At 39.1% G+C, this 144,179-nt stretch overlaps 2 protein-coding genes across 2 annotated transcripts in view; one reads left to right on the plus strand and one right to left on the minus strand.

The window, feature by feature from the left end:
• Positions 1-34,924: 34,924 nt before the first annotated feature.
• On the minus strand, positions 34,925-79,064 carry LOC145990236 (uncharacterized). The gene is made up of 4 exons (XM_083125910.1): positions 78,770-79,064; positions 54,780-54,935; positions 39,081-39,358; positions 34,925-36,830 (listed from the first exon to the last, which is right to left on the minus strand). Exons 1-4 carry the CDS (start codon positions 78,932-78,934, stop codon positions 35,966-35,968), a joined length of 1,464 nt encoding a protein of 487 aa, XP_082982036.1. The 5' UTR covers positions 78,935-79,064; the 3' UTR covers positions 34,925-35,965.
• Positions 79,065-114,915: 35,851 nt separating this feature from the next.
• The window catches only part of fu (STKc_STK36 domain-containing protein fused), a 120,991-nt gene continuing 91,727 nt past the window's right edge, over positions 114,916-144,179 (plus strand). The window contains exons 1-2 of the mRNA XM_083126179.1: positions 114,916-115,070; positions 134,486-134,599. Of these exons, the coding sequence (XP_082982305.1) occupies positions 114,960-115,070; positions 134,486-134,599 (225 nt within the window). The 5' untranslated portion in view covers positions 114,916-114,959. The remainder of the gene's footprint in view (positions 115,071-134,485; positions 134,600-144,179) is intronic.

The raw sequence follows: 144,179 nt of genomic DNA on the forward strand, positions 1-144,179 counted from the left end.
CCCCAAACCCATAATTCCAAGCACCATGTGTTCTTCGATATTTCTTCTTATGCCATGGTTTGTGGTATTTAAATCCAACAAATTTTGTTATGACGAATTAAAGGAAACCTATTTAAAAATAATGTAGGTTATATTTAAAGATTTATAGCATACATAGCCGATTTTTAAAAAGTTCAGGACATTTAAGGATATTTAAATTATGTCTCAGTGTCTGAAATACATCTTCAAAAATGTACTATTACTACTACTTTGAGAAGCAGAATGTTCCATTATTGTGTTACCAGAATATAAGCCTAAAAGTTAAAGATGAAAAAAAGGATAGGAATAATAATTAAAATAAATAATACAGTATGCAGTGTGTTCTCAGTAGAAAAATGTGTATTATTTATACCAATTTGAATTGTGAAATGCATTTTCATGTGGTGACCCCTCAAAGGAAGTGTCTAGGGATCACTTGAAAATCTTCAATGAGATCAAGGGTCAAGTAACACCTTGTATGTTTTCCTTCTCCCCTTCCTTCAGCCAACTGTAATTTTCTCCATCGCATATTTTGACTTTTTTGTATTTAAAAAAATGAGAGCTTTGAAGGTTCAGCCCCACTAGCCTACCCCTTGCTATGGGTCTGTTTACCCTTCCACGAAGGAATCGGCATCTCTTGTGATGCAAGACTCGGAAAAACCGAGCACTGCAGGTAAAATTCAGGACAAAGTTAAAGAAACTTGTCATTAATGGAGTTTGCCTCGTCCAGATTGTGGGGAAGATGAGGTCCAAGTTTCTTTGTTAGGAACTATAATAGAAATCCTCATGGAAAATATTCCCTGCTGTGATTGAGTAATGGATCGGAGTAATGACAAATTACATTTGCACTGGACAATCAGGAGTAGTATTCAAGATTCCATTATGGACAAAACAATTCCTCCTTCTATATGTAAATTATCCTTGGTGATTGAAACATACGTATTTCTGGAAAATTGAATATAAAATTATGTCTCAAAACATAACTCGCCAGAAACACATTTCTTCTGAAAATGTTCTGTTAGTGCCTTCTACCTTTTACTTAAATTGAGCTTGAATTTGGCCTACATACTTCTATTTTACCTGATCTATTTCCACTAATATAAAACTAATTGAAATTTATTTCTATTTAAGCCACCACAGAAAATCTGTTTCACAAAAAAAAAATGGACCTATAGTGTATAGCGGCATACGTACAATTTGGTTTCCTTTAATTCCTTATTACTGCTTGTTTGTAGATATCTACAATCAACAGTTCACAGTTACCTCGCACTTGCAGGTTAGGATACTTTTGGCTAATCTTGAAGATAAAATTGATTAAAGGACAATAAGAAACAAACATGGACGTACAGGACAAAACACAATTCTGGCTGCGAGTCCAGACACCAGAACCTCGTCAGTCTGCAAAAATGTAGTGCAAGGAGTTTTAGTTTTGTTACTTAGGGTCGTTTTCTGTCCCTTTTACATAATTGTAATAATGAGGATGAGTAATATGAAGAATTTGATGAAGAGAGAGAGACTCAAAGGACACCAATGTTTAGGCTGAGATTCTAACTTGGAACCCTTGGCATCATACCGCAGTGCATACCACTCCACTGCAGAGATCGACGGAGTGTACTCCGTGGAATAGTTGTTGACATTTGTGCATTTTACGGGAAAGTTACAACAAACCTTACAACTCCCATGGAGTGTCAGCTGAATCTGTCATTTGCTGCTTGTCACTTCGGTCTATTTCTTTACTGCATTTTGACTGCCCAGAGCTCTGCATAAATGTACAAGGTGAAACATTGGAATGAGAAGTCCAAAGTAAGTCCATGACGGATAGGCTGCAAGCATTGATGAGAGGCAAATGATCAGAGAATCGTGTCTCTCTTGAACAAAGAACAAGTGCAGTTGAAAATTGATTGATCGAGTTGGTGTTGTAAGTCCATTTATGCACAGTAAGGCTAATCACGACTGGGCCTACAGTTTAAAGTGGGATCTGAACCACTATGTGCCTCCACCGGGAATCGAACCCGGGACCCCTTGATTACAATGAGACGACGCTACCACTATGCCATCGGGGAGGCCTCAGTGCAGTTGAAAGAATGCACAGAAACATTCTAATTGAATTGTGGATAAGGGAGGAGGCAGGTGAATGGAGAAGGTTACATAATTGAGAACTGTATAATTTGTATTCATGTCCAGATACGTATTATTAGAGTAATCAAGAAGACTTATATGGGCAGGTCATATGGCACGAACAGACGAGGAAAGAAGAGTTTACAGGATTATCGTTGGGAGGCCTGATAGTAAGAGACCTGTAGGACGGCCAAGATTAAGATGGATGGAAAATGTTGAGATGATCCTAAAGGAAATGGGTAGGGATGGAAAAGAGTTTATATATCTTGACAAGAGTGGGTATATCTTACCCAGGATAGGACCAGATGGAAGGCTTGTGTTGGGGCAGCCATAAACCTTCAGGTTTAGAAATTCTAGAGAGTGAGTGAGTTACTTAAGATAAGAACATTTCAGATTTCAAGATCGGATGAGTTAAGAACTTGCAACTAAAGAAACCACCTGTTGCTGACATGTTATGAACTAGATGAGTTGATAGCAATCACACTGTGCAACAGTTTGGATACCCAAACTCCAACCCATTCATGTGTTGTAATTGCACTGCTGCTTTAGTTTCTTAATGACTAAATATGTTTCAATGATGTGACATGGGTTTGACATCACTCAAAAAACTGCAAATCTGAAACCACTACAGTTCCAATTTTTACATATTGATATTGAATATACGCACATATATATTCAATTTTTTCGAACTGGTTTCAATGGTTTCCGGCTAGCTACAACTATGTGGAGATGATAAGAGAGTCATCATGTTGGGAGGTTTGACCTTGAAATGCAGTCTTAAAATGCATGGCGGTGTTCTTATTGGAGGAGCCTAGATATAAACTCTGGAGCAAAGGAAAATTCCTTCTTATTTGATACAAGGGATTCATTTAGTAAAGTTTGACCTTGGAAGAAATCAGCACGTGCTCATCAGACTACAATGTGTGTACAGGCGCAGATCCACTTCCAAACTGCCTGGTTTTTAGATATATGATATGCCTAAGATTTTTAAAGACTCAAATGTTGTGTCTTTTTTGCTTTAACTTGATTAACAAGCTTGATAATATTTTTGAAGTTTGATTTAAGTCCATTTTATGCACATGATAGTCTAATCGGACATGGAACCACAGGTTAAATTTGAGTTCGAACCACTGTGAAAGATGCATCCAAAGTGGATCGAACGTGAAAACCTCTAATAATAGGTTTTGTTCTCTTTGTTTATTTACTTTATATCTGATTGTTTAGCTTACCGTAGCAGAGGGATTAAAACGACATGCAATAATAACCATCCATTCCAGCCCTGAACTATTAATGCAAAACAATAACTACTCTTATTTCCAGTTTATGTTAATCGGCTTGGTTTCTGTTCACAATCATATATTGTTTACGTAAAACAGTGCACGTGTAGGTTACAATTGGTGAGGTGAGGTACTTGACTGAAATTCGCCCCTCCCAAATGTAACTTCTGGATCCGCCACTGCGTGTGTAGTCTACAAACTGCATAAGGATGTATATTTTGTCAATTGTAACACAAAACTTGACTCAAGATATCTCAATTTGGAAGACTAGTGGAAGCAAGGAACTAAAGAAGCCCAAACCTCTCAGTGTACCTACTTAAATTGAGACAGAATTTCATATTGTTCACCTGGGAAAGAGTCTTCATGTGATAAACTTCTTTTTAAACATCTAAACTCTATGCAATCTGCAGCTTAAAACCATTACAACCAAGCACAGGGTACTATACTCTGTCCTGGGAATCTATGGAGCAACCAAACGAAAGTAATTCTCTGTCCAAGAGGGGCTCGAACAATAAAGTTTTGCGGGGAAACGGCATTGTGTGGACGGGCAAAAGGGATAGCAAATTTTTTGCAGTTACCAGCTGTTTGCATCTGTGTGTACTGCTTTGCTTGCATTATTCACATAAAGTATTATAGTGAGTTTTTCTACAAAACCTCTATTTTTATTTTTATTTATCAAAAATAGTTTGTTTTTTTATATACTAGCTGATTGCCCGGGAAAAAATTTATACCAAATTTCTATTAGACAGGAAAATAATGAATTCTAACTAGTGTAAAATGAACTTGGAGTTGAACGGCATTGGGAGTGACACTATTCATCTTAGCGACCCCGTAAACTATAGATTCCACACTAACATCGGTCGTTTTCAATTATTTTTACATGTCACTCCCTTTCTACCCTCAACCCTAGGGGTGCCAGAGGTGTATTGGAGTTGAGCATTGGGAGTGTCACTATTCATCTTACTGACACCAAAAACTATGGATTCCACACGAATATCTATCGTTTTCGATTATTTTACATGTTACCCCCTCCCCCCTAGGAGCGCTAGGGGTGTCTTACCTGCACAGTATTTCTTTTTAAGATTGTAAGTCATATGTGTACCAAGTTCAGTCATCGTGAATGTCACCAATTAGCTTAGAGACTCCGAAAACTATGGATTCGACACTAATCTAGGTCATGTGACATTTTATTTTTCACCCCCTCTCACTCTCCATCCCGATAGGTGATGAACTTGGAATTGAACAGCATTGGGAGTGTCACTATTCATCTCAGCGACCCCGGAAACTATGGATTCCACACTAATATTGGTGGTTTTATATTATTTCTGTCACCCCCTTCCCACCCCAACCCCTAGGGGTGCCAGGGATGTGTTACCCCCACAGTATTTCTTTCGAGATTGCAAGTGATACGTGTACAAAGTTTGGTTGAAATCGCTCCAGGCATTCTAGAGCTATGCCAGAGCAAACACACACACACATATCCATTTTTATATATGGAAGATAGATTATGAAATTTACACTATTTGGAGCATTTCTGAAAAATCCTGAAGTTAACAGGTTCCACCATTCCAGAGATATATCAAATCAAAAATATCCAATATGACGGCCATCAGCACACAGGTTGCGATTGGCTACTCTACTGAACATGTCTTAAGTGGTATAACAATTAATTCTACCAAGTCTTGCTTTTATCGAATAGTCAATGTTCCTGATGAAATCCCTTCTACTTTCCTAAAAAAGCTGCTTCCTCTCTCGCTATTCCCTTCTCTATTTTATTAAACAGATGCTTCAATGAGGGTACATTTCCAGATTCATGGAAAAATGATAACGTGGTACCATTATATAAATCTGGAGACAAGTGTGCTGTTTCTTCTTATAGGCCTATTTACCTTCTTTCACCACTTTCTATCGTCTGTGAAAACATAATAAAGGACCGACTCTACACATTTACCTCTCCATATATAAATACAGCACAGCACGGCTTTTTACCAGGCAGCTCCTGCTTAACCAACTTAAGCATTTTTATTATCTGACGCTATCAACTCTATATCTGAAAACTCTCAACTGGATGTTATATATCTGGATTTTTCGAAAGCTTTTGACTCTATAAACCACAATTTCCTGCTTCATAAATTATCCCACCGTTTCAATATTCATGGAAACTTTCTCTCTCTGCTCAAGCACTACCTCCAAAACAGACAACAAAAAGTTGTTCTTTCCGGAATGTCTTCTTCTTATCAAGCTGTATCTTCTGGTGTACCTCAAGGCAGTGTTCTTGGACCTCTTCTCTTCATCCTGTACCTTGATGATCTTCCAGAATATCTTTCCGAGTCATGCAAGAACCTTCTCTTGTTCGCTGACGATTGCAAAATATATAGTAAAATCTCCAATTTCAGTGACATGACACTTCTGCAAAAGAATTTAGATTCTCTAATAAAGTGGTGTGAATTATGGAACTTAAAACTCAACCCTCAAAAATGTACCATGATGACCTTCTCCTTAAAGAAAAACACATTTAATACTAAATATTTCATAAGAAATAATTGTGTTCAAAGAGTTGCCGCACAAAAGGACCTGGGCGTCATATTTGACGAGAAACTTTCCTTTTCTGAGCACATCTCTACAGTCACAACGGGTTCAATGCGTATGCTGGGTCTTCTTTATCGTTTCACGGAAATAAACAACTTGACTGCCCTCGGCACCTTTTACAAATCTTTTGTGTCACCTAAAATTGAATACTGTTCTCCGATCTGGTCTATGGCATGCCCCTCAAATTCAGATAGACTTAATTCCGTCCTAAATTTCTTCCTGGCCATTGTTCGACACCGAATTCCGTCCACAAAACACTTGCAAAAGTCCATCCTCCTGCAAATGTTAAATATCCAAACTCCACAAGAGAGACATAGACAGGCTGACCATATATTTCTACATAAAATAGTGAATGGCAACATCAGAAGTGACCGCCTTCTTCAGGAAATTCATTTTTGTGTGCCTGCCCACTCAACAAGATGCACTCAACTTTTTGCCTCTCAGAAGCCGAGATTGTGTCTCATCCAGCGCTCTCTGTTCCATAGACTGCCCAGTGAATATAATAATCTAGGAAGCCAAATATACATTTTTGAAAATCTGGACAGTTTTAGAAAAAAGTTAGCAAAAAATATGTAAGTCTATTAACCACATGTAATTTTTTATGTTATTATTTTTGATGTATTATGTTATTATTTTTTTTGTCCTTATGTTCTATAAAAACATTCCAATGTAAAATGGCTAACGCTGTATTTGGAATCTTCTATTAAATAAATAAATAAAAATGTCGGACTGTGATAAAGGCACACGTTTTTGGTGCTGTCCTCCATTTCGACACACATTTTATGGTGCATATTTCATTAAAATATATTAAAACTTATATCGTTTTAAGATTATAAATTAGGCTACAACTTTTATTCGCAACAATTTCTTGTCATTTAATTTCTTCAAATGTTACAAGGCAAAAACGTTAGAAAGTATGAGGTGTATGTAAAAAAAAAAGAGTCGATATTTTTTAAAAAACACGAAAATGATAGGAGAAGAAATTTATTGTGATTGATAAACAAGTACATACCTTGGCTATTTTTCGTCACCATTAACCTCCAGACATTTCTGATAGCGTGGGACAAGCTTCCGTATACCCTCTGCGTAAAAATCTGCCGCCTGAGAGTGCAGCCAGTCCAGAACTGATGTCTTGAGCACGTCACTGACGTTGAAATGCTTCGATGCAAGAAAAAGAAAGAAATCGCTGGGTGCAAGGTCAGGGCTGTAAGGGGGATGATTGAATACTTTCCACTGAAATCTTTGAATTGTCTCAACAGTACGAGCAGCTGTGTGTGGACGGTCGTTGTCATGGATCAGAAAAATTCCAGAGTGTAGCATTCATCTCCGCCAATTTTGGATAGCAATTCGCAGATTATTCATTGTTTCGCAATACAACTCTGCTGTAATTGATCGTCCTGGTTCCAAGAATTCCACAAAAATCACACCCTTTTAGTCCCAAAACATGGTTGCCATGATTTTGTGAACTGATGGTGTTTGTTTGAATATCTTCACTTTAGGAGAACCAGAGTGCTGCCATTGCATTTGCTGCTGATTCGACTACTTAGTGGCGTACGATATCAACGTTTCATCCCCCGTCACTATGTGCGAAAAGAGGTTATCCCACATCCTCACCCCAGCGGGCCAAAAAATCACGTGCAGCAATCCTTCTTTGCTCTTTGTAAACGCCTGTCAGCATTTTGTGATACCACATTGTTGTCAGTCACAATTCGATGCACTGTTTTCACAGACACTTCTGGAAACTCTTTGGCGAGTTCTGATATTGTGAACCGGCGATTTGAACGCACTTTCTCGTTAACGCATTCCACCAGATCGTCTGTCTGAATCTGCACACTAGGCCTTCCGCTACGCTCATCGTCATGGACATTTGAACGCCCTTCCCAAAACTCTCTGCGCCATTTGCGCCATTGCCTGACGTTCCCTTCACTCATCACTGTCGGTCCATAAATGGCACACAATTCCCGATTGATATCAGCTGCATTCTGTCCTTTGGCATTCAGAAATCGTATGACAGATATCTCTTCACATTTGGCGAGATTTTGTATTACGGCAGCCATTTCAACTTACTGCTACTCGCACGCACTCAACCCCACTCCGACGATTCTATCTCTGTTGCAAGCACAGAATACTAGGGCAAGTTCCTGTGCGTGCTCAACTTCATCAGTGTTGCCAACCCCATGTAAAAAATTATCGGCCCTTTTTTTATGAGCCTCGTACTAGAAAAAGTTCACTTTTTAAAGATTCTTTTTTAAATTACGACAAAACCACCAACATTATCAAAAAATTAACCATAATCTTTCTTGTAGCCCCTCTAATGGGGATTAAGACAAAGAAAAGATTACCTCTCTACGACCATTGGTTACGGAGATATGGGTCAATAACTGAGTCTGCGAAATTGATGTTAGGGGGGGTGCTGGGGGAAGCACCGCAAGAACGGGTGGGGACTTTTGGGATTTTGCACTACTACAGAGGTTGTTCGCTTTATATCCGACCATTGTCGATTCGGTGCTGCCACCTGGCGTATCATGCTGGAACTATAAGTCTGTGGTTGGGCTTTATATCTCACGCTCTTTTTCCTTCATTTTCTTCCTTCTCCTCTAATCTTTCTCTCTTGTCCTTTCCACTCTTTCTAACACCTTCTTCCATTCTTTGTTTAACTTCAGTCCCCCATTCCAGTTCATTGTGTCTTCTACACCTTTCTTCTCTATTTCCTTGGCTTCCTTCCATTTTCTCACTAGCATTCTCAATGAAGGAAAAAGAGCGTGAGATATAAAGCCCAACCACATTCTATATGGAAGTAAATATCTTAAATCGTCTACTTTACCATATTGATAGAGCACTTATTTCGGGAGAAATGTGATAAGGTCAGATGATGTTTTACCGTTTACTGAGCTAACCAAATGAGAGTAGGAGGAGAAGGGTAGGCGGCTGAGGGATGCGCCAGCACTTACCTCTGCTTCCTGGCGGCGGCAATGGCTGCTACTATCAATGATCCACCAACTGATTACAACTGAAATAAGGCCTGGTGACAGGGCACCATTCGCTTAAATAGTAGCCAGTTCCGCTGTACTTTGCAACCTCCGTTTCCTGTGGAATTCTCCTCTGCAAGTCGGAGCATTCCAGGAGACGGAGGAAACCGGACGAGAAATACATTAGGAAGCAAACGTTTTGCACCCGCATCCTTATCCATCTACACTCCCCCGCCCTGAGGAACCTTGATATGGGGGGAAACCATAGCAAGGTTCATTTGCATATACAGAGTAGTAAATGAAAAAAAATAATAATAAATGGGTACCTACACCCATACATAACGAATAACAGAACATAAAACTTTGATAAATGAGAAGCAGTCTTTTTTTTTTTTTTATCATTATAGTATAGAATACCTTCAAATTTTGTATTCTCCGTTGAAATTGTCCTTTGGAGTAATACCCATAGATAAATTGAACACAACATTAGGTTACTGTAACATAGAGGAACCACTAAGAGGTTTTCTTTGTTTTGTTTTGAAATTACCACGGTGCGACGGAGGTTGTCCGGTTGAAAACAGAAGCAGAGCCAAATGAAGAGAAGTTATGTCATTGTGTGGAGACTGCTTTGTCAGCAGGTCTCCGAACTCAGACGCACAACCTTGTGACGTCATAAACACACTTGTAGATAGATCATCTTCGTTTGTCACGTTCAAAGCTCGCAACACTGTTAACTGGCACCGAAGAATGCCACACTACGTGACCGGTTGTTGGTTCGGAAAAGCTCCCTCTGTATACTTCCGGTGGAGCGAAAGTCTATCCGAAGATGGTCCGGTCGAGTGGGTCTGCTGATCACGATCGAGGATCCCTTGCCGAGTCCTGTCTCTGGGTAAAGGATGGCTGACCATTCGATGTGGGGCACTGATATGATTGACACTGGGGGAAGGGGGTCAATGGTTCAAGCCCAAGGTGCGTGGGCTTGTCACTGCTGAACATCTTCTGTCCAAGGTGAAATAAGTCTTTCCACAGCACACTGCTGATAATATGGCATCTTCTGCTGCAGAACCGAGAGTTCAGGTCTGACTGGTAATCAGAGGATTCAGGTTTCGGTTCCTGGCGGGCATACGTAGCACCATAATTTGGAATACACTTTGAAGGTCTGATCCTGGGGGATAATTGGCCACTGGGTCTCCAGAAAACTGCACTGGAGCGTGGGTAGATTGTCCAGACATGGATGCGTGACTCTCGGGAACTCGTGTCACGGACGATGACTGCACTGGCGGCAAGCTGCTGTTGCTTGTCCGGTTGGGCTCGTGCTGGCGTAAACAAAGGCAATTAGGGTAAGGAAAAGGTATTATTTATTGGGTGTCGAACATGACTGAAGCTATGTCGGCGTATGCAGAATATCTGACCTGGTCGGGGGAAGGGGGAGGTTGCGAGGAACTTGATATGAAGAAGCATCGTTGCAAATAGGGGGCTGAGGTGCTGGGTTCGAAGGAACGGCGGTGGACACAGTAGGTACTGGGGGCAGTGGTTGAAATGCTCTGGGTCTAGAAATATGAGTCCAGCGGGTACGTCGCTTAGTGGGTGGCCTATTTTTAGAGCAATGACACCAAAGTAAATTACATGGGCATTTCAGGACGGTGTACAATAGAAAAATGACACATAAGATAAGAATAAGAAGAACCAACGCGGAAGCAGAAACAAGATGTGTTGGAGATTCCAAATCAAAGGCATGAGCTCGCTGTATGAAGCACAAAGCGAGTAGTTTCTTGTGCAAACCTGTTATAAATAATAATTCAAATGTGAGAGCCAGGTTCCAAATATTCTGTTAGGTGACTGTAATGCACAGATTGGCAAAGAAGAGACATTTAAATCCACGATTGGTAAAGAAAGTCTTCATGAATTAAGTAATGATAATGGTATAAAATTGATTACTTTTGCAACCTCAAAGAATTTAATTGTGAAAAGTACCACTTTTAAACATAAAGATATCCATAAATATACCTGGTCTTCTCCAGATGGTAAAACTCATAATCAGACTCTCAGTGGTAAATCATAAGCAACAAAATCTAATAGTTATAAAATTTGATACCGGAAAGTTTACTGATGAAAGAATTAAGAAAGATTACCAAATTAAACTGTCAAATAGATTTGATGTTTTGCAGGAGTTAAATGATGATGAAAATATAAATGAAACAGACGTAAATAAGAATTGGGAGCACATACGTAATGCAATAGAATCAGCAGCTAAAGAAAGTTTAGGATACCATAAACCAAGAAAAAGTAAGCCATGGTTTGATAATGAATGTCATAATCTAATAGAAATAAGAAATCAGGCTAGACTTAGGTGGTTAAATATCTCTGGTGATACAAATCTAAACAATTATAATAGAATAAAGCGAGAAGTTAACCGCACGATTAGAAGTAAAAAAAAAAGAGATTACTTGAAAAGCAAAATTAACGAAATTGAAACAAACAGCAAAAATAAAAATATCAGAGATTTATATAAAGGTGTAAATGAGTTTAGAAAGGGGTGGCAACCTAAAGTAAACTTGATAAAAGATAAAGACGGTGATTTTCTAGCTGACCCAAGCGATATTCTAAATAGGTGGAAGAACTACTTTAATGACCTTTTAAATGTCCATGTAGGAGATAAATCAGAAGTAAATTAAGTACTCACAGCAGAACCTTTAGTTCCAGAACCTAACTTGACTGAAGTTAAAGATGCTATTACTATTAAAAGGCTAAAGAATAACAAAGCACCTGGCATTGATTTAATACCAGCTGAGTTAATTAAATATGGTGGAAATTCATTAATATGTCAAATTCATAAATTAATTTGTTTAATATGGAATAAAGAAGAAATCCCTCAACAGTGGAAAGAATCCATAATTCTTCCTGTGTTTAAAACAGGTGATAAAATGAACTGCAATAATTACCGTGGAATTTCTCTACTCTCAACAACATATAAAATATTATCTAACATTATTTTAACAAGACTAACCCCATATGCTAATGAAATTATAGGTGATTATCAATGTGGATTTAAACGTAACAGATCAACTAGAGATCAAATTTTTCACATCAGACAGACACTTGAATAAAAGTGGGAATATAATCAAAATGTCCATCAGCTATTCATTGATTTCAAAAAAGCATATGATTCGGTCAAAAGAGATAAATTATATAATATATTAGTAGAGTTTGGAATACCTAAGAAGCTTGTTAGTATGATAAAAATATGCACCAGTGAAACAGAAAGTAAAATTCGTGTGGGTATTAATATGTCTGACAAATTTACAATTCATGATGGGTTAAAACAAGGAGATGCATTATCTCCATTGCTCTTTAATTTTGCCTTAGAATATGCTGTTAGGAAGGTAAAAGAAACTAAAGGAGGACTAAAATTAAATGGTGTGACTCAGTTGTTAGCATATGCAGATGATGTAGACTTACTGGGGGATGATGTGAATACAATTAAGAATAATGCTAAAATATTTTTCAAAACTGCTAAAGAGATAGGTTTGGAAGTTAACAAAGAGAAAATTAAATATATGCTTACAGGCCGAAACTAAGTGTTAGGTAATAATCAAAATCTAATTATTGATAACAACTCGTTTGAACCAGTTTCCAAATTCAAATACTTAGGAGTAATATTAACAAGTGAAAATTATATTAAAGAGGAAATAAAAAGTAGGCTTAATTCAGGAAATGCATGTTACTTCTCTCTTCATAAACTTTTGTCTTCTCGTTTAATATCTAAGAAACTAAAAGTTAAAATATACAAAACAGTAATTTTGCCTGTAGTATTATATGGATGTGAAACTTGGTTACTTACATTGAAAGAGGAACATAAATTGAGAGTATTTGAAAATAAGATCCTTAGGAAAATCTTTGGACCTAAAAGGGATGAGGAGACAGGTGAGTGGAGAAGGTTACATAATTTAGAACTACATAATTTGTATTCATGTCCAGATATTATTAGAATAATTAACCCTCCATGTGTGATAGAAAATTTATACTTTTCACATTTTTGGGATGTAATTGATATCTCTCAATGAATTTATTTCTCACTTTATTAACTTTTACAACACTACATACATTTACAGGGGCGTACCCTGTAGGGGACACTGGGAAGTAGATGAACATTAATGAAAAAAAGTGTTTCCATTTGAACACTTATGTATTATACAACATATACTGATACAAGAATACAAATCATTGATAAACCTTTTATACACTTTGAAACATAGTTAAATAATTGTAGTTCTGAATTAGCTTTCCACTTTTACTATCACTTTTTTGTATGGAACTCATACCAACATTGAAGTTGAAGGCCAACTTTACACTTCGTACACATGACTCTCGTGTGTTTGTGACACTTGGCACATCTCTTTTGTGAACACTCCTGTGGATAACACACTGATATCTCCGTCGTCTCGTACTTCATCAGGCACTCTACTGTCGGCTGGGGAAGCACATGCATAATGTCTCTGACGGCATGTGCCATGGACTTCGCAATGAACATGCACAGTGTTTCTGCAAAAATCGCAGTATGTGTAACTCTTGTCTTTACATTTTCCGAACAAATACCAAGCATTTTGGCATGCGGCATCAAGGCCAAATGCAAATAGGGAATACCACCTCTTTTTACCTCTAAGGCCATCACGAAGTGAATCTATATTTTTGTCGAACCTATCAGCTCTACCCATGTATCTGTTATACATTTGAACGACAGACGGACAGTCAACTTGTATCTTCTTCCTCCTTCCGCCAACAACTCCAACTCGGTCAACCTTAGAAATTGGATGAGCAGAATGATAATTTGAAGCAGGTGTTACGATACTATTGTCATGCCACTTCACTACCATCAAATTTTCAGTCGTCTTGAAGGACATTGTACCCCGTGGCTGCTTTCTCAGATCAGATGAATTATCAAGTGGACATTTCTCAAGTCTGTTTTCTCTAATAGTGCCAGTTCCTCCACTTCCATGTTCACTGAGTGTTGAAAGCAGTCTGAAACTAGTAAAAAGATTATCAAAATAGAAGTTGTAGGGTCCAAATTCCATGGGCATACGTGTCTCCATTTCAAGTATCACTGCTGCTCTGAAACCAAATTCATCTTGGTATGGGACTTTTGAAGCTGCAGCACCTTGGTAAGGTTCGAATGAAATGAGATATCCTAGATTAGTGGCTGCAGACCACATTTTATATCCAAATTTGAAAGGTTTCCCATGAATATGCTGCTTTGAAGAGTGATGGCCATAGTATGGTACCATAGTCTCATCTATTGACACATGACTGGTGGCGACTTTACTAAATTGTTCAATGAAATTCTTATTTAGCAGGGTGAAATATTGGCGAACGTTTGCAAATTTATCATTGGGAGGTAAATTGAGATTATCACATAAATGCAAATTCTGCTGAATTTCAAAAAATCTGTTTCTACGCATACTGACAGATACCAGTTTGTTGTGAGTGTCATCTTTTGTTTCCCAAAACATTCTCATGTATTTTGGTCGGATATATCCAGTAAGGAACAAAATAGCTAAAAATACTTTCATAGCACTAATTGTTACATTCAAAACAAAATATTGATTACTCATTTCAACCATAAGAATTATAATTTCATCACTGAACGTAAGTTCAAAGCACTGAACTGGTTGTTTCGTCTCGATTACCCCTGCCACAAGAAGGTGAAAAACGTTCAATTTTATCTGTCCATACTTTCACAGGAGTTGGTAAAAGCTTTCTCTTCTTTATTTTTGATGTCACCTTGTTATCACCTTTCGCTATTTCTGAAGCTTCAGAAATATTTTGAGAAGTTAATTTTACCTCCACTCTTGATCTCAGCACACGACCTGGAAGGTGATTGATGTCTACTTCCGATTCATCTCCACTCTCCTCATCTGTAATACTTCCATCATCTGGAGGAAAAAGGACAACTTCCTCCATGTCATTGTCGTTCTGCATTAGAAGCTCAGCAATCTCGTGTAGTTGTAGACTGAAAAGACAAAGAAACTTGTTAGAGCGTTACGGTTTCTTACAAATATTCTACACAATAATTATTATAAGAGAATTTTTTTCTTATAAAAAATCAAACATTGGATGAGTGAGATGTGATTCGCATCATGTAATGCCCAGTGTCCCCTCCAGGGGACACCCATTATTTCTCAATAAATAACTCGTATTTATATTTAGTGTTTGATCTTTCTTTTTATTTATTATTTAACGTTAGCCTATTACCTATATTATAAATTAACAAACATACACAGATCTTACCTTTTGTCTGTTGCACGTGTTTTTGAAGAGGAAGACATGGCGATACAGTCCATCAACTCCTCGGCCATTTTGAATTACTAGTTCCTGGAAGCGCCACCAGGTGAGTCAACAGTTATATCTGTATTGGCTACCTTCAGAAATATACTAAAATTAGAAAGAATCCTAAAAAATAATTAAAAATTAAGTTGAAAATGAAATATTACGTCCCTGTAGGGGACACTGGGAATTCAAGGGTTAAATCAAGAAGACTTAGGTGGGCAGGCCATGTGGCACGAATGGAAGAGGAAAGAGGAGTTCACAGGATTCATGTTGGGAAACCTGATGGTAAGAGACCTGTAGGAAGGCCAAGACGAAGATGGAGGGACAACTTTGAGATGGACCTAAGGGAAATCGGTAGGGATGGAAAAGAGTATATAGATCTTGCTCAAGATAGGAAAAGATGGAAGGCCTGTGTTGCTGCAGCCATGAACCTTCAGGTTTAAGAAGGCTAGAGAGTTAGTTAGTTAGTTAGGTTCCAAATATGGAGCGTGTAAATAGGTACATCGCTGTGTTTATAAAATGGCTTATACTCTGGGATGGAAGTGACCTGAAAGGTCGGGATATCCAACAAGGGAATTTCCATTTGCCAATCTTGTTGCAGGATGTGTGAAATGTTGAAGTCGTTGTTAAGTTTATACAAGGTGCCTAATGACATTTCGTGAATCTTCGTCCAAGCCGAAGGAACGAGATGGACAGTTTTAAATTTAGGGTGTTGCCGTGCAACGCAGGGACCTACTGGGTGAATGGAAATTAATTCGGTGACGCTTACTTTAGAATTACATGGGAGTGACATTTTGACCGCTTTGTCCTGTTCGTGAGTGGCCATGGAGTATTCTAGAGCCGAATCGTTTGGAAGATGGACGGTCACTACCAGAGGTGGGAATGTTATTATAAATTCTGTTCTGTCCACTTGCAGAATTTCCGTAAGGGTGGAATTTTTGCAAGTGTAAGCGCACTCATGTAAAGAGTCTCGAACGGTAGTTGCGTTAATCACTTGCCGGACACAAGCAGCAAAACCGTAATGCGATGAAACAAAGGTAGGCAATTTGCAGAGTCTCTCCCAATGAATTTGGCACTTATCCAATTGAGTGTCTTGAATGACAATGATCGAATTTTCATCATTTATAGCCACGAATGAAGGAACAGAATTTATAATACAGGTTTGATTTTGATTTTTGAACGATACTGGAACCACTTCATATAGTTTGTAAGTGGATCCTTTTCTTTTGATTGGAACGTTTACTGTTACAAATATGTGGTCATTTGTTATTTGACAAGTTGCCAAGGGCGTGCCGTAATAAATTTTGATCAGTTCTAATGGAATGGCTAATTCGTATCCATCGTGAAGAATATTTGCTTCTATGTTACGAAGATCATGGAGGAGCGTCTTCAGAGGAATGCTTTCGCTATCCAAATATCCCATGCGGCACGATTTCGAAGTACTTTGAAAACGTTGGATTTGAAGGATTTGAGAAATTTGCATTAATGTTGTGGTTTCCTCTAAAAGTAAACCCTGAAATTGTAGGTTATCCTGTTCTTCAAGGAGTTTAAAATTTGCCATGAATTTTGATTGTTGATCATCCAAAGCCAAAACAAACTCGTTAAAGCGAGTTACAATTTTGCTGACTTTTGTGTCGTATTCCTTTATTTCATTGGAGACCGTCTGAATAAAAACGTGATTATTCGTAAGTTGTTGTCTTACTGCCAAAATGTTTTGCTCTACATTTTGAAGGGAGGTGCGAATATTATCTAATTGAGATTTTGTGGCGAAATCGCAACAGAAGCTTGCGAAGGAGGAAACAAAACTAAAAATGGTACGTTTAGTACATACGTGTGAAGTAGAAGAGTTGGTTGTTAAGTGTTCTGTATCTTTATAGTACGTGAGCATTAAGTTTGTCTGATTAAATAAATGAGTTCGCACATCGTGCAGGCGGTGAGCCCATACACAGTGAGGGTGAGTGCTGTATGCTGGATTTGTCCCCGTGTCAATTTCATGCTCGTAATCTTCAAAATCTCCACTATCTTTGGAATCCCAAGCAAATGTATCGCTGTATTCCTGTATTAAACTCAAGATTTTTTCTTTTTCCTCAACTGTCAAATCTTTGTTTATGTTAAGACGAGAAGGATCGAACTTTTGTTGTGTAATTTTATTTTCTCTGTTAACTGATCTTCTGTCATTTTTAGACAGGTGTCAGTGGGGGGGATTTGCAATATTGTCACTTGATATCTGCTAATTCTGTATATCCTTCCTTGTTGGGGGGGAAGGGCATTATAATATTCCCTGTAGATAGGTTACCTAACACTGTGTTATTTGTGATTTTTATCTTATGAGTTGTAGGGTTAATTATGTGAATTACAGGATTTTCTGTATTTAATAAAGCTCTAGGAACCAGCAGGATCCTTTTCAAGAGAGAGGGTTCTGGCTCCAAAATGTCAGTCTTTGTCTGAAGTGTTAATAATGTTTAGAGGAACAAACATTTTAGAACGGGATGGGATTTGAACTTTCTTTACTAATAAAACTTGGGGGATATTATCAGCAGCGATTTTCTGAATAACGTGTTCGGGTAGCGTATTCACCTCAATTTTGTCTTTGGGAATTTGGAACTTAGGTGGTTTCCCAAACCGAGTGAGTTGCATGGTGTTGTTACAGGAATTTATGCTTACATCATGTGTCATCCAGAAATCGTTGCCTAACAATGGCAGCATGGATGGCATGTGGACGACTCTAAATGGATGAAGAAACCATTTATTTCCTAGACGAAATCTAATAATTGCGATTTCCTTTATCGCTATTTGATTTCCTGTGACACCCCGGATAACACAATTTATTTGCAATTTTTTAGTATTTTCAGGTACTAGGTGATCTGGGAAAATTGATGTCATGGCACCTAGGTCGACGCAACAGTTGGTAGTTTTCCCCTTACAGTTACCAAGTGTAGCGTGGACCAGGTATAAATTATTTTGCTTAATTAGTGGGACATTAATTCGTACCCCTCTTTCCATACGTGGTGTCCCTCTACGTATGGAAGTTAACCGTTTAAAGAATCACTTTGGACAGCTTGTTCAGAAAGTTGATTGACGTGACCACAGCTAGTGCATTTATTATGGGACTGGTGTGTTTGGGACGTCTGCGTGTTTCTTCTATTCCATCGCTGGTAATTATGCCGTCGAAAGTTACGTCCTCCCCTGCCTCTAAAGCCTCTACCTGCACCCCTGTTACCTCTAGTGAAATAGTGATTTTGCCTGTAAAAGTTCTGGCGTGGAACTTGGTTAGAGAAGTTACCATTATTACTAGACACGTACGTTCTATTCTTGCCACCTCTAGATGGCCAATAGTTGTTTCTGGGATGTTGATTTTGCATTTGTTTTATGAGCTTGTTGCTATTTGTCACAGAATTGATAAATTCTTGGTGTGAAATTTGCATATCATGAAGTTTGTTTGCAAGAAGGCTAACGTCTTGATTATCCTGAGCGGTGCTATTTGGAACGGCCATGCGTGGAAAAGAAGCACCCTGAACGGTCGTTGGTCTTGCTGACTCGACTGGATGGGCAGCTGTTTCCACCGTGGGAGCTGCTGCCCTCGCATGTTCGTGCTTGTGAACGTGTTTCCTTCCTGTCGGCTTCGCAAGGATTTTCTCCTCGTCAGACGAGAATGAATCGGAAGACAACGTGTTGGAATCAGAACCAAAGATTGTATTAAATTTTTCTTGCCGATTGCATTCTTTAGCGATGACTCGACACTTCTCCACGCGTCTGAGCCAGCTAATAAGGCCTTCCAAATTTGTGAATTCCTTTTCGGCGGCTTCCAGGTATTTATCCTGGAGGCCACTTATGATGGAATACATGAGCTTATCCTCTCGAATGCCAGGAACAAGTTTCCTGACCAGAGCGGATTTACTCGTTACGTAATTCATCACAATTTCATCCTTCCTTTGGATCCTAGCACGGATCCTGTCCTCGGCTAAGCTGAGGTCACCTTTCTCCGGGAACGTGTCTTTTAATTTGTCCTCGAGATCGTTGTAGGACAACGTAGCAAAGTTTGGGGAAAGCTTTATGCCAGAAAACCATTCCAGGGCGATTCCCTGCAACGCTAATGCCAGAGCCGATTTCTTTCGCTCTTCGTTCCACCCGTTAAATTCCGCCAGGTTGTCGAACTTCAACAGGAACTGATGAACACTGTCTCGTTTTCCTCCCGAAAATGCGGGCGTTTTAAAGGATGCGGTATTCGAACATGTTTACCTCAAGGTCGCACGAATTTACTTGATGCCCTAAGGACTCTTCGGGGTGGTTTGGACAGTGCGGATCAGCTAATGCATCGATTCGAGTGGCCTGTATTTGCCTACTTAAAGATCTGGTAATGACTCGGCGATTGGTGTGGGGGAGTGGGGTAGACGAATGAGCTAATGAATGAAGTTCATCGAGGGTGCGATCAAGTTCATCTTCGAGTTAATTGAGCCTATCCATTGAACACTCATTGCTTGGCAAATGGAAATAGACATGCCAATTGGGGGGGGGGGGGGGGTTGATGCCAAAGGAGATAAAAAGAAAGGTTTCAAAACCAAGAAACCAAGCCTCCACCGCTTAAGTCGTCTACTTTACCATATTGATAAGAGCACTTATTTCGGGAGAAATGAGATAAGGTCAGATGATGTTTTACCGTTTACTGAGCTAACCAAATGAGAGTAGGAGGAGAAGGGTAGGTGGCTGAGGGATGTGCCAACACTTACTTCTGCTTCCTGGCGGCGGCACTGGCTGCTACTATCAATGATCCACCAACTGATTACAACTGAAATAAGGCCTGGTGACAGGGCACCCTTCGCTTAAATAGTAGCCAGTTCCGCTGTACTTTGTAACCTCCGTTTCCTGTGGAATTCTCCTCTGCAAGTCGGAGCATTCCAGGAGACGGAGGAAACTGGACGAGAAGTACACTAGGAAGCAAACGTTCTGCACCCGCATCCCTAGCCATCTACAATATGTTTAGCCTTTTAGGTGAAAGTATAGTTGACAAGTGAAAGCCACCTGCTAGAAAGTTCCAGAACAACTTTCTAATAGTCTGCAGGGAGTAATGTTTTGTGTATATATAATGCCCTGTTTTTGTATCTTGTTACTTTTATACTTGATACAGAGTCTGCAGAAGACCTTGCTACAAGGTTGAAACGTTTATGTTTTTAGATAGGGTTAGTTGTTAAGTGATATTCTTGTTAAACACACTTAGTTGTGATAAACATGTCACATACTGAGTGACATGTTTATGTCTATCATCTAACATATTATTTAAGGTACTAACCCAAAGTAGCCCTAGTTGTCCCCATAGCGTTACAGTATAGAATCACAAGAAGCTACTCTCATTAACAACGTTTAATATAAAATTATAATATATTTACCATCGTTTTAACACTTTCCACACAAGCCTGAAAGTACCAATTTTTATGTGTGTTGTTATTTAACAAACCTTTCTGAAATCTACAACACAACTTCTTTCCACAGACATATACTTTGCTACATTTTAAATAATTTTTCTCACATTTATGAATGTTTTTCTGTAACAATTTTTGAAATAAAAAAATGGAACATTGTAATAAAAGTACTGAAAATATACTTTTAATGCATAATATAGAATTAGTTAATTAAAAATAACTAAAATACTTCTTCTTGGGATTAAAATCCTCACTAAATGTGAAATCCGAAGCAGCACCCACATAAAAAATGTCCAAAATGGGCTTAGAAATTATTCAGTGTTATGCTGAAGAGTATAAAGAAAAGCCCAACATAATTTCATATGAGTACAAGTAAAATTCAACAATGAAGAAACTGTGCCATCTAGCAGTTGGAATTTGAAAGAGGAGGTTAAAACACATGTGCACATGAGGTGCGATATACAGCCCATTATAGTGAACGATGGACTATGCTAATCACTCGTTTAGAAAGGGTTAGGATGCAGCACTAGAATTTCGACTTTACTGTCATATAGCATTTCCTGCCAGCTAAGTTTAAGAAAACTTCTCAGTGGTGTTATTTCTTTTACGAGGGCTACTATTTATATTTTGAGCCTTGGCAACACTGATTGAAGTTAGGTGCGATTTGACGTTTGCACAGAATCGTCTGGCATTATTGACCATAACGTACTTCAAATGTTTTGTCAATAGCTTCATTTGTGTTGTTTATGTTGCCTTGGAGATTGCGCGACAACAATAAAATGGAATTAACTCGTGAACATTTTCGTGCGATGTTTTTTTTTACGATTTTCGACGTGGATTATCAAGACAAGAGTGCATCGATCAACTTACTTCCACATTTTGCGATGAAGCCCCATCCTTTGCCACTGTGAAACGCTGGTATAACGAATTTAATCGTGGCCGCCATTCGCTCACCGACGAGATTCGCGAAGGTCGTCCAAAATCAGTTGTTGTTCAAGAAAACATTGATGCTGTGCAAAACCTAATACTGCAAGATCGTCATGTAACATACTGTGAGATTGAGGCAACCATAGGCATTAGTTCCACCAGCATATATAAAATATTACATGATCATTTAGCTGTGAGAAAGGTATGTTCTCGTTGGATCCCACACAACTTGACAAAAACTCAAAAAGACGCTTGCGTCAATTGGTGCTAACAAATGCTCAATAAATACAATCGTGGTGCTTCAAAAGACGTATATAAGATTGTAACAGGTGACGAATCATGGATATATGCATGGGTTTTGATGGGTCATCTGCCGTACAGTCCTGATTTGGCACCCAATGACTTCTTCTTGTTCCCAAATGTCAAGAATAAATTGTGTGGACAATGATTTTCGTCAGCGGAAGACGCCGTTGATGCGTTCAAAAACCATATTATGGAGGTGTCTCAAGAAGATTGGAAAAACTGCTTTGACAAATGGTTCGAACGAATGCAAAAGTGTATTGACCATAAAGGAGAATACTTCGAAAAACAATAAAGCAGATTTCAATGCCAAATTCCTGTTTTTTCATTGTTAGGCTCAAAATATAAATAGTGACCCTCATAGCAAAACAAAGTAATATAATGTTTTTACACATGATTACCATTAAAGGCCAAGATATTGTGAGTACAGATTATATCTGAGAATATATGTTTAGTAACAATTTTTAGAATTCTATGCCACAGTGAGTAAGCACAGAGTAGCCTTGAAAATGAACACAGTATCGACTTTAAAGAACAACCAAAACAAAATTGTTCATAAACAGAAAAAATGTATAAATCATTGCTTGAAGCAAAGCTCAAGAAACATTCTTGACATAAAAAATATTAGGTTTTCATTTAATCATGCACTTTTACATCTGTAAAAATATATTTATTGTCTCTGTATTTTAATATGGTATTCACCGCTGAGGATAATAAATGTCTTATAAATCTTAATTCTGAATGTGAATGGCCTTTCCCCCAACCACTGCCGACTATTAAAAATAGTGTAATATCACAGATACTTAAAAGCTAAAGTTAAATATTCTTTAAAAAAAACTCATTGACTGATTGATTGATTTGGTGTTTTAACTCCACTTTGTGCACAGTAAGGCTAATCAAACTAGACCTACAGTTTAAAGTGGGATCCGAAACACTATGTTCCTCCACCGGGTATCAAACACAGAACCCCTTGTTTACAAGGTGACGACAATAGCACTGCGCCATCGGGGAGGCCCTCAAAAAAACTCATGTTCAAAATGTTTTTTGCAATGTACACAATTCCATATCAATTATTATCATTTTTTTATATTGCCTCATTGTTTACTCATTCCCTCAATCATAAATTTCATTCCATTATGACATTACCATACCCATGTATGTAAACTATACAAAAATAATAAAAACGTTATGATGATTCTAATTTTTATGACAAGGAAGTGGATACAATATAACACACATCAAAAATTCCAAAACATGGACAAGAAAGAGACCCCTACTGATATCTCTTTTTTTAATTCAAACATCATGGTACAATGACATAGCCCAGGTCTTAAACTCAGGATACACCATGTTTACAGAGGTTGTTCACTTTATATCTAACGATTGTCGATTCGGTGCTGCCACCTGGCATATCATGCTGGAACTATAAGTCTGCTGGCAGGAGCAGTGTTGTGTCTGACCTTGTAGGTGCGTGAGTGTTGGTAGTGAATGTTATCAAATGGCGCCGAAAATCAATTGGTATTGGGAGGGTTACGTAATGGCCCTTTTCCATGCTACGTTTTCATACGTACGCATTGTGAAACAGTGTCAGGAGAATGGGTTAACTACTGCGAAAGCTATTGTGGCCCGTTACACACAACAGGCTCTCCTTGCGAAACATTCACCCATGAAAACCACCAGGAGAAGGGCTGCAAGCAAAGTGTCACCCGTAGTGCTAAGGGGGATCCGTCGATTGGTGTGCCAAGAAAATCCCCCGACTCAACGTGATATGGCCCACAGATTAAACCTCGCACCGTCAACTGTGAACAAAACAATTCGAAAGCCTCAGATTGAAGTGTGTGCGGAAGGCCCGTGTACACCACCTTCTACTGTGTAACATTGCCAAACGTAAGACGAACTGCAGGAAACTGTATGAAAAGTACCTGGCGGGTTCCAAATGGAAGAAAGTTGTCACTATGGATGAATCATATGTCCATCTCACTGCTGGTGGTCACATTCAGGCGATCACATACCGTGACATTGACGGAAGGGGCGCAGCAACTTTGTTCGTCAGTGCAGGGAAAGTTTCACTCGTGGCTACGTGGTTGTGACGGGATTCGGATATGAGGGTAAGTTGATGATACGCAAGGTGGGCAAAAATGTGAAGGTGAATGCCAGATACTTCCAAGACTCCATTCTGACACTTATCTATTGGAGAGACATCCCACAATTGTATGGAATGGATGTGAACCAGATGATGGACAAGGCTTTGAGTCATATTGCCAGAACATCACTACGTTTTTACCAGGAAATGACAGAGGAATTAGGAATTCATGCCATTTCGTTTGAAGACATTCCTGTGAAAAGCCCAGATGCCAGTCCAATGGATTTTTGCGCATTTGGACTGTTGAAACGACGTCTTCAACATTGCCACCTGCGCACCCTGGATGGAGGAGTGGGACAGAATTCCCATGCCTGTCCTGCGCCGGAGCTTACTGCAATAGAAACTGCGATGCCGGGCGATAGTCCACAATGCTGGGGGTCCAATAGAACATGATCGGTGGTGGCGGCACGGTATCTCTTAAGGTGAGTACCCGTCAAAAATGGTCGGATATAAAGCGAACAACCTTCTGTATATACGTACAATATACAAAGATATATTTGATTTGTTAAATAATAGAAGTCAAAAATATTCTATATGCATAAAATTTATTTCACACATCATACACAAAGGTGTATATGGAAAATCTGGACATAAAATTTGTACTCGCTTCACACAAAATTAATAATACTAAGTTGAGCAGAACAATCTGTTTACACTAATCTTGGATTTAGAAGCATCCATGTTATCAAACAACCTAATACTAACATAAAACTTTACACTTCACAGGAAAATTAACTCAACTTCAACAACTAGTATAATATTGACAGAGGATTTTATGTGCATTGTAGAAGAACATCTACTATATATATATATATATATATATACAGTCTGTAATAAAATAACTGCACCACTGCTAAAAATGAGGGGAATATTGAAATATGTTTAAATTGCCATTGTAATAATGTGCAAAACAATGGCAAATTGCACCTTGGATTGTTCCTGGATTCTTTTTTGTTATTTTGCACTGCTATCTTTCAGTTCACTCTCTGCCAACAGGTGTCTCTGATGTCTGTGTGCAAATGGCTGCCGCCTGTTCCTGACGTGCAGCCATGTTTACTAGTGGAAATCATGTGAATAGTGGGTGGAAAATCTGTGTAATGGATTTCACTCTGTAGTGTTATAATGGATTTCACTCTATCTCTAGATTACTAAAGTGTGTCTGAGAGGTAGTCTGGATTATTCTCAATTACTAAAGTGCAGTAACTGTGACCATTGTACAGGCATGGGGAAAACCCTAAGTGACACAACATGCAAACAAGGCAAGATTATGGCCCTGAAATCAGCTGCTTTTTCATATATAGACATATAAAACAAGGCCCAGGATTAATCTAAAGTAAAATATGAGCGGTATAATTGTCTACATATCACCTAAAACACAGTTTGCGTTTCATTGTGTTAAGTGGTGCAGTTATTTTGTTACAGACTGTGTGTGTGTGTGTATATATATATACACACACATACATACAACACACACACACACAGTTTTTTTTTCATTTCAGTATTGTGCCAGAATGCAGCCCATGCTACTCCTTCCTGCAATTCCTGAAGCACCTGCATTTTTCCACACTTGTTGGCTGATGTCTTACCAAACTGAAGGCTGTGATATAAATTATTCTTTTGAGATTTACAAGTAGAATAGAATAAAAAGAAATGTGCTGAAATGTCATGATTTTTCATATACCATAGGGATCAGGGGAGGTAGAAAATTGGAAAAATCACATCTGATTCTACATTCTGCCAATAAAAAAAGTATCTTTAAAACAATAAGACACTTATTACATTAGTTCAACCACGTGGCAGCTTCCAAAACAGTCTGTGTGAAAACAAAGTGGCATTTCAGTGCAGAACGTTACTTGAGGAGCAGCACAATGGGTGAAAGGGACCCCACAAGAAAGAATGCTCAGGGAAGTCTTCAACCCTTGGTTCTAGAAACAGAGTAGTGGTGGGCTCTAGTGTGCCTATGCGATGATTAATTTCATTTTGCTTTGGCATCGGGTCCAATTCACCTTTTGAGGGTTATGTGCCAGTGTCAAAAAGTGTGGGTCCTTACCTTTCAATTAATACATTTCAACTTATTTTCTGAATTTACATCAATAGCACCAACATATTTTGTATTACTTTGTTTGGAAGAGACAGATAAATTCTGATTAAATTCCCTCCTACACATATATTTTAAACTAACATGAGACATATTTGTACACTAAAATGTTTGCAAATGTATAAATTATAAAACTTTCCACATCAAAGATGCAGGGTTTTAATACTGACCACAATTCATGACTACATATTTTTAAATTATGTGCTGTAACAAAATATTTCAAATCTAAAATGGTTCTTCATATTACATTAATGTGATAAAAAAATGTAAAATTTGAATCTGTTGGTTATTATTATTGTTATTTTTATAATTATTGTCATACTATGAGGTTACTAACATTTTGCAAATTACAACTAGGTCAGGTACGGAAAGACAATATTTTAGAGAACATTAATTTAAGGAAACAAAGGAACAAACTGTTTGAAAAAAAAAACTATATTAAAGCAGACATTGGCAACTAACCTTATTTGTGAGAGAACACTTTATTTTCACATGGGGAGCTAATGCAACATTGTGAAGGGGTGGAAAGGAGAGGAGTATGTGAGGCAAGAGGCCTTGAGGTTTAATGGGGGTGTAGGTAGGGAGTTCACTGGTCTCCACAAGTGCACGTGTTGTCCAAGCTTGTATGAAAGCTTGCAGGAAAAGTTGCACACAATTATATTTTGACTGAGTATGGGAAGACAGTGCTGGGAATAGCATGGTCAATCTTTCATTTCAAATCACAGAGCTCGTTTACAAAAACATTCACATGGGAACATTGAAATATTTTTAGAATAAATCAGAGTACAATGCAAGAAGGTTGCCAAAGAAGAAATTCACAAATCTGGCCTTTCACAACATGCCATTGCCTCCACCATTATACAGGATAATTATTAATGAATGAAATAACCTTGCAACTATTTATGACAAAGGAACGTGTTAGGCATCGATGGATGGGAAAATTCTGAAACTTTACATATGTGTACTTCATGCTCACATGCCTTCTTGTACTTGGTAATTAGTGCTATTTGCAATTGTTACAAGATGGCAAATAACCAAAGAGAAAGCATCTGCCACGTTGGGAGATAGCAAAGAAAATTCTGTCACAACATTTCAATGGCATTTCAGCACACTTTTTGGTAAAAAAAAAAATCTGCAATGTTGGAAGAAACTCTACCATTGGTACCACAAGTTCGAAGAGTTCTGTGTGTAAAAAGAAGAGCACAGAATGGGCAATCACATGAGAATGTCAATAAATTCAAAGAAGCCTTCAAATGAAGCCTGCATTTTTTTTCTGTGGGACTTGTGAAGGATGCTGTTTATGTGCCATCTCTACCTGATTTACAATAACGTATTGCTACAGCCACAGATGTGAATTTGCTGGCCTATGTGTGGTAAATACTTGACTATCTCCTGTCATGTGACATGTGGTTCCACACTGAATGTTTGAGAGTATGATATACTTAAACCCTGAGGATTTTCCTATCCATTGATGCCTAACACATTATTAGATAATAAATAATATCCTTACAATAAACACAAAGTTGTTTCATTCATTTACTTCACCAAGCAGATTCCCGCATCATACACTTTAACATATCATCGTCAAAGAAATGCAATGAGTACGTTATTCCTTCGATAAAGTATCAGTTAGAGGGAATGCCAACTAGAAAGATGGTTAGGGGAAAGGTTATGGCAAAGCATGCTGATATCCAATGAATAATGGTGAAGCACTGTTGTCTACTCTTCACTTCTGTTTACTCCAAGGAAGTGGGTGAGAAGAAGAAAAACACCATAGTTATTGTGTCAGTTTGCCATTTCTATTGTGACTACAGCCTGGCAGGTTGGACTTGCCCAGAGAAATGCATGTAATGTAGCAGATGACAGAATTCAGCACTTCCCACAGTGTTCTGTTTGGCAACACTGCATTATTCTCCAATTGCATGACAGAATGCTCATCACCTTCCTAGTTGGCATTCCATACAAGCACAAATAGGAAAATATCTCATATTAAAGTTATGCATAGGTTCTGACGTAAGCATGTTTACAATAGTAATATGCTGCACCTAGTTATGCTACATATACATAGTAACTTGCATTAAGTCATTAAACTTTCAAGAGTTGTTTGAAAATTGTATGGCCTGTTTACAAATGACAATTAAAGCTTCTAAACAACCATATGTAGTAAGAACACAGGTAAAATTCTTGTTTATCTTACGACTCCTTCTTGTACTGTACATCATTGAAATGTCTCAGAAAGTTTTTTTTTTGTTTTTTTTTTAAGTAAAATGATCATTGTGAAGGTCACTATATTTTCGAAGTGTGACATTAGGATGTTTTTTCTATACTTGGCAATAAAAAAGACATATCATATAACGACAAATATGAGGAAGGGAAAATTGGATGTTTTCACCATTGTTTACCTACATCTGAAGGTGCAGATAGAGGCCACAAAGATTTAAAGATTACCAGTGTTATGGTGGGCTTTTCTAATTCCCTTTGCATTTACATTACACGCACACCCACACAGGATAATCCATCCCAAGTGCTTCCCACAACTTATAATGCATTGTAAATGTTTCCACAACCTTGTACCTGTGTCTAAAGGTGAAGCCTACAACCACAAAGATTCCAAGATTTACAGTGCTCTGGTGAGTGTTCCCCGTTTGATGCACATCTTTTTTATACTTGCCTTTCTAGCCCTTTCCTTCACCACATATACCGTATATTTCTGAATCGATGAGGTTTTTTGCTGCAATTTCGTGCCCAGAAGTATGGGGTCGTCTTGCTTTCGTGGCACATGATTTGGATCTTTTATTTTCTTTACTGAACAGAACCATGATCTTCCATTAAGTGACACTGCAGATTCTGCGGACCATTGCAGTGAGGAGGACTAAGTGATATCTGTATCAGATTTTATTTTTTGTGTACAGGTACTTTTATTGTCTCCTTCAGTTACTTGTAATAAGGTAACCATTTGTAAGTTTTGAAAATAGTTTTTCTGTAATCCCTTGAAAAATGGGGGGTCATCTTGGATTCGGAGTCATCTTGCATTCAGAAATATATGTATCCACAAATAAGGAAGAATATTTTGATCTCCATTTCAAGTATTCTTCTCTTGTACTGTTGAGGATAAACGCCCAAAGATTCTCATTCAATAGACTTGGCCATTCAAGCGCATTCCAAAATTCTTAGCAAATATCATGATTGTCTATTATTTTTAGCTGTCATGTGATGGTGATATGCCAATTCTGTTAATCACCTGTACATAAAGGTAAAAGCACACACATTCACCTACATCTTGCACAAAACTCAACGGGAGTCATAATTATATTACAGGAAAGATTTTTCAATCTTGCTTCACAATAATAATTATTTCTAGAGCATGCCATAGAGGTTTCAAACAACTTTTGTGTCTTAATTTCTGAGAAGTGATGAGGACCAGATTTACAAAACCTTCTGCATCAATTTCAGCAGTGACAAGTGTAAAACAAAATATTTAAATTATATAATGCACAATGAAAAACTACTTTACAATTTAACTAATGTTTTATCATCATGTAAAGGTAAAGGATAAGGTTCAATTTTAACTTTCTAACTGTCCTGCACAATGAGGCCATAGTGTATTGTGTACAGCTACAAAGTATCCAAAAATGAGCAAAATCTAAGGGAGATTTCACACTAAAGTGCCAAGCAACGGGCACGGCACATGCTGCTTGAGGATTTCACCAACTGAACTCTGGCTTGTGCAGCCTGTCATACTGCTACAATGTGACAAGGGTCACATGTCACTTGTTGCATCGGTGTGAATTCGCCCTGAGATATGTATACAACTTCCCAATAGGAGTTACTGGATGTCTTGTTATTTTGGTTACCATCTCAGCTGCATACAATTATCAGCTGTCATTATAGCACATATATAAAAAACAACAGTCGAAACATGTGTATAGTGCAAAAATTTATGATGATTTGATTGTTATTTAGTGTCATTTTTCTGCACTTTTCGCTAATCGCAATGATTATGATGAGTAATGATATGATGAAATTGATGAAGGGACACTCACGAAGAACCCCTGGCATTGTAACACACTGTGCTAACCACTCTGTCACAGAAGTTAGCTGTGAACACTTATTATGGTAATTGGTGTTGTGGAAACCACGTTTTGCTAAATAATACATGATTATTTCAGTCTGCACAAGTGTCTGACAGAAAAATAAAAAATTGCATGATTTGATGCCTGGTTATTTGCTTTTAGCCCAGTCAATATGGGGTTGCGAGTTGAAATAATTTATTGTAGAGATATGGAGATTATTAAACCGAGAAAACCTCGTCATGATAATATTTACGCTTGCTTATCTCCTGGAATTGTCCGACCAGCGGGCGATCCCAAGAATGCGCTAACTTTGTAACTTCCGTGAAACATTGACTGAAAGGCAAACGCGTGGATCTAAACAAGATCTAGCATGTTCGAAAGGTTTAACAACCTTTCGAAGCCTAAGATTATAAAAGGGAGCTCACTCTCCGAGCTCGCTCTCATTTGACTCTCATTTGGATTACTTGTATCATCGAACTCTCATTAGTCTCTGATTACACTTTACTCTACAACACATTACAACTACTGAACTACGACGACGGAACACGGAGTTACGGCTGCCTAGCATGCAGTGAGTCGCGCGGGATCGCTCGGTTTGGTGAGCCAAGAGTCGCAGGATAGAACCTTGGCATCAGTCACAATTCGGTCTGCAAGAAGCATCTGGACAAGAACATCACTCACCTACCAGGTATGAACAAGCGTGAATAACCTTTAACTCAACTTTCCATATCTCTTCCCTCTTAATCGGAGCAGGTTCAGCTAACAGATACAATTAAGCTCTACCTAAAATGTATTATTGAAACATCCCTGTGACCTCAGATCCCAGGTAAGATGGGATTACAACATTATGAAAAGCAATTTTTTTCAGGGTTTGCTCTTTGTTACTTCCCAAATGAAATCCCAAAAGTCACCTAAAATCCCATGTGTGCATCACCTCCAAAATGGTGGACAAAGATGGCGACCGGGCTCGCAACACATGTTGTCCTTTTTTCTTTAATAACTTTCAATAATTTCAAGCTAAGTCATTCCTGTTTTCACTATTATACACAAGAAATGATGGAGAATCAGATTATGTATTAAAATATCCAGAAAATATGTATTTAACAATACTAACAACAAAAATGTTACTTTATTATTTCCATACAATTTCATTTCTCCACCTTTAAATATAAATATCTATAAAATTGAGAGAATAATGAAAAATATTTGAAATGGAATCCGTAGAGATTTCATCTGACTGCAAAACGATGCTCTTGAAAATAAAATTTAGCTTATGATAAAGCACCATACATGCATACTACATAAAAGTAACTTAATGCTATTCATACTGAAATATTAAAACTTATATGTAATAATATTGAGAATGATCCAACTTCATCTTTCCTTTGTTACAAAAAAGCTTCATCATCTTCAGAATCATCATTAACTGGCATTTTGGAACAATAATTTCCTTGACATCAGTAACAAAATTTCGAACACACCAGTCCGACCTTTCTGCATTCACATCTATCATCACAGCCTTTCTGTGCTGTGATTTTTCAGTGGCACGATATCAGGTTGAGCAGGTTGTCAGGAACAGCTGGTAAGTTTATTGTAACTGGAAACAATTTACCTTCTCTTGATGCCACCCCCATTCTGTTAGTTCCAAATTATTTCCTAACCATTGATGTACTTGAAGATAAACACGGAGACTGTGTTGGGAAGCAGCTGCACTTGTTGGAGGTAACATTGCTAAATTGAATGATGAAGATAGTTTCCTAGACACTGTTTTGTTATACACATTATATCTGAGTTCATCTAAACAAACATTGTTCTTTCCTCCATATAACTTCACAATAAATCTTTCTCCTACTTTAATTGATGTTTGAGGATCTAGATCAGAGTTGTTGAACACTAACTACTTTAGAGAGTTCTGGGTCTTTCTGAAGAATCTTTAATGCAGTCTGCTTTCCTTTGTTGAATAAAGCAGATGTCGTGTCACATCCTGTGACGGCATGGAAGAACAGAAAACTGTCTTTAAGTGACTCTAGGCTTCTCTAAATATTCCAAATGTGGAAGCATTTGCCTTTAATTTTGTTTGTTTGTGGCCTCATAAAATAAATACATTGTAGTGTTTGGATGTCCACGAGCAATTAAAATCGACAGCAAGTCAGAGTCACTTCCTACAACAGCAACAGAAATATTTTTGTCACCAATACTAATCGTAGTGGCAGCAATCAGAGCATCTGCATCTCCTTCAGGTTGATACACTGTGATACTCACAGAGTGAAAGTGAATCTTAAGCATGTCAATCAAGCGAGACTTATTTTCGGAGTTACATAAAAAGTGTGCTTGATCAGTTGTTACCTTCATATTTTCCTCGAATGGAATCATAGCAGACATCTTTGACATTGTTCTCCTCTGCCGTTCAGCATCTTTGGTATTATTGCCTGTTGCATACCCATCAAAAACTACTTCTTCACAGGGTGAAAAAATATTCTGTGCATATGTAACGTATTTTTTACAAATTTCCGCGTATGTGTCAACATCAGACTAAATGACAGTGTGAAGTAGGAAGCCACCATCTACAATATAAGTTAATTCTGATGGTGGTTGTACACAGGGTTCGATAGCCTGTACAATATCCATAAGTACAGATTTTCTGGTTTTTCTCATTGAAATGTCATCAAATAAAGATGGAGGGTAAGGTGCTAGTTCATATTTAAAATATTCCGGCAGTTCTTGATGTGATTGCAGCACAGCAGCAATCCGACTGAATAGCTGAACTGGGTTGATGCTAATAGCTTCATTCCGAATGTTAATTGTATTGTGTGTTGCAGATATTAGCAAGACTTTCTTTTCTCCTCAAAACTATACTTCCAAATGTTTTACCTGTGATTTGAGACAATGATTTTGAACCAATCTCTTCCGCCTATCACAATTCACTTTGACGCCAGCTACTAACCCAGTTGCAATATTGATGAGGTGCTCTTTTTGGTTGGTCTGTTTAAAGGGGTTGTGAAGTCTGATCCAATCAGAAAACTTTCTGATGTCTTTATCATCTCTACCTTGGCAGGAAGGTCTAAGTTCTGCATGCTGTTCCGATGATGACAACCGTTTTCCACAGAAGTTTTCTAAGGCTTCACTCACCTCCATGGTTATAGGAAATGACAAAACCCAGCGAGCCAATGTGGAATCCGTAATACCTCGGCCATGTCTCAAGCCTCATCAAACTTTGCTCAATTACCATATCTGCTGTAGTTCCACTCCAAAAACAGTCTTTAAGTCGAACAGTAAAATATCTGTAGTGAAAAAGTTTCCCAAGTTCTTCTGGTTTCATTTTATTTTCCAATTACTCCATCTGTTGCAGATAAAATTGTACAGATTTCACATAGTTCAGATGTCCAGCTGCGTGAAAGTATGGATGCATGCACTTAAGAGTATAAACGTAAAGGTACCAGTCTCCAGTACGCTCTACTCAAATATAAAGCATTATCAGTCTTACTTGTTCTAGGTACTGCAGCCACAATTTTGCTGTTTGGCCTTTATCCTTAATTTATGCCTTTATCTCGGCTATATCTGCTATTAGATTTTTCATGTCTGGATGATCCTTGAGGTCATTTAAAGTCTTAATGCCTGATATCAAATCTTCAAAACTAGAACGTATTCTACTTTCCTTATTCTCACCACCTAAATTACAATACTTTCTCCATAGCTGCTGGTAGACTGGTATGTACGTCAAAAAATGTGCTCTCAGTACTCTTGCGTATGCAGTTCCATTTAACATGTGAACAACAGTATTTTGCGCATACAACAAAGCCCAAAGTTCTTCAAGGCCACTACCTGACATAATGTGTCCAATGGTACCTAAATAACATTAATAGGTGAAATCCTTCAAGTTTGACTACTACTTTAGCTAATTAACTGTCTGGGTCAGCTGATGCAACAATTCCTACAGCCTTCCAATAAAGAGGCTGGTCAAAGGTTACAATACAGGAACACTGTCCCATTTTCTTACTTTCTTCGCAAGCAAAGAGAAGTATATCGTACTGAGGTTTGATGCTTCCACATGCTTCTATTTTTAGACACACCTTTCGACAGAGTTAAGCGGGTTATCTTGCAGTAGTATGAATGATGTGAATGTTATGATACCAACAAACTAAGCCTACCAAGCAATATTATTGGAGAGAATCGTCTTTAACAACTTCCTCCTACGTGATAGAAAAAGAAAATGAGTGTGCCTCTTAAAAAGTGCAATATGCTTAGCTGGGTCAACAACAAACAGCTTCACTCGTGATTCGTTAAATAGTCCCTTATCCGTTTATCATAAGTTAAATTTTATTTTCAAGAGCATTGTTTTGCAGTCAGATAAAATCTCTAGGGATTCCATTTCGAATATTTTTCATTCTCTCAATTTTATAGATATTTATATTTAAAGGTGGAGAAATAAAATTGTATGGAAATAATAAAGTAACATTTTTGTTGTTAGTATCGTTAAATACGTATTTTCCATATATTTTAATACATAATCTGATTTTCCAACATTTCAAGTGTAAAATAGTGAAAACAGGAATGACTTAGCTTTAAATTATCGAAAGTTATTAAAGAAAAAAGGACAACATATGTTGCGAGCCCGGCCGCTATCTTTGTCCGTCATTTTGGAGGTGACGCGCACTTGGGATTTTAGGGGACTTTTGGGATTTCATTTGGGAAGTAACAAAGAGCAAACCCTGAAAAAATTAGCTTTTTATAAATTATTTCAGCTCGACACCATTTTCGGTCCTTCATTTACTGGGCTATTGGGACAATGTGAAAGTTAAGGTGAATGTCAATAATAAGCTCAAAGAAGACATCTGAATGGACATTGTTGAGATTGTGCCACAATTATGTGAAAATGCAATCAGACAGATCTAGAGGACCATTTGCTCAATATTGTCTTCCCATGTGTACATGCTGTGTGTTAAAATAAAGACATTCACAGTTTTCTTACTGTAAGTGCATTTCTTATCCCCAAAATATCTGGTAACTCCAACTGGAAAAACCTGCACTTTGCAAAATAAAAATTTTGGTATCCAGTAAGAAATATAAAAAAAGGAGTACTTATGTCTGGTTCTTGTTCTAAAATTTTGACAATTAGCCCCGTTTCCATGACCATCTTCTGTAGTTTAAAACACATTAGATTTAATTTATTTAACGTCACGTTCCTCTACCTTTGGCTAATCGCAATAATGGAGATGAATGGTGACAAATAGTGTAAAACATTAGACTCAACAGTGCATGAAACATATGAGATAAGGAAAAATACTTAATAGGAAGGTTGGGAATTGGCTTGACACTGGAAAAACCTGAATTTTGCAAAATAAAAAGTTTGATATCCAGTAAGAAATATAAAAAAAGGACTACTTATGTCTGGTTCTTGTTCTAAAATTTTGACAATTAGCCCCGTTTCCATGACCATCCTCTGTAGTTTAAAACACATTAGATTTAATTTATTTAACGTCACATTCCTCTACTTTTGGCTAATCGCAATAATGGAGATGAATGGTGACAAATAGTGTAAAACATTAGACTCAACAAGTGCATAAAACATATGGGATAAGGATAATACTTAATAGGAAGGTTGGGAATTGGCTAGACACTGGAAAAATCTTTCTACAGATAAGTGTGTAATGAGGTTTCACTGAATTCTCATTTTATAATAAACAGTCACACCATTTTCTTGCAACTTCGAGATTAGCTTGGAGGCTGACTTCCTTGCTGATTATTATCAGCAAACCTATGGCTAATCATATGGTGCGTGATCAAGCTGCTTTTTTGCTTAAACCTCTTCCCACACTTTTCGCAAGTGAATGGTTTCCCTGATACATGTGAACGTTTATGCACATTAAGATTACCCAGTTGCGAAAATGTTTTTCCGCACACTTCACATTTAAAAGGTTTTTCGCCAGTGTGCGAACGTTCATGCGTGACCAAGAGAGAGCGTTGCGAAAAGAATTTGTGACACATTCCACATTGATAAACTTTCTCACCCGTGTGCAAACGTCTGTGTGTCGATAACGTGTGCTTGTAAAGGAATTTCTCCCCGCAAAGGTCACACTCAAATTCTTTTCTACTGGTGCACACCACACCCGATGCATTTCCTTGATTCTGAGACAGTTGAAAGGACAAATGGCTGTCGGAACTCGACTGGTCGAGAAAAGAACCATGTGGAGATTGCAAGTTGAAATCCATCTGTTTTCGGTCATGTGAAGAACTTGAACCGGAATCACACAATAAATCTTCCATGTGCATTTCGGAAGTGTACGATTTCGGGGCCACATGCTCTCTCCTGCAAACAACAACATGCTCCTTATAGTCATGCTCTTTAGTGAAGGCACCCTGACAGTTATCACACTTGAACAGAGCAATTCCATGGCCTTCCTCTGCTCTGTCATCCACTGTTGACAATGTTGCACCATCACTGTTATTCCTACTAATACTGATGTTACAGCTACGGAATTTTTGTACAGTAATATCTGAAGGAAGTTTCTGTATTCTAATATCTGGAGGTAAGGAAGTTTTATCAGGTAGCACTGCACTGTGGGATGGTTGCTGAAGACTGAAAGAAAAATTGTATGACATATTTATAGTTAAAGTGAAGTCCTTCACAAAATTTGGAATTATTACTATTAAAAAGAATACTCTCCCTAGCACCTACTTACAAGGGACCTATTTGACTTTGAGGTCGCAATCACCCAATGTTAACAGTGTTCGAAGCACCAAACGAGCTGTACTGAGCATGGGCGATATTGGCTGCTGGCAACAGGGAGTGCAACGAGAGGTATTTGAATGTGATCTGGACATGCAGCTATGAGACATAGTCAAATGGTAAAGTTGAAGGAATAGCAGTACTAAACAAAGCAAACATTGCATTATGCATACAACAACAGTTGGGACACAAACAATTTCTGACAGTGAGAAGGAAGGCAGGTGACATAACCTCTTATAGGTCTCTTGCTAGCATTCTCGCAAGATAAGTCAGTGAAATGTGCAGTATCATATACTCTTGATTGTGATCACAAATTACAAGGGGAGTGCAGCAACGACAACGAAGTTTGTGTTCCAACTCCCAAGGAGTTTGCCTTTGATCTTCCTGGAGCAAACTGTTGTGATCACTGTGGGGCGTCACTTTTCATTTGTTGCTCATGGTGTAACTTGAAGGTGTATTTTAAACATTTTGTGAACATCGTGAAGCATACCACACACAGTCCGTAGAAGGTTGCCCTCTGCACCTCCAGTATGTTCAATTCCCATCGTTCTCCTGGCACATGGTGGGTCATTAGCAGCTACGATTTTGCTGTCACCATATTATGTGCTGACACTTTTGAATGGTCCTACTTAGACAATGCACTTGCGACCTTGTAGTGAAATAGGTCCCTTGTTGGTGTCACTTATCTGACACTTTGCGGCTAATCACAATGATGATGATGACGTGACTAGATAAAATTGATGAAAGGACACTCACAAAGAAACACCCATGCTAGGACTCCAACCTCGGACTGTCAGTGCGAGATTTGGCTATCAAAGCAAGAGTGCATATGGGGAATGTGGATACTTATCTCAGACATAACAAAGATAATGTGCACCATGCTCTGGCCAGTTTTAACTCTTATGAGGGCCTTCAGGTGAGCCCCATAGTTGCTTATGCAGGAACATTAAAAAAAGCCCAGAGATTACAAACCGAGTTCATTGCATGGCAGTGAGAATCCCCAGTGACAGGATGATCGGTGTTATTACTATTACATATTAACTGTGCACAGCTGTGCTAATCTACACATATTAAATTTTTATCCACAGTTTTGAAATGCACATTTCAAATCGTTGCCACAATTCACTAAACAAAGATAATATTATGTGTTTGAAGAGTAACAGAAACTAAATTTTCTTGCTCAAACATATGATGAATTAAATAATTGTGTGGCAACGCTAAAATTATGAAAGTTTTGGCTCATCTGTCTAGAGTTTTCAAACTACATGTTATATGAGAAGGAAGACTATTTATAGTATGGAGCATTGTTTTCTTATTTCAAAACTGACAGCTGAAACCAAAACCAGTTGAAACCTGCATTTTATTTATTGAGTTGCAGCAGTTTCTTAGATTTCTCAAGGTAGTGGTGAACTGATATCTAACGCCCGCTTCAGACGAAAGCATTTTCCTTGGCATTTTTCTTAACATTTCTGCTATGATCAAACTACTACGTAAAGTAAAGAAATCTTATAGAATTTTGATGCCATGGCATTTTTCATGGATAGGATTGATCCTAATTTCCTTACCATTTCGAGTAACATAACCAATCAAAAGTGAGCTCTAGGTCACAAGTGCAGATGTAATGGCAGCTGAATGAGATATAAACAATGTATCACTTCACATATTTAAAAGCCGATAACTATTCAACTGAGAGGAATAATGTTTCATGTGAAAAGGTGTTAAGTATAAATCAGTAGTGCTGATTAAATACATACCTTAGAGCTCATATAGTGCACACATGGAATAATATTGTAGTTGTTTCAATTGTAAACACCAGACACGATCCATAAATGGCGTAACTCTGTATGCCTTTTGTGCTGTATATATTATCTAACGTTCTCTGCATGCTTCACATCGCAAATGCTAACAGGAATGTTACGTGAAATTCTTTCATGTAAAGTGTTGTCTGCTATAAAAAATGCCTAAGATTTTTGGAAGCATTTATGCTAGCAAAAGTGGTAAAGGAAATGCTTCCGTTTAAAGCAGGCCTAACTCCCACATTTTTGTCCAAAAAAAATAATCGTCATGATCCAGAATGAACATAAAGTAACAAAGACTTACCTATGAGTAGCGTCCTTTTTGGAATCACTAACTGCAACTACTTCTATGCCCTTCTTATTTTCACATAAAGAAAGTAAATACTTCATAGGGTCAACCCTTTCTTCCTCCTCTTTATGAACTTCTGCAGACTTCTCTAGCTTGGAGATTGTCACATCAATTCCCTTTCTATCTTGTAATACTGTGCTATTACCTTCATTCGAATAAATGTCCTCATCAAAATTCTGCTGATCATCTTCAGTGTCTGATTCAATGTCTATAACTTCTTGTTTCACTGAACTCTGAAATAAATAATAGCTTTAAAATACATGTATTACTTGAATATTAATTCTGCACTTGTAAGTTGCATTACCTCTGGTGTAAATTAACAACAGTAAAAACTCAGTTAATTGGGAAGTTAGTTTCGTTCTGTTAAGAGCGTATTAATATGTATGAAGCTAAATAATGACTTTTCCTATGGAAGAAACTGTGTTCCTGAAAACAAAGTACATTGACCCAACACTAGACGCTAGTAAATAATAAGGGAAGATTGCTATGATGGGCTGAGTTAATTGATGCTAATCCTGTACACCCCCCCCCCCAAAAAAAAAGAGTCACATATCCAGTGCTACCGAGCGAGATCAGGGTGGCATCATTTGTTCAGTAGCTGCTGATACAACATTTTCATAAATCTGTGTGCCAGAGTTGTACAGACGGAATCAAATGAAATGTTCTTCCCTTTTCCTACCAACTCAGAAGCGAGTTGGAAACTCTTCATTACTCCTGTATAGATAAGAATGTGGGGGAGGGCAGTAGCAGACAAGGCCAGCACGCAAACTTGTTTCCAGCAAGCTTTCTGTTGGAGTCTTGGCAGTTTGTGGAAGGATTTTGTGTTCCTAGCCAACCCCCCCCCCCCAGCCTCTCTCTCTCTTTGGATTGAGAAACAGGGTGCGACGATTATGCGATGAAATACGGTAATATATAACGATGAAGCTTTATTTGAAGATGATAATAATAATAATATCCCGTGGTGCAACAGTCCGTGAGGTCCAGGTCCTACCTACCGACTGCCGGCCTCACTTCCACCTGCCGAGGTGGGAATTATGGGGTGACGTGTGGTCAGCAAGACAAGTCTTCAGTCGTTGTAGGTTTCCATGACCGCGTCACGCTACTCATTTGTAGCTCCCCAATTTCCTCACGACGGTGGATGGCCACCGGTCCCATACACAAGACCAGGTGTCCCAGGTTTTAATTCCCGGCCTGGGCATGGATGTTTCTGAGTGTCCATTCATCAATTTCATTATATCATCACTCTTCCCCATCTTCGCAAATTACCCAAAAGTGGCACAAAAAGCGAAGTGAAATAAAAGCAAATCAATCAATCAATTGTTAGGGCAGAACCATATATCACACAATACAGGTAAAATTGTTGTTGGTTGACGTAAATTTTTAATATGCCTAAACTCTTAAAATACTCTAATATCAGGTTTTCTGTTGCAATTATTATTTCAATTTTGAGGGCCTTCATGACCGAGTGCATTGCATACTGCTCTATGAAACCGGAAACCCTATGTTCTATTCATTGATTGATTTCCTTTATTTTAATTCTCTTCTGGTGCCACTTTTGGTTAAACGCGACGATGAGGATGGTCGATGAAATGATGAAATTAATGAAGCGACACTCGCAACGAACACAATGACAAGGCCGGTCATTAAGCAAGCTGTGCTAACCACTCTACCACGGAGGCCGGAATCCTTTTTAATGTATAGGAAAAATCGTTCTTTGACATGGAACTAAGAACAGTTAATATGCGTCACCTCGGAGTTATTATATTTTAAATTTCGAACAATCAATTGAGATTTATTCCTAACCATTCTTTTGCCTACATCAAAACTTCCACACAATAAGATCAATTACACTAAGGACAACAGCGTTAGAGTCTATGCAAACGATGATGACGGAAAAAAATTCACGTGATTATAGTGGGGTGTAAGGGGTGTTTCTTCCACGTAGTGCACCCAATAGTCAACCTCACTTCCACGTAGTACACCCTGGACTGCGGACTAACGAGGCTCTGGCGACTGGCCCAATAGCCAGTATAATTTTGTTTGTGTTGTCCTGTGCTTTGTCCTTACTTGTGCTGAGTGCTCCTTTACAGCCTCAGCTTTAAACGAAAGTCAGAAGATTTTAATATTTTATGATTTTAGTTATGCAACGTTAGAGCTGTTATGTGTAACGATAAGGGGCTGGACCCCGTATAATGTGACGGGTGCAAAATAGCCTTGGTGCTTACGCACCCAAAATTTGAAATTCAAATCAAATCAGACATGATTATAGTGATGCATTACATCAGTGAAACATTAATTTTCGGTCATGATGGTGATAAATTGAAAAACGCAGGGACACAATGACCGATTTATTTATTTATTTTATTTCGCTTTTCTTCCACTTTTGGGTAATGAAAGATGTGTTAAGATGAAAGTTGTGAAAGGACAACTACAAACGTAGATGGAAAGGACACAGTCTAAACCCCCACAGACCATTATGCTGACCTTATATCTAGACGCCAGATCCTCGTTAGTGTGCAAAATGCACTCCATGGTCACAATGACGTAAGCATTCGTAAAATTGATTTGTATATTTTGTTTTTATTATTATTATTATTATTATTAATTTCGAAAAACGCAAGCCAAACTATTGGTCATTGTGTGATATGCTCATTACTTCTCAGGAACACTCGCAGCCTTCAGCCAGTTTTATCCTTAAACAAAATTAGGATGTTAACAGACACTTCCAAGACAATATCCAAAGAATACTGTCACATACGCGAAATGTAAAACATTTTTATTTTCTCGTTTCTACTACATCCCTGGGGAGTAAAAACGGCTGGAGCGTGATGCTGATCATTGACCTCCAAAATGGCCGAACTCGAGAATTTGCGGCGCCGTACTGACACATCCCCTAAATGTGCCTTCATGGCACGGTTCTATACGGACGAGGAACTTTACCTTACCTTTACTACTACTACTAACTACTCATGCCATGAATTTTTGTATTTTTGATCCTTCAGTATGTCTCCATTGCTAACCTGGTTAATACCCAGTCACAACAGCGATTAGTCAATGCAATAAAATACGTCAAACTTTAATGAAACAGGTGTCGGCGCGCCCACACACACACGCATACACACACAAACACAAGGAGAAAGAGAGACAGAGAGAGAGGGGCGGGGGAATAGGAACACAAAATCCTTCCACAAACTGCCAAGACTCCAACAGAAAGCTTGCTGGAAACAAGTTTGCGTGCTGGCCTTGTCTGCTATTGCCCTCCCCCACTTTCTTATCTATACAGGAGCAATGAAGAGTTTCCAACTCGCTTCTGAGTTGGTAGGAAAAGGGAAGTACATTTCATTTGATCCCGTCTGTACTTGTAGTGAGGAGACATAATGGCAATTTCTTTTTTAGTTGCCCTTGGGTGATGCTACATATACCAGGTGTTCAAAAATTAATGGTCGATTTTGTAAGACTATATTTTCACCAATAATAACAGAAATACATCAGAGCATCATTTAAAAGAGAACTATTTTAAAGTTTCACACAGACCTTAAATGCATCTATCAACGTATGCCTCCCATGTCGTTTCATCACTAAAAATGATCCATTCCGTCAAACCATCATCCATTTCAATCATGGCCAAAAAGTTCTCATAAAACTTCAACCAGTTGGATGGATCATCAGGCTGGAGTCTTTGTAGCAGTTGTAATTTGTGTGGGTACAACTGCAATCGTTTACATAGATTGTCAACACTGTGGATGTCAGTATCTGCACTTCTGGACTGGTTCTCCACAGAGATTTCCTAGGGTTCTGAACAATATTTTCATGCATTCTGCCAACCACTTCTTTGGTAACACTGTCTCCCTCACGACCTTTTCCTTGATGACAGAAGCATCCTCTGTTACAAAACTGTTCATACCACCTTCATATTGATGACACGGGAGGACCATGTCATCTAAATTACCATCTGAACTCTTTTTGAACCGCCACAGCACAGTTAATTTGTGCATATCCCAAGACACACAAACTACGTTCCGTTGGTAAGGCAGCCATTTTCTCTGACACTGATGTACACTTTTCCCTACTAGATGGCAGTATAGTACATTCACATAGTGTAATCGGCAGGAATTTCACAATCCTTGAGACATTTCCAACTCGGATTATGATGTCAAAATCAGCCAATAATTTATGAATATGATGTATATATCTATGCTTGAAAAGATCGATAGATTGAATTGCTTTATTTTACTTCACATCTCTGCTACTTTTGGCTAATCGCGAAGATGAGGATAAGTATTGATATGACGTGCTTGAAAAGAATTTACTGCATCATGCCCTTTATAACCTGGAAATAGTGTGTGTGTGTGCTAGTTAGAAATTTGTACTACCAAAGAAGCAAAAAGTGCACTACTTCAAGCGTGAATAAAAGGCCAAAATGTGGTTATCATTGATGCCAAAGTTATTAACGTCACGTTTTCTCTAAGCATTTAAGTATTCTGTTTAATATTTTAAGTATTTAGAGTAATTTCTGGTGATTCATTTGGAAATTTACAAACAATATTATTATCACTGGTAATTAAGGGTAAAAGTGGATTAACCTTTTGCATCCTCAGCGTCTCGATCGAGATCCTCTAGCATGCTCGTAGTTTTTAAGTTATAATGTCGATCTTGGGCTGTTCATGCTCATAAAGAAAACCCAAGCTGAACACGATTCCGATGACCTCCATCAGTTGCGGCCTTCCACTCCATTCTCTCACATACGCTGAGAATTCTTCAGCTTGGGTTTTCTATACGAGCATGAATAGCCCAAGATCGCACAGTACTGATGTCTACACATTCATCCCCATAAAATGCCTTTAGTCTCAGATGAATGTCAATTTGTATCACATTTTCTGTGGTTAGAAACTCGATAACTGCACGCTAATTCAGGCACTTCACCAACATTGCTTGGTTACATGCTGCCATTTTCCTCGCACTAGTTCAGCATCCCCTGGTGATAGAAGTTTGAAACCTTCAATGGAGAATGGGAAAGTTTTATAAGTGCAATTTATGGTTGCTCAAAATTCAAAATGCGTTTACAAGGTAAAAAAAGAAAAGAAAAACCTAGGAAGCTTTACTTTTCAGCATGCCCTCGTATATATAGTTTATTGTAGATCCATTTCAGGATTGTAATGTTGTTCATTGACATTCCAAATTATTGTTTGCAAAATTTTAACACAAAATATTAATAAGAAATTAAATTAGAGATACCATATTTAATGCAAAATATTGAATTTTTCACGAGTTTTGTATCTCTTAAACCAATTGAATCTCAAACTCAAAATTTTTACTGAAGTTACTTGTCATGGAGTACTGTATTGTGTACAAATTTCAGATTTTTAAACAAATGCCCACCAGAGATATTTAACCCTGAACTTGGATTTTTTTTAACAAAAAGTACATGTTTATGATCCTGTAGAAAAAAAAGGATTAAAGTCTAAAGCTTCAAATAATTTTGGCATACACTATTGGTACACAGTGTCAAACAAACTGCCTTCCCCCTAAAAAAAAGGGTCCAAAAATGTCATTTAAAGCGATTAAAATACATAATTTTGACCTTAAAATTTATTATGAAGAAATAATATATATAAAATTACACAGAAATATAATTGTAGCCTATAATTTACTTAACATCACAGATTTTGTCTCATTGTCGTAGGACTTACCAGAGCTGAGATAAAAAAGTTGCCGCTGATGCTTACGAATGGAGAAAATGATGCGTGCCATGATAAAAATATGCCCACCATCTTCAAATCGGTGATAGTAAAAATAAAATAACAGTGGTTCTGAACTGTCAACATATGAGGCTCACACCACACAAAAAATTAACTTTTTTAAAAATGGTCAAGCAACCATGTTGTATGACTTCATATGGATTGACCCTTCCAACGTTTGACATAAATTGCTCTCATCATCAGGGAATTGAAGACCAATGTAAGATTAAATATATGACTATGGTGGGGGGTGGAGCTTGGACACTGTCGTCTTATTGGTTCGCTCTGGATTTTGGTGTATAATTGGCAGATGTCATGCTTTTACGGAGATGTGAGTTCCAGGCGTGACTGAGCTAGAGTCCCACATCCCTGTTGAGATTTGTGCTTTTCCCAGGAAATGACTGGAGCTTTCTTTACTTGTCGGTCCCAGCATCTGGCACATTTAGGTATGATTTTGGTAACAGCAAATAAAATCCTATGGCATATAATTTCAAATTTTGAGGCCTCTGTGTTGAGGTTAATACAGAGTGTCTATAAAATTGCTTAACATTTCAATGATCTAATAACAAATATTTTATTTTTCCAGGTGATCTGATAAAATATACTCTATAGAAGAGAGAATAGCCATTGTATGTGGACGGTTGAGTGGATATTTTTTGTGTGGGGCTTCATTAAGTCTTGCGTGTATCAGATCAAAATGACCAGTGTGGAATAGTTAAAACAATGCATCTACGCAGCTGCATCCGAGATAATGCCAGCTATGCTTGAAAGAATGTTCTGAGCTACACAACAGCACTGGGACACATATGTAGAATTACAAGGCCATCATGTTGAAATTTACTGATTTTGTTTCAGTTTGAGTTTTTCTGTAGTTGTTAGTGTTAGTTTTACAAGGCTACTATGTTCAAATGTACTGATTCATGTTTCCACCAAATGTACAATTCACTATGCTTCACCTTATAGAAACAGTTTGTGTAAATGGTAAATGTTAAGTGACTTTATAGACACCCTGTAAAATGGAAAACAGACGTGTAAGGGTTAAGCAGCAGTACTGGTAGTTTACTTTGTGATAGATAAAGAATATCTACACAGTGGGTGTGTCTACACAATACACTGCATGATGCAGCCAAGAGGAATTGCATGTACGAGGGGCATACTGAAAGAAATGAGCAACAATTTTTGAAAAATCAGAATCCATCAACACGCGTAAACAAAGAAAATCATGGAAAAATATAGACTTTACTGAACCCAATGTGACCTCATTAGCTTAGATTGATTAAGCGTAGGCAGTTGTTTCAAAATGGCTGACAGTGATGTTTCGTTTTGACAACATGCTGTGATTAAATTCCTTCTTAAAGAGGAAATTCCTGCTGCTGAAATTCACAATAGACTCAAGCGTGTGTATGGAGATATGTGCATAGGTGCTAGCAGTGTCAGTGTTAAAAGATGGGTGAAACATATTATGGTTGGAAACATGAGTATCAAAGATCAGCCTTGGAGCAGTCGCCCATGAACTGCTGGTAAAGTTATGGGCACCATCTTCTGGGATGTACAGGGGTGAATTCTGGTTGAATTTCTTGAACCTGAGTAAACCATAAAGGGTCATTCCATACCAAACCATCCAATGGTGGTTGAATGACCATTTTAGAAAAATTTCATTTTTAGTACATACGTTTGTGCATGTTTCTAGATATCAAAACCAAAAGTTCAAAAAAATATATTGTCTTTAGTTCTCCTGGGGCAGCCATTTTTCCAACATGGCACATGGCTTGCTTTGCTCATGTAACAATTTACAGAAACCTTAATATCTAAAAAGTCATTAGAGCTAGAGACTTGAAACAAAATTCATTTTGTAGCTAATGAAGTATACTTTCTATGAAATTCAAGTATGTTTTGCTTAAAACTGCATCCTAAGTATGAAAAGTATGGTGGAAATTTGGATAAAAATAGTTTTAAAAAATGGATTTTTAAGCCCAATTTTTTTAATGAAGGGGTTTTGTCTAAAGCTTGAATTTTTTTATGTGTAGACCTGTCTGCAGGGTGTCTGTAAATAACATATCAGTCCTTAGAAATGCAACCCTTTTTTATTTTTACAGCATGTGCTCAAAAATGGTGGTTCATTGAATTTTGACAGTTTTCGGGATTAAATATCTCAGATGGGTCCTCTTGAAAAATTCTGAAATTTGGCACAAAGGAAGCCCTGCATGAACCTAACTCAGTAAAAATCTCAACTTTTAGATTCAACTTATTTTGGTCAATATGAGGTAACATATGTGACTTAATTTCTGACATTGCAAAGTAAAGTTAAACTACATCCCATACTTAGAAGTCTTTTCTTTTTCTTTTTTAAATTTGGGTTAAAGAAGCCTCAGAGAATATAGTAACATAAGGTTTTAATACTTGACTTACCAGAAATTGAAATTACAAGGTATGACAATTGAAAATCTGCAAAATCTCATTGCAAAAGGTTTGATTTATTTGGTATCCACGTCCAGTTGGTATTGTCAACTCCAAAACTGAGCTTCCCCAATTTTTTTTAAGTATAGCAGTGCGTGCAGCTTAAGATAGGCAGTGGCATGCCCAGGAATTTCGAAAGGGGGGGAGGGGGGTTATGTATACTTTTTTAGTATACAGCCCTGTTCTTGCCACATTATCCTGCCTTTGAAGTAATTGTTTATGGAATACTGGGCCAAAGGTATTGGGTTATGTCCCCCACCAACCCCTCCTTGGGCACTCCACTGAAAGTAGGCTATTTATTTTGGAGGGTCAAAGCTGGTAGAAGATATTATATTTTGTTTCCTTTATTTTCCACATATTTCTTTTGAAGAAAAGACATTCATTGAAGTAGATGAGTCATGCACAGCAGAAGATTCAGAGACATGCTTTGATAGGATGGAATTGATCTGTGCATAGACAATCTCTGCTGTCATTCTTCCTTTGCCTAATGTGCCGAGAGTAGTGACTTGTGAACGTTTGTTATCTGTGACTGGAAATGGAGTTTCTGTAGGATTTTTAACTGGAGAGGACTGTCATAAATACACTTTTGGTACGGTTACCAAAGACTTAAATAATCTCAACGAACTCAGTGAAAATGATAAAACACTTCCTAGGTCAAGACTAAAGGTGGATGGTATTGAATGATGAATCCAGTCCGGTAGGACCAATTATGTATGACTGTGGATCCTGGTCGGCAGGATCTAAATGTAAGCAAAATTGTAGGTTACTACTTAAACCTCTCTGGAATGGATTGTGTCAATTATAGGGCTAAGTTCACCGCAATCTTCTTGGGAGTTGTAAAGAAAAATACAGGTACACACTGATAACCATAACTATGTATTATAATTTAGACACAAAACATGAAATCAAACTCCCTGCACTCCTGTCTATGGGAAACTGTTTACACAAAGTTTGCAGTTGGTGTCACGATAACATGCCACTAAATAAAACTTAGACATGTTAAGCTTACGGTATCCGAAACTGTCCGTGACGGTATCCGAAACTGTTCGCGACGGTATCCAAAACTGTCTGCGACAGTTTCCAGTTGTTGCCCGAGTGGCTTCTCCGTGCACACTGAAACGTCAGAGTGCAAAGATATGGCGGTAACAAGACACCGTGCTCAGAATGAATTAGCCAATGAGAGTGCAGGTTCCTTATGGCATTTGATATACACAAATAAAAAATTGAAGCTATATGCAAATATAAAAATAGACATAAAGAAAGAATAAACGTGGTTAGTTTTATAGATAAATGGCTTTAGAGACAATATACAAATACCATTGAAAAAGTTTTTTATATGGTAAAGTATGTTGTGATCTTCAGAAGTACACTTAAAGAAAAGTTAAACAAGGGAATTTTTAAAATCAATTTACATCATATGGTAAGGAAAAAAAGTGTCCCTTATAACAGTTAGATCAATATGCCTGACATGTTGGAGTAAAATTTTCGTATGTGGAGAAAGTGGCTCACTTAAATGCCAGAATGGAAATGATGTCTTTGTGCCAACCCAAGAAAAACTAAAGGAAATGCATGAAGTCTGCTCTGTTTTCGATGTATCTCCTGTTTCAAAACTGAGGAGGCTGATATGTAGAAAAACAATAAAGTGCTCTTGCTCTAAAAACTATTCACATCATGCAAGGAGTACAAAGAAAACTGGAAAGTTGCTTTTCACAAAGTATTAGAACTGAAGAAAAGGAAGGCACGTGTGACAATCCTTTGTGTGGCCAGTACAATCATATAATTGAAATTATCAGAAGAAAAATGTAAATTAGCGAAAACTAATGTTAAAAAGGTCAGAATCATCAGTTTCATTGCTACCACTTGGTCAAGAAAAAATATATGTAATGAACTGAAGGTTTCTGATAATTTACTTAGGAACTTTGTGAAAGAACAAAGAGTTCTGCTTGATTTGACAAAGAGAACGAATAGGAAACTGGAGATGACAATACCAACTGAACATGGATAATAAATAAATCAAACCTTTTGCAATGAGATTTCGCAGATTTTCAATTGTCATACCTTGTAATTTCAATTTCTAGTAAGTCAAGTATTAAAACTTCATGTTACTATATTTTCTGAGGCTTTCTTAACCCAAATTTAAAAAGAAAAAGAAAAGATTTCTTTATTCTAAGTATGGAATGTAGCCTAACCTTACTTTCAGGCCTGTAGCTAGAGGGAGGCAGGGGGACAACTGTCCCCCCTGTGAAAATATAGAACACGATCTTATCCGGAATTCTCACTATTCTTATATTTTATATTGCTCTAGCAACACAACAAAGACACTTATTGATTTGGGGATTTATTAAGGAAGGTGTGTTAGATTCCGTACTGTCATACCAGAATTGGGAAAAAATTTCACACATATAATTTCATTTTAGTCAAAATAATATGTGTTAATTATTGCATTAACACCATAAATTTAAATTTAAACAATGTTTTCTTAGGGAAATAGACTCTTTTGCGGGAAAATGTGACTTGTTTACCCCCGCTGGAAAAAAAATACCTTCCTTGCCCCTCCCTGGAAAAAATCCTGCAGACGTCCATGAAATTCGCACAATATTTTGCAAAATGGTTAATGTAACCAGTAAGCCAACATTGTCTGTAGTGATGTAAGAGAGTCCCTATTGAAACAAATAGGATCCGTGGTACGCAGAGAGGCCCACATTTTAATGTACAAAAAAGGTGGTATTACACATTTTTACAGTATTCATCAAAGTGTAGAAAATATGTGATCATTATTATTTAATTAAATCGATTTTTCTTGCATAACACAACACATTGGTGTTATTGAATTCTCATTAGATTCCTTTGGGCATAAATATATTGCATACTGTAAACTGGAGGGAAACAACATGAAGCACGATTTATAAGGGACTCCCTTAAACAGTTCTGCAGGGAGGCTCAAAACTGTTGGTACGAATTAGGCTCAAAACTGTTGGTACGAATTAATCATCTATTAACATTATCAACCTGCAATGTAGATGCCTCGTGTTCGATTTTCAGTAGCGGCACATTTCAAGTAGATACAATCCCAATTAGCCTATTTATGTTAAATTTTATTGTTATTTGTTGTTACTCGATTTTTTGTCGTTCGTTGGAGTTTCTCTATATCATTCCTTTTCGGTTACTTGTTCCTTTGTATATGGGGAAAGGGGGGGGGGGGTAACTCGTGCTTCTGTGTACTCGCTATATCTGCCCATGCAACACAATATATTAAAAATTTGCTCCCTCAAGGATTGACTTTGCCCCCCTACCAAGAATTCCTGGCTACGGGCCTGCTTATTTTGCAATGTCAGAAATTAGGTCACATACGTTACCTCATATTGACCAAACCGAGTTCAATCTAAAAGTTGAGATTTTTACTGTGAGCTAGGTTCATGCAGGGCTTCCTTCATGCAAAATTTCAGAATTTTTCAAGAGGACCCATCTGAGATACTTAACCCCGAAAACTGTCAAAATTCAATAAACGGCCATGTTTGAGCACATGCTGTAAAAAAGGGTTGCATTTCTAAGCACTGATATTTTATTTACAGACACCCTGAAGGCAGGTCTACACATTAAAACAAAATCAAGCCTTAAACTCGGGCTTAAAAATAAATTTTTTTAAACTATTTTTACCCAAATTTCCACCATAATTTTCGTACTTAGGATGCAGTTTTAAGCAAAACATGCATGAACATCATAGAAAGTATACTTCATTAACTACAAAATGAATTTTGTTTCAGGTCTCTAGCTCTAATGGTTTTTTAGATATTAAGGTTTCTGTAAGGTGCTACATGAGCAAAAAAAGCCATGTGCCATGTTGCAAAAATTGCTGCCCCAAAAGAACTAAAGACAATATTTTATTTTTTTAACATTGGTTTCGAATTAACTCTGATACACTTACTATTCACTTTTCTGCGAAAGATTTTTTCAGCTCACCCAAGCATCCACTTCATACCAGAGGAAGAAAAAGACAGCACACTAAACTACCTAGATCTCTCCATAGGCAAGAAAAATGGCAAATTCAAGACCGATATATACAGAAAACCCAACTCCGGAACGCAATGCATCCACAAACTTTCAGGTCACTCTGCACGGAAAAAAACAACATCTGGATCAACTTCTTTCAAAGGGCCATCAACCTCACCTCAGAACCCGAAGACTTGCAAACTGAATTTGAGCATATCATCTCCCTTGGCATCAGCAATGGGTACAGCCAACAGGAACTGCTCCAACTCCTGGACACTACCAAAGCAAGAAAAATGAACCATCCACACTCCCAGCAAGAAAAGATGGAAGGAAAATGGACCGGCCTCCCCCGATATCCTGACCTAACCAAAAAATTCCAAAAAGTTCTTTCCAAACACAGTTTCAAGATAGCAGACCAGCCCCCTCCTTCCATAGCCTCCCACCTAACCCATTTCAAGTTATTACACCGACCCCAATGCAAGAAGTGGCGTCTACATGGTCACCTGCGCATGTGGAGGCAAATATGTAGGGATGACAAAGCACCAGCTTGATGAAAGGAGAATGATGCTGACCACAGGCTTGGGAGGAGAAGAACAGGCCTTTCTTGCCACCTCATAGACAAAAACCATAGCATAGGCTCTTCTAAAATAATCATGCAAGCAAAATCCACACTAGAAAGGTGTTCAAAAGAAACCTACGCAATAGTGACCATGCTCACCAACCTCAACACCAAAACCAGGGCCCTCAAACACCGAAACCGAGGCCCTCAATAAAACCTGGCTTCCCACCATAAGGAGTATGCACACCCACCCAACCAACTCTTCTCCAACAACAAACTCCCACCCAACCTGCTCCCTCCCCCGACCCTGCCACAAGAAACAAAAAAAAAAACTGCAAGCGTTTGCAAAAAAGTCTGCCTGCGCACGCGAGCAAACACTGCCCCGCGAAAGCAGACGACAAGATCTGGAACCACCTTGTGCAGCACCAAAACCCCGAGGTGCGGCAACAGAAGGAAGCTCTACACCCGCACAAGAACGACAAAAAGTGAAAGTGCTGCATTAACTAGCACGCCACAAGCACAAGCGGAAGAAGAAGGAACCACTCCGACCGCAGCAAGACAGTTCACGCCTGACAGTCACCAGATGAGTTGCAAAATCGATTGCTGAAAAAAACTTTTGTGGAAAAGTGAATAGTAAGTGTATCAGAGTTAATTGCCTATCTCTGCGTAACCGCCAAACTGATATCTTTAGATTGGTTTTGATATCTAGAAACATGTACAAACGTATGTACTAAAAATGAAAATTTTCTAAAATGATCATGCAACCAACTGTTTTAAAATTGGTTGATTTGACATGGAATGACCCTAAATGCTCGCTGTCATATCCTGCATTGCAGGAAAGAAAATCATCCTTCAACACGATAATGCACACCCGCCCTATGCTCAGTTTACCAGGGAGGAAATTGGGGGAAGTGGGGTGTTAACTTCTGCCTCACTGTCCCTACAGTCCCGACATTGCACCCTCCGACTATCATCTGTTCGGTTTCATAAAGAAACAGTTATAAACCAACGCTACCAGACGATCGAGGGGACAGAAAGCAGTGTGTCAGTGTCTGCAAGCAGCTGGAATGGAGTTCCACCATAAAGGTATTTTCAAGCTTCCAGAAAGGTGGGGAAAATGCATGCAAAGAAATGGAGACTTTGTTGAAAAGTAAAGAAAAGTCTGTACATTATGATGTAGCATGATTTTCTTTAATAAAACCAAAACTTGGTTCATGAATAATTGTTGCTTATTACTTTCAGTATGACCCTCGTACAAACAATGACCATTTGAATGATATGTATTTGGGCATGTGGACATTTCAATAGATTCAGATATCAATATCATCATTTATTATGGTAAAAAAAATAATGACAATAACCCTTTTGGTTTTCTTTCTATGCTACTCTTTCTCCCTCTCTGTTTTCTTCTTATGCATTAATAAAAAATAACTACACAAACTTTCAAGCACAACCATGGGTTTTTCATCACACACATCTAATATGGTACAGCAACAGTTGCAGAATTTCAAGACAAATTGTAATTGGTGGGACCTAGAACCATTCTGAATACACAATAACAATTGGATTTGTCTTATTTTATATTGCTTTTCTACCATTTTGGCTAATCACAACAATGATGATCAAATGGTAATTACACAAAATTGGTTACAAGACACTCACAAAGAAACATCCATACCCAGACAAGACTTGAACCTGGAACCCTCAGTATTACATAGTGAGTTGACTGTTCAAAGCACTTGGCCACTGTGAGATGGCTGTGAAATAATAATAATAAACTGTGATGATTCATTCTAGTCATGACAATAAAATCTAATAATAAGCAAGAACAGTTCAAACATAATTACGGGGTTTCATTCGCACCTGTAATGAAGCGGAAAAGAATTACTTACACACTTCTTAAGTCATTAATTGCCCAAAACTAGCTATACAATAATTCGCTAAAATAACAAATGATACAACAAAAAATATGATATATGGTGGCCGCGGTGGCTCAGTCGGTAACGCGTCTGACTACCATGCTCAAGGTCCCGGGTTCGATCCCCGGCCGGTTCAAATCCGGGAACTTTTCTAACGGTGGAAGCGGCCCCGGCGCCTACCCAGCGTCGAATAACATGGGTACCTGGGGGAAACCCTGGGGGGTAAAGGCGGTCAGGGGCGTGATGCTGATCACATCACCCCCACTCACGACCGGATCAAGAAAGTGTGGGGCGTTACCCCCACACCCCCTATACGCCTTCATGGCGTGGTGCTATGCACAGGGGAACACTTTACCTTTTTTTTTTTTTTTACCTTTTTTTTACAACAAAAAATATGAATATGATACTGTTTGTAGAATCAAAGCATTAGTTAAACAGATAGTACAATAAGATGCAAAAGTATTACCAAGCAAATTGTAGATGCACTTTGTTTACTCAAATAAGAGTTTAAAACAGTGACACAAAATGCCAAACTAGCTGCCGACTGTTGTGTATTCAAACACACACAAATTTCACTCAAGGTGTTGAGTTGATTTTAAAACATATGCACCACATAATCTAACATTATTTATTTAACATTAAATTGCTACCAAATATTTTACAACGGACTCCACATATAAAAGACAAAACCCAATCTGTTAGTGTAAAAACATTTCAGTTTCCAAAAGTCTTATGGACAGTTCATTACACTCTTTGAACAATCACAGCATCACACACAACACCAACAGCCCTGTACCAGCATACTTCCAAATATATTCCTTGAAAACGAGTTAAGATGCAAGACAAAAACTAATAAAAATAAACTTGGACAGTTTGCCATGCAATACTTGTGCATCCCACTGTACATTTTCATTTAGCAACATATTACACTTTGCAACAAAGCCAGTTCAACCATAAACCACACGACACTACATGTTTAGCTTCAACCTACCTGTACTTTACTCAGCTCTGAGTTTTGTAAGAAAGACAGGTAACTTTTAAGTCTCTCATTTGACTTGAAGCAGTTTTCACGGAACTCCTGGAACATTTCCAGCTTGTGAAGACACCGATGACACACAAGTTTTGGCAGGCGATCATTTTCTGAGATCTGAAACAAATACCACACAATTTAAATACTCTCAATTTCCACATTTCCAATCATAAAGCACATTTATGGTCCACATGCGAAGCTTCGGTGGTCAAGTCGGCAAGGGATTTGACTGCCATGCAGGACACCCAGGTTCAATTCCTGGAGTGGGTGATCTAAGGTTGGAATTATTTCTGGCCTTGTCTTTAAATGAAGCAGCTCTGAGGCTCACCCAGTCTCAAATAAATATGTACCTGGGGAGTAAAAGCACCGCTAAAAATGGACAAGATCAAGCCCTACCCCCACATTCCCTATATATCATTGTTTCTCAACCTACGGTGCGCAACCCACTGCAGGGTCCCGAGGGGGCATTTGGTGTGTCGCGAAGTTTGGCTCAAAAATTTATTTACTGTCTTTAAAACCTATGACATGCACCTACACTGGTCCTCTAGGTCCTGTGAATGGTCACAGCTAGGTTACCCAAATCAGGCTTCTCAGGCAGGCTAATAGGGTAAGCAGATGACCCAGCCCTGAATGGCCACTGGTGCCCGATTTATACCTTTCCTTTAGTTAGAAATGAAAGTTTATGGAATTTTCTTCCAATAAAGTTTGATTTATTACCATTTATGCACAATTACAATAAAACTTATCCACTGGCAATCCTGACAGATTCATATCTACGTGCAAATCTGTAACGGGCAACCCTTCCAAGATTATTCACGGTTTGATGGTATTGTAAGAACTCAGAGCGTAGTAGAATGTTTATGATAAACTAGCCTAAGCTGGAGCTCAACATGGGGCACGGGTAGTTCTCCCTATGAGGTTGGCCTGTGATCACAGGGTAAGAAAGCTGAAATATACAGAAATCTGGTCCCCTTTTATACCAAATTGTTGTTTACAAAATACTAAGGAAACTTTGTCGATATTTACACATATCCATGGATCTACAAAATTACATCAAGCAATTTAGGCTATTACAATATTTACATAAAATTATTAAAGTTGTAAATTACATAATTTCTTAAAATATGTTTCCAACGCCGAAAAAGATAACATAATAATTAATTTTGTTATCTTAAAAAACTGCAGATTAATTCAAGAATGTTGAATTTTGTGCAAGGCACAGATAATGTATTCATATCTAGAACACACAGCTTTATAAATGGAAGCACAACCAGATTCGACTGGGGCAACACACCAATTACATTTAAATAACTAACATATATTGTCTTAACAAATTAAATTCAACGTATGTAGTCTAAACTCTACATAATAAATTTATCTTATTCATGCACCATCATTGCTTTTCTACCGGCATTTCTCTGATGTTTCACTCAATGGAATCGGGTGTCTGTCGTTTTCATTACGGTTGAAGCAATTAGTTCTTAATTATCTGTGTGTCCCATGTGTGTCGACTTAAGGTGTTGCTTGATATTTCCAACTGCCTGTGTGTGTGGTTGCCAAGAGGCGTTAACTGTCATCATTTCATATTGCTATCAAGACAGCTTCGGGACTTCCCTGATCGTGCAGTGGTAGCATCGTCACCTTTTAATCAAGGAGTCCTGGGTTCGATACCCGGTGGAGGGACTTAGTGGTTCGGATCCCACTTTAAACTGTAGGTCCAATCCTCGTAACCCATTAATGCCCAAATTATTTTTTTCTTTAATTTTTACTATTTTATTGTTTTATTCACTTCAAAAACACTTACAGAAACATATTACAATGAATAAATATAAGTAGGGTTATAAGTTATAAGTAGGGGACGGATTTTTGCATGTTTTTTTCCTTAAGGAAAATTCATATGCTCTCAACGGATTTATCCATTTGATGTGGATTACTCTGGCGAAGTTTTATAGTGTATATAAATGCATATTTGGGACGTTAGTGCATATTTTAGCTTAATGTGCATATAATCTGCATATATTGGGAGTAATTTTCATGTAATTGTTAGTTTCATGTTTGCCTGCTTCATTTTCCCTGTCAGTATTTAAAAATAGCCTACTTCATCTGATCATGGGCACTAGTTGGGTCAAGAAACTCATCTCATACCATTGCAGGTGGTCTGGTTGCAAAGAAAGAGAACCAACGACCTTTCAGAGATGCGAGTCACATTTTCAAATTCCAGCGACAACACTGGGGTCGCGTTATTTGAGGATTATCTGTTAATGTGACATTTTGATAAATCTGTGAGTGTGTCTGTGTGCACTTCAGAAGTGACAATAAATGCCGAACGAGAGAAGAAGTAACAGCTCTAAACATGTACAGTGCGCTCGAACAAAAACACATTCCCCTTGAAACCCCTATCTAAAACAATGTTAAAAATGACTACTTAATTCGAATTTTGAAGGTTAAATTTGGATAATTCGAAATCAGGTTTCCAATAATTTAACATAAATAACAAAATTCTTCAAGTGAAAACTGGATTTGTCAGTACTTCTGGTAGTGATTTTTATGTTTCATATGAAATACAGCATGTGTGTTGTTAATTTAACTGCAATTAGCTTATGTTACATTTTACTTAGTTAATACAGCGTAGTGTAGTGTAATGTAGTGTAGTGTAGTGTAGTGTACTGTTCCTGGATGGATAAAACATAGCAGTTGTAAGGTAAGGTGTACTGTTTGCGTATTATTGCAGTTTTATGTATAATACAGTGTATTATTTCATTGGTGTTTTATTTTTTATTATTATATTCTGGTTAATTCGATTTTTTTCGTAGCCCCTTGGAGTTCGAATTAAAAAGAGTCCACTGTATTACATTTCAGGCATTTAGAGTAGTTTTTGGCAGCTTAAATGGAAAATTGCTGAAATGCAAATTTACCATGCTCAAACAGAGCTTTCGTATTTGGCAACAGAAAATATTTGTTGCTTGCGCAGGTCTGGACACTGTGATTTTTATAGTTATGTTAATTTTTTCGGACAACTGCTGCTGAATAAGAAGATGGTGGAAACTAAGGGAGTGATGGTCAGATGATGATGTAGATATGCATTATGAGCGCATTCTATTCTTAAATTAGACATAATAAAAATACAATAACTTTTTGCGATTATTTATGTCTGTCGATGGATGGGTGCTAAACATTCAAACAACATACTGGTTCAGATTAAACATGATTTGTTGGGTGATTTTCTCCACGAAAGTAGTAGTGATTTGAAGTGCTAATTTTACTATTACAGTAATTGGAAGGAGAAAGATGACAGTCCTATAGAAACTGAGATAGCGTCCGTGGTATTTGTGTACTTATTGATATATCTAATGCCTTTTTTATGAGCGTATAGTATAGTCCCTGGTTATGATAAGGAAAATGGTCACAATTATATCTCGTATATAACCTGCAACACAATTTATGTTTTAAAAAATTATGATTATATTATTCTTTGGTCTATCGTTGTGCATTATTTTCCATTAAATCTCACTCGACAAATAGAGTATGTTCGACTCCCATGTTACGGTAGGTGCAAACCACGGTTTCATAGTGTACATGGTTTGCTGCACGAGTTCAATACATGCCTATAATACATTTATCTCTGTGCAAATTCCATCGCCACCAGAACCGCACGTTAAATGTAGCAATCCAGCATTGCTTCATTTGAATTGACGGTTAAGATGATGGATTCACATTCGGAGTGTTGAATCACGGCATTAGGCCATCCAGACCATTGTTGTATGTCTGTAGTTGTGCAATTTATGATTGTGTTAATTTGAATAAAAATGCAGTTAATCTGAAACTTAAATGAAGTATTAAAAATATGGTAAAATTTCGTTGATAGTTTTGACCAGACAAAGATTTGATTTTTTTTCTTTCTTTTTCATTCAATATCCTTTCGACATTGTTCAAAAGAAAATAGTACCAGGAGAAGTTGAGATAGCTGAATTGGAGAAGCAGTTAGCAATAGCTTACAGAAACCTAGGTTTGCAGTTCCCGAGATGAGCGATTTCGGTGTTGCAGGGGGAACCTGTCCAGGATTTGCCTGGGTATTCAACAACTGAAATGTATTTATTTATTTGAAAATTCTGAATACAGAAAAATCCATTTTACATCAGGATATCAACACAAGCCATGAAACTAACAATACTGTCCAGTGGTATCTTATGAAATGAAAAGAACATTTTCAAAATGCAAAGACTTATTTTCTGACAATCGCAATAGCCTGCTACCTTAAAACATTGATAAATAACGTCTAGTACAAAGGCTGTCGCAGAGAAGGTGAAACTAATTCCTGTATAGGAAAACAGCGACCTCCATTGGCTAACAAATGTACTACGGTGAAAATTTGGTTCATTAGCTGCCGATGAGACCAAAATGAGCGCAATAGCTCAAAAAGTCATGACTGCGTAGCAGTTAAAAGACAAGCATGTACATGGACCTCTCCAAGAATCATTAGAATGAAACAAAAAAAAATTACAAACCACAAAATTTTTATTCAGAATCAGCCATATCGAGTAGACGTACATTGTTTTCAAAATAGGCACCACTGACAGCTAAGCAAGCGTCGATACGCTCCTGCCACTTTTTGAATTCGTCATCAGGTAGCGAACTGAAGAAAACTTGCGCTGCGGTGATCACTTCTTTGTTCGTCATGAAATGACGACCACGTAAAGCGGCCTTTAAAAGTGGAAGTAGCGTAAGTCACAGGGTGCAAGGTCCAGGCTGTATGCTGGATGCAGGAAAATTTCTATTTTTCTCCTCTTTTTCTTTAATTGCTGCAACAGTATTCACTAGCATCTCGTTAATCACGGACGGTCTTTGTCCAGGATGCAGAAGCAAAGTGCCTGATTCACGCCCATTTTCGAACAACTTGTGCCATCGGTACACTGTGGCTCTACTCAGTCTGTCTTCATCGTCATATGCCTGTTGAAACATTGCATATGTTTCCGCAGCACTTTTCCCTAAACACCAACAAATTTTTATGGCATGTCGCTGTTCATCTTGAATACTCATCGCGAAAAGCAATGTTATACACAAAAACCTGGAGAGGTAAACGAAACACGTTCCACGTAAATCAACACAGCTGCTCACTAACGTGGTTTCGCAACATGTGACAACTTGCTACGGAAACAGAGTGAGTCATCCTACATGACGCAACTAGTGCCGAAACCATAGGCAGTGTTGCCAAGCCAGGAAAAAATCTGTCTCACCTTCTCTGCGACAGCCTTTGTATATTGAAATCCTAATTTAAAAGAATAAGATATTGATTAATGCAACAAAAAGAGCATAGTATTTCCAACAAGATACGTATATTATTATAATTGCAATTTTTAGAGCAAGCCTCCAGACAAAGGAATGCATGTAATATAATCATTTTGTTACATGAAACTAAAAACATTTGTAAATTAGTATTTTTTTGGTGATACTAAATAGCATAATTTATCACACTTTCATTTCTAAAATTGCGTTCAGTGATTTACTGATACATTTACTTCCCATGTAAAGCGTACAGAACCTTAAAATGGATTGTTTTGAAAATTTTTAGTGCATATTTTGGCATTTTTAGTGCATATAAATCCGCCCTCTAGTTATAAGTAAATAATTATTTTAATTGGACTTTGCAAAAACAGTGCAGTGTTTACATAAATTCTGTTTCACATCTTTAACGTATTATCTTCCTTCTCCTCAGACTTTTAGTATATTTTGAAGGGTACTACGGTACAAAACACTTGATGCACAGAGTAATATTGCACTTCTTACAATATGTACATGGTTTGGCATTACAACCCTGCTTCGCACATGTTGTTTGCTTGCTGCGATGAGCGATTAAATGTTGCATTCCGTCTAGCCTTATGTCTGGAATCACAGCACGTACGGTGGATGAAGTTAAAGGACGTCCAGGTTGTGCTCTTGAGGAATATCCTAACTTTAGGTAAGGTACCGTTACAGCTCGTCTGAATTCCAAAAGGTCCATATATTCTCTTCCATAAACTGTCTTATATAAAATCCAGGCATTGACTAAAGCCATATTAAGCAGTTGAGTAAACAGACACCAGTACCATTTTTTTTCCTTTTATACTTATTGTGTACTTTCCCACCAGCCAATCATGATGATCTACTCCACCCATGTGTACACGTTGTATGATTTCAGAACCATCGGTTGTGTTATACCGACTTTCTGTCTCGTGGCTCTGTTCCCCCTTGAAGCAGCACTAACAGGTTCAATTGTGTCACAGTTGGTGGCTATGGTCACACATTTGTTGTCGTTCCATTGCACAAATAAAATTTCACCACACGTATCGAATCAGTAGTCGTAAGTCCCTCTTGTGTCTTTAGAGAGTTCTTTACTGGGTGTTAGAGGACAGTCACCACATCTATTATCCCTAACTGTTCCTGTTGCTCGGTACCCTAGATTTCTCAGATGCAGAAGTAAATCAATGCTTGTAAAGAAGTTGTCAAAATAAATAATGTGGCTGTCTGCAGATGAGACACAATCCAGCATTTGTAAAACCACTCTTGACCCAATGGCAATGTCATCTCTTCCAGTATTTGTCACTTCCTTACCATAGTAGATATTAAAATTGGAACAATAACCACTTGTTCCACAGAGAGCCCAAAATTTGTACCCGAACCATATTGGCTTTCCCCTAATAAAATGTTTCAGTCTGTTACGACCAAAGTACTTTACAATCATCTCGTCTATAGACAAACATTCTTCAAACACACCATATTGCTGAAATACAGAATTCATCATATTAATCAATGGTCACACTTTGAATCCTGGGTCACTTTTGTTTGCTTCAGGCAGGAAAGTGTTTCTTGACATAGCCTCTTTCACGTCAACACCTAAATCTTCTTCCTCTGACGAGTAAAATCGTTCTGACGGAATCTCGTGATATCCTGCAAATAACAATATGCCAATGAACACTCTCACATCATTAGTACTCAATTGAACATTTTGCAACTTTACTGCGATGCTGCATATCTTACTGTTTCCTCCATTTGCTTTTGAAAGAGTTCATTTGGTGTCAATGGCAAAACACGGTTTCTCATTTTCTGTGTAGATATGTTTACTTCATTACAACCAGGTGCCAGCTTTGTGTAACTTGTATGCATTTTCCTTCAGCTACTGCTTTCTTCACAAAGTTTCCTGTTCTTAGATTTACCCTGGGCTGGCTTATTGCAACTCGACGTAGCAACAGCCGAAGATTTGAGTTTCTTTTTCATTCTGCGATGTTGATTGTGAATTTCCTGCGACATTACTAATCTCATCTGCATATTCATCCCTCAAAGTCAATCACACATATTGAATTTCTAATAATCCTGGAACATCATTTACTTCAACTTTAGTGAAGCATTCATCTGGGCCTTCTTCCTCATCAGTCAAACTGTCTACATCAGGTGGACACAAAACTACATCAATATTATCACAATATTCATCACAAACAGTTTTTTGAAACCTGGATCCTCTAATATATCTGCTATTTCCTCGAGAGTTAGAGCATGAACCTTCTTGCACATGTTGGCACAATAGGACTTCACAAGGAAACAAAACTAAAGTATTGGCAACAGTATTTTACACAAAGTCATTGTAATTTCCACTTCAATTCTTTATGACAATTGAAGTAGTGTCTTTGTAGTGCCGCAAAACAATACAAAGACAGAAAAGAACGATAACAATGGAAGTAAACAAATCATGCTACGCGAGGATGGAAGGAATTTTTTTGGTGTATTTTTATACCCTTTTTACCCAGCATCCTCATTTGAGGATACTTATTTTTAACATCATATAGAAATATTTTGCACCGTTTAGAAAACGTAGTTAAGCCAAATTTTGGGCTACTCTCTGTTAAATCCGTTTGTTTTTTAATTAACAGGATTTACATGACAAGAGTAAAGAAATATTATGTAATAGGTTGCAAATTGATGGGTTGTCACATTCTGTTTAATGTTTTATAAAATATAATAATATTTCGAAACCAAGGAAAAATAAATATGTACATTATACTGAGAGTGCAATTTACATTAAAGGGTAGTAATTTATGGAAAAATTGGATAGAAACTCGTCAAAAAATTTTTGACGTAAGTGTCCTCATATGAGGATGGTGGGCGTTAAAGGGTTAAAACACCAACTCAATCAATCAAGACAGCTTCGAATATAAAGCTAACCACCTATGAACAAATGCATTGCAGCAGTTTCCATATTTACTTTTGTATAATGAAGTATGTGTAATTTGCTTAAGGAAGAGTAAAAGAGGGTACTTTAAAATACTCGATATTAGAAAAACAAGATTATAAACTGGATGTGCACCCATGCAAGTAATTCTGCCGGCATTCATGTTCATGGGTCCCATCAAGTATAATATCCTTTAAAATGGGTCCTGGACTGAAAATGGTTGAGAACCACTGCTATATATGCCTCATGGCTTGGTGCAAAGTTCATGGGGAACTTTACATTCTTTTTACACAGGATTGCACATTTATATCATACAGGATGGTCAAATTTATTGTCTTCCAAGGACCTTAGTGAAGCACAGCAAGCATTCCATTCACACAGGAGCTAATATTACTGGAAATAGACAGTATTTAATGATTCTTAAAGAGAGACATGTTGGACACATATTGGGTCTCAAAAAATTAATCATGGAATTTAATACACTTGTAACTCACAGCCATTTGAACAACTTTTAGGGTCAGGTAATACTGTTTGTGTAGCCACAGTAGCCCAGTATCTGACTGTCACATGGGAGATCCACGTTCAATTCCCAGTATGGGTGATTTCAGGAGGGAATTTGTGCAGCAATGTCCCTTCATGGGGTGGCTCTGGGGTTTACCAGTCTCCAGCGTGATGGCGGAGATCTTGCAATTTTTCTTCAGTATGATGATCCTCCAATCCTGAGTCCACACATTCTTAGGGCCATGCTGTTGGCCTTTTGCAAATGTAAATGAATGACTGTTAGCAAATATGTACATAGAAGTAAATAGAATGGACACATCATTCTTCAGAAAGCACACAGTGAGCAATCGCTATGTCTCTAAAGTATGCGTTAACAATCATAAATAGAAATTGAACAATGTAAAAAATGTGTCCACCATTATTATTTCGGAATGAATGAATCGTAACTTGGGGCCACTCTGTTTATAACCATGTGCAATAATGCATGAATGACATCTGTTTATGAAAGGAAGGATGTTGGGCCCAAGTTCTGCTTGATTAATTCCGAATCAATCATGGTATACAAGTATATTTTACATGTTGGATTTCTTTTTACACCTATTAACATAGTGATTACTTTCTGTGGGTTGTCTGGAGAACGATTTTTTACCTTCCATATGCTTGTATCTTGATTGCTAGCAACCATTTGTTTACCACTCAATTGGATATAGCCCAGTGGTGTATCCTGAGCTAAAGATTTGGGCTATCTCACCATACTGTAATGTTTGAATAGAAAAGAAAGTGACAAATGTCTGGAGAGACATGTCTTGTTCATGTTTTAGAATTAAAAATTGAAGTTGAAAATAGGAATCAGAAAATAATAATAACAACAACAATAATATTTCTGTTGACCCATGTTCATAAAGATGAAAATGTCAATAAAATGAAAGAACAAAATATATGTTTGATGGAATTATACGACGTACGCTTTTAGAAGGAACATGAGTTCAGCCAATACGCTGCCAGCGCTCTTGTCAAACCAACTGCTAGCGGAAGGGGAATACAGAGAATTTGTTGTGTCCAATATTCAACTTTTTATATATAATGCATGCACGTGATACTTGAGTACAATGAAATATATAGTGAAGAATTCTACACAGGATTATATCATATCACTGCAGCATATACGAGGGTCACTATTTATATTTTGAGCCTAACAATGAAAAAAACAGGAATTTGGCATTGAAAAGTGCTTTATTGTTTTTCGAAGTATTCTCCTTTATGGTCAATACACTTTTGCATTCGTTCGAACCATTTGTCAAAGCAGTTTTTCCAATCTTCTAGAGACACCTCCATAATATGGTTTTAGAACGCATCAACGGCATCATCCGCCGACGAAAATCGTTGTCCACGCAATTTATTCTTGACATTCGGGAACAAGAAGAAATCATTGGGTGCCAAATCAGGACTGTCCGGCAGATGACCCATCAATTCGATTTTTTGACTATTCATAAAGTCGGTTGTTAGACGAGATGTGTGACAGCTGGCATTGTCTTGATGAAGAATGATCCGACGGCGTTTGTTTGTTTTCCGTATTTGACCGAAGACCTCTGGCAAACAAATTGTTGTGTACCATTCAGAGTTGACCGTTCTATGTTCCTCTAAAGGCACAGTTGCCACATGACCAGTTTTCCGGACCATTTGTTTCGATGTGCTTCGAGCGCGAACAACTTTTGTTGGATTGGGTTCATCTTGAAACACCCATACAGTCGACTGCTGTTTACGTTCCGGCTCATATACATATATCCATGATTCGTCACCTGTTACAATCTTATATACATCTTTTGAAGCACCACGATTGTATTTATTGAGCATTTGTTTGCACCAATTGACACGAGTGTCTTTTTGAGTTTTTGTCAAATTGTGTGGGATCCAACGAGAACATACAAGGTGTACAACTTTGCTTCCGCCGTTTTTCCCCAAAAATATGACGCTGGAATGTAAAACATTGCTTACCCAGGCATTATTCAAAGTATTGTCCATCGCTGGCCACTACTTTCTCCCATCTTTCGGGCAGCGTACGAATGCCGCGTCTAAAAAATTGTTCATCTTTGGAGGCGATCCACGAATCGATCCACTTTTTGACTTCTTCATAAGATCGGAAGTGTTGGTCAGCCAGTTCATGAGCCATTGATCTAAACAGGTGATAATCAGAGGGAGCGATGTCTGGAGAATAAGGCAGGTGGTGTAGGACGTCCCATCTTAATGTTTCCAAGTACGTTTTCACCACTTTGGCAACGTGGGGCCGTGCGTTGTCATGCTGAATCATACCCATGGCTTTCAGACGTTTTGAAATGGCTTGCTGTGTCACTCCCAATGATCGTGACAATTCTTCTTGAGTTTGACGCGAATCTTCACTCAGCAATGTCTCCAATTCTGCATCTTCGAAAACTTTCTGTCTTCCACCACTATGCCGGTCTTCGACGTTAAAGTCACCGTTCTTGAAGCGTTCAAACCACTCACGACAGGTTCTCTCACTTATAGCGTCCTCACCATATGTAGTGGAGAGCATTCGATGAGCCTCAGCCGCAGTTTTCTTCATATTGAAACAAAAAACTAGAACCTCCCGCAAATGGCGAGAATTTGGCTCGTACACTGACATTTTCAATTGCGAACAACTTCACGATGCACACACCACTCGACTAATGTTTGAATGGGGTTATCTTGACAGAGGTCCAAGCTAACTGCGTGACGTCTGTGATCTGCTTCTTTCGACCGCTACTTCCTGTTGTTGCCACCTGTCGGAAAACGGCGGAAGCAAAGTTGTACACCTTGTACCTTTCTCACAGCAAAATGATCATGTAATATTTTAAATATGCTGGTGGAACTAATGCCTATGGTTGCCTCAATCTCACAGTATGTCACATGACGATCTTGCAGTATTAGGTTTTGCACAGCATCAATGTTTTCTTGAACAACAACTGATTTTGGACGACCTTCGCGAATCTCGTCGGTGAGCGAATGGCAGCCACGATTAAATTCGTTATACCAGCGTTTCACAGTGGCAAAGGATGGGGCTTCATCGCTAAATGTGGAAGTAAGTTGATCGATGCACTCTTGTCTTGATAATCCACATCGAAAATCGTAAAAAATCACCGCACGAAAATGTTCACGAATTAATTCCATTTTATTGTTGTCGCGCAATATCCAAGGCAACATAAACAACACAAATGAAGCTATTGACAAAACATTTGAAGTACGTTATGGACAATAATGCCAGACGATTCCGTGAAAACGTCAAATTGCGCCTAACTTCAATCAGTGTTGCCAAGGCTCAAAATATAAATAGTGACCCTCGTAAGAGAAACTCGGACCTGAAAGAAGATTCAAGGTATTTATTGTAGAGGAACTGCAAGGTCATCATCATCATTGCTCGTTTCTGTTTTCTGGCATGTTTTCCAGGAGATTTGAATAGGGGATCACCGATTTCTGTGGTAGATACTTTACCCTGTTTTATATTACGCAACACAGTAAAAACAAATACACCACACACTTTAGCCGTAAGTTCTCAACTCTGAGAAAACACTGTTTCATCACACACTTTTTCCGACGCCAATTCATTGAAGTAAGAATATACTTTAAAAGTAAGATTTCTGTCTTGTGAATTTAATATTTTACCCTCGGTGCCTGTACTACTGGTACTACGTTTCGAGAGCAACATTATTAATTTGATTTGATTTGTTTTACTTTGCTTTTCTGTCACTTTTGGCTAATTGCGAAGATGGGAATGAGTGATGATATAATGAAATTGATGAATGGACATTCATAAACATCCATGTCCAGGCCGGGATTCGAACCCGGGACCCCTCGCGTCGTATCGCTATATGCTAACTACTGCACCATAGGAGCCGGCGCGACATTATTTAATAACACTCACGGAACACAAACTATTGCACAACTATCGAACATAATGGCTGTATTACACAGCGTGCTACAATGCCAGGGTTTTCGGGTTCGAATCCCTGCCCAGATATAGGTGTTTGTAAGTTTCCCTTCATCAATTTCATCAAATCACCACCCATCCTCATCTTCACGATTAGCCAAAAGTGGCAGAAAAGCGAAGTAAAATAAATCGAATCAATCAATCAATAAGGGCTGTATTGAATACTCTCACAACTGTTCTTTGTGGCGTACAGGTATAATTATCTTACACCGCCCTTGTTATGAAAACGCTGAACTCAAACTGACTTAACTGACTCGCAATGTTTGTGAACTCCCACAACAATGAAGGGTTATTGTGTATATTCAGCCGAATTTGACACCCATAGCTTTACCAAGACACAACTCAGCGGGGTCAACACGGTAGCAACTAAAAAAAAAAGAGACTGAACACGGATGGAAAATGAAAGGGTCATTGTGTGTGTGTGTGTTGTTCCCGTGTTTCTTCGAGAAGCGATAACTCCGGCTGTAGGCGACGGAAATTCATGGTACTTGGACGGTCATGTTCAAAATGTCGTCTCCCATCTTATGATTAACCTTAAAGTGGTGAGTTTTATGCAAACTTCTTGCACGCAAGAAAAAATACAGAACACGGCGTTTAACTTGTGCGCCGTAGTCTCCTAACTGTACAACGTTGCACTCCTGCCACTGGCTGGTCGCCAAGGACACGCTCTCAGTAGCTCCGCCCGATATCGCTTCTAAAAACGTGCATCGTATAGTAAATAAGTAGACAATATGAACAATCATTCTCTTATTGATGAGCACATTTTCAAATTTGTTTTACTTCTGCATTCTTCTGGGCATTGCAGATAGCCTAGTTAACCTAGAATATACACTCCTGATTTGGACTGCTGCTGCCATCTACTTCACGTGCTTGTGGTGTGAAGAGGTATTATGCCACAGGAAGTTCAGATTTAGAATTCTTAGCAAAGATTAATAAAACATCTTTTTTTAATAATAATAATAATAATAATAATAAGGGCTCTTGCATAATTACCGGTATATTCCCATTTTGATTAAAAAATTTCAGAATTCACCCAGCATCATGAGGACAATTGGGGAGCTACATGAAAAGAAGAAGTACAAAGCTCCGGTCACGAAAGTCAGAAAACTGCAGCAATGGGATTTGTTGCGCTGACCACATGTCACCCAATGGAGCAGCAACTTTGGCAGGCCCTGGCCCTTTGAGGGCTGTTGCATAATGGAGTTTAGTAGTTTTAGTCTTTAGCATAATAATAACATGCATAATAATAACATCCCTAAATGGTTCCAACATCTGATCATGTAGTATCTCGTCTGAAGCATGATACCTTCTTCAAGCCTCACATGAAGAAGACCATGCTGTAAAGTGCAGATGCTCAGGTACAAGCTACTTTTCAATTCATATTTCTCCAGCAAATAATGCTTAATGAAGCTTTTACCTGTCCTACGGAACTCTACAAAAAGTGGTTCTACTCCATCTGGATTATTTTTAATTGCATTAAGGTTGAAATGTTTCTGAATGCATATAATTTGCATATTTCACCAAGAAAAATTATTAGCATCTGTAGCCTGTATGCTTCACAAACAAATGAAGTCAAGTCGTGCTACAGTTTTAAATCGTCACACACAAAACACATTTTCGTTAATAATTTTCATGCATTTCTGCTATGTTATTACAATCAAGTTTTTTAAATTTGTTAGCAGATATTAAAAATTAGCCTATTTCATAATTCGGTAACAGTTTGATATAGGCAAAACACATTTCTTCAATTTTACAGGAGAAAATACTTACGGAACTGAGTTTCTGTAGACTTTTGAAAGGTCGTGGAAGTGTTTTCTCCCCTTGTTCAATTTATTCGGCCGGTAAAACATGGGGCGATGCACAAAAGCTCTTGCCTCCATTACCTTCGACTAAGTGAACCAAATGTTCCGTGCGTTCAATGACGTAACTCCCAGTCAGTGTTTCCAACGATGTCATCGTTTTCCCAGAACATGACAATTTTAACTTTGTTTGCCTAACCTAACAGAACCTAACCTAACCTTGCCGTGAATGGTTTGTGGGGCTATTTATGAATGGTTTGTGTATTTATGAATGGTTTGTGGGGCTAATCGAATGGTGTGTGGGGCTATACGTGCATGGTTTGTGGGGTTTTGGAACCTGGAAAAAAAAATACAAAATCTGTAACACGAAAGTAGGAATTTTTCGGTTAAGATGGTTTGAAACGCTGCATACCCACAGATGATAGACATTGCTAGTCAAAATTTGCCCGCCATATTGAGTGTAACGGAAGTGAAAAAGCAACGAACAATAAATACTCGTAATGTGAAAAATTACAATTATTTCAGTGAAAAAAGCAAAATCCCACCTTAAATAATGTTTAACAATGCATAATGGGTAAGTACGAATGTAAAAAATGACGAAATGGACTAGTGAAATGTGTTTTGCCTATATCAAACTGGTAATCATAATTCTATGAAATCAATTCATTTTTAATATTTTAATCAAATTGCATGTCTAGAACATTACACTTTATATGTGAAATGTCACACACGTAACACCTGCTAATTAATTTTGGTAACAGTTCCGATTGTTTTATGATTTTTTCAAATACTCCTAGCAGACAAACTAATTATCATAGAATTTTGGAAATCATTGTCACACGAAATTTGAACCTTCCTTAAAGTAATGAGTACTGTTTGAATTTGAAAGAAAGTTATTTATGTTAAAACAAAAACTTAGAAAATATCGGTAACAGTTTGTTATATCGGAGACACATTTCTTCATTTTTAAAGAAGAAACCACTTACGGAAATGAGTTTCTCCAAGCTTCCCAATGTTCGTGGAGGTATTTTCTTCATCATGGAATCTATTTGACCGGCAAATCATATATTTTTCAAGATAAATATCCCACCGATGAACACAATTGCCATGCTTCCCGTACGTGAACTGCATGCTCCGCACGTTCGATGACGTAACCCGCTGTCAGTGTTTCAAACTCCCATTTTTTTTTACTATGCTTGCCTAACCCAACCAAACCTAACCTAACCTCATGGAAATGGTTCGTGGGGCTATCCGTCAGGTAACATGCATAATGGTTCGTGGAGCTATCTGTGAATGGTTCATGGGGCTATCTGTGAATGGTTCGTGGGGCTATCCATCAGCTACCCATGCTATCTTCAGCTACCCGTGCATAATGTATAATTTCCACTGGTGACGAACATGATAGTAGGTATTTTTCGGTGAAGAAGGTTGAAAACACTGCATACCCACAACGTGAGTCAAGATGTGCCCGCCATATTGTGTGTTCCAGAAGCGAAGAAAGGAATAAAAAGAATCACTCTGTATGTGAAAAATTGTCTTTGTTTTCATGTAAAAAGCATAAAAGTCGTAGTGAGTGAGTTGTAGTGGATGGACGTGCTTGAATAGAGCTCCGCGCTTTCACCCCTCAGCTAGCCTGGCATTCTATTCTCCACCGCTGTACGTTGCCACATCTTCCGCCAGGTCAATAGCTTCACCGTGTTGATCTTCGGGGTTGTTATCATGTCCAAGCCTACACTATCAGTTGTTTCGACCAAAGTGGAAGAAATAGGCAAAACTATGGAAGCATTCCAGCAACGGCTTGATGAGTTGCTAGACAACCATGGATCGGTGCAAGAAGATGCTGACCTCCGCAAGTCACTCCTGAACCTCAGAGAGGAGTTTGTGCAATTTAAGAGATTGACGAGCGACTCCATGACAGAGCTGCGGCGCGACCTAGAGAGCATGAACAAGCAGATACGCACGAACACCATTGAAACAGATGACCTAGCGCAGTACTCTAGGAGGAACTGCATTTTGCTGCATGGGGTCCCCGAAACCACCAACGAAGACGTGGACAGCATCGTGCTCCAGACTTTACAAAATAAGCTTCAGTTGCAGCACATCAAGCTCGAGCACGTTGACCGGTGCCACAGGCTTGGCCCTCCGAAAAGATCGTCTGCGGAAGTTTTGAGATCGGGAAAACGCCCCATCATAGTGAAATTTGTAAGATACCGCTCCAGGAACGAGGTGTGGAAATCAAAGAAGATGCTAAAGAACTCCTCCCTATTAATTACAGAGTCGCTAACTCCCTACAGACAGAGGGTTTTGCGGGTGGCAAAGGATCGCGTAGGGACACGCAATGCCTGGAGCCAAGACGGGTGCATTTTCATATCTCACGGAGGTTGTCGCTACCTTATATCTTCCCCCGAGGATCTTGACGTTCTCCCTTCAGATGGGGTGCAACGCGAACTGAGTATGAAGTGTAATGAAGAGCATATGTGACTTTTGTCGTTATGATACGCTGTGTATGAATAATTGTGTGTGTGATGTGTTCAAATCATGTGTGTTTAGTGTGAGTTTTTTGTCCGGGTTCTTGTTTATGTTATCGTTTTTTAATGTGAGTGTGTGTGTGTCATTCCCTGATGCTTTCCTCCATGCTATTCTGCTTGACAGGGTAAGTAATAATTCTAAATTTAATTTTGGTATGCTAATGTTTCTTCTCCCATCTTGTTTCTGTTCGTTAAACCTCAATTCTAAAAATGGCTAATCTGGCAACAACGCATCTCGGTGACAGTGGACGAAATTCTGAAGAGGGTCGTCGCTCTGCTAATTGCCCTGGCATTCCGCCCCCCGCGGTCAGCACAGCCGAAATTCTCGGAAATGAGCTGAAGACTTGTCCGAACTTACTGTTGGTGTCACACGTTAATGCACAGAGCATCGAAGCGCACCTCGATAGCTTCAAAGCTATTTTCTCCCCCCTGAATCTCCACTGCATTCTTGTATCGGAGACATGGCTTAATCCTCTCACACCCTCCAGCATGGTCTCCTTGCGAGGCTACAACGTCTTCCGAAACGACAGGTTAGGGAAACGAGGTGGCGGGGTGATGGCACTGATAAGGGAAGATATTACTGCGGTGGTTGTGGCTAAATCTGATGGTAACTACGCACGAATGACAGAATATCTTTTCCTGGAACTTACCATCAACAAACAGAAGCTACTGCTAGCTGTTGTGTACCGTCCACCTGGAACGTGCTTTGTAAATTGTGAGGAGGAACTGGCTAAACTCATTCCCATGTACTCGCATGTATTATTACTGGGCGATCTGAACTTTCATTTAGAAACAAAAATACGTTAGAGCATTCAAATTGGTCTACTTACGCAAGTGAGTATGTATTCTTACGTAATACATACTCACTTGCGTAAGTAGACCAATTTGAATGCTCTAACGTATTTTTGTTTATAGATAGTGAGTAACACGCACGTAACCAATATGTTATTTCATTTAGAAACTGACAAACCCGAAGTAAATAAATTCCGCGCTGCTATCTCTTCTTACAATCTAAATATTTTGAAGCTCGATCCTACCTTCCACACGGCTACATCGCATTCTTGGCTAGATGTCATCTTAACAGGAGACTGCTCTCGAATCACCAAACATGGACAAACGAGCGCCTGCGGTCTCTCGTTCCACGATCTTATTTACGTTGCTTACTCGCTCAATGTTCCGAAATCCAAGCCAAACATAATTGAATACCGCGATTTAAAGAAAATTAACCCCGCTTCACTAAACAAAGATGCTACAAGAACCCCATGGAATTCAATAAACAGCTTCACTAATATTAACGATAAGCTTAACGAATTAAATAGTCTAATCTTACACCTTTTCGACAAACATGCTCCACTCAAGAAAAAACGCGTCACGCAGCCTGCTTCCCCCTGGATGACCGACAACATTCTCGCACTTATGGCGGAGCGCGATTCGGCTCACCGCAGGTTTAAATCTGACAAGCGCCTCAAATCTCCAAATACTTTAAACAGTTTTAATAACTACCGCGTGTTGAGAAATCGATGTAATCAGGCCGTGCGCAACGCAAAGAGAAGGCTTTCTTACGAATTATTAAATATGCAAGGCAACCCCCGAATGTTGTGGAATAACTTAAGAAATCTAGGGCTAGGAGAGAAACGTAACGTAGATCCTACTCGTGTTTCGTCCCTTGATGAATTAAATACACATTTCTCTCTCTCTAATTCAATGAATAACGATGCTAAAAATGTTACTATTAGAGCTATAGCAAACCACAAAACAGAAATGATAGAGTTCAATTTTAACCCAGTCTATGAGTTCCAAGTTGCAACCGCAATCAGTCGGATCAAATCTGGTTCTGAAGTAGCCGACATCCTCCCATTGCGACTAATAAAGCTGATTTTACCTCATGTATTGCCATACATCACTGACATTTTTAATCTTTCTCTGCGCTCTGGTATTTTTCCAGATAAGTGGAAAATAGCACACGTTCTTCCTCTCGCCAAGACTGACCCCGCCACTTCCATTGACAATTTCCGACCTATCAGTATTCTTCCCGCGCTATCGAAAGCATTAGAATACATTGCTCACGACCAAATCAGCCGACATACAAATGAAGTTCTGGCTCCGTTTCAGTCGGGATTTAGACCTAATCACAGCACTAGCACCTCCATGACTCACATAACCGACGACGTCAGACAAGCTATGGACTGCAGACAGGCGACAGTTTTAGTTTTATTGGACTACACAAAAGCTTTCCAGTCACTCGACCATGATATTCTCATTTCCAAGCTAAAATCATTTTTTAATTTCACCACCTCTGCAACCGAATGGGTCAAATCCTACTTAACTGGACGTAAACAAAGGGTGGTTTATGATGGCAAGTGCTCGGTGCTATCTGAGATTACTTGTGGCGTTCCGCAAGGAAGTGTACTCGGCCCTTTATTATTTTCTTTATACATTAATGACCTACCAAATATCTTGAAACAATGCCGTTATCACCTGTATGCCGATGACCTCCAGTTGTACTATTCTGCACCCCCAGTAATGTTAAACGATGGTATTTCCAAGGTTAATGAAGATATAGAGAGGATTGTTAACTGGTCGCTAGACAATGGCATGTATATTAACCCTAATAAAACACAAGCAATTTTGATTGCTTCCGATAAACTGAAACGTTACGTAGATCTTAACATTCTGCCTTCCATTCTTGTAGATTCGACTCACATTCCATTTAACCAAACTGTTCAAGATCTGGGAATTGTATTAGACGGAAATTTATCATGGTCACATCACACAAGTTCGGCGTGTAGAAAAGCTTTCGCATCTCTGTATTCTATAAGACGCATGGGCAAGTTCCTCCCCACCTCTATCAAGGCCCAACTATGTCAGTCCCTAGTTTTATGCCATTTAGATTATTGTGACGTAGCGTATTCCGGCTTAACAGGTGAGTCAGCTAGACGTCTGCAGAGTGTTCAAAATGCCTGTGTACGATACATTTTTAATTTAAAATATTGGGACCACCTATCACCTTATTTTCTCAAATTGGGGTGGCTACGTATGCAAGAAAGATGAACGCTGCACACTCTGATTTTACTTTACAAAGTTCTCAACCTTAAGTCACCTTCCTATCTCCTCTCTCGCTTCCAATTTCTTCACGAATTTCACGATCGCGACACCAGATCATGCAGCTCCTCAGTTCTCTCTATCCCCGTCCACAGATCAAACTTCTTCTCCAACTCTTTCTCCGTATCGGCTGTAAGACTATGGAATCAGCTGCCAGAAAGCACTAGAGCAGTAAGCTCCGTCGGTTCCTTTAGCAGACGTGTTCGCCACTCTCTTCAGAGTAGTCGTTAGATCTTCCCCTGTCAAGCAGACTAAAAAGCATGTGCAAGTGAACGAATTCTTAAAATACCTTGCAGTTACTTAAATACAATTTTAAATTTTGCATTCTTTCATTCCATATTTAGTTTTTTGTGTATTATATATTTTGTATTTTGTGTGTTATATTCAGGGCTTTAAGACTTGTGTGTATGAGTATAATGTGTGTGTGTGGACCTATGTGAAATGACTTAGTGTACTTTGTGTATAATATAATAATGTATAATTTTAAATGTATGGTTGAGTGGAAGAAAAGGCTTTGTACGGCCTTAACTCCGCCATTTAAAACAAGGCATTAATAAAATAAATAATGGCACCTTGAACTATGTTCCGCAATACACAATTGATAAGTACAAACCATGCAAAACACAAAATATCCGATTTAAATGTGTCTCCGATATAACGAACTGTTACCAAAATATCTTACACAAGCATGTGCGCTTTCGATGGTCAATGTACTCTCTGTTGACAAGCGACAATAAGTATCGCAGACTAGTGGGAATGAATGTTGAAGTAAATCGGAACCTTAGTAGAATGTATTTAGAAACTGTATTTTAATGCTAAGAGAACCAAACTTGACCTGCCTAACCTAACCATGAAAACAAATATTGAACAAAATCTTAAGTAATCGCTCAAACTCAGCAGTATGTGTTAACAGACGTAAATCGAAATCGAACCATGTAAAAATTGCATTTGTAACATGATGAAATCACAATAAAACAAAAGGAACTTGTGCCAAGTAATAAGCACTGTTTGGACTCGAACAAAAGTTATTTATGTTGAAAAAAACAACTTGAAAATTACCTTGTCCTTACCATGGACAAGATATTCACTGTCGACAAGCGACAGTAAATATCGTAGAAGCGTGGGAATGAATGTAGAAGTAAATCGGAACCTTAGTAGAATGCATGGTAATTATGCGATATCGCCCGAACACCTCTCACTCGTTTATTTCGTTAATTTTAACATTGATACTTACCTATTCTGCATTGCGGAAGATTCTTTAAGGTGAAGTTATGCCTTTCTCCATAAAATAGTGGCAACTTTTCATATTACAAGTCATTATTTGTCTTCCTTGTACCGATTGGGTAACAGACAATATGGCATGCACTCGTCATGGATCATCACGTGGCGTGCTTGTGTTTTGTCGATTTGGAGTGGGTATGCAGTGTTTCAACCTTCTTCACCGAAAAATACCTACTTTTGTGTTCATTACGTCATCACAAACCATTGACGGATTGCCCCAAAAAAAACATTCACGATAGCCCAAAAAATTGCCGTTGTTTACATTATGTACCTGCAGATGGCACGAGCGTCGAAAGTCACACGGTCTCACCAGTGTTTCCAAACATGCCCTTTTTTTTTTAAGAGAATTTTTTTTTTTAACTATGCTTACCTAACCTAACCTAACCGGAAATGGTTCGTGGGGCTATCTGTCAATGGTTCGTGGGGCTATCTGTCAGTGGTTCGTGGGGCTATCGTGAATGGCTTTTGGGGCTATCCGTCAATGGTTCGTGGGGCTATCGTGAATATTTTTTGGAGAGCGAATTGACAATATAGAGAAAGTCTCCAATTTTGTTAATTTTCGGTATACTAACTAATTGTGGCCTTCTAATCACGAATCTGTTGTAAAAAACTGGGGGTCACGTCTGGAAATTTGAAAAAAAAAAAAGCCGATTGAATTTTTTTTATATAGGTGTGTATGCGTAGTTTTACAAACGAAAATGTAATCTCCTATCATTGTTTCCAACCATGCCGTTGTTTTACAAGAAAATGATTTATGGGTAAATGTCTGTTATATCGGAGACACATTTCTTCATTTTTACAGAAGCAACTACTTAAGGAAATGAGTTTCTGTAGCATTTTGAAAGTTCGTGGAGGTATTTTCTCACTGTAGAATGCTGCACAAGAAATAAGCACTTTGGATATTATAAACTTGCATTTTGTGCAAAGTGACAACATTATGCCATTGTTCCCATTATGTACCTGCAGATGACGCGAGCGTGGAAAGTCACGCAGTCTCGCTAGTGTTTCCAAACGTGCCTTTTTTTTTTTACGAGATTTTTTTTTAACTATGCTTACTTAACCTAACCTTGCCGGAAATGATCCGTGGGGCTATTGTGAATGGTTTTTGGGGCTATCGTGAATGGTTTTTGGGGATATCGTGAATGGTTTTTGGGGATATCGTGAATGGTTTTTGTGGCTATCGTGAATGGTTTTTGGGGCTATCCGTCAATGGTTCGTGAAGACATAATGAACACGAAATTAGGTATTTTTTGGTTAAGAAGGTTGAAACACTGCATACCCATTCCAAATCGACAAAACACAAGCACGACGCACGATGATCCACAGCTGTGCGCACCATATTGTATGTTCCGCAACGGAAGAAGGGATCCAAAAGAACTACTCATAATGTGAAAAATCGAAGTTATTTTCGTGTAAAAAGCATAATTGCACCTTCAACTATGTTCCGCAATACACAATTGGTAAGTACGAACCATTTGAAAATTAAAATATCAGATAGAAATGTGTCTGCGATATAACAGACATTTACCGATTTATGATGTTCAATTTTAGTACGAACCCTATTTTTTCGATGAATTTAGGTGTGAAATGAGTGCTAATGGGACCTAACCTAACAGGCCTAACCTAACCTCGTGTGAATGGTTCATGAGGCTACCCGTGGATGGTTTTTGGGGCTAACGTCAATGGTTTGTGGGGCTACCCGTGGATGGTTTTTGGGGCTAACGAACAATGTTTCATCAAAATGTACAATTTCCAGACGTGACCCCCGGTTTTTTACAACAGATTCGTGATTAGGAGGCCAAAATTAGTTAGTATACCAAAAATTAACAAAATCACAGACTTTCTCTATATTGTCAATTCTTACCGCATAATGTTGTTGCTTTACCGGAAATGCAAGTTCCTTACATAAAAAGTGATTATTTCTTGTTCTGCAGCATTCTATGGTGAAGTTTTCAGTTTCCACGAAAGAAAATCCCTCGAAGAACTTCGACAATGTTACAGAAACTGATTTCAGTAAGTATTTTCCCCTGCAAATTTGAAGAAAACAGTTCAGGCGATATCGCATATTTAACGAATGCATTTAAGCACTTTATTTTAATGCTAAGGGAACCAAACCTAGCCTGCCTAACCTAACCACGAAAGCATATATTGAACAAAACGTTAAGTAATCGTTAAAACTCCGCAGTATGTGCTAACAGACGTACATCGAAATCGAACCATGTAAAAATTGCATTCGTAGCATGATGAAATCGCAATAAAACAAAAGGAACTTGAGCCCAATATGTTACTAATTGTATTATGTGCCACTATTGTACATACAATCCCTGCCACTATTGTACGTACAATCCCAAAGACTGAAATGCAGTTTGTGAAAATGTTACAAAATTCGCTTGTCAATAAGATATTATTGTGCTAACGAAAAATCACACAATGTTGTCCGGTGATTTTTCTGAAATAATTTTCTAGTCCGTGCATTGGAAGCATTCGCCCTAATGTTTTATTTCTATCATCTTGAACAACTACATGGCAAAAATGAAACTTTTCTAAACAGTACTTACTAAAAGAGGTAAGCATGAATTAATAAGTGTTGGCAATTGACGTTTTCTTCCTTCTTCATCGAATATGTTTATGATTATAATACCATCTTCCGAAGAACAGAGACGACACAAATCATTGTAAAATGTTGATGGCCTGAATCCTGCACTGTTTTGGACCTTGTCCATGTTGTTTTATAGCAGTCCTCATGAACTCTATAAGTTTTAAATTACCAAAATATCAACATTAACATGTAAATAAAGTCATACGCCCAATATCCATTTTAATTAAATCAAGCCGCCATTAATATCACGCACACTGCTGTTCTCTTGTTATTGTCAAAGCGTCTTCAAAGAGTGTCTCCAGTAACTCTCACTATTGGAGCAAAGCTAGGTAGCAGGACCGCTGGAAGAACTTGCTATGAATTGATAGGTAGCAGCTACGATCGCTTAAACAACAAGTAATTTTCAAGAATTTTCCGGCAGCAGAGGCGGAACCATAGGGAAGCAGGGAGCATTGGCCCCAATCATAAATGGAATCCAATTATAGGGGTTGCGGGGGCAAACACAAAATAAAGAACTAAGGTTAACAAAAGTTGAGAGTAGGATATTCAAGGTGGATTTATAGTGTGTCTGGAAAATTGAAAGCATCTAGGAGATTCGAACTGAATGAGGGCCGCATTTCAATGCCTCGATATAATAGAATTCTTCCAGTTTTGCCAGAGGGATTTTATTTTGTATACAAGTTGCTTCCTGATGAATGTTGAATTTTATCTGACATAGCCTACACTACCTGCCAGACTATGTGGCCAGCCGGGAAGCTGAGCATCATCTTTTTAAGGGGTATAGATAGAACCTCACAATTGTATGTGTAAGGCTAGTGGTGGCCATTGTGTTTCAAAACGGCCTGGGGGGGTGCAAGGAAAGTTTACTTTCTCTTGGTAGATAAGGCCTAGGATTACGAGGCAAAAAAATGGGGAGCAACTATTCCCTAAATCTATGCCACTGTTTAAGGCTGCCATTTTAATCAGGACGTGAAATTGGAACGTTTTTTACCACTCGACTTCCCTGTTCCCATGCATTAACATTGTGTGCCGGAACCAGAGTATGTGTGTTTGTCCATTTCTTCTCATCAGGCATCAAAACATCTATGGTGTCTTGAGTGTTTTTGCGAAGCTGTTACACATGAGTGGACAATTCACTCGACAACGCGAGATTCAAGCTGTGGGCTGCGAACTGGATGCAGACAGTTCTCGAATATTTCTCTCTGATTCGAGCCTGAACACCACTAATGTGTCTTGTCCTCCCATGTTTGCAGCTCTTATAAATGCCGAAACCCACCAAATTGTTCATATTCAGGCCTAAGCAATCGCAAGTGTTCAAAATTGTTTCACAGCTTGCCGTCTTGTCATACACGTATATCAGCACGAAACAAAGGAAGTCTTCTCGAATACAGTTGGATCGTGAAACAATTATTGCACAGTGAATACCCTTCCGTTCCCAACACATCTAATGTTTCGTCTCCCAATATGATGAAATGATTACTCATTTATTACTAGTGACGTGCCCAAGGGAGGATTGGTGGTATCATAACCCCATTTGATCCAGTATTCCTTAAAAAAGGAATGTCAAAAACAGGAAAAGATGGCAAAATGAGGACTGACTACCAAAAATACGTAGTATTCGTAACCCTTCTCCCATCCGATAATCCTGGGTACGCCACTCTTTATCTCGGATGCATTTTTTAAAATCAACTCACCAGAAGTTTTTATCATTTCGTATGTATTGAAGACATAAGTAAGATGCATTCTTCATGCAGCGTTGGATATTATCTTTTAGGGTGCTGTCGCCTGCCTTCGGACCTAACCTTAATAAAGTCCTAATTTTCCATCCTTGTGACTTTCATTATCAAGACTTAGGAAGATTTCAGACCGAAGGAACACGCGAGACATGTCGTATGAAACGAGCCAATCAACATCAACAACAACGTTTCACATCGTAGCTACACAAAAGGCCGCACAAACGAACGTTCGACTTGTGAAATCCTCAGGCGACACGGTGTGAAATCTCCCTTAGTAGTCCACTGTCATCATCACCTCGAAGCGGCAGCTCGTGTTGACTACAGAAGAAAAATGTCTCCTCAACCGGTGGAAATAACCCTCAGTTTTCTTCTATCTCCTATATTTTCTGCGCTTGTTAATTAAACCGGTAACATCTTACGATTTGACATACACAGAACATGTACTATGTATACATTTTAGCGCAAAATCAGTCGAAGTCAAGTGTGGCCCTGTGGTTCAGTTGGTTGAGCAATAGCATGGTATGCCAGAGCCCTGATTCGGGTCCTGGTAGAACCTGCAATTTCCGCTAAAATAACTACATATGCAACATCTTGCTTTCTCTTCTCGACATTCATAAAATTTTCGGATGTTCCTTGATGGTAGTTTATTATTTGTGTGAGTGTGAACCCAGTAGGCTTAAACAAAAGTTTTTTTTTTTATGCCTTGAAATTCTCGGACTGCATACATGAAATTTTGTTCGGGCACAACTAAACCATCACTCAAAACTTTGATTTTCAGTTGATCTGTGAAGCTTATTTCTTTTTAATAAAGCGCTGAAATATTCACCTTCGATCTCTTTGGCCCTTGACCTGAACTAGCACTACACTGAGGCTCCGGAACTTCCGCTGTCGTCAATGTCTTCAGCTTTGGATCCGAACTAGTAGACATTGTTACTTTACGGTATTTAGTCCTTTTCGTATTCGAGTCACTAGAACTTATAAACCAACCAATGGGCACTGACTGATTACTAATCGACTGTATGAATTGTCATACTCTGAAGTCTTATTAACCGATTTTGTTGTACAGATCAACCGGTAAATTGAAGCCGCATATTTATATCTTTATTATATTCTAGAACGTTCCGCAGATAAAACGATTCGTTAATATTGCCAGTAGTTCAACTCCTTCTCTTATTCAAGAACGTTCCCTCTCGCGCTTTCCAGAGATATAAAAATACAACAAATCGTCCTACTTGTGGCGCTACCTTTGTTGTGCAGCTTCCAAAAACGTTTGCTGCGACAACACCGAAAGCGCAAAGAAAGTTTCTGTGCAATATTATCAACAAAAGGGTTATAGAACAATCTCCGTCTTGTCTTTATACTTATGTATCTCTTTAAATTAACGTCACATTATTCAAGAAGAGAAAGACATAATTTTATGTAGTGTAAACTGAAAATTTCCTGTTTGTGTGTGTGTGGGGGGAGGGGGTCAAGCCCCCTGATCACCACCTTGGATACATGCTATTGACAATAACAAGGTTATAGAACATTCACGGTCTTGTCTTTATAATTATGTATCTCCTTAAATTATCGTCACATTATTCAAGAAGACAAAAACAATTTTATGTAGTGTCAACTGAGAAATTTCCTGAAGCGGGCTCGAGCCCCTGAGCCCCACCTTGGATACATGCTATTAACAATAACAAGGTTATAGAAAATTATCCGTCTTACCTCTATAATTATTACTCTCAAATTATCATCATAATATTCAAGTACATTTAACCTAATTTATCTAACGTAAACGGAAAAAAATCCTGAAGGGGGCTCGAGCTCCTTAATCCGCACATTGGATACGTGCTATTAACAATAATAGGATTATAGAACATTCTCCGTCTTGCCTCGATAATTATTTATCTCCTTAAATTATCGTCACATTATTCAAGAAGCCAATAGCCTAATTTTATCTAGTGTAAACTGAAACGTTTCCTGGGGGGGGGGCTTGAGCCCCTGATTCCCACCTTGGATACGCGCTATTAACTATAACAGCGTTATAAAACATTCCCCGTCCTGCCTCGATAATTATTTCTCTCCTTAAATTATCCTCACATTATTTTATTTCACACCACAAGAAATCAAAAACCTCATTTTATCTAGTGTAAACCGAAAACTTTCGGGGGGTGCTCGAGCCCCCTAAGCCCCCCCCTTGGATACGTGCCTGTATGTGGCCGAGTTGTCGACCTCTATGGCGGAGTGGTTATAACATCGCGCTACAACGCCAGGCGTTCCGGGTTCGAGTCCCGGGTAAGGCATGGATATTTGTGTTTGTCCAGATGATGAAAAGTGTGAATGACTGCGTCTATCAGCAGACGTGGTTCGAACCCGTGTAACAAATAAAATGCACTTTGGCGTGCAGAATCGTGGAAGCTTATGTTGTGAGCTTGTACGGCAGATTGCAAATAATCTTGCCATTTACCTTTTGTTGTGAGAACGTAGAGCTTAATGATATTCTTAAGGTAATTGAAGGATGCTTCCACTAAGTCGTTTGTGTAATGAGCCGCAGTATTTACATATTTTAGCTGTATGCCAGTTAACTGAGCTAGCTCATGCATTAGGTTTGAGGTATTTGACGAAGATTTCAAGAACGATCGCAGCTGGGAGACCAAACCTGAGGAAAACACAATGAAAAAGTGCGTCAGCAATTGATTTGGCATCGAGATTCGGAATGGTGGTCGCCACGACGTACCTTTTACAACTATCCACTACAGATAAAAAAATACTTGTGACCTTAGTATTTGACGCAAGGTGGCCGCAAACATCTAAATGAATCTTCTTGAACGGAACTTCTTCCGGTTCGGAGTGCTGCAATGTGTTTTGCCTAGTGCCAGGATGACGCTTAGCTATTTGGCATGGCACACACTTTTTCACTTGGTCATACACATAGCGTTTCATGTCTGGTATGTAATACCGAGAGACAAGGTGCCTGTAAGTTTTATCTGTTCCCTGATTCGTATTTAAAATATAAAAGAATAAAGATACAGCCAAATATAGAATGGATGCATAGATAAACACAAGAAGTTCTATGTCCTGCGTTAGTACACTTGCACATGTGCTCAGTTCGTCGCACACAAATTATCAAGGTCAAAGTCAATTTCAACCAGCTTCGGTTCAGCATGGCAACATCCCCGGTGCCTTTAAAGTTTCATATTCTGGTCTTTAGTTCATCAGTGCATCTCACTCGCGTCCTATAAACATCTACAGATAAACAAATCCGAAGGTCGGGTGACCATGGAGGCCAAGGAATTGGACCACCTCGTCCGATCCATGTTCATAGAATACGATCATTAAAAGTGTCACGAACAATGATTTTGCAGTGAGTTTGTCTGAGTTTGCGAACACCGATTGCGTTCCAATAAACCAGAACACAGTTTGACCTCTCTATTTGCGGATTTTCCATATTCTTCAATTATGGAACTGTGCACGTCGTCCATGAAGATGTTCGTTACCTAGAAATAAAGAAATAAACTTTTTTGAGTTTATCTATCCATCCATGTTTCTCATTGTCTCCTTTACTAGTTAAAATATTTATAGACACCCTGTGAAACATTTCTTATGGTTCCTTTATACTTTCTTTTATCCTGCTGAAATATCGTCCATTTCTGACGTAACAGTGTCAAAGCTTTTTCGAATTCTGTTCTCAATAAAGTGTTTCTTGCCTGCTTTTGGTCTGCACTATTTTCATTTCCCAGTGCCTTTAGCGGTGCATCATTTCCATATAATTCCACCAAGCATTTTCCATCTGGCTGCTTTATCTTCGCTTTTCTACCTGCAGCTGACCTTTCCTATTCTTCTCTAACATATCATTTTCCTTGCTCTTCGTCCCATTAAATTGTTCCTCAGCATTTTGTACGTAGCGTCAACTTTACACTGTATCACTTTCTCTTCAATTTCTTTATATTTATCTTCTTTCCACTTTTACTTCTGTTTCCGTTATTCACTATTAATCACATGTCAGTTGTTTTTATCTCAGCTTGCTTTGTTCTTTGGTTTTTGTAGTTTCTTCTTTCTTTCTTGAAGTTTAGTATCTCATTCGTTATCCCAGGCTTCTTAGATTCCTTTCTACTCTCTCCGAATAATTCCACTGCGGTGTGTAAAGATCAGATATTTGTTTTTGTGTTATATTAATTAATAGCTGGCCAGCTACTACGTGAAAGGAATAATTAGTATCTTTTTATTACATGTTTGAATTTGATTATGATATACTTGACATTTTCCTCTATGCTTAGCTTTCGAGTTGGGGAGTTTTTCTCCACCCTGCTTGACAATTCCATTGTTGCCTCATTTAAAAATGCCAGCACAACAATGACGACGTGGTAACCGTTTCCGTAGAGTCTTTATTGCAAATATATCTGTGATGAATGAAAATTTAAAACTGAGGCTGAATAGCAAATTTCACAGTCAGAAAGAAGTTGAAGCCAAAATGTTTCAACAAGATGAACAAAGTAAGTATGGCATATATAGTAATTAAATGTATACAGTATTATCGTGCAAACTTTAACAATTTTCAATTCCGCTGGAAACAGGTTATTAGTAGATTTTTTAAATATGTAAATGCAATATGAAAATGCGAGAAAAATTCGTCCATGGGCATGGAATAACGATCCAATACACACACAAAATTCGCTATTTCAAATTGCACATACTATATGTTATCATTACAAGCGTGAGTAATGCCGAAAACTTTAGTTTGAATATTCGTACTATAGTACTATTAACAGAAGCTCACTCATGTACAAGGACAACGTAATTTTAACCTATCAGGCATTTTTCTGATTTAAGCATCAAGCCAGGCTTGAACATGGATACAGAAAGACAATAGCGTTACCTTCAATGCGGTGCTTTAAAATGATTGGGCAGGTGTTGAAATAGTGTAGGGGGATTTTTCCCTAAAATAACATAATGTTTAAGTTACATAATTTTATGAAATATATGTCCAAAAAAGAAGTTTTCACCTTGGCACCATGCTACAATATGTACGATAAGGGGAAGAGGGGCAAGGTTAGAATCGAAGTATATTTCATTAGTAATTTATTTACTGCAGCTGGATCCGCCTCCCCGATGGCGGAGTGGTAGCGTCGTCGCCTTGTAATCAAGGGGTGCAGGGTTCGATACCTAGTGGAGGCACATAGTGGTTCGGATCCACTTTAAACCTTAGGTCCAGTCCCGATTACTGATAAGCCTTACTGTGCGTAAAGTGGACTTATAACACCAACTTAATCAATCAATGCAGCTGGTTCCAAGTGCACCGTATTTTATCCGTTCGATGAAGTGAGGGAAGAATTTAGGGGCTAGAAATAACGACTTTCAGTAATAGGATGGCAATAGATACGCTGTCGTAATTATATAATTATTAAAAATTAAATATTAATTAACGATTAGTATAAGAGCTTAAGTTATTGATATCGTCAATCAACTAAACCTTTAAAAATAAGATAAACTAATTGGTTCTTCTCCTTGTTGCGGGATTCGTCAAAATAGCAGTTTCAGAAATAGGAAACAGAGGCAGCACACACACACACACACACCATAACACACACACACACACACACACACACACACACAATAATTATTCTTATTTATCACGGTTCAAAATGTATTGGAGTGTTACGTTTTAAACTTTCATTTTCTTTAAAATTCGTTAATTCCATTACCTATGACAAACTTTGAAACAGAATGAATGTTTGGCCTAAATGGTACATTAAGCGATACATAAGGAAATAATTCTGCCTTAAATATCAAATTTTGTAGTCACGGGCAATATAAATGTATTTATCAAATTATAAATATATTTATAAAAATGGGATTAATTAGAAATTTTCAATGGCAATTTCTGTCATCGCCGTTGGGTTAGGCAACACACATATCGAATCGCAGGGGAGCAAGGTGTCCATTTTTTATTGCCGGTGAGCGTACAATGCTTGTTTGAAATAATCTATACGCGTGAATAACTTCTGCTATGTCCTGACGCAGATCATTACAATAACAGCTCAATTTTGCACAATTTCTTGTCAAAATTGTGGTACGAATACGATAGTAAAACGAATACATTTTTGTTTCTCAGGTGACAGTTGAAGGCTTCGACAAGTGGAAAGAGAAGCCACCAATAGAAGACTGCCAGAGTGGTGACACACGATGTTTGACTTCACGACTTCGAAGCCTCCTCAGAAGCCAATGGAATAGGAGAACAGAAGAAACAGCACCTTTTCAAGACGAGTACTGTACGAGCGGAAGGTAGGAATTGATTTTTATTTATATAATTGTATATAATTATAAGAGGCGTATTTTTTAAGTAAGTACCGTTTTGATATGTACAAAAAACAAGTAAACTTTTTGTAATAATTTTATTGTTACATGAAAGACCACACTTTTATCTACTTTTCCACATAATTGCCACCAATATTAAGGCACTTATCATATCGAACAACAAGCTTTTGTATTCCGTCGTCATAGAAGTTTGCCGCCTTAGTTGACAGCCACTGCAACACGGCCGTTTTGAGGCTATCGTCGTCATCGTGGCGCTGACCTCCGAGATGCTTCTTCAGTTGCAGAAACACGTGGTAGTCACTGGGCGCTAGATCGGGGCTGTATGGAGGATGATCAAATTGTTCCCAGCCAAATGATGCGGTGAGATCTTGACAAGAAAAGTCAAGGCGCTACCAAAACGTTTGCTTTTGTGCGCCTCAGTTAACATTTTTTGTACCCACCGTGAGCAAAATTTTCGATACTTTAAGCGTTCGGTAACAATTTCGTAGATAACACTTCTTGAAACTTCAGGGAACTCCTCTAATAACGAAGAAATCGTGAAGCGTCTGTTCTATTTCACTTTTTCGTCGACTTTCTGCACCAAATCGACAGTGATCACTGAGGGTCGCCCACTCCGTTCCTCGTCATGAACATTCTTTCGGCCATCTTTGAAAGCTCTTACCATTTGCGTACCATTCCATCACTCATAATGTTTTGTCCGTACACTTCACAAATCTGACGGTGAATTTCAACTGCTTTCACGCCTTTAGCACTAAGAAAACGAATAAGAGCACGTATTTCACAGTCGGCGGGATTCTCAATCTGCGGAGGAATTTTAAATACGCAAAAGCAAATGTATACACGATCGATTGTTGCCGTAATGGCGTCTGTGGCTTGCCAACAGATGTAGGTACACAGTGCGCATGCATGGGACACCGACCACAGCGCTGCAGCGGCGGAATTTCAAAACGGTACTTACTTTAAAAATACGCCTCGTATATTTGGTTACACTAATGATTAGTGAACGGATTTCTAGGTCCATACCTATTTTTTTTGCTACGTCCTAGACGTATGCTATTTAGAGATCTTTTCTTTTCATGTACCCCGCACCCCTCTACTGAAATTCTATAGGATCTAAAAACGCCTAAATGAACTATAAACTCCTATAAATGCCTAAAAGCCCTATTTTGACTTGAGGAACGCCTTTTAAACAATTCGCTTAACTTCAAAATTAACGACCGTTAATTTCCACCACAAAGGTTTGAAACCCTTAAACCATCAAAATTTAAACCAATCCGAGAGGCATAAGAAGCAATGTAACAGCAAGGTGTGTCAGTGCCTGCAAATTTCCACCATCTTCCAGCCTGCATCACGGAATTGGAAAAATGTAGAGCAAACTGACTGGATGAGGCGTTCTCCGCTATTAAACGCTGTACTTCGCAGGCTATTAAAGGGACCGTAGGTGTAGGATACCAAAGAATAATGCGGGCTGTTTTGGGATCGAATCCTAGCTACAAAATCATTCAGTTGTTGATTGCGTTGGTGTTTTGAAGTCCATTTATGCACATTAAGGCTGGACCTTCAGTTGTGCTTCCACTGGGTATAATTATTCCCGGCCTCCAACAGTGTAAGAGCGCAGGGAGATTTCAAGATTGGCTGTTAGGAAAGACAACCCTGCAAGTGACCAATCACGAGAGCTGTTTTCCCAATTCACACAACGGTTACGTGAAAGGGGAGGGTTGCGCCGGAAGCTACAACTGCCCTAGTATAGAGAAGACCACTGCGAACTTGCATGCGGTTTGAGTATTGAAGTTGAGTTTTTTAGCACACTTTATGCACAGATAGACTGTTCGGGACTTGACCTACAGTTTAAAGTGGGATCCGAAGCACGGAGCCTCCAACGGATATCGAACCTACGATCTCGTTACAAGACGACGACGTTACCACTACGGCTCCGAGAGCCCCAAACCTTCATTGGGAATCAGCAGCAGTTGCAATTATGAAGGGTTTTTTTTTTTTTTTTTTTTTTTTTGCACCAATAACTTCCTGCGGTGTAGAGAGAAGATTCTCCATGAACGCTTCTGGGTTGTAACGATTGCATTGCAAGTTATTGGGATTATTACAACCCAGAAGTGTCCGTAACTGTACAAGCGCCCGTTGAAGGATGACTGGAAGAACTTCACCACGGAGAACATTGCAAAGCATATGGTGGTGTAGTACTTGAAACCATGATAAAGTTTTTACATTGGACAAATTGAAAATTTTTAAAATCAGAGAATAGTATTGATTGCATTAAAAATAGTAACTTTTGATTATTATGAATTAATAGTTATGCCTATTAATATATTATAAGAACCTACAAGATTCCTGAGATGGAGATTATAAAGTCCTAAATCCCCTCTTTCTTAGCACCTAAAATCCGTTCCCTACTAATGACTACCGCTTGGCAGGCTGTGACGGGACTAAAAACAAAAGAAGGCCTCTATGCTCCCACACATGCTCAACATATGTATTGCAGCTTTAGATGCAAGTCCAATCAAGTCATTTTTAATAATTTCTCTCTTATTGAAGTTCAAGGAGTGTAAGCGTTATTTTGGTTCCGCCGCGCGTGCGTGTGCATTAAGATCATCCTCCTCCTGTTTCAATGGCCGACTGTGGTCTCCCGAGAATAGGAGCATTAGAATTGCCTATACCAGCCCTCTATGGACTTACAGAATAGGGCATCTGGGTCATACAGAGTCGTATCTCCTGGGAAAGATTTTGGGGTGTGTTGCTTTTCAGGAAGAAGAAGCTGATAACTTCTCTGTCGTCAATAGCTCCATCCTCACACTTTACATCCCTCAAACAACAACAGTTATTACTTCGTGTCTACAAATTGCAGTATATCACGTGTAAAGAGATTTCCCAAGGGCACTCTAATTCCCATACGGACACTTGAAGTGGATTAGAAAAAAAGCTTTTTTGAATTCCTCTCGTGTGTTCGCAATTAACAAAGCATTAAACATTGTGGAACTGGTATAGCTATTTTGTTTATTATCGTTTTTCACGAGGCTAAAATGAATACTTTTTTTCCAGGTTCAATTAGACGTCAAAAAAATAAAGAGATTTCTGTTCTTAATAATACGAAAACCCGCCCGATGGATTGTTTGGCCAGAGGGGAGAAACTACGGTTCCATTTTCTAAGGGTCTCCTCAGCCTTAGGGGGAAGGGGATGGGCAGGGGAGGGTGAGGCCCACAGTTCCCACAAGGCACTGCGTTCCATGGAGCTTTTTTTGGGTTAATGCTCGGTTTAAGTCCTGGGTCAACCCCACGGGGCAGCAAAATAGGGTTTGGTGGAAGCGGCAATAATTGGAGATCTACCTTGCTCTTTGATCCACCGCCCTTCCCACAGCGGAGTTTTCTTAACAAAGATGCGAAACGCTGACAAATTCCAGCCAGTCAGAATGGAGCTTCCGTGTTCGGAAGCAAGAATCTTGCTGCATAGCAGTGGCGTGCCCAAGGGTAGTTGGTAGGGGATATTACCCTCCTTTTGGCCTCGTATTTAAAAATAAAAAGAATACGATAAAGAGAGGAGAGGATTACAAAATTTAATATGATTACTAAGAGTGAATACGTAACCCCACCCTTCCGAAAACCCTGAGCACGCCACTGGTTTGAAGGTGGTGGATGGTGAGTTAGTTTGCAACCGTTTGCCTCTCTACACGCAGGAGCCATCACCCGACTTATTGCCCCGTGGGAGGATTATGACTCATGGTCAGAAAGGGGTGGGGGAAGGGTGTAAATGGAGAAGGGTGACACCGGTCGATGTGTCCATTAGCGAAAATCAAGAAAAGTCCCCAAAAAAATAGCCTGGTCTCAAATATACACTATATAATGGAATTTATTTATATGGTAGGACACACCAAATGAGGCTGCCCTATAGAAAATATCCCCCACCCCCGTTTCCTCTACCGTCCTCACATTTGACCCAAGACTTAAATCTGTGTTCGAATCCGTTTTGTTTCCCGTCGCTTTTTCCCTACCGTTCAATGCGTCCTAATTTAACAACTAAAGAATAGCACTGTTGCTGCTTTCCTCCACCAGGTGGAAGATTAGACATCAACCGCACACTCAAGGGTGCAATTGTCGATAGCAATTCGCTATCGGAGGCAGAGTATCTGTTGCCATTACCAGTGTATAATTAGAGAATCGGTTAGTTCATTGGACTATCCAGCCTAACTATTGCCTATTTCGGGTAGAGCATTAAAAGGCTTATTGAGAGTACACTTGACGCACCTTCCTCCTCTACTCTCAAACTCTGCCTGTGACGTACATACAGAGAAGAACGGTTCGGGGATTCGACGGGCAGTAAGGTGCTTTGGAGTGTTGCGCCTAGAGCTCGAAGTGGGGGGGGGGGGCAAGGGGGATGCTTTTCCTCCAGTTAAGAAAATCTGATGGAAGCATTCCCCACTTGCTTCATTGTCTCCAGGTTGATCCATACGACCATCCCTACACTCGGAGAAGCATCCCCCAACTATACTCTGTCTGTTTACCAAGGCCTCTCATAACGTTAGAGAATGGAGATAGCGAGTTACTACTTGCGCAGAGACATGTTGTCGTTCGCTTGCGCCAGAGATTCTCGGGACAGAGCATAGGAATTCCCACTTCGAGGGAGGGTTGCACCTGCGGATTCGGACACGGGCCAAAGGTCAAAACGGGCTTCATGGAATCCACGCCTACACGGGGGAGAACCAGCACTGCGGAGGGGTGAATGACCAGTGGGATACGTAACCCAAGTCGGTGGGGACGTAGGCACCAGCGGCTGCTGAAAAGCACTCGTTGGTGAAACTCCACACTTCCACCCTCATGTGCCACAGGGGGTGGGTCATTTGGGTAACTGGACGCCGCGTTGGGCGGTGTAGCGGTGGTGTCGCTCGGGGGAGTGCTTGTCGCAGTTGGTGGCGTGTGGGGCGGGGAGGCAGCGGCGGTTGGTAGTCCGAATTATAAGGGCCTGTCATTGGAAAACAGGCCACCTCGTATTTCGACATGTAGATGCCCCGGCACCACGAAACTCTTGCTGCCACTGCGAGGGGAAACCGTTGTCGCCCGGTAGATGGCAGTCGAGTCGCTTGCTTGTGTGAAGCAGTGCGAGTGTGAGCCGTGTGAAGTGCACATGTGCAGGGACTTGCCGTCCGGCATATCGTGGAGACCAGTAAGGAAGACCATCGAGCAGTCGTGCGTTTCTTGGTGGCAGAAGGCGCTAGTACGCGAGATATTCACCGTCGATGACGGTGGTGTATGGGGAGCATTGTTTATCTAGGTCGCGGGTGAAGGAGTGGAGTCGGACGTTCTCTCGCAAAGGAAGAGCGTCACTGCAGTTCGATCCACTACCTGGACATAAGGCCAATGTTGTCCGTTACCTGTTGCTCAGATTTCGGTGGGAAACATTCCAGCACCTACCTTATAACCCGGACATGTCCCCGTGCGATCATGCCATCTTTGGTGGTCTGAATAGGCACTGCATGTTTGCCGGTTCCACTTGGACATTGTGGTGAAGGATGCAGTGAGTGACTGGTTGTTGTAGAAACCGCCCACCTTGTACAGGACTTCCACTGACCTACTGCCAGGACGGCAGGACAAATGCCTGATCGTCTACAGAGATTGCTTTTCAGGTGAGCACATAGTTTCATAGTTGTACAGAGTGGTCTTTTTCCCACTGAATAACCCTTATGCATTATAAATAAACACTTAAATAGACATGTTCCTGAAATTGAGAATTTAAGAGGCTTATAGATCAATTATCATAATGTACAATTACTACGGTAAGGTTATCTGTTAATGCTACAAAAGTTAAACAACATAAAACTGGGTGCTTGAATAGGCAGATTTAGAGGGAAAAGATGCGACTCCAGCAACTTTCATTGTACAGATGCTGATGCACTGTAAGAGAAAGGAAACATCATTAGTCACCAGTACATATCATTAACTACGACCTTTTTTCTTATTTGAACGTACGTAAGCTGTAAAGACTAGTCTTGTGAGTCGCGCATGCAGGAGAAACCACATCACAACCCGCACTACACATTTGGCGGGATTCTTTATCACCTCACCGATTTCCTGCATGCGTGACTCTTAGACGACTCTGCGCAGCACTGTCTGATTAACGTTTCTGGAAACACTAAGGATCAAGTTTACTGTCAGTGTAGTCAACGTATGTCTCTCTCTTAGATATCGTACAAATGTACTTCTCGCAGCCATTATATATAAACCAGCCTCTCACATAGCCTGAGCGTTGATCCCCTCTAAATCAACTTTAGATTTAGAAGAAATTTTTCCTTAGATGTATATCCCTTTTGCTTTATTTTCCAACCACGTCTCGCACTTCTATACCTATATAGTTATAAATAGATCTTAAATAAAAAACTGCCAGCAACTAATATTTTTTTAAGTTCACTTATTTTTTGCTCACAGCATTTATATTACAACTCTGTATGACCCTATTCACCCTTAAGAGTATTGTGTGAATTGGGTTCCACGTGAGGGATACACGGGTCAATTACCTAACATTGAAATAGGCAATGATAGTATTTAATTTCCAATACAAATCTTAGATTCAGAGTGCAGGACCTTTTTTTTTTGTTCGCACATATTTCACAAATGAACTTTTTTCTTCCTTGATCACGCACACATTTGAACACTCTTAGTTCTTCAGCAGACTGTTGAATCAGAGGATAAACACATACGGGACTTAAACCACTTTCTGACATCGCTGGAGCCGCTACCATCAGCCATGCTGCCTTCGAAATGCTTTTAAAGTTAATGTATTTGTTTATCTCACTCTCTTGTACTGCGTATCAAGTTATTGCACTCGGAGAAGGAAAGTCCGAAGTCTGTAGTCGATGTATCATATGGCTTGGTAGACACATGTGTATGTCGTTCTTCTCATAAAACTTCTATGTATTTAGGTTCTTGTGTGTCACATGTCCATTCAAAAGAATCAAACAGAATTCAGGAAAAGTGATGGGTCCGAAAGTTGTCAACGATTCATTGGAGAAACAGAAAATTATGCGTGGTTTTCTTTACTTCAAGCATTACTATTGGTGGAATACAGCAACATGTATAGTGTTGAACCTAATCCCCCAAAGCGCAACAATTTTCTGTTCATCAGTTGGATGTAACGGTGACAAGAATTAAGGGAAATATCATGACTTCTTCTACGACAACTAAATACCATGTTACGCAGAAATGGTCTTTAAAATACCGGCAATAGTACAATATAACACTAATACATACACATAGGTATTTTTGAAACACAGTTTTACTTCTCAACTTTCCTTGAACACGGGTATTTTCTGTACTTCTTAGCAGTTTCAAATACACTATTCGCTAATAATTTTTACGTTCACTAGATGCTAGAAGTTCCAAACTTCACTGCCACATCGATACATATCCTTGACTTCGTTTCGTTTTGTGTAGGGAGAGATAATTTCAAAAGATTTGATTTTTGATTTGATTTGCTTTATTTTACTTCGCTTTTTTGTGCCACTTTTGGCTAATTTGCGAAGATTGGGATGCCCCCACAGGGGCCGGCAATTTCAAAAGTGCCTCTATTCACCCTAAGTTACCCTATGCATCTCTTCACTCTAAATCTGGCCCTTCTGGCACTGAGTTTCATGTTGTTTAACTTGAATACCGCTCTGTGTGTAAAATAGATTGTCGACTTGTAGACGAGTGCGCATAGTCTATGAGTAACGGGTCTCGATGAAAACAGTTCGGACGACGTCTTTATTCCAAAAATATCTCTTCGCATAACACATAACTATAACGAAGTAAATACACATTATGATTCATCTCTATTCCACTCACTCACTTACTTACTTACTTACTTACTTACTTACTTACTTACTTACTTCTTCGTGCTGCAGTACATGTAGGGCCTTGGCCTACTTCACAACCAGCCTCCAGTCGTCTCTATTTGTTGCCTTCGTCCTCCATCTCCGGACTCGCAGTCTTCTCAGATCTTTCTGCACGTCGTCGAGCCATCGTTTCCAAGGTCCTCCTGTCCTTCTCTTCTACCTGGTCCCCCGCTTAATACCTTCTTGGGCACTCAGCAATCTTCTATTCGCTACACATGCCCTAACCATGTAATTCGTCCACACTTAATCTCTGTTACAATGTCCTGATTATTATACAGTTCTTGTATTTCTATGTTTGTTCATATCATCCAGGTTTCGTTCTCTCTCCCTGATCCAAAAATTCTTATCAAGATCTTCCTTTCCTATCTTTTTAACACATCTTCATGCCTTTTCCCTAAGGTCTAGGTTTTTGACCCATATGCTATAATTGAGTGTATAATTGTTTTGTATATATATTTTTTCCCTTATCTCTTTGGAAGAGAAAAACGTATTCAATGCCACTAAACATGCTAGCCATTGCCACATCATATTATCAATTTTCACTCCTGGGTTAATACTCAGACGTGTGATAACCTTTCCTAGTCCTAGATAAAATATCAGGGTTGATATGACATCTCCTCGCCTTACTCCTCTCTCACAATTTTAATTCTCTTGATAATTCTCCTTCAATCTTTACTTTACTTCTTGTTTCTTTAATGTCCTTCTTTTTAATCTTATTAGTTTCATTGATATTTTCGGCTCTTTCATGATAGTTAGCAGTTTGTTCTTCTTGATTCTGTCATATGCCTGTTTGAAGTCAATGTAGAGGTGATGCAAGTCAATATCGTATTAATAGCACTTTTACCATTATTCTAATTGAAGAAATTTGATCTGTGGTCGACCTGTTTCTCTTAAAACCACACTGGTATTCTCCGATTATCTTCTCTACTACTGGGGAAAGTCTCCTGACTAGTATCTTTGCAAATACTTTATATGCCATATTGAGAAGTGTAATTCCTCTGTAGCTTTCACATAGCGTTTTCTCTTTACTTTGATATATTCGGCATGTGATCCCTCTTCCCCATTGTTGTGACATTTTCTCTTCTTCCCATATTTGTTTGTACAGTTCTTCTAACTTTTCCATTATGATGTTCTCTCCTGCCTTCAGCAGGTCAGCCTTTATATTTTCATCTCCTGAGACTTTATTGTACCTTTGTTCTCCAATTGCTTCTTTAACCTCTTTTCTAGAAAGAGCTTTGATCAGTTATCATTAATCTGTGTCCTCTATTTCCATGCCCTTTTCTTCTCTCTCTTCTACCGTCAAGCTTCTCTGTTCCTCCCTATATCCAATATCCTCATTCTCTTGTTCATTATTACTTTTGTTCAACAGTTCACTAAAATACTCTGTCATCTATTTAGTGTGCCTTCCTTGTGTCCTATCAGATTTCCCTCTTTATCTTTGCAGAAGGAAACCCTGGGTTGAAATCCATTCTTTTCTTGCTTCAGTTTCCAGAATTACTCACTCCTTTCCCTTGTTTTCCATGTGTCTCCTATCTCTGCTATTTTTGCGTTTCATATTTCTTCTGTTTCTTCTGCATAATTTATCTGCCACTCTTCTCTTGTCCTTAAACATTTCTCTATTTCCTCTTGTTGCTGAATATTATTTTCATCGTTGCTTCATTTCTGTACCTTATGACTTTATCACATTCCTGTTCCCACTATTTTTCTCTTCCTTTTGGTTTCTTCTTACCCAGTACTTTTTCTGCCGTATGTTAAATGCTGTCTCTTATTTTTCTTCATTTTTTGCTCTACATCAGAATAATGCCATTCCTCGTTTTTTGTTCCAATATCTTCTTTAATACCTCTTTACATCTTGCTCTATACATTTCATCTTTTATTACCTTTGCATATATTTCTTGTTTCATTCCTTTGCTATTTCTATAACAAGCAATTTTTGTCTGGATTTCTATAAAAGTGGTCCGATCCACAGTCTGCACCTCTGCAGCTACTGACATCTATTACATCTGAAGAATGTCTATCATCTATTACCACGTGGTCTATTTGGTGTCTTATGGTTCCATTTGGTGAGATCCATGTTTCCTACTTAATGTTTTTTTCCTTGCAACTTAGTACTTTTAACTATCATTCTTTTGATTTCATCTCTATGCTTTACTATCACTGTGTAAGCTTTCTTTGCCAATTATTTTTCTGGAAATTTCTTCTTTTCCTATTTTTGCATCTCCTGTAAATAGTTTTACATCATGTTGTGGTGCTGTATCATAAACATACTCCCATTTATCATAATACTCATCTTTGATCTCATCATCAGCTTCGTCATTTGGTGCATATGTACAGATTACTGCGATGTTAAACATTCTTCTTGTAACTCTCATGGTGCACATTCTCTCGTTTATCGGTGTGAAATTGAGTATAGCGTTCTTCATATTCCTATGTACAATGAAACCTGTCCCGTGTTCCATTCCGTTTCCACCACTATTATATACTATGTGGTATCCTGCCCTTTCCACCTTGTTTCTCGAACTGCCATAATGTTGACCACTTATATTGCAGCCTGTATTTTAACGACTCTCAGTACACCTGGTTTCCTAAGAGTGCGTTCATTCCAGTTTGCAATGTTGATTGTTCTTTCTTTGTTGACCTTTCTCACATTCCTGGCCTGTCCTGGTCGTCTTCTTAAATATCCATCCTTCCGAGGCACGTTTCTTGGCTTCTCAACTAGTTGCTCTTTTACAGGGCAAGAGTGTCAGCCTTATGCTCAATCCCCAACCTGTATGGCCATGTGATTTGTTTTCAGAGTTTTCTTCCCCTATCCCTTGTAGATCCCTCTACTAACTAGAAGGCAGTAGTCCTGATCTTGGTCTATATTGGGTACTTTGATTGCCTAGTACGAAGTATATCTAGTGAGATTTCCTCTATCTGCCACCTGAGGAGCCCCCGATATGAGAACAGGAACTCCACACGGGTTTAAACCTCTTAAATTCTCAATTTGAAGAACATGGGTATATCAAGTTTTTATATATATGTATAACGGTCATTCAATGGAAAACAGACCACCCTGTATATCTATGAAACTATTTTCTCACCTTAAAGGTAATCCCCATAGACGTTGAGGCATTTGTCTCAACGTCCTGGCAGTAGGTTAGTGGCAGCCATGTACGGTAGAAAGTAGCCGGTTGCTGCAACAACCAGTCACTCACTGCATCCTTCACCTCAGTGTCCAAGTTGAACCGGCGACTTTGCATTGCCCGTTTCAGCTCACCAAAGATAGCATAATCGCACGGAAACAGGTCCGGATTGTAAGGTGGGTGATGAAGTATTTCCCACCGAAATCTGAGTAACATGTCTCGGACAACATTGACCGTATGGTCCAGGTTGTTGGTCATCCTGCAGTGATGTTCTTCCTTTGCGAAGGAATCTACGACTCCACTCCTTCACCCGCGACAGAGATGAACAATATTCCTCATACACCGCCGTCATTCGACGGTGAATGTCACGCGTACTAGTGCCTTCCGCCACCAGGAAACGCACGACTGCTCGCTGCTCTTCCTCACTGGCCTCCACGATTTGCCGGACACAAGTCTTTGTACGTCTGCACTTCACACAGCTCGCATTCGCACTGCTCCACACAAGCGTGCGACTCTACTGTCATCTTCCGGACGACAACGAAATCCCCTTCTGTTGGCAGCAGGAGTTTCGTGATGCCGTGGCATCTATACGTCGAGATATACGAGATGGCCTGTTTTCCACTGACTGACCCTTATAGGTGAAAAGCTAGTAGTATTTTGCTACTAGCTCTGATCCTAATTCGGAACCACCAGCCGCCGCTTTAATGGTTATCTGTCCTCTTTTCTTCTTAGTTATGGTAGGAAACATTTCGCTTCTGTGCCGTAGGGGAAGAGTTGCTTGTATACTATATCCTATCGCATCCAGACAGTTCGTTCTGTTTTGCATTTTTTAATCACTTCCACCTTTTCCCCCAGTAACTCATGGCGTCACTAACAAAACAGTCAATTGAAAGTACGTTACTTTCTTAGGCAATTTTTCTCGGTTATTACGCGTTCAGTAACATGACAGATGATAAGGTTAACAGAATCAGGTTTCGAACATAGGATCTTTGGCTTCGTGAATCGTAACGCTAACCAGTCCGCCACCGCATTTATTTGCACGTAGTATAAAATGCTATTATATAGTTTTTCACAACATTTTGATTAACAAATATGATAGTAAGAGTTCAATATTTCCTCTGCTTCAGATGTGAATGTTTGGCTTGATTGGTCAAGCTTGTGTCAATTCGACGTTCACATAGGTATTCTCCTCCTGTAGGCGTACATGGCTTTCTAGCTTGATTCTTTCCAGTATCTATTCGTGGTTAGGGACGGTCACTCGTAACAACAGGCAAGGAACAATGACAAAGAGTGAGGTCCAAATTTGCTGTAAGAGTACGCGATGGAGTTTAGGTGTTACCACTGCTCTGTGAAGCGGAATGTTTTGTCAATAGGGTGTTCTTCGACTACCAGCAGGTGGTTGAAGTCACCATAGTTCCCTCAATTCCTCCCTCCCTTAGTTCTCTGCTCTCTTAGGACTTTCCGTCCTTTATTCTATTTGACTTTCCGTCCTCTATTATATTAGTACTTTCCGTCATTTTTTCTATTCGCACTATCCGGCTTTATTCTATTAGAACAGTCTGCTTTTTATTCTATTAGTACTTTCCATCTTTATTCTATTAGCAGTTTCCGTCCTTTGTTCTGTTAGTACTTTCCATTCTGTATTCTATTAGTACTGTAGCCTTTAAAATCCTTCCTTGGTGTTAGCCTCTCTCGCCCCTTGCGGCGCTGGCCACGGCGTGTCGTCCTCTGGGCGCTCCACCACTGCACCATCCGATACAGCGTCTGGGAACCCGAGGGATCCATCCCAAAGTGGCGGGAGGGAACTGGTGGGAAGCAGGGTGGAAGACGGAGTTCCCCCACGTCCCCTCTGACCTGGAAGTCTCCCATTGGCCAGGACCTCCTCCTCGGTGTTGGTTTTACCCCAGAGGGACTTGGGGTCTCTAAAAGGGGGCCGGGGGCCCTCAAGTTACTTAGGGTGGGGGTGGGTGGGTGAGCGATTGACTCACCAAAACATCTAAGGCTGAGGATCCAACCCATCAGAGAGTGGAACTCTAGTTCGCGGCGACATGGCAAAAGGGAAAACAATTTATATGTGCAAAAGATTAAGGGCAGGAATCTGCGTCTAATCATGCAACCATGAAAGCTCCCAGATGAAGGAATGCAGCACGTACAAGTAAGTTTTGATACTTTTTGTAGTAGACTATAAAATAAACATAGCAAAAAGAAGTAGTGCAGTTCGAATGTAAAGACAAAAGTAGTCATATTGATATTAGTGTTGGTTGAGTATTCCACACACACACGTTTCAGTTATTCAGTAACAATAGTATTTAGTTTAGCAATATTTTTTGTAGTTGCTACAGTTGAATCACCGAAACGAAAATTCCGTTTTGCAATATTGTAATTGTACCAAATCCGAACTTAATTGTTACATTCCAGTTTCCATGTCTGAAGACTAGCGAAGTAGTATATGGTATTGTATAAGGGGCACTAGAAACTTGCCTGATTAAAGTGTATTTATATCTGACATTTGCACTGTAGTTTGCGCTTGCTGCTTTTAACCGTTTTTGTCTTTCAGTTGAAAATATTAAAAATAGCTTCAACCTTAGATATTTAAAGTTTTGTTATTCTTGTACGATAAGGAGTAACATACAAAGATATATCTAGGGAGACAAATTTATGGTCAATAAAAACTGAGGAGAGCGGTAAAAGAATGTTAGGTCGGCGGTATATAGCGGTGAAAAAAAAAATCGACACACACTTTTGAATGGTGAGAGGATACCAAAAATAATAATAATAATAAGAATAAGTTTTGTGATAAGCATCTGCTTGTGTTATATATTCTCAAGTCTAACAATGAATCTATTCAGAAAATGGTGAACACTGAGAGCGTACGTTTGTTTACGTTTTGGCTTCGCGGGAGGGTGATTCATTCTCCAAGCCTTTGTTATCTTATCTTACTCTTCGCAGACAGACTAATCCTGCAGCTTTTTCCGATGTGATCGAAGACATTTTTTTTACAACTGCTAGTACGTCCATTTCGATCTGCAGCCGAGAGATCGGGAAAAACGTGGCGGGCGGCGCTGACGGAGATGCCGACATTTGAGGCCTGTAATGCCCGCTTATTTTTGTGGACATCTTGCAAAACGAGCACTAACCTGTGTTATAACACGCAAAAGTTCTTCTGTAATTCTTCCAAGTTCCACCCTTATATACACAAATAAATACGCTTTAGAAATTATATTAAGAGCCACAGATAATACTCTGTAAAACATTTTAATCATAGTTTTGACCAGTAACGTCCTGCTTAAGTTTATATCCTTGAAAGAGTTTTGTGTCGATGGGGATCGTTTGGAGGTTTCGAATGTGCAACGTATCAAGATTACGCTGCACACGAACCGTTAAAAGCTAATGGTGTTCGTGAGCTTCCTTGCAATCCGAAATCTCCTAGCTCAAGTTTTTTGTTCCTTCGCGACTACAGAGCTGTGAATATAGTGGCAGGCAGATGTAAACCAAGAGCGTGTTAATTTCGTACTGTGCGTAAGAGTGTTATTCTTGGTTACTTGCCGTTACTTGTTTGTGTTATTGCAGTGTGTATGTGTGTTGTGTCAGTCAGACGATTGGAATGCCAGCCGCAAGGTTCACGTTAGAACAAAGAATTTTTATGTATGACACTTACGTGAAAACAGACTCGTGTCGAGACGTGTGTAGACAATTTGTACAGAAATTCCCAGGCGTTTCACCTCCACATAGAGATACGGTTAGACGTCTTGTCCTTAAATTACGAGAAACTGGATCGTTAAATTTTAAAACACCTAAGCAAAAACGACGGATTCTAACCGAAGCAAAACTCGATGAAATTGGTGCAGCGTTAGAACGTTCTCCAAACAAACCTCTACGCCGTGTTTCACAGGAGATGGGCGTGTCAAAATCATCAGCACATACAGCCACTAAGCTACTAAAATTAAAACCGTACAGAGTTTCTATAGTGCAAGAATTACGGCCCCCTGACAACGTAAGTAGAGTAAATTTCTGTAATTGGGTTTTGCAGAATATTGTAGATGGTATTGTTGATCCACAGTTAATATTTTTTTCGGATGAGGCATGGTTTCACTTGCCTGGTCATGTTTGTTCACAGAACAATAGATACTGGAGCACTGAAAATCCCCGAATAATACACGAAGTTCCGTTACACGATGCAAAAATTGGTGTGTGGTGTGCTGTAAGTGCCAAAAGAATAATAGGGCCTATATTTTTTGAAGACACAATAAATTCAGAGAGGTACCGCACACAAATACTTGCGCCGTTTTTTCAGTTGTTATCAGATAATGAGAGACAATATGGGTATTTTCAACAAGATTCGGCCACAGCCCATACCGCCGCTGATTCTTTGGACGCTATAAGGGAGGTGTTTGATGACAGAATAATTTCAAGAGGTTTATGGCCTTCACGTTCGCCAGATCTTACCGTATGTGACTATTATTTGTGGGGAACCTTGAAAAATAGAGTCTACCGAAATAACCCTCATAGCATCGACGAACTAAAAGACAATATAAGGGCAGAACTAGGAAGAATTACGGAAGAAGAACTTTTGCGTGTGAATCAAAATTTCATCAAACGATGCCAGGAATGTGTGAATGTAGGTGGACATCACTTTGAACAACTCTTATAACACAGGTTAGTGCTAGTTTTGCAATATTTATATAAATGTCTGCATATGTCCATAAAAATATTCGGGCATTACAGGCCGCAAATGTCGGCACCTCCGTCAGCGCCGCCCGCCACGTTTCTCCTGATCTCTCGGCTGCAGATCGAAATGGACGCACGGTAGTAGGTTACTTTAGACAACTGTTTCGTCACAAATCGGGAGTGTAAACAGACGGCCTCGATTGCCGGTTCTTGCGTGTTTCCTACTTAATTCGATGATATTTCTCAGCTATTTCGCGAAAAGGAGTTAATTTCGTGGAAAAGCACACATTTCGCGTTACTTCGAGAATAAAATTCGCACATATTTCATCATTGGTGATGTAGTTATTTGCAGAATGTTAGAAATTGCAACGTTTCTTCACATTTCGCATTTTCGCGCATCACGAAAATTCAATGTCCCTAAATATATCTATCAAGTGCTTCGGTTTCGTCGATTGGGAGGTAGATGGCTATGGCGTATTTTTCTCATGTAAGTCGGAGACTTGAAAAGTTTTGAGCCTAACACAGAAAATGGGTAGCTAAGAACGAAATTATACTTATGATAGCAGCACCCTAGATTAGCATGTCCCATGCTCATGTTTCTAAAGTTTCTCGTTTTTTTATTGCAGAGTTTTGAGTTGAAGAAGGTGCAGCGATTTGTTGAAAATGGACGAAGTGGATTATCGTGCGGTGATCAAATACCTTCATCTCTAAGGAATGTCACCATCAGAAATTCATCAAGATATCCTCAATGGCATACATGACAATGCCCCTTGATATGCCACAGTCAAACGCTGGATACAACAGTTCAAGAGTGGCAAGGAGGTTCGGGAGATCAGCAACTGTTATCATCAAAGAGACAATGACCTTGTTTTGGAGATCATCATGCAAGATCGCCATTGTCAGCACGTCAAGTAGCAGACAGATTGGGGATCTCATAGGAGAGAGCCGACTACACTTTGAAGAAAGAGCTTGTCTTATCAAAAGTTTCTGCTCCTCGATGGGTCCCACATCTTCCGACTCCTGAGCGGAAACGCACTCGTCAGAAGATGTGAAGAGAAAATTTGGAACTGTTTGAAGCAGATGTGGACATTAAAATGGATGAGTGCTGGGTCCACCACTATCAGCCGGAAAGAAGAAGAATCGAAGCAATGGAAGCATGCATCATGTTTCACACCGAAGAAGGTCAAGTTCACCCCGTCAACCAGGAAGGTGATGCATCAGTTTTTTGGGATTCGCTAGGTTTTCCATTATGAGCTGATTGATTGCCCTGAAAGGGGTCACACCTTCACCGAAGAGTATATTCTGACTTACTGAAACGTCTCAGAGTGCAGATCCTGGAAGAGGCCAGGCATGCTGACCAGAGGAGTCCTATTCCACTAGGACAATTCTCCTGCACTCAGTCCAACGATTGCCATGGCAACAATCCATGACTGCGGGTTCCAGTTTAGTTGGCCAACGACGATACCGCCATTGAAGCCGTGGAGGAGTTCATATGGTTCAAACGGAAAACTTCTTTAAAAGATAAAGACGCTTAAACACAGTGTGTAGCCTTTGAGAGGGATTATGTTGAAAAATAGAAGCATTGTCAAATCTGTATCTTACTTGGTTTTCTTGAGGGTCAAAATTTTTCCCTTACCTCTCGTAAAAACATTCCCTCCCTTCAAGTACCGAAGACAAAATCCTTTTATAAAGTGTAATATGGTATTTCCATGTCGTGTACACACACGCTCTAGCAGGATAATTGAAGACATGTGGTCCTCGGGTAGGGGGTGAGGGGGACGAAAAATGGATTGCTGCAGAACTTCAGATGTTTGTTTTACAACCGACAGACATTTTTTTTCTGTAATTTAGCGTCGCTTTTCTTTCTTTTGGGCTAGTCGCGACGATCAGGATGAGTGACGTTATGATGATATTTATAAAGGAACACTCACAAAGAACTTGCACGCCCAGGTCGTGATTCGAACCCGGGACCCCTTAGGTTTGAATATGAACAATTTGATGGGTTTCGGCTTTTATAAGAGCTGAAAAGATGGGAGGACAAGACACATTAGTGGTGTTCAGGCTCGAATCAGAGAGAAATATTCGAGAACTATCTGCGTCCAGTTCCCAGCACACAGTTCGAATCTCGCGTTGCGCATACCCCGTGCATGTGTAACAGCTTCGTAAAACACTTCTGGTATATACATGCATTGATGCTTGATGAGAAGAAATCGACACACACACATACTGAGATGGTTCCGGCACACAATGTTAATGTATGGAAGCAGAGGCGTTGAGTGGTAGAAAATGTTCCGATTTCACGTTCTGATTAAAATGACAGCCTTAAACAGTGGCGATTTAGGTGATAGTTGCTCCCCATTTTTTTTGCTTCCACACTATCACACTATGGCCTCTTAATGCTAAGCCTTGTCTACCAAGAGAAAGTAAACTTTCCTTGCAACTCCCCCTCCACCCAATTTGGTGCCACCACTGGCCTTAAACATACAATTATGAGGTTCTATCTATATCCCTTTAAAAAATGGTGTTCAGCACCCCCCGAAAGGAATTCCTGGATACGTGCCTGGCAAGGACGACACTTTGAACACCTCCTTTAACAGGTACGAGTGTACAGTAATTGTAACATGTAATATACTAACGTTGTGAAAGTAAGTAGAATGTTGTAATGTGCATTTAATGTGACGTTGTAATGTATATTACAATTATGGGTGTTGGGTCTGAAAAGAAGTAAGATTCCGTCATTGGAAATTGATCTTGCCAATTACTCAGCACTGGGAAGTTAAGGTTAGAAACCTTCCTCCACATGTGAAGGTTGAAACTCGGAGATGGCGGTGGGTAACATTATCACTAGACCTCGGATTTTAGGTTTTTAACCTATTTTTTCCTTTGCAGGTAAATAAGAAATAAGTTATGTCGGAGTTTCATAAAAAAAACCGAAACAACTGACTAAGTTTTATAGTGCCTAAAATAACCTATTTTGCTTGTTAGAACCTATTTGAGGTTTATGTGCCTAAATTAAACCTTTCTTTAGGTTTTACATGATTTTTATATCTCACAGAGGTATTTTCTAGGTTTGGTGCCGAAATAATTCAATGACTGGCGTGTTTGAAACTTTTTTTCTGTTGATTTCCCTCCCTCCAAGTATATGATGTTTATCAAAGCTCTAAAGTAAACAAAATGCCTAACCGGACGCACTGTTACCTGCACACAGTGGCGGCGAAAAGGGACAGTTCACCCCTACTCTTTATCCCTGCACTATAGACTCTTAATGCTAAGCCTTGACTACTAAGATAAAGTAAACTGTCCTTGCCACCCCCTCCTCTCCATTCTCAGTTTTGACACCCAATCGTCTCTACTTCCTGCACAGTCCAAAGTGCAAACTTCTGATCTGTGTGGCCTTGCTCACTTTCGCGTCAGTTTGGTCCTTTTTGGTCCTACTTGCGAAGTAATATTTCAGCATTCAAATTAGCACTACTGACTATGTTTTTGTTGAAAGATAATTTTCAGCACATAAAATGATCCTCACAATCAAAAGGTGGAGTTTGAGTGTGGATAACGCAAAAAGATTCATGGTGGTCACTAGGACCATGCTAAAATTCAAGTATAATTCCTGGTTTTCAAGGTGAACTTTCCAAAATTTTAAGGATACAAGGAGATGTTTTCTCTATTCCAACCTTACGTATTACCGACTCCCCCCCTTTCCAAACACAAAAATATTGACAATATAAAGGGTTTGTCTGATTCCAATGTAACAAAAAAAATTACCTAATCAATTTGAAGATATATTATTTTGTAATAATCTTCCGTTTGTCAGCTAGATTGTTCTGTAAAAGACACTAACAAAGTAAACGGATTCAGAAAATTTTGTTTTATTATCTGTATAGCTTTCTTTTTCATCCTCAAAAAAAAATAATGAAATAAACGCTAAAATTAGAGAAACTTGCCTCAGGGCATTTATAAACATGTATAAATTTAATGGGATATGGATTAATAAAAGTTGCAATTTTTCACGTCTACGGAGAAAAAATGGAATAGAGAAAACATCCGCTTGTATCTTATTTCATGTCTTGCCAAAATTCACGAATAATTTTAAAAGCCAATACTTCTCCAACGACTTTTCTTATTCTATATTAGCATTTTACCAACTAGGACGACGTTTACACACAATGATGTCACTCTTGGCTTGCAACCACACATTCGCGATTATCTCGAAAACTGCTCGTTTGCAGACTGTAATGACCCCGAGTTTGCCATTACTTCGTGGTTTTATATTATTATTATTATTATAGTTGAACGTATTATACAGTTAATAATTCATATATATATTCATAAATATATTAATGCCTTCAGCCAATTTTCTAATATGACTGCCTTTATAATCAAAATTATACACATATCTACAAGTATGAATAGCGGCAAATTTAAGCAATTTACATAGTTTCAACATTAATAGTTTGATTTGCTTTTAAATATTCTAAAGATTGTTGTAAGTTTCATTTTAATCAAGTTAGTGAAGCCTAAGTTATTAATTTCTGAGTTAAATTCTTTATATCTATTTGTTGTTTCATATTTCTGGCAAACGCTGTTCGTTTCTTTTATATTTTGAAAGCCATTGTTGATTTATTTAAACTCTTGTGGTGTGAGAAGATCTCGCGCTTTTCATTGCATTGTTGCCACCACATACCTAAATTCACTGTGCCAGATTACTGTACATTTCTAATATATTACTGTTGGCTTTTATCAAACTTCGTAGTATTAAAAGGTTATTGTGTCTGGTAACACTGTGTAACTGAGGAGGTGTTTTCGCCTTCCAGAAAAACGGTTAGTAGTTGCGCGGAGAGATTTGAAGTAGCAAGAGGTGCTTCGCGTTACGGGAAAGATAGGCTTACGCATCTCGTGGTGTACCGTTCAAAAGTATTTTAATTGTAATTTTAGTCTTACATGATATACGTGCGTGTCTATAATAAACGTAAAGTTGAACATATTCCGTTTTTTCTTTATTTCGAAAGTGTATTTCGTACTTGTGGATACCTGCATCAGGAGGACAACCTCGTGGGTTGTCATTGGACTTCACCTGTGGATCCAAGGGGAAGGAACGCAGTAACTTAGCTCGAACCCTGGGATTATCCAGCATGCTCTGCTGAGGTTATAAGGTAAGTGTACTTGTGAAGTGCACCGCTACGCGGGACGTAGCAAGACCCATGTTTACTGAGACTTTATTGCTTCTATTATCGCGTACTTTCAACTGTGTCAGTTTGCACCATTACTTATGAAACACCCTGTATATTACACATATATGGCTCCAGTCAGTTTTTCCAAGGGTCCTGGGTTCGAATCCCGATCGGGTTTGGTTGTTTGTGAATGTCCATTCATCAATTTCATTATTTCATCACTCATCCCCATCTTCGCAAATTAGCCAAGAGGCACAAAACTCGAAGTAAAATAAACTAAATCAATTCAAATCAAATCAGTCAGTTTTCAAAGTGTCCACTTTTGGCAAGGGGGGCAAACATTGACGGCCAAGGGCACCTGCAGAGCGGGGGCACAGAGAAGAATTGCTCCCTTCGATTTCAAATTTTATGCAAATGAAAGTATACTTCATAAACTTTTCTTGCTCGCTTCGCTTGCACAACCTGCTCTTCTCAGTTCCGTCAAGTTCAGAGCCGTGGCTAGGCAAGTAGACCATGGCTGCCGAATGATCTAAATGAAAAAAGTTCTGAAAGAGAGAATTCCTTCCTGCCCCGTGATATTATTTGCGCCCTGGGGCAAATAGGGGGGCAAACATTTAAGGCCAAGGGCACATAAAGGGGGTGCACAGAGGAGCAATTGTCCCTTCGATTTCAAATCTTATGCGTATTAAAATACATTTCGCAAACTTTTCTTGTTCTCTTCGCTCGCAAACCCTGCTTATCTCGGTATCGTCACGTTCAGGATGGCGGGAGTCGGCCATGGATGTCAAGCGATCTAAATGGAAAAAGTTGTAAAAGAGAGAATGCTATGGCGTCCAGTGAAATTATTTTTTGCCCTAATATTGTTTTCAATTACAAATATAGGATCTTAAAATTTTCTTGCTCGCTTCGTTCGGAATTTCATTGTTTTCTGTAATGTAATGCATTTGAATAATATGTTTAGTATATATGTATTGAATACGTACACAATTTAGTATTAGTATGTTGCATATGAATTTTCTTCTTTTATGTCGCTCCATGTTACATATGTGTAAAACATGTTGTATATTAAAGTCATACATGTTATATGTGCATAAATATTTATCTTCGGAATGCATTTATCATTCATTTTCTGCCATTCAAAAGTACAGTTTGTGTCCTTGTTTTCCATTATTAACTATGTGAAATTGACGGTGTTGAAAAAATATTTCAAATAGTTTGTTCCAAACAAATGCTTTAGCACCGACTTCTACCCCCCTCTTTGCTTAATTAATGAAGATAATAACATTTTTGATACTACTACTACTACTACCACTAGCAATAATAATAGTAATAATGAAAAAGGTAAAGTGCTCCCCTGTGCATAGCACCACGCCAATAAGGCGTATAGGGGGTGTGGGGGTAACGCCCCACACTTTCTTGATCCGGTCGCGAGTGGGGGTGATGTGATCAACATCACGCCCCTGACCGCCTTTACCCCCCAGGATTTCCTCCAGGTACCCATATTATTCGACGCTGGGTGGGCGCTTCCATCGTTAGAAAAGTTCCCGGATTTGAACCGGCCGGGGTTCGAACCCGGGACCTTTAGCATGGTAGTCAGACGCGTTACCGAATGAGCCACCGCGGCCATAATAATAATAGTAATAGTAATAATAGTAGTAGTAATAATAATAATGCCATTATTAGTATTGTTGTTGGTACGTTTATCCTGTTACTTGCCCCCCACCCGCCGACAAAAATTCGTGGTTGCCCCTCTGTTCCTAGTGCAGACATCTGCATTGCGGATTTCGACGGACCAGTTGATATCTCAGTCGCGATTCGCTCTTGAAGATTGAAGATGCCGACAACTGTTTACGTCACATGCTCGATCTGCGAGAAAGAGATAAATCAAGCAGAGATGGACAGTCACCGTCTCAACTGCGAAAAAGGAGAAGTTCAATGCCAGAGTGAGTGTGGTAATGATCGGCAACATCATAACAATGTCTGCAAGAAAGAGGCTGCTTTGGCAGTTGTTTTCCACGGAAGATGTAGAAAATCTCGAACAACAGTGCACTGTGAAATTTACCAAGAGTGAATCAAAGTTAAGTTCTCCGGAAGAGACCACGCTTGGAGTCGAGAGCAGTCCCCCCTGCATGTCCCAACAGCGGTCAGATCGTTGACAAGTCAAAAGCTCCTGTAGTGTCATGTGACAATTTTTCAAAGGAAGTGGAAAAATCCGACCTGTGTGAGAAACGTGTGCAGCGTGAGGTCCAGTGCGTGTTCTGCAACGGGAAATTGCTTGAAACAGAACACTACGACTCCTGTCAGTTCATGCCTATCCACTGTGTCAATGGCTGTGGGGAGAAACTGCTAAGGAAAGATCTCAGCGAAACACATTGAGAATGAGTGCCCCAACACGGTGATCGAGTGCAAATATTGCAAGAAGGAAATCAAGAAACAACTACTGGAATCTCACCACTCAGAATGTCTGAAATTCCAAATTCTTTGTCCTGAGAGTTGTGGTGTTGAAGTCAGAAGCGTGCGGTAAGGAAAGGCGGGGCAAGCGCCGCTTGCGTTCTTTTTTAAAACACTCTTGATATTTAAAGTTCGTGTTTTTCAATGCCTCTATACACATTAGAATGGAATTTATTTACTATAAGATATTTACATTGCAGAATTTTCATTTCCTCTATTTTCTGTTCTTTTGGCTTGAAACATAAACCGGCTACACCCTTGACGACGTTGGGCGATGCGCCACGATTGACCGCGTTTAGAAGAAGAGGACTGCTCGCCTTTCTCCCCGCTTTTCGAGTGACTTATGCAGTTCTTGCATGGACACTGTCCATCCCCGTTTACGAAGAAAAAAGGCCGAGGGCAAGCAACACCAAGACCGCATCTGTCTTTGGCAAGGGTGTTGAAAGAATTCGTCCACACGGCCACAAGTGTTGCTAACTTCCAGAATTTTCTGTGAATCCGTAGTACCACCTAACGCCGTACGATTTTCATGTTTGATACTCTATAGTAATCAACAAATTACATTATGAAGTTAGCCAGTGATCACAAGTCGTATGCTATTTGTAAGAAATGAAATCACAGCCGGTACTTGAACATATTCGTCATGTGGTCGGTTACTCGGAAATATGGAGGGTATGTAACACTGCAGGTTAGGGTGAAAAGGAAGGTTAATTTAGAAGCGTGGGTGCTGCGGATGCGTGTTGTTTTTTACTGTGATATTGTGCTGTTTTTTCTGTTCTTTGTGTCGTGTTTTTGGACCTGGTGTAAAAGTATGATTCTACATTGAAAATTTCCGCCATGGTTGACATACCAGAAGAGCCATCAATTTGCAGTGCTGCAGGTAAGGCCTTGATTAGGGACCTTCTTTCAAAACCATTCAGTTCGAGAAGATATGGTGTAAAGTTGGAGCTTGTGATTGTGAGTCGAGCGACCGTGTCCTGAACTGTGCACAACCAAACCAACTAAGAAAGATGGGAAAGTTTTCATTAGGCACTTTAAAACATCTCAGTACAACAATATTATGTGGTAGCAACGATCTTAATACATTATTTTGTTGGCAGAGGCCTGCACAAGACCTGGAGCAGACCCGTTCGCGAGTCATCGCTCCTAAAATACCATGCAACCTGCGCAACACCCTCGCTTGAGCAGCTTGTATGCTCACCTGCCCAGATCGTTCCTGGCAGGCATTGTAGACCCGCCGAGTACCCGCAGTCTTACGATACCTAGTAGGTCTCAGTTCGTTCTTTCCATCAACAGCAGACCCCTCCCTCTGCATGACGTAGTTGCTTCGAGTAGAAACGGCACCGGACCCACACCGTTCTGCAGTGTTGCCAATTGCACTAGATTTTCACTACTTAAAAAAGGGAACTCAAAGCTTCGTAAGCCACATCACCAATGAAATGAGATTTACGACTGTTGCTACCCTCCCCCCACACACACACATTGAAATAGGTTTTCCGTGGCACAGGATCCATAAGTATATGTCGTAAACAACCAATATACGTATATATAGTGATATAGGGCAGGACTGAAACATGTCACGTTCGACGCTGAGGTCGCGAGTCGAACAACACACTGTTCTACTGCGAACACCAGGGCCGTAGCCAGCCAGGGGCACTGCCGTTACCCTCGTTTGGGGTGGGGGGGAGTACTTGGATAAACGTGCCAACAACAACAATCACAATAATAGTAATAAAGTAGCATGAAAGGCATTATTATCCTCATAAATCATGCAAAAAGGAGGTAGAAGTCGGTTCTCACGCATTTGTGTTGAAACAGGATTGGAAATATTTTTTTTTCAACACGTCAATTTCACATTAGTTAATAATGGAAAACAAGCACACAAACTGTTTTTGAAAGAAAGAAAGTGCATGATAAATGCATTCCGAATGTACATACATATGGCATGTAAAATTTCCATCTACAATATTTTCTTTTCACATGGAGCGACGTATTACATAACCAATTCATCCAACTCGTAACAAACCAACATTAATAGCAAATAATATCACGGGCCGCCATAGCATTCTCTGTTTTAAAACTTTTCTCACTTAGATCGTTCGGCGCTCAGGACCGTCTCCCGCTACCCCTTTTCTACGGCATTAAACTTGATGAGACTGTATAATATTTCATAATATATTTCTACTTTAATAAAATTTGAAATCAAGGGGTTGTAATTACCCCTCCATTCCCCCTCTGTTGGTGCCCTTGGCCGTCTGGAAGGAAAATGCAAGAAAAATATGAAATTTAATTCCATCTTGAGTACCCTTTAGCCCTGCTACTCTTTAATTCTGCTAGCCTTTAATGTTTGACCCCCACCCTGACCCCTCCTCTAGACTTAATTTCCGTCCAAGGTTGTGAGCAATGCCCCCTGCCCCCCCTCTGGTTGCGCCACTGCGTGCCTGGTTAAGGCACCATGCAATGAAAAACAATTAGTTTTCAGTGAGGAGATTTTTGTTTGCTCGATCATTCATTTAGATAAATGAAGCTGTAATACTGCGTGCATTTCCTGGCAATAAGATAAAAACTGCTTACAATAAACTGAAATCACTAAGTATATACTGTAAATTCTCCTTAAAGCAGAGAGCTCCTCCTATGACTTCGTAGGATTTAAGAGCTACGTAAGTAGGCAACACTGGCTGCAGCCGTCCACGTGGTGATGAAACACCTGGAGCGACACGCTGCCGGAGGGCTGTTTCCTTCCAGCAGGTTTTGCAGGCGCCCGGGTCTTGTTAAATGCCCAGTTACCTTGTAAGCGCAGAGCGCCTTGAAGACCAAGAACCCGGGTAAAGACGCAAGTCGACTCGTTGCCGTGGGCAGGCGAGCAGGTATACCTGTCCTCGCAAGCAAGCGGGCAGTGGGTAGGTAAAAGGCAGACTACGCAGCCCTCTATTTGTTGGCCATGTGTTTTGTTCAATACAAATTTAGGAACAAGCTACAGTGACTTGAGCAATTTTTATAATGCAGTGCAAAGACATGAACGTTCACAGAATCACATCTGCGCTTGCATCCAACTGAAGACAAGTCATGATTCATAATTCTAGCCAAGTAAGAAACCGAAACCCGTCCGTTTGTTTAAGATCGAAACTTTATGCTAATAGGATGTTTATTATTTTTAGGGTTAAAAAATAACGTAATTTAGTTTACAGTTGCCCTCAAATATCAAGTAAATCATTATTTTCTTCATGGTTGAAATTTACAAGTTTATATCGAGAGGCTTTTTTCTTCTTTATAAACCTGCAGCGAAGATTTGATTTTACGGTATGTATGCACTTCACACACTCAAGCCCGATACTTCACCATTATGCACATTATTGTGTGTGTAGGCTTATATTATATTTGAAATTGTTATAATTAACCAAAACGAAAAATTAACCCATCGCTTGCCTATCACGAAAGGTCACGGCACGCCCCTGCATATAACATACATTTGATATTATATGAGAGTACGACACATGCATTACCTACTTCTATCAGCTGTTTCATTTTATTGCAATAAATATTTAGTTTTTTTAAACATATTTCAGTTGAAAAAGCATGCATTTGGAATTGACGGAATTGACAAGCAGATATTAGCACGTAATAAACAAACAAAACACAATCGAAAACACAACGACACAACTTTCTTCAGTTTCTGTTGCCAGGTCGTACGGCAAGCAGGAGAAAGTTCCACCTTACAAGGCCGAGGATAAAAATGCTTGGTGCAACCCACCGCCGCCTAAATCTCCCGCCTGTCGTTATCCAGCACTTTGTAAAGTGGCAGATTAAGTGGCGATGGTGCAACCGGCCCTTAGCCTAAAATTAAAAAGCTTTCTCCCGTGACGTCAGAACATAAGGGTGCTCAAGTGTTGTGCGATAAGTGAGACAGGTAAAGCACGGATTAATTGACACAGATTCAATGAAAAACAGGGTTGCCAAACAAAAAATTATACAGACTATAAAATATCAAGTATCAAAATGTGTTTTAAACACTTGTAAAAAAACATGTTTAAAACACATTGTTTTAAACGTTAAAACATTTGTAAAAAAACAAAGCCGTGTGTTTTAAACGTTTAAAACAAAGTGTTTTAAACACTTTTGTTTTAAACATGCCAACCCTGGTTCTAAATTACCTGTACATTCATTCCTACTAATCATAAACTTGCATTTCTCTCGTCTTCATCTTTTCTTAAGATTTGTAATATCCTCTTAGCAGACGAATTACGTGACAGGAGCAAATTTGACGCTTATTCTTACTGCTGACACGTGCGTGGCAGCAGACTAGGCCTTTTTTTTTTTTTTAAATCCCGACGTTCGGGACAGAAATAACTCGCAATTTTCCGACGAAGTCGGGAAATTTTTCAGGATGGGAAATGTTCGAAATTTCCCGAAGCTCTGGAAATCTCGAATTCTACACGTCATTTTGACCTTAAGTTATTGTTTTTGCATATGTGTAATAAGAACTAACAAGTTCCAGACACTTACAATGCAGAAAACGTCGAGATAAACGACTTTTTAAAATGACCATTCGGTATTTCGCGACTGCTCGGGATACTGAAAAGTCGAGAAGTCATTTCCCGAAGTCGGGATCGGGACGGGAATTTTTTTTTCCGATCCCGGTCCCGAATTTTCGGGATCCCGCACACCTCTACGCAACCTCAAACTACTCAGCGCCTTCATCGGTGGAAAAGTTTAGAACTGAACAGCCCCATTCCGGAAGGAAGAGGGAGACTTTATATTTCTGTCACCAGATTGTTTACAAACATCTATACACGTGTGATGTTGATTTACAGAGATTAATGAATCATAATGGAATCATATGAAGTTATAGATCTGATTGGAGAAGGTTCGTTTGGACGTGTTTACAAAGCAAGAAATAAAGAGACAAACGAAACAGTTGCATTAAAACTCATTCGTAAGGTGAGTATTTTCTAATTGATTAAAGTTTATTCTTGGGTTATATTTCACATAATATCCACGTTAAATGCATATTGAGAACTAGCAGGATTTTTGCTTTCACAGTAGTCTACAATGGTGATACTAGACAAATTGACAATCTCTAGTTGCATAATTTTTTTGTGTGTCCTGTACGTTCTTAAGAAATAAAATTGAACAGATGACAGCCCAAGTTTCGATTGTGTAATTCCAATATCAACACCTTTCCTACAGGAATCGAATTGACGAATTCTATACATGTCTACAAGCACACGGTGAATGGGCTAGTAATTACTTGGTCTATCTTTTGTCCAGAACTATTTTTCGAGCTCAAATAAATGTTTCCTATCCAGCAACCATTAGTTCACTGCTGCCCAAAATAGACTATTTCTGCCCTCTATAAAAACAATTTGTGTGTGCCGTAAAACTGATTTAATTTTGTGGAAGATGCTGTTGTTTTGCACCTGTTTCATATTTCTGTCAGATTATTTGCCATGTGAAAAATTAATTTGGCTTGTAAATTTGCTAGCTATGTTGCTAACAGTTTCATAGATCGGAGACACATTAAAATCGCATATTTTGTGTTTCGCATGGTTCGTACTTAACAATTGTGGGTAAATTTCTCGTATCGGACAAACGGATTTCTTCAAATTTACAGGAGAAATTACTTACCGAATGCAGTTTCTTTAGACTTGTGGAAGGTCGGGGAAGTGTTTTCTCGCATCGTTCATTGAATTTTGCCGGTAAATCATCTATTTTTCGATATAAATGTGTGACCGATGCACGAAAGCTCTTGCATCCATTTACTTCCAGGTGGATGTAGCCTGTGTGTGATGACGTAATCCCGGTCAGTGTTTCCAAACACGTGTTTTTGTAACTGAAGAAGGTACGTTTCCGCAAATGGTTTGTGGGGCTATGTGTCAATGGTTCGTGGAGCTATGTGTCAATGGTTCGTGGGGCTATGTGTCAATGGTTCGTGGGGCTATGCGAGAATGGTGTGTGGGGCTATGCATATTTTTTTCAAAACCAATTTTTAACTATTGGAACCTATTGTGACCCTACCTAACCTAACCTTACCGGAAATGGTTCGTGGGGCTATGTATGAATAGTTCGTGAGGCTATGCATCAATGGTTTGTGGGGCTATGTAGGTATTTTTGGGTGCAGTGGGGTGGAAACACTGCATGCCGAGTACGGTAGTGAAACTGTGACCACCATTTTGCATATTACCGAAGGCAAAAAGAAACGAAGAAAACTTACTCGATATGTCGCAAATAGAGCTTATTTCCGTGAAATAAGTGAAATGCCACTTTCAGCAATGTTTCTCAATGCAGAATACGTAAGTACGAATATTCAAATTAAATGAAGGGTAAGAATTTACAATATAGAGAAAGTCTCCAATTTTGTTAATTTTCGGTATACTTACTAATTTTGGCCTCCTAATCACGAATCTGTTGTAAAAACCCGGGGGTCACGTCTAGAACTTGTACATTTTGATGAAACATTGTTCATTAGCCCCAAAAACCATCCACGGGTAGCCCCACAAACCATTGATGTTAGCCCCAAAAACCATTGACAGGTAGCCCCACAAACCATTGACATTAGCCCCAAAAACCATCCATGGGTAGCCCCACGAACCATTCACACGAGGTTAGGTTAGGCCTGTTAGGGTAGGTTCCATTAGCACTCATTTCACCCCTAAATTCATCGAAAAAATAGGGTTCGTACTAGAATTGAACATCATAAATCATTTTGTTGTAAAACAACGGTGTGGTTGGAAACAATGACATTTTCGTTCGTAAAACTACGCATATACACCTATATATATATATATATATATAAATCAATCTGCTGTTTTCAAATTTCCAGACGTGACCCCCGGTTTTTTACAACAGATTCGTCATTTGGAGGCCAAAATTAGTTAGTATACCGAAAATTAACAAAATTGGGGACTTTCTCTATATTGTAAATTCGCTCCAAATGAAGTAGCAAATTTCAGCTGTTTGTCCGATACGAGAAATTTACCCAATTGTGTATTGCCGAACATAGTTCGAGGTGTTAGTTTAGGTTCCATTAGCACTACTTTCGTTCAATTTAGCATATAAGGACAACGTCGGAATTACAAATTCCACGGCATCTTCCACACTCGGCAACAACTTCACGATGCATCCTCGACACATCATGTTGTAGCAGCAGCAATAGCACGTCGGAAATAGATTTTCGTAGAAAACCACATCTATTCGCATTAAAATGGATCAAAACTACATTCCCGAACATCAACAACGCTACAGAAAATGATTTGCGTAAGTACTTTCTCCTGTAAATTTGAAGAAATCCGTCTCCGGTATAGTAAAGTGTTACCATACATTATGCACGGGTAGCTGACGGATAGCCCCACAAACTATTTCCGATAAGGTTTGGTTGGGTTAGGCAAGCATAGTAAGAAAAAGGGGGTTGAAACACTGACAGGGGCTGACGTCATCAAATGTACGCAGCATCCGGTTGTCGTAGGGCAAGCAAATGAAAGCAACGTCAATTGTGCGTCGCTGTGATTTTTCTCTTGAAAAATACATGATTTCCCGGTCAAATATATTCCAGATGAAAGAAAATACCTCGACGAATGTTGTAAACCTTGGAAAAAACTCATTTCCGTAAGTAGTTTATTGTGTAAAATTGAAGAAATGTGTCTCCGATGTATGAAACTGTTACCGCTATGTTTATATGAATAGATTACGTGTGTCAGGACTTTTTTTAGCATTGTAATTCACTCCTACGTGCTAAGAATGTTATATATTTTGAGCAGGTTAATATAAAATTATAGGTAGCAGTTCAGAATCTTTAATGATTTTTTGCAGCTTTGTAGGAGTATTAGGAAGTGCTGTGAAATATTAGAAACGATTGTGGAAGGAAGTTTGAAGCTTGGACAAACTAATTAGTGCAGTTAAATTATCATTATCAATTCTTAATTTACCCAATACAGTATGATATTTCTATGACATACAGTATTCTGGGCCAAGCATGTAACATTTTCATCTACTAATGAGACTCTTTCCAGTGTACAGCCTGAACGATACACACTATGTTGAAAATCATAGCAGTTTAGCACCTATTTCCAACAACTTTCCCCTCTTGGCATTTTTCGATATGTACACTAATAATGGAGTTACGCACCTTCTCATACCCAGTGGTTCGGATCCCACTTTAAACTGTAGGTCCAGTCCCAATTAGTCTTACTGTGCATAAAGTGGACTTAAAACACCAAATCATTTACAATGGAGTTACCCTTAGTGACTTATCTTTGGAATCACCCTGTGTTTCTAATAACTGGGAATGCAAACATCAACTTCATGTACGTTAATTCAAACAATATTGTATTTCATTTCTGTTAGACTTTTACTTTTGAATTAGGTTATAATCAAGGCTCGAAAAATCCCAGTCGCCATGGCGACTAAAAATTTCAGCCTGGCGACTGTGCTCTACTGCTGTAATATTGCCGAGTTTTTTTAAGTTTGCACACACTAAATTTTGAAGATTCTAAGTTCAAATTGCAATACAGCTAAAGTTAGCAAATGTGTTTTTATTTATCAACGTTGTGAACATTTCATAGAATCACTAAATATTCCTTACTCTTTGTCCCCGAACCCCCTCCCCCACCCCATTTCCAGCTTTCTCACATGATTTAGCGATGTTTTGGATACGGTGATGCTGAACTTCTTAGTATGCACAATTGCTAGTAGGTGGTTCCCTGGTGCCTGATTTTCAGCTCTGAAGATTTTTCGAGCAATGGCTATAGTAACTTGTTTATCAAAATAATGTTATCATGTACACTACCCTAATCTAACCTAACCTAAATCTAACATGACTCTGGGTCCCAGTGGTATCACATTTTTATTTGACACATGGTTTAAAATAATAAAATAAAAATCTTTGTGGACGCTCTTCTACTCGCTTCAACATAAATTGATTGATTGATTTGGTGTTTTATAAAAATCAGAAAACCAGTTTTTAAGAAAATGGCTACCAAAATTTTGTTTACAGCACCTCTTTTTTTTTTTTTTACCACACACACTGACATAGGCATGTAATGTATTGTATGGAAGAGCCCTTCCAAGACCTTTTTTACACCCTTGTAATTTCAGAAATACAAAAGATGTGGATGTGCAATTTTGCATGACCTAGGTAAGACCAGAGGTGTTCACCCTCCGGAGGGCCACCCTCGTGAGGGCAGACCTCACCCTCCACCGCCCTCACCCTCACAAGTCTTCCGGAGGGTGAGGGCGAGAGCGATCTCGGAGGGTGAGGGCGGTGGAGGGCGAGGGCGAGAGCGATCTTGGAGGGTGAGGGCGAGAGCGATCGCGGAGGGTGAGGGTGAGGGTGGTGGAGGGCGAGGGCGAGAGGGATCGCGGAGGGTGAGGCGGTGGAGGGTGAGGGTGAGAGCGATCTTGGAGGGTGAGGGCGGTGGAGGGCGAATGCGACTGCGATCTCGGAGGGTGAGGGCGGTGGAGGGCTAGGGCGACTGCGATCTCGGAGGGTGAGGGTGGTGGAGGGCGAGGGCAAGAGCGATCTCGGAGGGTGAGGGCGTTGGAGGGTGAGGGCGAGAGCGATCTCGGAGGGTGAGGGCGGTGGAGGGTGAGGGCGAGAGCGATCTCGGAGGGTGAGGGTGGTGGAGGGTGAGGGCGAGAGCGATCTCGGAGTGTGAGGGCGGTGGAGGGCGAGAGCGATCTCGGATGGTGAGGACGGTGGAGGGCGAGGGCGATCTCGGAGGGTGAGAGTGGTGGATGGCGACTGCAGTCTCAGAGGGTAAGGGCGTGCGGAGTAAGGGCAAGTGGAGGGTGTTGGAGGGTGAGGGCAAGTGGAGGGCGATGGAGGGTGAGGGTTATGGCGGGGCCAGATCGAGACACAAGGAGATAGGATTAAATTTAATTTATTTTTGTTTCAAGAATAATTATAAATTTCCTTCACCCAATAAGCGACTCAGTCGGTAACGCGTCTGACTACCATGCTAAAGGTCCCGGGTTCGATCCCCGGCCGGTTCAAATCCGAGAACTTTCTAACGTTGTAAGGGGCCCCGGCGCCCACCCAGCATCGAATAACATGGGTACCTGGGGGAAACCCTGGGGGGTAAATGCGGTCAGGGGCGTGATGCTGATCACATCACCCCCACTCACGACCGGATCAAGGAAGTGTGGAGCGTTACCCGCGCAATCTGTGCCTTCATGGCGTGGTGTTAAGCACAGGGGAGCACTTTACCTTTTTTTTTTTTACTTTACTTCACCCAATATAATGTATCAATTTTTCGATAATATTATGTTCCCGTTGTAATTTACATCGAATACTATTTGACCTGACATCTAATGGAATTGAAGCTCAAAAAGAGATATTACGATTTATTCGTTATGATCTCGTACAAATTTCTATGAGCGTCAAATGTCTATTTCTGAGGCATTAAGGCATTAATGAAATTGAAGCCTAATTCTAAGAATTACCTGCACCTGCACATTCCACCCTGCTGGTAGACAGTGTGCGTGCCTATGGAACCATGAAGAATGCGCAGGATGATTCATAGAAAGCGTCCGCGGGAAGCGAAGACTGCTGGTACTTTATTTAACGGCAGATATTTTCACTTGACTAGAAGAGCTTTACTTAGACACAGAAAAACAATCCAATACGTTAGAGCTCTTAATGGATAAAGACCTTATAAGGGTAGTAATATTCGGAGATATTTGAATCCATATGTAAAGTAAAACCACACATAGCCATGATTTTTGAAACAAAAATAATCAATGTTGAAAAAACACATGCCTTCGTTTTATTATTATTTTTTTCAAATTTGTTTCATCTTTTAAAATCCGTGTTTTAAATGTGATTTAGTGCTTAGGAATGTGTGTCCCTTCCCTTCTGGATTTGAAAGGTTTATGGGTCATTCCATGTCAATTCAACCAGACCATGCTACCCATGATCTCAAAGTTTGATCATGATGAAATTTGACAAATTTAATCCTTTCATGGTGGTGAGAAAGGACCTTTTCTTTTGTGTCTTACTTGCCTGGTTTCATATTTATAACCCCTCTAACTTTCAGTGATTCATTCTTTCTTCCGTTCACATAGCCTTCAAGTATGAACTGCGCTGTCTTGGAGAAATAATCCTATCCCTCTTAAAAATTATTCAATCTTTTTTAAACTTTACGACAATGTTAACCAAACAAATAAGGATTCCAGAAAAATATATTTCAACAGTTCACATTTATATTTTAGTACCCTAATGAATTAATAAAATAGTATTTTCTATTTTTCTTTGGACCGAAAACATGGTTTACTAAAATTTCAATTATCATTGAGACGGAAAGGTGCAACATCAACACAAGTATTTTTATAATGAACTTATATGATCTAACTTACCCAGAAATAAAATTGATAACTTTTTCATTCCTTCTGAAAATTTGACAACTTATTTCTGAATTTTTTAAAAAATGTCTACCGGAGTATATATTATTCAAATTAACTTAAAATCTAAGATTTTAGCTTCAAAATATCATTGAAGCAATTTTTTAGAGTATAAAATTTTAAATAATGCCAGAAGGCGGGGCACAGGAAGTCGTGCCCCTTCCTTGGAAAATGAAGGTCAACCTAAAAATATATATTTCACATATATAATTTTATTTGACACAGTCGTTTGCGTTTATTTTTAAATGGATCTCGCAGGGACATATGCTGGGTTCGGAAAGTTACTTTTTTAAAACAGTTACAGTTAAAAAGTAACTGAGTTACTTGTTTTAAAAATCATTAATTGGAATAAACTAATATGTGAAGACTTACATGCATTTTATTTATGCTTCTGGCTGGTTCGAAAGTTTTAATCAGTCTTAATTGTATAAGTCTTCATATATTTATATTATTCATTAGAGGCGGAAAGTATTCCTGTAGGGAGGGGACAAATCAATTATTTCTAGTATGGAGGGGGGATTGAGTTCAAATAAGAAAACCTCTTTTCGAATTCCCCATAACAACAATAAATAACATGTCATAATAATTTTCTTCAATATAGTACAAACTCATTGTAAATTTTTTATAGGAATTAGGAATCTTATAAGCTGGTATGGAGATGAGACAAGACTTAGCATAGTCTCGGTCTCGGCTCTAGTTGTAAGCACCAATCTCGATCTCGAGGGCAAATTTCGGTCTCGTCTCAAGTCTGTAGCATAAGAAACATACACAGCATGTCGATGCACAAACTTTCACAGCATATAGAGGACGAGATAAACAAATTTTCTTAACAACATTTTTGTACATTTCGACACAACTAATCCTCGGAAAAGAATGATTTTATCCTGAATTTATAAAACTGAGCTTCACAAGGCCATGGCTGCCACTGACGGATTAACTTTGCAATTGTGATAAATAAAATATATACATGATCTATAGTGTTGCTCACGAAATGAGACACGCGCAGTGGTAGCGTCGTTGCCCTGTAATCAAGGGGTCCCGGGTTCGATACCCGGTGGAGGCACAAGTGGTTCGGATCCCACTTTAAACTGTAGGTCCAGTCCCGATTAGCCATACTGTGCATAAAGTGGACTTAAAACACCAACTCAACAACAACAATGAAATGAGACACGGTACGGGACAAGCTTTTTGAAATTCGAAATGAAACTGAATGCCTGTCACGTCTCACTGTTGCGATGAGACATGAGACAATACAAGACGGCTCGTGAAAAGTCTCGTCCCATCTAGAAACTCTAGAAGAATTACAAACAAAAAAATTAAACAATTGCAAACATTTATTTACTTGGAAAAACGTAGTTTCCTTGGAAACCCAGACCAGCGTTTATTACGTCTAAAAAAGGATAACGTACAAAGAGTAATGAACGAATATCTAAACTTTCTTTTAACACTCTTTAATAATTGGAAGTAACCCATCGTTATTTCCCATTTTTCAATTTATTCAAGGTTATTAATTGTATGTTGTGTTAAAACTCCAAATACAAATGCAATTCATACAATACAGATTCAGTTTTTGTGAAAATAATTGTGATAGGGAATGGGCAGTTCAAGAAAATATTGTAAACTGTATAAAGAAAATTGAGGGCTTTGCTTCTTTTAAAAAAATATTATTTGCTTATTGCTTTAAAAGTTCTCGTTTCTAATGAGAAATATTTTATGAAGCTTTTAGGAAATCCTTTCTTTTGTGTATTGTACTATGTATTGCAGTTCTGGATAGGTTTTGTGTTCGCACTACACACATTTAAAAAAAATTTTTCTTCACAGCGGCAAGATTAGAATTTAAAGAAAACAATCCATTTCCACAGTGCATAGAAGTTCTTATAAGAATTCAATAGCAATAATGAAAAAAAAAACTAATTTATTGAACTTTCAGACCGAAGCGACATGTAACATGTATCTTTTGGAAAATAATCTTCAGAAATCTTTCGAACTGAGGCGACATGAGAAGCTACAGGTGTCGTTTATCGCTTACGTGTCGGTCGGTCTATTGGAATAGGCGATGAATTCTTTCTTATCGTTTGTCCCTTCACAGACGACAAGCAATGCGTGTCACTGGAAACGAACCCTTAATAATACATGAAATCTTTCGCACTGACGTGTGATGCTTGGACTGAATACCGTCTTGCCCCAGTTTATCTTGTTTGTCGTTTCGGCTTGAAACTTCCGTGTCGCTTGTTGCCTGTCTCTTCGCTATCGAAGCGACAAGCGAGACACAGACCCCTTCAGTCTATAAGCAAGCATACACTGCGTGTAGACGAACAATATAACTTCAAAAAGGAAATCGAAATAATAAAGAACCATTTAAGATCCATGTTCACAACATGCCTGTAGGTGTTGCTATGTTCATTCGCGGATTTTGGTTTGCGAGCAGTAGCCATTTACCACTGCAGAAAATCAGCAACGAAGTATTTGCATTCTCTATCACTATCACAGATCAAATAAAGGGGCTCGTTGTTCTGCACCTATGAACCGAGTGGACCTGTTTGTTACCCCTTAGGTGACTTTCTGAAGCAGATTCCATTCTCAATACGAGGAACGTTTATATCTGGAAATCTTTGTCAAGACAAGAGACCTGGCCACAAATTCTGGTCCTGGGAAGGATTAAATGCGCTCTCCCTCAACCCTGCTCTTTTAACAAGGAAACGAGGAGATAGTTGGCGTCTATGGTTTGTCAGCCTTGAAAATTTGGCTTGGGTGATTCCACGAAAATCTTTAAAAGTTGCCAAATGTAGCTCTTGTCCCACGCCACAAATATTCAAGTTTGCAATTTAAGTGTCGTAAAGTAACTATTACTTGTAACTAGTTGCTTCCAATCAATGCTTCATATCGACGGAGTGTTTCTTTCAGGGTGCGGCACTATTATGGGGGAATATTCCTCGTTTACAACCCTTCCACGAAAAAATAAAATCTGCGTATGCCCATGATTATTGATTATTTGACTGAAAGCGTACCCTTAGAATTACTTATATTAAAGTGGGTGGTTTAGGAGTGGTTATGTCCAGGACCCTTGACCGACAATACCCCTTGAGAATGAATTATGTCAAATTTTTAATCAATAGATTTAGATTGATTGATTTGATTTATTTATTTGGTTTTTAAGTCCACTTTATGCTCAGTAGCTAATCGGAACTGGACGTACAGTTTAAAGTGGGATCCGAACCACTATATGTGCCTCCACCGGGTTTAGAACTCGAGACCCCTTGATTACAAGGCGATGACACTACCACTGCGCCATCGGGAAGGCACTCAATAGATTTAGACTATGATGTAATATGTATAAAATGTGTTTCCGAGTGCAGAAATCACAAATAACAGGAGATATTGGATCCCAAAGTATGAACCGTGTAAGTTGAAATAAAACCTACCACATAGTACTTTCACTGCACAGAACCAGACAGTGTCGGCGATTAGGGGGCGAGGGGGCAGTTAACTCCCCCCATTTTTGACACTTTTGCCCCCGCACTATGCTAAACTTTCTCTACCAAGAGATAGTAAACTGTCCTTGCTCCCTCAGTATTGGCACCTTGCCTCCCTAGTTTTGGAACCCAACCGCCGCCACTGGAACCAGCAAAGCCATTCAATAGAGGAGAAATTGGGTTGAAGAATGCCACAAAATGAAAACATTTGTAATGTGCTCGAAATATATTGACTATCTGAAACATCATTTTTAAAATGCTGCTACTGAAATTGTATGTAAGGGTACCCTTACAATGTTGTTAACCCCCTTTCTATATCTCCGTGTGTATGGGGGTGGGAGTTGTGGGTGGGGAGCTAGTTCTTCCCCCTCATCTATCAACTAGCGTGGGTTAAAAATCGGTGCAATTGAACGAATTACATTAACAATATGCATAATTCGCGTAATAAGCAACATTAAAATATGCTGCAATTTAACCAAATATATGACTACAAAGAGAATAAAAAGCATCACACGAGCCTCCCCAATGTCGTAGTAGTATCATTATTCCTATTATCCCATCTGAGCATACAGCAACAAACAATATTCATCCCATAATATTCGCAAACTGTCACGGAATAGATTTTTGGAATATTCGTATGCAAAGAAATGAATGTGGATGGCCAAGGGAACTAAGTATTTTTGTCATCAAAGTCACCAAAGCTATTTAATCTACAACTTATAATGCAAAGTATATTTCTCATTAATTTCATTCCGTGTATTAAAACATAGAATATCAACTACTTTTTAAAATGTGTCTTTTTCGTAATAAATGTAAAAAAACAATATAAGAAATTATAAGGGCATGCTTTCAATCTAATAATTAATAAGAACAATTCATGGACATCAGCAGGACTTTTATTTTGGTCGGGGAGAGGGGTGTAAATAAGGCATATTCCTCCACAACAGTGTCGCCCCCTGAAAGAAACACTCTGTAGATATGAAGTTATCATGTCCCTGCAATACCCTTTTAATAATATACACAAACGACTGTGACTGAAACAAAAGGATGCGTGTGAACTGATTTGATTGATTTGGTGTCTCAAGTCCACTTTATTCACAGTAAGGTTAATCGGGACTGAACCTACAGTTTAAAGTGGGATCCGAACCACTATATGTACCTCCACCGGGTATCGAACCAGGGACCCCTTGATTAGAAGGCAACAACGCTACCCCTGCGCCATCGGAGAGGTCTGAATGTGTGTAAAATACGTACTTTTTGGTTGACCTTCATTTTCCAGGGATGGAGGCACGCCCCCCCCCTCCCCCGTGCCCAGCCCTCTGTGCATCCAGGAAAACATTATTTAAAATAGTATGCTCTAAACATTTGCTTCAATGATATTTTGAATTAGAATCTTAGATTTTAAATTAATTTGAAAAATTAAAATCCGGTAGCCGTTTTCAAAAATTTTCAGAAATAAGTTGTCATATTTTCAGAAGGAACGAAAAAGCTATCAATTTTATCTATGGGTAAGTTAGATCTTATAAGTTCATTACAAAAATACTTGTGTTGGTGTTGCACCTTTCCCTCTCGATAATAATTGAAATTTTAGTAAACCAAGTTTTCGGTCCCAAAAAATTAGATAATAATACTATTTTATTAATTTAATTGTCTACTAAAATATAAGTGAGATATGTTGAAATATTTTTTCTGGAATCCTTATTACTTAGTTATCATTGTTGTGAAATTTCAAAAAGATTGAATATTTGTAAGGGAGATAGAATTATTTTTCGAAGACAGTGCAGCTCACTTGGAGGCTTTGGGAATAGAAGAAAGGATGAATCACTGAAAGTTTGAGAAACTATAGAAATGAAACCAGACAAGTTAGAGAAAAAACATGTAGTTTCTCACCAGCATGAAAGGATTAAATGTGCTAAGTTTCATCAAAATCTGAGAGCATAGGTTCCAAGACCTCTTTTTTTTTGGTTGAACTGACATGGGATGACATGACTTATATTATCATAGGGCAAATATGTAAACATTTTAGTGCCTCGTTCTACCCAATGAGTACAGGGAAAGGATTGTAACTCTCTTTCATCTCCAATAAGGCTCATGTTTATATTCGTATAGGAACTGTAAATCTGGAGAGATGTATAATTAAAGGAAGGAACTAAATACCAAAACTTCCAAGTGTCTACATAAAGAATGTATTTTCTTGCTCAATGGGGGTAAAACCTACCACTAGAGCATGGTTTCTCAAAATATGGTATGCAGAACTCGTACACGTACTATGTGTTCAGAAAGTAAATACTCGGTTGATGATGGCGTTGAGAGCGAAAATTAAAATATGAAATCAATGAAGACCAAATCGTATAATTTCATGCCATTGCGACTTGAAGTTCTTGGAGGGATATACATATTTCCTTTCCTGGAGTGTCTACATGTGTGCTAGAAAGATTTCCGTAGGTAACAGAAAATAAAAGCAATAACAGTCTTAAAATACGCACATCTGAAAGACAAAGAACGAGAATAAAAGTATTCGAGTGATAAGACATTCAAGTAATTTATATGATTTTACCGCTGCCGCATAAAGTACTAGCTGTATGTGAGTGATTAATGTTATCTATTGGATGCGTGTTTGAGCTCCCATCCCCAACGTAATGGAGTTTTTATTGAACTGCCATTTATAAAATGATGCCGGTGCGATTTCATTTTCATCTTAAATCGAATTTATTTTTCCTAAATTTCCGGGGACAAATTTAGTACAAGAACTTTCACTTTTCCTCTTCATCTATTGTTTATAAGAATTAATGTGACAAAGGATGGACTTTTGTATGGCGTATTATGTACATAAAATCTTTGTCCAGTGTCACAGCACATGGCCGTATTTAGAGAGGGACTTTGGATGTTGAAAGGTTCAACCTCCCTCCCCCCCGAAACTTCTGACATGTTGTATTAATGGACGTCCAGGAACCAAAATCAGTATGTCATATTCAAAAATTTATTCGAAGCTTTTCAAAATACAAGGGGAGACAATGCTGAGACGATCGATGTACCTTTATCAATTTCATCATATCATCTTTCATCCTCATATTTGCAATCAGCTAAAAGTAACAGAAAGCGAAGTAAAGTAGGCCAAACCAATCAAATGATCGAGCTAGAACTTTCAAACATTTGCAATTCCCGAAACTTGTGCAAACAGTTTTTTTCTCGGAATCACAGCACACCTCCATTGCTCCAATTTCACTTCTGCTGTTGTCTTTCCAGTGTATTTTTTTGGTTCTTACTGAAAAATGGGTTTGGGGTGTACCAAAATTGCCTTTCCGACCTTTAAGTTCCCCCATTTGATAAGGTTTTAATCCTCCTTGACAGGAGTTCAAACCTAGGACCTCCAGCTTCGTAGCGCCTTACGTTCACCACCCTCCACCCAGCGGCCTATGTAGTGTATACATGCAGTCCTATAAAACACGTACTTAGTGCATAGCGACTGTCGTCTGTCGACTGTTTGGTAAGTACAAGAACAATTATGAGCATCGGGAGGAGAGGATCGAACCGAACCGATCCATGGACCCCCTGGAATTTGCATAGTTTATTTCAAGATACAAAACATTTTTACTATTAATAAGAGAAATAAAGTTCAGTTAGTATTCGAATTGAATAACAAAAATAAATGTTTCATTAGATCAAAAGAAATAGTGTACATTAAAGAAACAATTTTATATATATATATATATCATAATCTACAATTTAATCGAAATAATAAATGGTTCCACAGTTTTGAAAATTCCATTTTTTTTAAATAAAATGTCCAGCTGTCTCACTTTGAAAGCTTTTATTGAACAACGAATATAAAATATATTAACAAAAAAGAATAACTACACATGTCGTGTACTGTATTAAATGTAAAATATACAATGTAAAACAGCTATGCTGTTCATCTGGTGGATCGGGAACGAAAGTCTCCTCACGGATATAATACCAGCAATAATAATAATAATAATGAAAATTATGATAATAATAATGGAATTAAATTATATAAGTTTTATGGTATTTTGATTAACATTGTATAATAATATTTATTACTATTGTTATTATTTATATTTTGAAATTCGATCAATGGTCTGATCCCTCCCAAAAAATTTTGTTGAACCCAACCCATGTCTACGGCCATACCATAGAAGGAAATAAATTCCGCCACCAAACTGATTTGCCGGAACAGAGTTCCGTTGTATTCCGGGTCTGCTGCATATCTACTTATTTAATGAACTTTTCACATTTCCATAAAGTATAAATATTTATTCAATTTGTTCAGGTTTTCAAACGGGTGGCGACAGCCCCCACCTTGGCATGTATATTTACGTATGTATGTGTGTATGGGAGGAAGGGGTCATCCCCAAAGAATGAACATTTGCAAGCTGAAAGAGAAATTCCCCTTTTAACCTCCCCCCAAACAGGTATCACTCAGGCACGGACACACGCACAGATTTACAAAGATAACGTATCACCAAATAATGAACAAATAATGCATCCCTGCTACTGTTTCTGGCACCTAGAAATGTGTGTGACTCATTCTTTTATATGTCCCTGGTTGATGTGATGTGGGAGGAGATTTTCTTGATCTTAGCATAAACAGTAGTTTCCAATAACTGGATGTTCTTGACTCATCCAACTAGAGCCCACAGATTAGACACACACACACACACACTCACACAAAAAGAGGCAAAGTTGAAATGAATGATTGCATGGAAATTACTGCCAATACGTATATGCAATAATAAGCACATTAAGCTCATATACAATAACACCTGTAATAGAACTCTAAAACGTTGCCAGAGTATCCCAAATCAATATATATATATATATATATATATATATATATATATATATATATATATATATATATATATATATGAATGAGTGAAACCGTTGAAAGCATATGAATTTTCCTCAAGGTAAAAATGCAAATATGCAAAAATCAACCCACTAGTAATGACGTGAGAGTGGAGGGTCGTGGAGGGTGAGGGCGGTGTAGGGCGAGGACGACTGCGATCTCGGAGGGTGAGGGCGGTGGAGGGCGAGGGCGACTGCAATCTCGGTAGGTGAGGGTGGTGGAGGGCGAGGGCAACTGCGATCTCGGAGGGTGAGGGCGATGGAGGGTGAGGGCGACTGCGATCTCGGAGGGTGAGGGCGGTGGAGGGCGAGGGCGACTGCGATCTCGGAGGGTGAGGGCGGTGGAGGGCGAGGCCGACTGCAATCTCGGTAGGTGGGGGCGGTGGAGGGTGAGGGCGACTGCGATCTCGGAGGGTGAGGGCGGTGGAGGGCAAGGGCGACTGCGATCTCGGAGGGTGAGGGCGGTGGAGGGTGAGGGCGACTGCAATCTTGGAGGGTGAGGGTGACTGTGATCTCGGAGGGTGAGGGCGGTGGAGGGCGAGGGTGACTGCGATCTCGGAGGGTGAGGGTGGTGGAGGGCGAGGGCGACTGCGATCTCGGAGGGTGAGGGTGACTGCGATCTCGGAGGGTGAGGGTGGTGGAGGGCAAGGGCGACTGCGATCTCGGAGGGTGAGGGTGGTGGAGGGCGAGGGCGACTGCGATCTTGGAGGGTGAGGGCGATGGAGGGCGAGGGCCACTGCGATCTCGGAGGGTGAGGGTGAGGGGAGGTTGACTCAAAATGAACACCTCTGGGTAAGACACCGTATCAAGTTTTTCTTCTCTGAGCTCGTATATAATGCTCCTGCCTTTTGCAGGAGTGTAGCAGATTAATAAAATAATTATATTTCAGTAGAACACCTTTGTACCCAGTAGCGTATGCTGGGTTCATAACCTGGGCTTTCTCTTCCTACCATAATGTTCGAATGGGAGGATCTTTTTAATTCAATTTCTTGGATTTTGAAGTAATGTGCTATTGTGATTAAAAACATGTACCTCACAATTTACAAATAATTATAAAAATGTCATTGTTTCATTAATATGGAAACAGTGTGGAAAGTATTTCAAGTATTTCATGGTTATTAATAAAATATAGAGGCCCATGTTGTGAAATATTTATGTAGGCCTACGAACGAGAATAAAATACATAATCAATATTTGATTTGAACAGGGACTCCATTCCTCTCTCACCGACCTCTGTGGTAAAATGGTTATTAGTACAGCGTACTACGATGCCAGGGGTCCCGGGTCCAAATCCAGACCTAGGCATTGTTATTCTTTGTGAATGTCCGTTCATCAATTTCATTGTGTCATCAGTCATCCTCATCATCGCAATTAGCTAAAGTGGCAGAAAAGCAACGCTAAATAACAAAACTAAGTCAAATCCATTGTGCTCTTCTTTGGGATCTTCACGATTTGAAGCTTAACCTCAAACAAAAGCTGAGTAAATTGTTTTGTCAGTAGTTCGTTAATTATGTCACTCATGTTCCTTCACTACACGATAATTCAAAATGCATATGTCACTCACTAAATACACTAATTAAAATCTGCTCAGTAAGGTACGTAATTTTCTTAAACTTCGTTCAATGCAATCAGCCACTCTCCCCCAATCATAAATAAAGCAGCCAAGTGGTTCTAAACTTTGTCACTATTGTAAAGCATGGTTGTTTAAAGGTCAGCGTGGCCTCTTGCTTCTGCATGTGTTTTATGGGACAGTGTTGGCCCAGAGGAAGAAAATTCCCTGTCACTTTGCCACCCTTTTCCCATTCCTATAATCGTAGTTCCGTTTAAAAAATTCCCTTTTGTGGGAAATATCCCATGCTAGTTTTCAAATTGGCATCCCTGTAAGGTTTTAGCTCCATGGTAAAATGAAGACTTCTCTGTCCAGGGCTTGGGCTTAGAAGCCACCACAAATATATTACCGATCGCCTCCAGGTGCTGGTCGGGGAAGAATCTAAAAGAAGAAGCCTGGTGATAGCTTAAAGAAAAGGAGCCCATGTACTATTGTTTTCTCCCTTGGTCAATATTTGAGAGTGAAACATCAGTCATATTGGCTAGTCGATTATTTTCTATATTTAGTCTGGGCTTCAGAGATGACCTAGCTAGCCTAGAATAACACCATTAAGCCTTGTTTCCATGATAACCAAAAATCCAATATGCTGACCAAGGCAGAATTTTATTTTGTTTTAAATTATAAATTAAACGTTACGTTTCAACCTTCTAGCAAGGTCTTCTTCAGACTTTTTTATTATATTTTTATAAACGTAACGTTTATTTTATGTTTTAAAATAAAATTAAATTCTACCTTGGTCAGCATATTATATTTTTGGTAGCCTAGAATATACGTGCCTGTTTGTACCTCAGTGATTTTATTTCTCCAAGCCAATCAAAGTGTGCAGATTCAAATGTAGAATGATTTTACTTAAATAGCCTATAGCATGTTTCTTACTGCAAAACACATCAAATTGCATAAATTAATATTTTAACCAAAGGTGGTTATATTAACATCAATTAATCTTGTAAGTATGTTCTAACATATTATGAAAAAAAAGTTTTTTGGTTTCGATGGTTTATGTGTAAAATTTATGAAACACGCTAATGGAGACTTTAATTAAAAATACAACCTTAGTGACAATGAAGTTCGACCAGTCACAAATATAGGAGTGCGTTGTGAAAGAAGGAGAACACATGCATATGCTGAACATATTTTATTCAGCAGGCTACATGGAACAAAGGAAAACATAAATTTCCGCTGCAACGCAGCAATGTATGGTGTCCACACAAAATAAAACATTTTCGTCCATCTACATGTGACATTGAAGTTCGACCACTGTTAGAGGGGATCCTGTTTACCATGGTGTGACGCTGCCCCGTCGGCGAATAACTGTGGCAATGCATCGGGGCATGCTGCGGACGAGTCATTCATGGTATTCCACATCGATGCGGTGCCATTCCTCCTGCAGGCAGGCGATAAGAGCAGCCACTGTCGTGGGTCCCCTCTGTTGCACACGTCGCTTAAGAACACACCACACATTCTCAATGGGCGAGAGGTCGGGACTCGATGGTGGCCATGGCAGAGTTCGCACGTGATGGCGAGTCAACCATTCTCTTGTCAGCCGCGCTGTATGAGGCCTGGCATTGTCGTGTTGAAAGATGAGACGCTGCCTGTGGAACAGGTGCCCTCGCACTGTGGGAAGATGCCGCTCCAGTATGCGTGTATAGGCGTGTGCATTCACAATGCCCTCACAGACGTGTAGTGGGCCAACCCCAGATGCCGTCATGCATCCCCATACCATCACTGATGCAGGTTTCTGTACCCGACGTGCGTAACATTTTGCTTCATTCTGTTCCTCCTTCCGACAAATGACTGTTTTCCGTATTTTCCCGTACACAACATTGAAAATGGATTCGTCCGTCCACAAAACCCTGTTCCACTGCCGAAATGTCCATCCTCGGTACATTCGTGCCCACCATAGTCGATTGCCTTTGTTCAACATGGAAAGGAAGGGTTTACGTTTTGCCTTGTACACTCGGTAACCGCATCGCTGTAGGTAACGGCGAATGGTTCTGGTTGACACTTCAATGTGAAAGCGTTCTCGAGTCCACAGTCGTAATTCGGCCACAGAAACATGGTTGTTGGTCTGGATATAGCGCCTAAATATCCGTAGGTCACGCACGCTCAGCAGGCGTTTTCGACCGGGGGCCTTACCTGGCTCTGTACTACCCGTATTTTGGTGGTGTTTGATGATGCAGTGGACGGTTGACTTGGGTAAGTTCAGTTGGCACCCTATTTCCCGTTCACTGAGTCCATCCCGTTGCAACTCCACCACTCTTCTCCTCACGGTGTTGTCAATAGGTTTGTCCCTGGCCATGGTGATGATGCACTGCGGTTCCTCGGTGCACAGCACACGCTTATATACGGCAGACTCCCTTATCGTGTCCGTGACGTCATGCTTCCGTCGAATGCGCCACTATCTGGAATTTTCCGTATGGGTCTGGTGCCTGGTCGAAGTTCAATGCCACGCGTATAGTTCCCCGTTTTCGTTCTTTACGTGACCTTGGGTGCAACATGCTGGGATCACGATTCTTGCCTGCTCACACGCCTCCTCTTACACACATGCGTCACTTCTGCGGGTCACCCATTCCACCGCCTATGCCTCTGTGCATTTAATCACATATTCCTTTCTGGATAACTTCATTGTCACCAAGGTTGTACTAATACAATATTGTATAATGCAAAGACTTTTCATAATTTATCATAACTGTCTACAGAGAGTGACAATGATTATATTTATGACTATCAAAGAAAACTTAACATATATTTTTTTTTGTGCTACATCATATATTTAGATGATCAGTGGGAGTTGTGTTGTATTGTCCATGTGAGTTTATGATTGTCCCATAATGCATCTCATCTGATCACCACTTATCTCCATCATCATGATAAGCCAAAAGTGGCAGAAAAGTGACATAAGATAAACAAAAGCAACAAAAATTATAAAATAATCAAAATCAACAAAAATTATAAAATCAACAAAAATTGAATGCTGTTAATTATGATTGTCCTTTGTTTTATTGTAGAAAGGAAGGTCTGAGAAGGAACTAAAAAGTCTAAGGAAGGAATGTGAAATTCAGCGAGATTTGCATCATCCTAACATCATCCAGATGTTGGACTCGTTTGAAACGAACAATGAGGTGTGTATTCGGTCTTGATATCAGAGTTTTAATTGTATTAAATGTTCACTGTTGTGTTGTGTTTGAAAAATCCTTTCATATTTATTTTTCTACAGAAGCACACTCGCACATTACTGCTTATTTCAGAAAGTTTTTAAGAGGGTGCAGGAAATCAGATGCTGATATAGCATTTTGAATGACATTATTGGTAAGAAAATGAAGGGAAATAATTACATTTACTTTAATAGCTTCCCCAGGGTGGCTATTCTCCTGGAATTATGCACGATTTATTGGCTCTGGGAATTATGCATGAATTTTTCTCTGTAGACAATAAAAATTGCAATTTTTATTAATCCAAATTCCATTGAATTTATGCATATTTATAAATTTGTGAGGCGTTACCTGCATAGTATAATGTGAATGGAAACAACATTGCAGTATAGAGAGATGAAAGAGACAAATATGTCGTTTCCATTCACATTATACTACGCAGGTAACGTCTGGGGTAATTTATTGTATGAATTGGTTTTAAGTAAATTTGACGTTACATTCCATGGAATGTTTGTTTCCTTGTTAAGAACTATGTGAATAAAAGCTTACTCTTGTCTGTTGGCTTTCGCGGGAGCTGCTTTAGACTGCCAAGGTCAAGTATTCGCATTGTTCGAGTAAGGTAAGCACCCAGTGAAGTAGTCACGTGAACCTGTCAGTCCAGCTGTTTCTTCTATGCCATCGAGAAGCAGAAACAATTCAATGTGCTTCGGTGTAAATTAACAAACTGCAAGGGTCGCGAGTTCAAACCCTGTCAGGATCAGATTTTTTTTCCTCTCTTTATTTACGCAGTAAACAGTGAAGTGTATCAAGATTCAAAAGTAGATTTTGATATTTCTGTTTATTTTGGCCGTCGATGTTTAATATGTAATTTCGAAAACTGCCAACGTTCAGTTCAATAGGAAACATTTAGAGGTTACATAGAGAAGGAAAAATTATACATTTATTTCAAATATCTCTTGATTTTCACAGGGGCACGTGGCAAAGTGATTTTTTCAAAATGTGTCAAAAGTCTGTGGATACGTCACACTTCAATTATACTTGGAACAGGACTTACAGATGCAAGTGAAATCTGAACCACTATGTGCCTGCCACCTGCTATCGAACCCAGAGCCACTCTATTACAAGGGGACTAATTTACAACCCAACATACGAAAGTCTCACCCTTATGTCACAGAATTTATCAATTTCTAATTTAGCTCACGATTAAGCTGGAGAACTATAAAATTAACTCTCCAAACAAAATAAATTAAATTAATCATTTGCCAACAACATAAAAATCAAATAATCCACATTCCTAGATAAAAAAGAGACAGGCAAATTTTCCATCATGATTATGAATTATATAGTCGCTCTGATGGCTCTGCGTAGTCTGCGGAATGTCCCATAGTATGCATCCGCATTGATTGTGATCCCTGGCTCCATAAAGTCAACCAGTAACACACCTCACACCTGGCGGGAGAGTTGATTGTATCAGACATCTCTACGTGCCTGTCACTCAGCTTCAACTGAAGCATTGACCTTTTTTGTATTTTGTGTATTTTTTGTCAGGTAAAGGTAAAGTGTTCCCCTGTGCTTAGCACCATGCCATGAAGGCGTATAGGGGGTGTGGGGTAACGCCCCACACTTTCTTGATCCGGTCGTGAGTGGGGGTGATGTGATCAGCACCATGCCCCTGACCACCTTTGCCCCCCAGGTACCCATGTTATTCGACACTGGGTGGGCGCCGAGGCCGCTTCCAACGTTAGAAAAGTTCCCGGATTTGAACCAGCCGGGGATCGAACCCGGGACCTTTAGCATGGTAGTCAGATGCGTTAGTATTTTTTGTCAGACCCTTACTAATTATCGCAAAGGACTCATGCTGCAATGCTACTTACACCTTATACTTGGGGGAGGGGGGGGGCAAGGTACTTACCCCCCAAAAAAATTCACGTAGGGGGACTGATTTTATTATATTTACACACGCATATTATTAGGAATTGTAGCTTTCCTGGGGACGTGATTCGAACAGGTGTTCTCGGGTTACCAACCAGGTTAGACATCCTCGTCGTTTCCTTGTTCACAAGAGTTCCGGTGAAAGACGCATTAGATCTTCTGAGGAACCACTTTCCACCAGCCATAGTGGATCTCTTTCGCCACACGCTCATTTCAACATATTTCCTTTACAATGGGAAATATTATGAACAAACCGATGGAGTGGCCATGGGTTCACCAGTTTCACCGGCGATAGCAAATTTCTACATGCAGCATTTTGAACACGAAGCCCTGAAGGACGCACCACATCCACCATCCTGCGTCTACAGATATGTGGATGACTCGTCGTTTGGCCACATGGCCATACTTTCCCTGAATTCCTCAACAACCGCCATTCAAACATAAAGTTTACCATGGAGATAGAAGAAAATGTCTGCCTCCCTTTCCTGGACATCCTAATCCGCTGCAAACCAGATGGAACACTCACGCGTGGTGTATACAGAAAGCCCACGCAAACCGACCTCTACCTTAATGCCCATAGTTTCCACCACAAGGCTCAGCGTCTTGCGGTTCTCAACACACTAGCCCACAGAGCAGTAACCATTTTGGACAAGGATAACCTACATTCAGAACTCGACCATCTTAGGACCACACTACAACAGAATGGATACTACATCAGTGACATCAACAGGGCAATCAAGAAGTCAGTGATATCTCAGCGGAAACCAGTGTGGTCCTTACAAGGGCCGTTTCTTCACCAACCGGACCAGCCGAACATGGGGATTTGGTCCCTTCACCACACAGACCACCTGCTAGCACCAACACAGGAGAACGTCCCACTACACCAGTTTTACCTTTTATTTTCCACACTTCTGGGAAATTAAGTAGAATTCTCGAAAGACATGGAGTAAAGACCATGCACAGACCATCACTCAAGACCAAGGCCCTTCTCCGCTCAGTCAAGAATAACCTGGAGCTACGGATTCCAGGAGTATACCGTATTCCTTGTGATTGTGGGACACCATACATAGGCCAAACAGGACGCACCATTGAACAACGAACAACATCAACCCAACATCAGATTATTCCAACCTGAAAAGTCAGGACTTGCAGAACACAGCATTATTTATTTTTTTACTTAAAGTTTCAGATACAGTACTGAAAGACCATTTTATACTGAAACTGTGGCAACAAGAAAAAATAAAAATAACAACAACAAAACAAGACAATACAAGATGGCAGACGAGGAAAAAAATTGTTACATGTACATTCTTAGTGATTGTCGGAAACTGTGTTCTGACAAGAAAATATCAACATTTACAGGCAGGTTATTATATAAGTGGTGGAGAGCCTATAGTAAAGAGACCGCTGTAGGAGAGAGAGCCTTGTAGCGGGAATGTGAAAGAGCTTTACTTTGCATGTTGGCCGTGTGGGTACTCGTTGATGAAATTAGTTGACAAGAAATTCGGTTTTAATTTTGCCATTAATGATTTTATGCAGAAATGTCATGCCTGCTAGTTCGTGACGAGTGTGTTGTGACTGGATGTTCAAAATAGATATAATATCTGTTTTATGGAGGTGTCTGAGAGAAGTATGGTGAGCAATGGCAAGGAAAAGGCTGAGAACAGAATCAAGCCTGGAAAGATTAGTTTTAGAAGCCATAGTCCAGACGGGACAGCAGCATTCAAGAATGGGAGAGATAAAGGATTTGAAAAATATGCTAATGGCTGAATGGTTTTGGATTTCAGGGAACCTATACAGAATGCCAAGGAGAGGCATGGTTCGTTTAGTAGTATATGTAATGTGGTCATTGAAGTTTAGCTTTTGGTCGATGATAACACCAAGATCTTTTTGATGGGATAGTTTTCGAGAGTATAAGAAGAGAGCACTTTGTTCCTTTTTAAGGAAATGGTGAGTCAGGAGCATCAAGTTTTCACTGGTGACACCACAAAAGTAGTTCTGTATCAGCTTGTTGCAGGATTAGCGAATCGCGTTTAGATGATATTTCTTTGAAGAGCTTACAGTCATCGACAAAGAGAAGTACATTTATGGGAAGATAAGGCAGTCTGTCAGGAAGATCATCCAGAGGGACACAGGGTTTTATTTGCTGACACCTAAGTAATAACCAAATGTGCCGGTTACAGGGACCAACGAGTAAAAGAAGCCATTACCATATCAAGGGAAAGCACCAATCTCAACAGGGACGTGGGACTCCAGCTCAGTCACTCCAGGAACCAACTCCTCGTAAATCACAACACCAGCCAATGAGAACACCAGAAACCAGAGAGAGCCAATAAGAAGACAGAATCTAAATTGTCATATATTTAACCCCACACTGGTCTCCATATCTATATTCCCTGATGATGAGAGCAATGTATGTGCTCAAAACGTTGAAGCCAACTCCAATCTAACCTGGTTGGTAACCCGAGAACACCTGTTCGAATGTATATTATTGTTTATGCCAACCTTGCCCTCCCCCCAAAAACTTACATTGCCCCCCCCCACAAAAAAAAATGTTATGTTGGCACAGTGGCTCTGCTACTTTTTTGGAAGTCCATATTACATGGACCCTGTTGGATGACTCAAGTAAAACCTAATTTATCTTTAGCACAAATTCAGGGCATGCTCACTTATTACTTCATGAAACTGAAATATTAGGTGCATCCAGAAAGTAAGTTTCCCTGTGGTCGTGCACAAAAAGGAAACATTATTTCATTCAATGATTTATTGCCACAGATAAAGCACTTGCCCAGTTACTTGTCAACATAATTCCTGCCGGAATTCAGGCACTTGTCATAGCGTGGAACCAACTTCTGTATACCTGCAACGTAGAAGTCTGCCGCCTGGGTGCTGAACCACTGGGTGACAGCCGTCTGACCTCTTCATCGCTGTGAAAATGTTGACCGGACAGGAACTTATTCAGTTGCAAGAACAGGTGGTAATCACTGTAATGATCCGGTTGAGAAAATCATCATTATCATGGTAATGCTGCTGAAATGTCAGCGCCATGCCCATGCATTTTTCTTCGTGTATTCAGGCGTCAGTTGTTTCGGCACCCACCGGGCACACAACAACCGGAACAAGAGGCATTTGGTAACAATGTCCTGCAACAATGACCGAGAAATCTGCGGGAAATGACTGCTGAGTTCCGTGATCATGACGGGATGATCTTCCAATATGCGCTGCTGCACCTGCGCCACAAGCTCGTCCATAACAGCTGATGGCCACCCACAGCGCTCGTCGTCATGCACATTTTGCCGGCCTTCAGTAAATGTCCTGCACCCACGATGCAACCATCTGCTTGCTCATGACATCTGGACTATACACCTGGCACAGTTGACGATGAATTTTGATCGGCTGTATGTTTAGTGCGTTCAAGAACTTGATCACCGAACGAACCTCTCCCGTGACAGGAGATGGAATAAGCCGCCATGTTTCATCGCTACTGAGGACTTTCGGGAAGCATCTTCTAGGACATTCACTAGCCAGGGCATGTGCCTCTCACGCATGTGCAAAACCGGTTTCAATACGCATGGCCTGCCACCTGTGGGCGAGTGGGAAACTTACTTTCTGGATGCACCTAATATTATTATGCAGCTTGACATTTGCATTTTCAAACTAAATGATGACTAGCTACGTATTGCTTCCACTTCTTCTTTTTTTTATTTATATATATATACTAACATTAAACTTACACAATTCATTTTTACATAACAAACAGTTATGTCCAGTCAAAAGACTTTAGGGTCTAGATGATAAACACAACTGTGTGATTAGAGATAAAATGTGATATTTGGTGCATCGACGTGTCCTTATTTCAAACTTCTGTACTCACGTGTTGCAGTACGACATCACTTTAATTAGAAAAACTTTAAAATATATGGTTTTGTGTAAGATCTCTTCATAAACTTTTGTCTTCTCGTTTAATATCCAAGAAACTAAAAGTTAAAATATATAAAACAGTAATTTTACCTGTAATATATTATATGGATGTGAAACTTGGTCCCTTACATTGAAAGAGGAACATAAATTTAGAGTATTTGAAAATAAGGAAAATATTTGGGCCTAAAAAGGATGAAGAGACAGGTGAGTGGAGACAGTTACATAATTTAGAAGTACATAATTTGTATTCATGTCCAGATATTATTAGAATGATTAATCAAGAAGACTTAGGTGGGCAGGCCATGTGGCACGAATTGGAGAGGAAAGAGGAGTCTACAGGATTCTTGTGGGGAGACCTGGTGGTAAGAGACCAGTAGGAAGACCAAGATGAAGATGGAGGGATAATGTTGAGATGGACCTAAGGGAAATTGGTAGGGATGGAAAAGAGTATATAGATCTTGCTGAGGATAGGGACAGATGGAAGGTCTGTGTTGCTGCAGCCATGAATGAACCTTCGGGTTCAAGAAGGCTAGACTACTCAGCATTGTATTTTCGAAATGCAGTTGTTTTTGTAAATTGGCAGGGATAGAGTCCCTGGATGTATGACTTTGATGTCATATACGAGTACTCACGATCCATTGTCCTTGTGAGGAACTCAGATTTACCTACAAAATGGTGGTGTCTACCAACAGCTGATTCTAGTACTTTGAAAAAAAATATCATGTAAGTTTATTTATTGTCATCGAAAATTTAAAATTATCATCTCCTCATCAATTATAGGTAAATTTGTGTGTTTTTATGTTATACAAAACCAGGGTGGGTACTCACCGGGAATTCCTTGAATTCTGAGAATTGTGTGTGAATTATTGGCATCGGGAATTATGTGTGAATTCTTCATGATTTTTTCTCCATAGACGTGAAAAATTGCAACTTTTATTAATCCAAACCTCATTGAATGTATACATATTTAACTAAGAATGTTCTGAGGCACGTTTTTCACCGTTTAACTTTTATTTTTCTTATAGAAAAGAAATCTGAGTGGAAATAAAAGAAAATTCAGTCCGTCCGTTTACTTCGTTAATGTCCTTTGCAGAACAATCTGTCTGACAAACAGAAGTTTATTTCAACTTAAGAATCTCAAAGTTGATTAGGTTCTTATGTAGATAACAATTTTACGTACATGAGTATATCCTGTAGCATTTGTGTCTTGTGTTTGTAGATGTAATTAGTTTCTTGAGTATTTAAAATGGCAAATGTAAACTCCGCATGTTAAATTAAATATTTTAAATATATATACCATTTAATTTAAATACAATTTTTGGATACCTTGGAATCACAGACCCCTCTTATATTTTTAATATATTGAATACGTAATACGTAAGGTTGAAGTAGAGAAAACATCTGGTTGTACCCTTGAATTTTCTTAAAATTTAGCCTTGAAAACCTGCATTATACTTGAATTTTTTATCGTGTCCCTAGAGTGTTCACTCTGTTTCCTGAACAACACATAGTGGTAGTAGCCTGGATAAAAATCTTGATTTTCAATTATTTTTTTATAATTGTAACTTAAAATAGTTTTTAATAGTCTTTGTAGCTGAATTTTGGCAATTTTTTAATGATAGTTTGCAAAATATCAGCTGCCATGTTTATTTACAGTTTAATGATAATAACACTATTTATGGTTTAACATGATTAGTGTTTTGTATGTTATTCTACACAATTTTTGTACTTACAATTTTTGCTTATTAAATCAAGAGAAATTGAAAAGTGTGTTTACAGTTTATATGTTAAATTTCCTTTCATACGAGATTCACCCCATCAATACATATATTTCGTTTCCATTCTTTTCCATTTTTAGAGCCTAATTAACACCATTAAATGATTACGAGATTAATGTGCTTTCACCAAAAGTGATTCTGATATTTACAAAATCCTTATGTACATTATGCTATAAATCATTTCTTTAAAGTGATCAGCGATTTTTTTAAAACAAACTCACCTGATCTCAATCAATTCACCTTGCATTGTGGTAACACTGTCTCTATATAATCAAGGGGTCCCAGGTTCGATCCCCAGTGGAGGCACATTGCACAGTGGTTCCAATTCCACGCTAAGCTAAACAGTCCCAGTAGTCAGTTATACTTTGTTTGCAACGGAGTGGGTTGAAGTAAAAATTACTAGTTTTTCTACAAATCATATTTCATATGCAAAATTATCTATGTAGTGAGTTTTATTGGCTTGGAACAGATAGACTCTACTTTGCAAAGTGTGATAAGGTACTTGGATATGAAGGTTACACACAGGTCATTCAATTTAAGAATAAACTTTCGATTTTCGGAATAATAGAACAAACCCAGACATGTATAAAAGGCTTTACTTTTAAGAGAAAAGTGCCTACTATTACCACACAGAGTAATAACATCACAGGCAATGCAAGTCACTTGTTAAACTTGGCTGGGAATTACTGCCACATGCTCCTTATAGTCCAGACCTGGCTCCAAGCTGTTTTCACCTGTTTGGACCCTTAAATGAGTTGCTCAGAGGCCAACATTTCAGCACTGACGAAGAGGTGAAGCAAGTAGTCTGATCATGGCAGTGATGTACTGTTATATCTTTTCAAGCTTACTAGGATCAAAGCACAAGGGAATGGGAGATTGCATTAGGGGCATTACATGTGGCCCTGTACCTCAATTTTTAAAATTAAATGCATTGCTGTAACTTTATCCTATCTTGTGAGTGAAAAATCTAAAATTGCTGTTTGCATAAAAATTTAAGTATTATACCAGGTGTGCCAGTTAATAAGTCTTAATTGATCCGAAAGAAAACAAGTGTATCTGGGGAGAAAGGTAACAAATGCTTTATTCAAAGTATGCACCATCGCTAGCTATACATTGTGCCCATCTGTCCATCAAATTGTGGATGCCCTTCCAGAAAAATCGTTCACATTTTGAGGTGATCCAGTCAGCAAGCCATTGTTCGACATCTTCGTAATTGTTGAAGTGTTGCTGGGAAAGTGAGTGAGACATCGATGAAAACAAGTGGTAGTCGAAAGAGGCTAAGTCTGGTTAGTATGGCGGGTGGGGCAAGAATTCCCAGCCAAGCGCAGAAATGGTGTCTGACACCTTTCGTTGTGTGTGAAGAGGCGTTGTGGTGCTGCAAAATCACTTTTCCGTGTCTTGTTGCCCAATCTGGGTGCTGTTCAATCAATGCATGTTTCAAATTGTTGAGTTGTTGACGGTAGCGAATGGCATTCACTGTTCCACCTGGTTTCAGAAGCTCATGGTACACCACACCCTTCTAATCCCACCAAATGCACAGCATTGTCTTCCTTCCGAAGCGATTCGGTTTTGCGGTCGATATTGAAGGTTGTCCTGGGTCAACCCATGTCTTTTTGCATTTTGGGTTCTCGAAGTAGATCCATTTTTCGTCCTCAGTCACTATCCGATGCAAGAAAGACTTTCTTTCATGCCGAGAAAGCAACACTTCACACACCGTTTTTCGCTTTTCCATTTGTCTGTTGTTCAGATGATGTGGGACCCATTTTCCTGCCTTCTGGATCTTTCCCATGGCATGAAGACGATCAGATATGGTTTGGCGACCCAACATTTAACTTCTCTGCCACTTGTAGTTGCGTTTGCGTATCGTCCTCGTCCAACAGTGCTTGCAATTCAGTGTCTTGGAATTTTTTCGGCTGGCC

This window comes from Lepisma saccharinum, chromosome 7 (assembly GCF_977018435.1).
Source record: "Lepisma saccharinum chromosome 7, izLepSacc3.1, whole genome shotgun sequence".
Lineage (NCBI taxonomy): Eukaryota > Metazoa > Arthropoda > Insecta > Zygentoma > Lepismatidae > Lepisma > Lepisma saccharinum.

Excerpts from the sequence above, each read along its gene's own strand:
- LOC145990236 (XM_083125910.1), bottom strand. The coding sequence starts at position 78,934 with ATGGACAAGGTCCAAAACAGTGCAGGATTCAGGCCATCAACATTTTAC. Across the intron at positions 54,936-78,769 it reads ATTCATGCTTACCTCTTTTA|ATCTCAGAAAATGATCGCCT; the intron begins GTAAGTACTGTT and ends TATTTGTTTCAG. Across the intron at positions 39,359-54,779 it reads CAGAGCTGAGTAAAGTACAG|AGTTCAGTGAAACAAGAAGT; the intron begins GTAGGTTGAAGC and ends TATTTATTTCAG.